Below are 144,179 nucleotides of genomic sequence, written 5' to 3'. Positions count from 1 at the left end.
GGTCCATTAGAAGAGAAAGCACCACCTAAAAAGGGCTAAATTGCTTTAAAGATTTCAAGAAGGGCACTCAGATTCAGCGTGAGTCATTGACTTATTTTCTCTCCACAGGACTCTGCAACCCAGTTTTCTGTCTATTCCTGCAAAAGGAGTTTTTATTTAAACGCGTCTGTGTAATTCTTGACAGCCTTACATCTGCTAGAAAAATATAGCCTCCCCCCGAATTGATTGTCTGGTTTTAAATCATATGAATCCTGTGTGAGAAATCACAGGCTGTTCATCCATACCCTGAATGTAAAATTGTCACGCATACAATCCATTCAAGTCTGACTGCTTTCCTCTTGCAGATGTAATCAAACAGTACCTTGAAACACATGTCATTAGAGTAGGACGTGAATCAATACACTCAGGGGTTGATTACTGTTTCCACTCTGCGTCTACTTTTGCTCCATTTCCTCTGCAGGTGAACAAAAACATTGAAATTTCCTCCAACCTATTTTATTGTGAGACATGAAAAGACATGAAAAGACATGAATTACCTCACCGGGCCCTACATATTTTCAACATTGTTCAGCATGGCATAAAAGCAGCCATTAATCCAAAACTAATATGTGAGGCTGACATGAAAACATGACATTAGTGACACAGAACATTAGAAAGACATTTGTACAAACCCTTCTTCTGGGAAAAGTGGTCGTAGAGGCCTTGCAGGAACCCATTAATAATTCAGTCCCAGATATCGCATATTTGACCTCGGACAAAAAATTCATTCCCCCGTGTTCACCCAAGTTTGAAAAGGAGATGAGAAAAGGAACATAAAAGAAGGTTGGGGGGGGAAATGACAAAAAGAAGCATTAGTATGAGAAACAGGAGGTCTGACTCCTCCGCATCCTTTCCCTTTAATCACGTGCTGATTGACAGTAACCTTCACTTTAAAGAGAGAAACAGGAATGTAAGATGTGAAGCATCTCAGCAATTAAGAGTAGTATGCATCCATTATCTAAATTGCAATAATATGTGTTATGATCGTACTGTATCAATGAATTGGAGTCACATCTTCTTCTTTTGTGAAGTGAATTGAATTTGAATGCTTACATCTGTCCCTGACAATCCTTGAGCTTTTCAATACCCTGAACTGGGACTGTAATCTCCCACACAAGCATAAAATATATTCAGGGCTTTGAAAATAACTGGCTCTCTTGTATCTTCAATATTCAGTTCAATAGCCATTGACATTTTTCTGTATCATTAATGGTTGAATAATCCACTCACATAGCTCATATACAGTGGTCTATGCGGCATTGCAAAGTGCATGTGCATTTTTGGGGAAGGTAAAATGCATCATGTGCCCTCAGTGGGTTGCGTTTAGCAGCAGCAGAACATTAAAACGTTGATTTTCACATCACTGCAATCATTAGTATTAGTTTTGCATAATTTTCTGGCTGTTCAATCAATTATGGCGGTCTCTGATCAACAGCCCGCGCCTGCAGGTACACTGGTGGGTTTGTCTGGAAAATAATGCCGAGTGATTAGAGGAGGTGCACTTTGTAGGAAAATGAAACAACAGCTTTACACTCAGCGTGCAGTCTGTGAAAAAAAAAAAAAATCACATTCGCCCTAAAAAATGACAATCAAGCTGTTAGTCTTACTGAAACCTGGACATCTTGGGCTTTTGCCATTGTGCCCATGACAACCATTGTGATGTAGGACATGTAATGACATATCCAGAGGATCATATCACAATGGACACAAAGGAAATCCATTCGCTACATTGAACTACTAGAATAAGAGTATTTCATATTCCATTGTGTGAGATAGGTTGCATAATCCATCGTCAGTTGTGATAAGGAGCTGTTGTGATGGATTTCTGTCAGCTCTTTTTTCTCTTCTTTTGTCGCTGATATTAGCTCCACTGTCTGTCTACGATGGGGCTGCTGATGGTATATCTGTACATCCAGTGTTATCTGAAGTTCACAGTTTATTTCTATATCGAAAAAGTAATTTATTTCACATACAATACATTGGATTATCTATCCCTCTGGATTGTTGTTATTGGGTGTATGTATTTTACTGTATTCTAACTCTTAGGCCCCAACTCAAGAATCTGTACACATGGGACTGGACTTTAGTACGAAACGTGTTTTGGTTTCAGTTTGTAGTACTTGTAACGTCAGAATTGGTCAATCTAGTATCAGCAGGCTTTGCTGCTTGTTGGGAAAATGCCAGTTTTGACAGAAAAAGCAGCAACACATTATCCAAGTGGCAACTTCTGGATTAGAAAAATTAAGCCAAAGCAGATGTGCAAAACAGGGCAGTTCCTCAAGTGTTAACTTGAGGCTGGCTGCAAAAGCCCACAAAAAATAATCATGTTTACAGCCTGGTTCAAATAACAGTTTTTGGTCTGAATAGCTTAGTGTCTGTATTTGTAGGTGAGTTCTTTTAATGCTCATCTGTTGTGATTATATTAAGGCTAAAAGTTAAGCATATTTAGGGGCGTGGCTGATCTGTCTGACAGCTGGGCACATTGTACAGTGGCTGTTTATCAGCAGCTTTAAGGGGCCCGTCTCAGCTCGGCCTCTGCTCCACCTCACCACTCAACAGACGAGCAGTTTAACATTTTGAAAGTTGTTTTCTTTCCTCATGAAGACAGAGGTTTGCATTCTTACTTTTTTATAAACTGCATCAGGATATTGATATTTTGGCAAACTTCACATCTGTAATGGTGAATCACAAGAAAGTCTGTATCTTTTCAGTTTTTATTTTATGTTACGTACTTTATTTATCTCCATGGGGAAGTTCTGGTTTTACACTCCTGAGTTACAGTACACACATGCACAAACATGACCTGTGGACATGCTTTAATGGAGAGATGTCAGAGTGGGGCTGCTACACATTGCTACACAGGGAGCTGTTGGGGGGTTAAGTGCCTTGCGTCAGGTCACCTCAGAAGTACTCAGGAAGTGATTTGACACCTCTCCAGCAACCAGACCAACTTCCACACTTTGGTCCGCACCGGGCCTTTAACAGGCGATCCTTCGGTTCCCAACCCAACAGACTAAGCTACACTGCTTACTTACTGTAAGCCAAAGTGAAGCCTTTGTGTAACTTACTATTTGTAGAACGCAAAGCTTTGTTACAGCGCTTCTGCTGAATCTCATTCTGAAAAAGTCTGTTTCTGCAGTGGGTAGTTCATCTCGTGCTGTGATGCCTGACCCTTGCCTGCACACATTAAAAATATTTTTGAAGACATAGTCAATCTTTTTCCTGATTGTCTTGTGTGCTTTTCTAGCTCATAAAGAGACATCAGTACTGGTTTATAAAAATCAGTCTGTTTTACAACCATTCATGTCTCAGTCCATTCCCCCTGCTGTGCTAGCACGCTCTTATAAAAGCCCTTTAATTCTTGTAGTATAAAAAACAACTTTAGTCAGCGACCAGCAGGAACTCTCATCTCTTTTTTTGTTAAACCCTTTTATTAACTAACTAATAAGCCAGCCAATGAATGAGCCTTGAGCATGAAATGTTTAACTTTATAACTTTGATAGCTTATCTTTTATCCACCTACTATACCCATCATCAGTGGGATTTTTGTTTACATTATAACTATCTTTTCTTGTCTTGTTTTTCTATCCTGTAAACCACTGACCTGAACAGCTCATCTGATGAAGTGCACTGCAGATGGAGAAACAAAGAACTGTTTCTCTCTTAAAATAAAGCAAACAGCACACTCATCATGGATTAGTACCCCTAAACAACCCCTCTATATGTTTGAAGAGACCAGTATCTCTTTGGCAAGAAAGAAACGTTCAATATTTTTCAATACATTTTATTAGAAACAAAAGACAAAATATACAATATTCACATTAGAATTCTTGTTACAGACGGATGTTAATGGAATTAATTCCACCATAGATTTAATTTCAGACAACAGAAACATGAATCCCTCGTCTATTGTTGCAAACAAATGAGTAGAAAAACATGACATGTTAACATCAAGGAATACAATGAAATGTTATAAACAACAAAAGACTTGTAGCTGCATTCTAAAACAAAAAAAACCTCTTTAATTAAATCCACCCACCTCCGCCCGCTCACGGGTATGTGTGGTGACAATGTCGTTTCAGTGAGAGGATCTGATCAGGTCTATTTCTAATGGGATCTGAAACAGGGTCCACAAAACAGCTGTACTTCACAGTGAAATTTAGCTTTATTAGATTGCACAAAACACTGACAAAACACAGAAAACAAACCTAAAGAGAACAAAAGGTACAAAACATGAGTCACTTTTTTTAAATCCATTTGTCAGTTCCCTTATGTGCTGTACTGTTTCTCATATGTTAGCCACTTTAACCTATCTTTGAAGGGTTGACTCCAGGTCCTGTTTATGCCTCTGTTCCATTTAAAGTAATACAATCAATCAGATAAGAGTCTCTGAGAGGCTGAATCAGGTTTTCCCCCAGCAACCACTAACTAACTGTTCTTTTTAATTATGTGATGCTTTGAATCTTTGCACCAAGGTGATTTCCAGTTATGTCTTTAAGTCCATAATCGTGTGTTTTCTTGTCAGAACCTAATTAAATCCCTTTAGCAGTGGATCTCGTAGGCAACCTGCGATCCGAAGAGGAGGCTCTGACTGAGGAAAAGCTCCTCTGGGTCTGTTGTCAGGGGTCCCTCTCCTCCGTCTGCTGGGTTTCTGCGAAGCCCCATCCCCCCTGATCTGGTCAGTGTCTGCACCATTTCGTGGTCGAGGAGAGCGTCCTTCATGCTTTTCTGCTGGACGAACCCACTCAGCATGGGACACCTGGAGGATGCGGAACCCGGGACGGGCTTGGTTCTGTTGAGTACGTACATCTCATGGCCGTGGTCGTCGCGGTACTCCTCTAGCTGCGCAAAGGTAGTGGGTCCATCAGAGTAATCGTTCACGTAGAGGATGCTCTCTTCCTTGCTTGTGCAGAAGGAGCCGCCTTCTTCTTTGCGGATCTGCTGGTGACGACTGTAGATCATGATCAAGAGGAGGACGGCGGTGAGTGCAAGCAAAGAGATGCCGACAGCGATGGCCGTCTGTGTAGCCGGTCCAAGAGCGTTGAAGTCCATGCTGTCCTGTTCATAGAGCGGCTCATGGCTGACATCCAGAACCTCCGGCTGATAGAAGGAGTTAGATGAAGAGGAGACAAAGGAGTGCGTGTTGAAACGAGGCCAGAACTGGGATGAATACGAAGAAGAGGACATGTTGACAGCCAGATGAAAGGTGACTTTAGCTACACCTCCAGGGTTCCAGGCTTCACACTCGTAGCGCCCAGCATGTGCTACAGTAACATTGCTAAGAAACAGCATTCCGCTGCCCATGTCAGGGTCAAAGCTGTCCCTCTCACCGCCCTCCTCGGTCCCTCGCACAGGCCCCTGGATTCCTCCCACACCTCGGACCTTCATCCCTCCACTGGGCAGGGCTGTCACCACTCCTCCAGCACTCCCAGGCCTGAAGAGCTCACCATTGGGTCCCAGCTCTTGAACCAGTCCTCGAGGTGACAACTGGGGCTTGCCATGGGAGGCTTTCTTCCAGGTTACCTGAGGCTGAGGGTACCCTGAGGCCTGGCAGGAGACTCGCAGGCTTTCCCCTAGTCGCACAGTCAGGTGGCTTGGCTCCAACTGCACCACGGGGGGAATGCAGACCAGGCTGTTGGGAGCCACCTCCACCAAACTGAGATGGGACAGGCGTGGTGGTTCAGAGCACATCAGCCGGCGCTGTTCAGCAGAGCTCAACAGACGCTGGCCATCCTCTCTGATCCAAGTTCTCAGCCAGCCGAGAGCACAATCACAGCGCCACGGGTTCTCTGGAGGAGAGTGGTGGAAGAAAACAAGGGTGAGAAAATGTATTCAAGCTCACTATTGGTCAACAGAAATAGCTTTTTGCAAAAACTTTAAGCAAACTGAACAAACTCTAACTGCTCCTGGAGCTCGAGTTATTGGATAAAAACTGAATGGAAGCTGACGTGATATTGCAAGGTAAGCATATTTAATGTGTTAAGTATAATTTAAACTTTATTAGAAGGTTTTTGGCCCTTACTGCAGGACTCTCAACCTTTTTCAGAGGCTGTTCCTTTAATTTATTCTTTTTAATTGTGTCTTTGAGGGATTTTCTTTCTCATGAAAGGTTTATTGTTGGCTGAAACCTTTTGATATGCAAAATATGTTTAAGGGCACATCATTTTCATTTACATGAGTCTGTTGGATGTGGCTGTTGCAATGCATTCTTGGGCAGTCTCAGTTCTCAAAAATAGTGGAGGCATTTATTTCAAGGGACTTTGACTTTAATTTAAATTCTCAGGATTCATTATAATGTCTGTCCTCGCTCTGCATACCTGTGACACGGAGCACCTGCAGGCTGACGAGTGGTTTGAGGGATAAGGCTCCCAGGGTGCGGAGGTGATTTCTGCTCAGGTCCAACAGGGCCAGGGATGATAAACCTGACAGAGCTTTGTCTGCCAGCAGCTCTATGCTGTTTTCCTGCAGGTGGAGTTCCTGCAGACGCTGCAACCAGAAAAAAAAGTCATGAATCAAAGGAAAGAAAATGGGAAACATGCAGGTTAAAGGAGGATGATAGGAATGTCAAATGTGAAGACAGGATGACTTAATTCCACCTGACTCAGTCTGTACTGTATTACAGTATGCCAGGGATTAGTCAGACATGTTGCCATGAATTGGATTTACAGTTGCACACGTCATTCTGTATAATCCATGACAGGCATCTGATATTAGACAGCACTAGCTTTGCTGAAAGCTAAGCTTTTACACTTAACATAAAAGGGATTAGTAGCTATGGTTTTTGTAACACTGACAACAAAAGGAGCAACAAAACATTACATCCCATCCAAACACCCATTCTTTCCCATCAGCTCACCAACCTGCAGTCCTCTAAAGGTGAAGTCCTGCACTCTGGTGATCTGGTTTCCAGCGAGGTACAGGATTCGAAGGTGCTCCAGACCCCGAAACATGTCTGCTGTGACCAGGTGGATTAGATTGCCATTCAGGGCGAGCTCCAGCAGCTGTCCCTGGCTGAGGAAGGCGCCTGGCTCCAGAGCTGAGATGCTGTTATTCTGGAGGTAGAGGTAATGAAGGCTTCCCAGCCGAGTCAGGTCCTGAAGACGGATCTGCACTATAGAGTTGTCTTGAAGGAAGATGGTCTTTTGGGGAGATGCAAATAAAATGAGTCAAAAGATCACAAATAAAACTGCTTTTCAAACATAGGGCAGGGGATGTGATATTTAAATTGATGCTTTGAACATGAACATGGCCTTAAATTGTGCTGTGCTTAAAGTCCTCATGAAACTGAACTTTGAGAGTATCTAATAGCTGCTCCCTAGTGGGAAAAGCGGTACAGATAATGGAATGGCCGTGTCCTGACATAGTTCCAACTAAAAGGGGATAGAACCAATCTCAATATAGAAGGCGGGACATAACATTGGGATGCATTTTATTAGCTCCAACAAAGCTTTTCAGTTGGTCGAAAGATTCGTTGATGCCCCTGAGTGCAGGATCAGGCTCTCAAGTACTTTTTTGATTTTGTCTACCTGAGTCCTGGATGTTTTATGGAAATTTGAATTTTTGAGGTCAAGCTTGATTCAGTCTTAATCCTTCAGAGTCTTGGTCTTGTGTTGACCTCGGCACACTCTGATCTTGGTCGTGGCTTAAGTGGATCTCACTACAACCCTGCAGTGGTTTAGCGGAAAAATTAACCAACCATGGAGAGAGTGTAAATTTACAACAGGGCCAATTTCAGACATCTCTGCACCCTCAGTCTTTGCAGAGCTTTGAATATACAGTGTGTGAATTTAGTACAAACAATGTAGAATACGTCCATTCAGGATTATTGTAATTATGACTGACAATGTGTGTTTTCCTCATTTTTCCCTTCCTGTGGTTCAGTTCAAATGCAGCAGAAATCCCAGACCATGTCAGCAAACAACTTCAAACAACAAATGTTCGAGTGATTGCAGCTACAAGAGAGCAAGTGTTTGATCCATAATGCATGGCTTCTTTTGCTTGATTGCTAATGTGCATTCACTAGTGATATTTTTAAAGAAGAAAACACGGGCCACAAGTTAAAGTATGATCTACGAGATGGACCTGCTGATTGAGGTTAATGGAACAATTTATCCCGGACATGCTTTTCATTAATATTCATGGGCTGCAGTAATGTTGGGGGGCCTGAACCCGGGAGAAAAAGACGGTGTAATGTTAAACATCTTCTCGACAGATGATCAGAGGGTGTGTGAGAGTCACTTTCTGAGCAAGAATGAATAATTACACAGGCAACAGCGCAGCCCCTCCCTCAGGCTTACATCAAAGAGGGCCATGGTGAATTGATTAACCACAATCATTTCAGGGTAATAAGAATGGATCAGAGAGGGAGGCAAATGCTACGAGAGCACTGAAGCAGGATGGGCAGGTCAGCCGTAATGCACTGGCAGATAGTGCCCTAACTTATTTCCGATTGGCCAACTGACCTCTGTGGCCGATGGGACACCCTGTGGGATTTCTTTGACCCCAAGAGATCCGCACTCCACTGTGAGGCTGTAGCAGCGGCAGCCGGAGGGGCATCCTAGAGACAGATGAGGGATGCAGGCCAGGATGATTAGGAGTCTGGAGAACCACAAGAGGACCATGGTGGTTTAAAAGTCAATCCTCTGGGACAGAAACCTGCAGGGCAAGGGAAAACAAAAAGTAAGCATCTACCAACAGTGCATAGAAGTACTTCCTAAAATAGCATATTCACTTTACTTAAAGAGAAGTTTTTTACCGGTCATGAAACACAATGAAGTTAAACAACACCTTCAGGAAGAAGACTGACTCATCTACATAGTTGTTTTTAAATGCCAATCATCGCTGCCTGCAGTTTCTAACCAATTCACAGTACACATTTGCTTACAGCCTTTGTTTACAATTTCCTCTGCAAAGTGTCACAGTGTGTGGTACATTAGTGAGTTAAACAAAGTATGGATGAATAAGAATCTACCGTTTTATCCAAAGAGGCTGCCAGAGTGGACACAAATGGTAAAGGTTTCTAACAGCTACTTTAAGCAGTTCTTTACCTTTGCTCTAACGTCTCACTTTTAATACAAATCTGAACTATTTTACCCTTTGTATCTTGGTGACAGACTCCTTACTTTAGGTGGAACACAGTTGAGAGGAATCATTGATTGGTTTTATGTTTCAGCATTGCACAAGGCCTTCCAATTCATGCAATAAAACACAAAAGAGGATTCCTTGCCGTATCCATGGATACAGAATTAATTACACAATACAAAGGTGACATGATTAACCCTAAACAAACGGAATATAGAAAGAGACTAAAATATGTATGTAGTAAAAGTACCCAGTGACACTTTTAGAGAGTTTTCAACGTTGACATTTGGTCGAGAAAAGAATGAAAATCAAATCGACCTGTCTAAGACCTATTTTCAACAATTTTTCAGCCTGCTAAAAATATGGTTATTATAACATCAACGTGTCATGAAACCCTTCTTTGTCTAATAATTCTGATAATTAGTTTATTTTACCGTTGAAGGGTTGAAGGATATAATTATTGCAGCACCGTTCGTCCATAGTCATTTTACAGTTGCTGTGTGAAATCCTGTCTCTACATTTCTCTATATCTCTATATTTCTAAAGTGCTTCATGGGCTGTGTGATGTCAACAAGAATGTCTAGAGACATTGTCAAGAGAACTGTTTTTAAAACATTCTCCACAGAGGAAGAAAAAGAAGATTGCATAATCCATGTCGGTTCTTGAGCTGAGCGGCTCTGACTACCTGGACAGAAAGACCTCAGGGTGCTGACGCAGACCCGACAGCAGGAGAGAGCACACTAGAAATGTCGGCGGCTGATGGTGGAGAGCACTGGACATGAATGCAGACAGTTGTGAGTGTGAAACCAGGTCTACTTCTATCTGTATTCTTGTCGTCGGTGACTGTGCTGCACTGCTCACTTTAAGCATCACTTCATCTGTTTTAGAGTGAGATGCATCATCATAAATTAATGTTGTCACAGAGGAAGATATCCCAGCAAAATCTGGAATCAAATAGATTCAAGATTCAAAGAGTTATTTTTAAAAAACATCATCTTTTGAACAACATTTAAACAGTAACCATACGTCTTTAAAAAGTAAAGTCAACAGAAGATTTCTGGCAGGGTTATGTCAGACAATGAAATCTGTGTGCAGGCATGCTTCAAAGACTGGAGAAGCAACACATTCTTAATTAAATCATTTCCTTAATGAATCTATCTATCTATACTGACACCAGACTTTTTTTAATTTGTTAGAAGTTAGAATGATTTAAGTCTAATAGTGTCTCAACATTAATCTTTACACATGAACAGCCTGTAGATCTAGATACTTTCCACCTTTCTCCCCTTTTTGTACTTTTCAGAGTATGTGCTTTTAAAAAAAAAACTTTTATCTCAATAAAAACTTTAATCAGTCCTTCTAGTTTACCACTCTTTGTGTCAAAGGTGTTTTCTATTTCTGCTTGAGTGTAAAACACATGTACCTTTCCAGCTCTGTCGAGAAAAAACAAACCCTTTCCGTTACCGGGTAATGAATTTCAGCCTCAAAGCAAAGACTGCAGATATGTTGTATAACTAGATGACTGTGAAATGACAAGGGAGGACTGATAAAAAGCACCGCAACATAAAACTATCTTCCAATCCACGCCTGTTTTCCATTCAACTGTGTCTCTTCAGTGAAATTGCAACAGCTTCTATTATGGGCTTCAATTAATTAAAGATGTGATAAAAGATGTGCAGGTTGCCTCAAGGACCTCTCTCTCCCTCTCTCTCCCGTCTTTTTAATGTATGCGCAAACACACTCACACTCTCCCTCTAGTTCAGTCTCTCGCTTTTGTCTTTAGTGAGACAGACGCTGCGTTTTGACCCTTAAAGTGGGAGATACCTCCTCAATGCAAATCCCCAAGTGTCAACCACCACCAATCATCTGATCAAAAACATCAGCCTTGGCTGTTTGCTGCACCTTTCGGCAATATCTGTCTTTGATATAAACCCATCACTGAGCAAGTCACCCATGCCCTTTTTTTATTTCTATACAGCCTGGAAGGGATTTATTGTCTCGCTCGACTGTTCACATCAAAACAGCCTTAGACCCGCTGTCCAATATCATGTCGCCCAGCAGTGCTCACAACAGTTCATCAGCAGCAGATCGCATGGAGATACTGCAGGCCGGGAGATATAATACATGTTGAAATGTCACACTGAGCCTGTCATTCTGCTTCACTGACAGCAGGTAGATTTATTGTGCACCGCTGAGCTGCCCGGCTTGTTGTAGAGAATCTTCATCCAGCAGAGGAGCAGACATGGCATTGATCCAATCCAAAGACTCACATTGTTATAAAACATTCATGTGCAGCCCGACCATGCCTCCGTATCCCATTAAGCTTGTCTATCTTGTGAGAATTTTCCTGTTTGCTTAAGATTGCAGAATCACCCAGAGAGATAATTGCGAGTGTTAACATTTCACTTTTTGAATGATTTTGAATCGTGGAGTTATTAATTACTAGACTGCACAAAGATCTCATTAGAGCTAAGTGATGAAAGGGTCCTGTGCCTGAAATAAACTGTGACTGATAAATATTCAGCGTGCAGGCGGTTTGAACTGTTCGGTCAGATTGATATCAAGCATTTCTCATTTGTACTGTTATAGTCGCGGGCAGTAATTTAAAACTGGAATGCAGAGCCACTAGGATCACTATTTCAGAGACTGAGGAGTCGCTCTCAGTTCAGACACGCCACATTATCAAGCAAATGAGCAATGAACTGGATTTTTAATATGGCATGTTTGATTTAGAGCGCATTACAGGGAATAGCCAGCTAGATTAATACAATGTGACCTACATAAGCTGCTCAATCGTCTTCTCTCAGCAAAAAACAGAGGCGCTTATTACTGTAACGAGAGAGCGCACCAAACAAGCGTGGAGAGAAATTATGTGTTTCTATTGTCGGAGAGAGAAAGCAGAAAAATTGAATTTTGAATAAGGCCTTGGTCTGTCATTGAGCTTTGTGTTACTTCCCACAGTGAGACAACTTTTAAAAACCTTGAGTTGCTTGGAAAGTGTGAGAAGAGAACCAGAGGGGAGAGGCCCTCTGCTCAGAATACATACAGAACAGGATGTGCAAGCTCATATTTGTTGCTGGAGATGCACATCAGTGCAAATGACACCCTGCCAGGTAGAGAAAATAGCTGATGCATTTCGCTGCTTAGTTCAGTTCTAACATGTCTTTAAAAAGCCCGAGCGGCAAATCGCACCGCGCGTTCAGTGTTACAACAAGGCTGATGAGATGTAGAAACACGGATCACCCGTGGAGTAAGCACATTTTGCAAACAGAGACGACGATGACTAAAATAAAACAACATTCAGGGGAGAGGTGTCTTTGAATAATGCTGCTGTGTCTGAGTTTTTTTTTTTGTACAGTATGTGCTCTCCTATTTCAGATTCAGTTTACCCTCTTGTTCATCTTTTGTCATGCTGATGTGGGATTTCAGAAGTAAGAGGTCAATTTGTTCATTTCAGTCTCAGTAATCCTCTGTGGAACACGCGTAATCTGCACAATCAGATGCTCGTTAGCTGAGCCGCTCTCGGCACTGTTGACGTTTCCATAGAGGAGGGCTGCTTTGTTCTGTATTAAAAAACGAGGTCAGCCATGTGTCTGTACCGCCTGAGTATAAATGTGTAAATAGCCTGATTAGAAGTTAATGCTGTGTGCATAGACATAGTGTTAAAGGAGAGTAGCTGCAGAGACCTGCCAAGGCAGATGTCAGTCAACAAATCTAATAAAGTGCACATCACACAAAAGCCTGTTCAGCAGTCAGTATCAGCGTCTCCCTCCTAACATGCGTCCACACACTGCAGGCTGCGGCTCTGCAAACATGATTTTGCACCGGTTTCGCAGCAGCTGGGAGTTTGTTTATTTGGGCATTTCTGAAATTACAATTGCCTCTTTATTCTTGACATAGCGCTTTGTTTTCACGCCTCAAACAAATCATCCTACTGCTGAACAATCACAGCTTGCCTGGACAAACAGCGGCAGCACAGAAAAATTCAACGCACACTGCTGTTGTGATTCTCTCTCTTTTTTATATTTCCGTGCAGGGTACGTGTGGAAAGGTGCAGCACACCGCCAGAATGCTGGAGGCAGAAGCAAAGTTCACATCCCTGCGCTGCCACCGGTGCAGGTCGGCCTCATCCGTTGTTATGGTAACTCTTGCTGTGAGGGAAGGTCTGGGCCCCGAAGGCCAGGCACAGTTTGTGTGAGTCGGCGTTAGGCAAACAACAAAACGGAAATGGAAGCTGTCAGTTCCTGAGGAAAATTGCTCACGGGAACTTGAGCGATGTGATGACCCAAAGCTAAATCAGAAATTTTTTTTTTTGGGTCCAACTCTACTTTTAACTTTTTTTTCCCACTCCCTCTGAAAGCCTCCATCATTTGCCCTTTCCCTTCCTCCTCCATCTCTGACCTCTTTCTTTTCTCATCTTGTGCCCTCTGTGCTGACTGACAGGCGCTAAATCATTTGTCTCAAAGCATCCTTTTGTCCACAAATAGACTCTGGCCAAGGCAAAAGGGAGAAGACTATGGCTGTAACCCAACAGTAACACATTGACTTTGAGCGATAGTCTCAAGCATGCACACACAAACACACACATACACACAGCTTATGAACATGCAGAGCACGCTTACAAAGTAGCACTTATACACAAACAGTAGCCACCTACATCCAGGGACACACATACTGGCAGACACATACACACCGGGGAGGACACGCATTCTTATTCACTCACACATCCTTCCTGCATCCAGCAGCAGCCATCATTATTCACGGACACTAGTCCAACACAAACTGTCAGCCGTATACGCGCTCTCACACACACTCACACATATTTTTGTTTCAGCGCTAAAGGAAGCACCGCTCAGTTAATAAGCCAGCATTGATTTCTTTATTTTTCCACGACTACTTTGTCCAGCTGGGCTCTGCAGCCATTGATTTCCACCATAAAAGCAGATGTGGGGAAGAAGCAGAGGAGGACATTTGTAAATGTCTGTGTTGAGGAGAAACAAAGTATGAGAGCATGTTGTGTGTGTCTGCATTGTGTGTGTGTGTGTGTGTGTGTGTGTGTGTGTGTGTGTGTGTGTGTGTGTGTGTGTGTGTGTGTGTGTGTGTGTGTGTGTGTGTGTGTGTGTGTGTAGCTTGCTGCTACCTCAGGCAGAATCACCCTCTGTGCAGCAGTAGCAGCACTTTGCTTCTTCTCCCAGCGGAGCATTTAGTCTAAAACCCTCACTATGTCTCCCCGTGCTTAGACAAACTCCATAAATCTTTGCTTTTTAAGAGTTCACATGATAAACTGCTGTGGGAGGTCAGTCTGAGATGTAGAGCCTGTTGTTGGTAATGTAAGCTGACCAGCAGAAATGCTCAAAGGCTATTAATATGAACTGCACGCAGGCTCAAAGCAACCCCCAGAAACTCATATTCTTGCCTGGGAACCATCATGCTTCTGAGTCTTTAGCTGTGGTCAAAAAACGTTCTCACTCCCAACTCCTCAAGTACAACAGGTAGGTTTGGCACATACAGAGCTCCACGTTCAAGTAACCAAATTCAATTTACAGCAGGACATTCAAAATGAAGCAGTCAGTCTATTCACATTTGTAATGCTTTTAAATTATATTGGGAAATTGCAGAACATTGTTTGTCACTCCTCGCAGATTAACTTTTAAAGGAGTGATGAGATAATATCTTACCCTGCCCTGTAGTTGGAGCTTACAGGTGGATGCTGGGGTGGCAACGGGACTGAAATATAAGAGACTGAGTACTGGTGCAGGGAAGAACTGGCAACGACAGAGTAAGAGGAGAGAGAACGGAAATGTTGAAGCTTAAATAGACCACCAATTTGGGAGGATGTGTTTATCAGTCGACTGTGGAGAATGATGCATGTCAGTGGGAAGTCAGCGCAGCTCCACACGAGTTGCCTGCATAAACTCGCTCCCAGGCGTGGCCCAATCTCAACTAAACTGGTAAAAAATAACTAAGATGTGGGATTTCATGAAAATCTTAACAACACATTTGAACATGGCTGGTGACTTTTAGATGTGCAGCAATGCTCAACACGTGTTTAAAATGCAGATATAGTTTCAGATTTAGACTTAGAGTACTGGGTTGTTTGAATGAAGTTTGAATTTGAATAAGTATTGACCTACATAAACTGGTGTTGTAATTTATGCATGAAATGTTAAAATCAAACCCTATATGTAGTTATAACATACATCTGCAATGCAACTACGGTCTTATGTCTTTCTTTAAAGGTGTCATCGTTTACTTTTTGTTCACTTTGCCATGATGTTGATTATGATATTCTTGATTCATGATGATGATGGTGCATCGTCTCTGAGCACTGCCTGTCAACACCCTGTTAACGAACGTGAATTGAAAACCTCTTGATGAGAAACTATTTGTGAAAAATTAATTGTGCACTGATTTCACAAAAGGATTTGTGAAGCAAACATACACCTAACTTTCAGCCTGTCTCCTTACTTAAAGTTCTGCCTTTACTTTACTCATCTATCCCCACCAGTCTTCACCAGGATCAGACCCGCTGCACGTCTCTGACTTCATCACCCAATCAAAAAGTCACATTCAACAATAAGCCAGACAAAAAAGAAACCTTAACTTATAATAAATAGTAAACACATATATGAAGTCATTTCTAAACATTCATATTATTATGGTTGAATTATATATCTCCATTGTTACATTCAACCATATGACAAATAGGAAATGTGAACTCATTATAATATTACAATTAATTACTTTCTATGGCCCCTGATAAAGACATTTGTCCTTCATTGAGTCATTTTATTACTTATGGACATTTTATATAATTTTCTTCATGTTATTTTAAGTATTTAATCTATTTCTGGTATTCATTATGTTACAATAATTTTGACTGTACAATGTTTTTGTGTTGTTCTTTTTTCTGTCTTGTTTTGCTTGTATGGACCCCAGGAAGAATAGTTGTTACTGCGGTAACAACTAATGGGGGTCCTATGTAAATAAATAAAATAAATGTCTCTGATCTACTGATCATCCTGACTACAGATGTTCCATAAAGGGGGAAAAAAACAGACGAAGGGTCCTGAAATCACACTTGCATTTACCTTCAGTGTCATATTTTGAATTGTGCTGCGACAGACCAATTTGCTGTGAACTGTAAATGGGATGGTAAATGGACTTGAGCTCATATAGTGCTTTTCTCGTCTTTTGACTACTCAAAGCACTTTTACTTTGCAGGTCACACCCAGAGGTGCTGTTTGTCGATAGGCATGGCAGGCAACTGCTTCGGGCCCAAGACCAGTGGGGGGCCCCTAGGGCTGACAAACTTTAATCTACGGCAGGGGCTCAAAATGTGTTTGAAATTACAGAAGGAAACCTCCCTAAGGGGGCCCAATCTGACAGCGATTCCTCTCCATGCACTACTAAGCGTGGCATGCATTTTTGCTTTGAAAACCAACATTTGTCAATGAAAGTCAGCAAAGGAAAATTAAAAGGAATTATCTGTCTGGGAGTGAAAAAAGAAAGAGAGAAAGACGCGTACCTGTCGGGAAACTGGCAGACAAAATGGTGACGGACGCTGGTTGGAGGGGCCCTTGATGAATTTTGTTTTTGCCTAGGATCCCACCAGACTCTGGAACTGCCACTGGTCACACCTACACATTCCCACCCATTCACACACTGATGCTGCTATGTAAAGTGACCATCAGATGTAACTAATCACATTCATACACATTCACACACAGCTGGCGAAGCAGCTGGATTAACCTTGGGTGAAGTGTCTTGCCCAAGGACACATCGGACATGTGGCTGCAGGAGCTGGGGATCAAACCCCCAACCTTCCACTGAGAGATGACCATCTCTGCCAACTGAGCCACAGCCAAAGCCACCCTATCAGTGAACCAGATATACTTTTGCCCTCCATGCACAGTGAACAGAAACACTCTTCATCCAACCACAAGTGAAGTAACATAAATAAATTGACATACATTGTCTAACAAGGTTCAACAACATTTGTGTTGGTGTTCATTGCAGATCAATTTGATTTGCAACTGGGAAGTCAAAGCACAACGGACACTGTACGACTGAATAATCAATATCCATTTTCCACACAAGATTTACTTTTATGCACTTGCCATCCAAGGAGGGGGCTTGCTGCGTCGCATCCTCACTGCTGGAGGCTTAAAAAGAAAAGACTTCAAACTGTATCAGCCTTGTGACTTTCTTTTTTCCCCTTCTGTTACTTAGTGCTTTCCTTTTGTCTCAAATCCAGTATTTAATCTGCATGACTAAGCAGAGGCAACATCGCAAAGGCTGCATGAAAAATGTACGACTTAAAAACAACTGAGCTATAACGCAATGACTTTGATTTTAAAAGGAAGACATCTATATAGACAGAACGTAATAAAGTACAAAATAGGTTTTCTGCTTTCTAATAGGGAACACTTCATAAAAGACAGCGCAGTTTGTGAAACTGCAGCTGGCCTGTTACATTCGATTATCTGACTGCAGTAACACAAACACATACTCAAAGTCTCATTTAGTCTTATTGCTTCTCTTACAATCTGCATCTTCTTCACTTTAAAGCATCATTATTCACTTACTTAAGATAAAAATAACCACTTCAGATGAATTTTGAGGATACACAGACTTGTAAGTTGTGGAGAGTTGTGCCTCGTTCACCTCCGCTCTGCAGCTGGAACGCCTGTTCTCGCACTTTGTAACTTGGGGTGAGTTGGTGCAATCTTCTGAGAGAAGTAAGGCACTGCTTTCTGGCATAATGCCCCCGAGGAAAACACCTCCCATTATAGGTCTTATCTCTGTATTTTCACTATGGGCATCACAGGGGACGAGACTGAAGAGGACGTTGAAGGAGAAAAGAAAAAAAATAGTGTCTGAGTGGACGAGAGTAAATCTCACATGGGCTTTTCTTCATTCCCTCTGAAAGAGTGAATCACTCCTAAACTGTAAGAAATACCAAGCAACTAAAAAATACCAATTTCTCTTTAATGTTGCTCTAATACTGAATAATAGTTTACTTTAAGTAACAAATGGCTTCATAGGGTAATGTGTAATATTCTGGAGACCTCTTAGATCAGACATTAATAAGGGCAGATTTTGGGTTGCCAGGCTACAAGAAAGTTCTTTGGCTAATTGGACTGCATAACACACATCCTTTTGAAAAGGTCTCAGTTTGGATCTATTAACAAATGAGAAGTTTTTATTATCTTGTTTATATTCTTAACACATTGATTTTTCAAACCACCAGAATTTATTCATTGAATATTTCTAATATCATCTCAATTTGAAGTTACAGCTAATAAACCATTGCACCTGGTATCTTGTTAAAAATGCTGCCCCTAACTGATGCGAGTATTCCTTTGTTCAGAACAAAGACTGTCAATATAACTGCACGAAGCCTGAGTGACATCACACATCTGTTACAGCAGGGAGTATTGAAAGCCTATTGATGGCAGTTGCCATGCTGGAAATCCTGTCTCACCCTAACTCAGTCAATGACAGGCTGAGAGCAGGAGCTGAGGCAGATTTTAAGCCCCTTGAAAAACCATTACATCGCAACGTCAATCAAGTCAGAGATGAACCTAACTATGGATAACTCTTATTCTTCATAAAATCAAAACCGATGAGTTATAAAACAAAATCACCCCTGTCACAGTGTGCGCTGATATAGACAACAACTAATCAGACCAGAATCGTTTTTTTGTACCAAGCTGTAAGCCTGTTCATATCTGCTGTCAAAACAAGCATTTTGAATGGGGTGTATGTGACTTCTGGGTCTCTTGGACACTTGTGAACTGCAGTTTTGTGTTGCCACTTGGTTCAGAAAAAAAAAATATATATCAAACTATCAAAGAAAGTATCTACCATTTATGGAAATGTGCTTATTGGCTTTTTAAACAAGAATAAGATAACAAAAAAAAGATTAACTTTTATCTCTGTGCTCCAGATATGAAGCTACAACCAAAAGCTAGGTAGCTAGCGTTAGCCTCGCAAAAGACAAGAAACAGGGAATAACTAGCTAACATGCTATTTGGTGTGTGCATATTGGCTTTCTTAAAGAAAATCAGATGCAAAGATTACCATCACTTTCATGCCTGAATTCAACTCGCTTCCGATTAGCTTAGCTTTAGCAGAGTATAAAGAATGGCAACAGGCAAGAAGCTAGCTAGCATGCTATTCATTATGTTTAAAGTTGTGTTTTTTAGTTCGTCAGAAATCTTGGTAAATGTGAAATTAAAAACATTTTGGGGAAATTATTACAGTGACGTACATATCCCACAATGCAATGCAATAACCAACTCTGGTGTAAAGTCAATAATGCAACAGTTTGAAGTGTAAGTATAAAATGGCTCATTGTTTAGTCACATTGTTGTGAGTTGACAAACTGTTCAGACTGTAGTGGTTGCTATAGGCGACAGCTACCTGATAACTGTTTGCCAACCAACAAGTAGTCTCATAGGACGTGACATGATGTGCTCTTTATGCTAAGCAGTGTATATGAACAGATACTGTATTTACACAAAGGGAAGTCTAACTATATGCATGAGTGACTGCAGCAGCGCTGACTGTTAAGTTAAGGTTTTAAAGGAGGTTACATTTTGGACTCAGAGACTTTCTGGGTTCTTGTTGTCGACGTGTGGTATCCAGGCAACCAGTGTAGACTCTGCAGAGTGGATTTTTAGGTGGATTTTATTTCTTTAAACAGAGCAGGGCTATCTGTTTCCTCTTTTTCAGTCTTTATGCAGCTGCTGATAAGAGAGCAGGCTCTGAAGGAAGAAAAAAAGCTGATGCAAAATATGTGGAATTATTTTTTCTCATTCACTTTTTAGACAAAAGAAAAAGTAAATGAGACATCCACCATGGTGTGTCTGTGTCCCTGGCTTGTATTCAGACAGTAATAGTTGTAAACACACTGACAGCTGTTTGATTTACTGTTTCACACTTTGAAAAATAACTATTAGTGTTCCCTGCTCTTCACATTTCAAAAGAATCTCTTTGTCAACATCACCTCTCTGAACCATTCTCTCATGCATTCTCTCGTGATTTCTTGTGTCTCCCTCTTCCAAATACCAATTTTCTCTAGTCTCTTTGTCTCTCTCACACACACACACTGTCCATTCTAATTGTCAAGGTTGGTTGATGCAATCGATCAGAGCAATTTCACTCACAGTAGCTTCATTTGACAGGCTGCAGGATTTATGAGTCAGTGGATTATATCAGGGCCGAATGAGAGGTTTGATCTTTGGACTACTTTTGCTTCATTTTCATCAGTCTGGTTGCACCCCATTTCACTTCATCACTTCTTATGTATTACTAACTGCCGGAGTGGGAGTGTGTAGTAATGAGGGAAGGAAAATGAGACACGCAGCAATCACAGCTGACAGTTGCTCAGGAGTTTTGTTTCACACAGTGATGAATGCATGAGATCAGACAGGGTGGAAGATGGATGAAGCCGAGGCACGTCCTCTTCTTTTGAGAAGCAGAACAATGTCTTCCATTTTAATATGTCCCCGCTCTTTTGACGAAAGTATCCACATGACTGAGTTTGTATGTGATTCTATTTTCTCCTAAGCTGTTGCATTATTGTGTCCCCCCTGATGTTCCAGACGGATGAATATGAATTGTAAATATTACTCCTTTTTATGAAAGCTCAGTTGAAATTGCGAGTTTTGCTCAAGCAGCAGCAAAAGTGTGCAGTAATAATAGTGTGTGTGTGTGTGTGTGTGTGTGTGTGTGTGTGTGTGTGTGTGTGTGTGTGTGTGTTTGTGTGTGTGTCCAAAAATGAATTGAATGCTTTGCAATCGTTCAAAAATGATTGCTTATCATCCCCGCTATATTGCATTTCAGAAATATTGGGTGTGCAGTAGTGTCTGCAGAAGGAGCCATTCAATTCTCATAAATTATGTTTCTTTGTTGCCATGGAGGTGACAGCATCCACTGACTGCAAGTGATGGATGCCAGATGTGTGTCAAATAACACTATATGGCGTGTTGACAGTATTGTGGTTATCTGTGAAGTCGGGCATGCAGACGGAAATAATGAAACTGTACAAGTAATCAGTTTTCTCTCCCATGCATTTCTTACTTCAGTTAGTCTTTTCCAAATCGGCCTCAATGCAGGCCAGAATTTATACAATTACAGAAAGTGAGATTCAGTCATCATTGTCTAGCAGACAGTAGCCAATGAAAAATATAATTTCTCTGCGGGCGTGAGCACTCAACTTGTCCAAACAAGACAGATACCCCAACCTCATAGTTAAACAAACGAGGTCCTATTCAGGGGCCCGCTGTTTGGAGCCTCACTGCTTCCTCTGCAGAATAGCAATTAACCAGACAGACGTGCATTAAAACTCTGACATTAAGCAAGAAACCGTGGCTGACTAAGAAACCAGGATGAGGAAACACAACAGTCCTCCTGTGGGGACATATAGCGTGTTATAGAATGCTTGTAGTAATCTAATCACACTTTATTCCTCCTGGCGTCTCCCATAGTGTCACTGTAATACCACTGCCAGATTTCTACAGGGTGTGTGCTGTGCTCAGCACTCATCTTATTATACTGCATTTTTTATCACAACACTTGAATATTCCCGTGTGATCTGAATACACAAAGGCGCCAAATGAAACATTAGTGTTTTTCTGTTTCCCAATGATAAAGATAGTGTTTTTTAGTACTGCGGCATGGCGAGTCAAACCACATACTGTACGGTGTCAAGTTGCAGGTCACTGGCGCCAAGCATTTGTAATTAAGTATATAAATCTTTACGTACATAATGTTTTGAATTGTGAGATAAATAAGAAAAGAAAACAACAAGACTGCACAACAGCACGTTTAGGTAGTTTATATAACAGAATATACAGTAGATTTAGACTCTGCTGTTAGTTTTTTAGAGAGAGACACCATGGCCAAAATAAAAGCAGGAAATAGAGCAGCTTTAGAATCCAACATTGAAGATGGTTATGTTTTGTTTATGTTGTGTTATAGAAACTCTGAGTCATTGTTATGCTGTAGTATGCAGTGCTGCTCATTGTCATACTCTCTCTCTCTCTCTCTCTCACTCCCTCTCTCATTCGCTCCCTTTCCCTCTAAAAACATTTAAGTATATTTTATAGTGTAATGCAATCTAATACAACACCTTTGCCATGTACTTCTTCTGATGCCTATGTTTATTGTTTTAACTGAGGCTGTCACAGAGGAGTTCATTCAAATGTATGTTTTACGAAGATCCCAAATAGCTTTGAGGGCTCCATTTAATGGAAGTAGACTGGTTGCATGAGTTTCTCATATCTCGAATATTTTTCCTACCTCATGTGTTTACCATAGATAGATAGATAGATAGATAGATAGATAACAGCAGTACAGTGGCATTACAAAATAAATAGATAATGCTATATAAGCAACACCTCTTCACCTCAACTTTAATACTTCACCGCATTTAACTACGACAACAGTATTATACACAAATGGAACAGATACATTTCACTAAAAACTAAATATTCCACACTTCAACGTAGATTTCTTGACTTGCTGTATTAGACTGCATGAGGGGAAAACTCTCTCTCTCACACACACACACACACACACACACACACACACACACACACAAACAAACATCTATAAAATATTAACTTTCAGCATGGAACAATAACACAATCAGGATGTGCTACAGGGGACACTCTACAGCAGTGATTCTTATTTTTGGGGTCTGTAGTTTCTGCTGGTGTTGTCCTTTATATCATCCTATGAAATAAAACATGACAAATAAAAATAATAATAAAGACTTTGTCCACTCATTTCACATTAATGAGCGTCGATTTATTGTAGCTTTTGACCCATATAGTATATTCATGCAGCCTTTCTTCAATTATTAACACATGTTGTGGTATAATATGGGAGGCAGTGATTCTCAGTGTTAGGTTTGGATGCCTTCGGGGTTATCTGAGTCTCAAAAAATATCTAAGTCATTTCACTTGAACTTCTGTCAACATGATTTAATCCTGTCACAAAACACATTTCAGCTCTTTTGTTCCACTCTTATATTATAATCTACCAAAGTGCACTCCAGGCAGTTCTTCAGTCCCAATGGAAACACATTTAATTCATGCCGACTTTGCGGTCGACTTATATAAAAAAGTGAGCACATAATCCTAAATTATGCCTACATAACCAAAGTCCCTCTAACAACAACATCTGAGAACCCCTATGTCACAATCCCGCGCGCTCACACACATCAGCATCTTACCGTTTCCCCGCGTGCGTGGACTTGATCCTGGTAGCAGTCTCCTCACTCACACGGGCGACTTAGAAGACAAAACAATTAAAAAAAGATGAATCCCACTTCAAATCAGTGCAGATGGATGAGCCGGAGCATTGCTTCCTCTTTTTCCCCCCCTCTCGCTCCTGGCTGGGCAGCGCTTCAGAGTCCACACAGCCGGAGCTCGTCCATTGTAATTGGATGCTGAGAGCCGGAGGAAACTGCTCGCATCTGCCAACACTGGACGTCAGCGCTGTTGGTGGCCGATTTAGACTCTTATCATCCTCCCCTCATATTGTTTTTGCTGCTTTGATTCGTTTTCCTTCTTTTTTTCTCTTCCGTCAACGCGGATGTTATCTTCTAACAGTGACCCACTCCTCTAATTATCCCTGCTTGAACTGACTCCCTCCCCCTTCTCTCTCTCTCTCTCTCTCTGTGTGTGTGTGTCTCGCAGAGAGAGGGGGTTGTCTTTATTTTCCTTCACTCACTTTGAAAACATAAATTATGAGATCTCATAGCTGCCTGAAAGCGAGTGTCACATTTTACTTTGAGAGTAATTTCCGCTGTTTAATGAACCCGGAGAAACAGTGTCACTTTATTGTGAAACAACACACACTTGTATGGCAGCGGAGTGATTTCAGCACCACGGACAGCGGCCTTGTCTTTTATTATGAAAGGGTTACGGGCGTGAGATTTGATCCTTCATACGCCTCCACTGACAGACCGGCGCTCGTCGTTTTATTTCCTGCGGCGGTAAAGGCTCCAATAAGTGTGGAAAAGCGAGAAGGACTGATTTGGAAGAAAGTGCCGTTTTCTGTCTAGCCAAGGGCAAGAGAATTCAAGCTGAACCATGGCCCTTCAATATCCTGAAAAACCGTATTGCTCAGTCGTAGCAGGCGGCTACAGATCATTACTGGTCCGACAGGAGAGGATGAATTTTAGCAGAGGTTAAATTCTGTTTTCCAACACTTTCAGGGTCACTGTTGCTGAGTTCAGCACTTGTAGGCTGCTATCAGAATTGCTGGTTTAATAAAGTACGGTTGGGTCTTAATTCAATATGTGCTCCAATCATTTAGGCCAGGCCTATCTTCTGTCAGAAAACTCATCGACTACTACAACATAGGGCTGGGCGATATGGACCAAAACTCATATCTCAATATTTTTTCACTGAATGGCGATACTCGATATATGTCAATATGTCTTTTATTGACAGTCAGTTGCACAAGTTCAACATGTACATGAAAACAAATTACCTGTTTGTGAAATTAATTAATTTTCTGCATAACAAAATAAACACAGTTGTGTGTTTTGTTATCCATTTAGTTTTTTGAGTTTGGTTCAGAGAGAGAGAGAGAGAGAGAGAGGAGCAGAGTGAAGAGGGAGAGACAGTGAGATGAGAAATAGGTGAACTGGCAGCTCTACAGAAGAAACGTATAACGCTATTCTAATGCAACATGAACTATATTATATATTATATTATATTAAGAATTAGCATTTGCATAGCCTATACTATGTAGTAATAAAGACAATAAAAATTAAAATATCTAGTGTGATAATAGCTGTTGGCTACATTAATCATCCCGCATGACCATCACAACTTTAACCATTTATCAGCAAATCATTTTATCTAGCTAATTAGCTTAAAGAGTAAGCTAACATAACAGTTTTTAACCGGTAGCCTTTTGTCAATTGTTTACCCAGTGGGCTGTCAAGCTATTTACACCGCTATTTTGAAGGTAGGCTATTACTTTCAGCTACCTCCAACCACCACCAACATATCCACCAGGTTAACTTGTTTACGCTTACTTTTAATTCAGTAGACTACTTTCCTGTTCTACTTATAGCAGTGTGTGACTTTTGACATCTCTAATCCCATTTTCACAGAGCCTATAATTACAGGCACACAAATAAAGTGATGGCTTTTAATACCTTGTTTAATATTCCTGTCCTATTCTGGTAAATGTGACATTTCAGGAACACAGGGAGAACATATCTTTACATTTTGCAGAAATGTTAGCTTAACTCGTAGATGAACTGATTAGATGGAATCAAAAGCCTCTAGCGTAGGCCTATGCCTACAGGCATCTAGAGGTGTTTGAGCTAATAGCTAATAGCTTTTGAGCTATTCATGAGCTATTGTTTTTCTATCTATTATTTCAAAAACATTTGGTATGCAACCAGGCCTAAATCTCTGCACTGACATCCAAGTATTTCTGTGAGAAACACGCTGGTTCATGTAAACTGCAAATACAGTGGCATACAACTGTAAAGACTTTATTCCAGTTTCAACTTGTGGAGATACTCTATAAAAATCGGACCAAGCAGCTGGAGAACCCCTGGAAGCCCCTGAAGTACCCACTAGTGTACAAGTAACCAAAGCTTGATTTTAATCACAGAAGTTATATGCTCTTCAGTGCGTAAGTGCCAACTCTGATGATGACTTTATCACAGACTAATCACACACCACAGCGGCTGAAACAGCACTGACCCACATTTGGTATCGCTTGATTAACGCGTGGTTGCGCTTGCATGTTTGCTGATGCGTAGCTACGTGTTAAAGAGTTCCTATGCCCGAGCAGGTACCCTAAATGACTTGAGTCTAATTGCATGTCTTAGTGAAGCGGAGCTCACCACAGTGTGTTTGAGCTCAGATTTTAATGATCTCCTCCCACCCCCTCTGGGCTAGCATGGGCCTATTTCAACCCACATCAGGATAATTAACATCACACTCAAATGTCTGTCAGAGCAGAGGGCTCCTTTCACTATCTTCCCGCTCATCCTGCTGCTCTGTCTCCCTTCACTCCCCCCTTTCTGCCTCAGAGAAAAAGCAACAAATGTTAAACTACAACTCACAGGCTATTTGTATGCACATGCAGTCCCTTCTGCATTTTATTTGCACATAAATTGGCCCATAAACTTTCCTAACAAGTTGTGTTTTCTAGCCATAAAAACAAAAGCACCCAATCAAACAGCCTTAGAGTTAGATAGTCAGGCTTATAATGTCATGGTTGTCAGTTTGAATCCACAGACCTGCAGGAAAATCAGTCCTGTACACCTACTCACCACACCGTCCAACTGTCTAAGTGCACTTGAACTCCTCACAGTTCCATTAGCACTGCTCTATGACCCACCTGAGAGGACTGAGGTTCTCTGGGCTCTTTCCAGGTGTGTGTGTTGGTGTGTGTGTGAGTGTGTGTGTGTAGTGGGGGAGGGTGTGTTTGTGTGTGAGTAAAAACCCTTCATCCCTTTGCTCATACTCCCATAGGGACTTGCTGTAATTAGGAACTTTCCCTGTAAATGAAAACACCACTGTATCAAAGAGGGAACACATTTGCTTCAGCCCCGCTGTGAAGGATTTTCTCCTCCTCTGATATTGAAATGATGTGTCATCCTTCATTGTTCAGGTGCTTTTAAGAAGAAAAGCACAGATTCATTTTTCTTGAATCACAGCGTGTGAAAGACGCCCGGCTTAAGAGGCACAGAGTGACACAGACGTCTTGTCATTGTGAGAAATATAATTGTGACGGAATCATCCATCTCTTTGTTGCTGAAATTGACTGGTTTCTGCTGTTTGGAAAATGGCAAGAAAAAGGTAAACTGTGATGACTTGATTCACACTCTGACAGACAGATGGAGACGGGGGGATATAGACTGAGCCAAATTACCAACAGGGCAGTATAACTTCCATTTACATATTTTACAGATCAATAAAAATGAACACAATTTCCATATAAATGTGAAAGTAAATACCCAGGTGAGGAAATTGCCTTTTTTTGGGTTTGGGATGTGGTCTGCATGGGTGAGAATCAATATCATGCAAAGACAGATGCTGGGGTGATAATAATGATTTTAGAGTAAATGTGCACACACACACGCATGCACACAGCGTGTAATGTGATAAGCTCCCCATGAAAAGCATGCAGGGCATAAAAAGTGGTACAAATGGCCGCCAAAACAACAGCTGTAATGCGACAGGCAGACATTTGTTCCACTAATCACTGAGAGGATTGTCGAATGCAACCGAATGGAGGCTAAGAGAGTCTTATGGCATTAGGCGGTGCTACCGTGACTCCACAGCACACGCAAATACGCACACAATCACTGTGGATGAGTGTCTCGTCCATCACCCCGTGCCCTGGCCCTCACACCTTGACAGCTGTCAGTGATTCTGTCATGAGAGATCACAGAATAAAAGGATTACCCTGATGTGTGGAGAAAAGCCATGTTCCCTGCAGATATTCAGAGGGGGGGCTCACATCAAGTAAACAACTGTGGGTTATACAAGAGCCCTCAGATTAAAGGGTCAGGTTCTTTCTAACACAAATACAGATGTGTGTCTCATTTGTGGGACTTCTCTATGCAGATAGTTCTGCTACTGTGTGCAAATTAGATTTCTGAAATCTCTGCTTCCACAATGATATAGATGAATGTATCTATGGTGACGTAGATCATAAAAAATGTACTCGTAATGTTTAATAGCAAGGGTTTTACTCTGGGTAATCTGCAACCAAGAGGGTCTAGTTTCTATCGTAAACTCTGTGGTCAGCTTGTTCTGTGGATTATTAAGGCATCGCTGGAGAAAGAGATTGCTTTTCGTTTTTTTTTGTCTCCAAAAGCTGTAATAGTGAACATTTTAGTCTCGACTGTGACTGACCAAATTATGTGATGTGAAAAGGGGTTATTTGAAGTGATGAGACATAGAATGTGTACAAGTCGAACACAGACAATGACAAACTAAACAACTTCAATACTGATCAATTCAGACCCCTCCCCCCAGCCCCCATTATATTCACTGCCATTGTTTCTCTTTTAGCTTCAGTCCTTATCGTTCTCAAGTCTGTCTATTTACAGTATCTGTCTTTGATTTAGTTAGATTTGCAATATATAATCAAGTTGTGAACAGTACATCAATAATTATCAACTTGATAGTAGAAATAGTTGCCTATTTACATATCAAGCGATGTTATTGTTAATTTGGAATATCGTTTCTAGCCTCTTATCAGATCTGAGTCATATTCACCCTCTTTTTGCCTTCCTTTTTGAAGTAACAAATTATTTATTTTACAAAACAAGGAATTAGAAATGTATTGAAAAGTATGAGAGATGTCTGAGTGTATTCACAGGGATAGTGAGGCCAAAAGCAGAATGGGACACCCCCCACCCCTCCCAATAGAATCTAGATTCTAGACAGTGGTTGTGGTGATGACGGAAGGATGCGGGATGATCTGAGGAGCAGGACCTGGTAACTGGTGAAATGGACCTGAGCTGACTATGGCAAGGGAGGGTCGCAACGATCGAACTTAAACGACTGACTGACAGCAAAAGAGAGGAGAACAGATTTTAAGTTTGGCAGCAGCGGTGTGATTTGTCCATGAAGCTTGTGATCCATTTGTTGGTTAACTATTTAAAAGAGTAAACACCCATAATCAGCTGATCATCAGAGCAGGAAGAGATAGAGAGAGAAGGAGCTTCATTTCTAAGAGAGAGAACTGTCCCTATTTGAAAAAGCTGGATGAAGCTAAGCTAAGCCCTAAAAACACTCTTGTTTGTGGTCTGTTAACATGATGTGTTACAGTATTGTCTAACACAGACTCTTTGGCTACTTAATTTGATTTTCATTCCAACAATAGGAAGAAGACGAGTCATTAACTCATTTTGGCATCTGTACTCAGCCTGAAAAAAATATTTTAGCATTATTCAGGTGATTTTTTTGCTTTTCAAGGCTGCAACTCTGCTTCCATCACCTAGAAAAAATATAGTAACTTGCAGCTGAAAATGGAAAAGCACTGAAGAGCAACGTAAGGAGAGTGAATACTGTATTCACAGGTGGCTCTCAAACTGATGCTTATATTGCTCTGTGTCAGCTCGATGTGAAACCGGCAATGCTTTGATAACACAATAGCTTTATCAACTTTATGAAGTGATTATATGTCTGATGTTTTTTTTAGCTTGTTTAGTTTGTTGACAGCTGTGAGCTCCATAAACAGTGAGTGAGAAAATGTGAGAGTGAGAAAATCATTTTTTTTTGTGATGTGACCTGATGGTTAGTGTGTTTGTGTTTTTACATCTCCATCTGGTCGAGTAATAGACAGAAAGTGCAAACACAAACACACATCCACACAGATAACAAGGTGCTAACAATCGGGGCAGAGGTGCCTCTCTCTTCCTGGATCTCCCCGATGCCTTTTCATCCGTGATTTTCACAGGGAGTCCATTACTATTGCAGACGGGTATCGTGCTTCTGCACCACAATCAATACTCCTCCATTAAGGTGATGAACGGTCCGTTTCCCCAACCTTCTGCAGTCAAGACAAATTCTCCGGAACCACTGATCCAGATCAGTCAATGTGGGCATGACAGCCCAACACCCAGGCGGTGTGAAGGGTAAAGAGAGTTTCTGACTGGGGGAAAGTCTGAACTACTCTTCCATCCTCTCTGCTGGACGTCTCCTGTGGAATGCATGCTGTCTTTTACCTGAACAGCCGTCAACTCAGACACCGACATTCATTCATCAAACAAAAAGTGAGGGATGATGTGGGCAATTTTTTTATCAACTCTCTGAGGTTAAGAAGAAACTTGAGCCTAAATTTGTAATGAGATGTGTTACGACCCAACATTAGGCGGCCCTATGGGGCTAACAAAACACTGTTCAGCTCCCAATGAGCCACTTTAGTAAGAGCAACGTTTCGATCCAAAATATATTCTAAAGGCCTTTAGAGGATCCTTTGGAACCGACACATTAATACTAATTTAACTAAACACAACAACACATAATCCCTGGCTGAGCGGCACAGCAGTCCCAATTCCAAAAGCCTCTCCTCCTGAAGCCAGCACTCAGCTTTTAAGCTCCGAGGCCAGGCGGACCTCGTTGTGCAATCAGTAGCTTCACCTGGACTGGAGACAACAGAAGGGGAGTAGGGACAAACAGCACAGGGAACAACATACAGCCGTAACTAGATGTCTGGGAATGAAGTTCTCTTGCTGAATGTTGTTTTTAAAAAAATAACAGACTAAAGATTTTTTCTGCAGGTAAAAATGTTAATGTGAAACAAATGTGAATATAAAAAAGACATGTGGTTCAAAATACTCCAAACATAGATTCATCTGCATAATATAAAATTAGTTTTTGGTTGTATTTCTTCATATCATTTTATTTCAGAAACACAGAATAAACAGATAGCTGACTTTTCACCCTCTTCTGGCATCAACAAGGAGACAGGGTTGACCTGGCAGAGAACATATTTCCCCGCAGCATTCACAGTGAGCATTGATATTCTCGCTTGCAAGCTGACAACAACACTCAATGTTCTATTTTTAATTCATGGAATAAATGCACAGTCACCCTTCAGGAGAAAAAAAATGAATTAGCTTACTAATTTTTGAGGGATGGACATGTTGTGAAATCAAAACAAAGACAGTGCCTTGTTAATTCAATAAAGTCGGCTTTCTTAGCTCTCTCCCAAAAAGTATTTTCCTTCAATTTAACCGCTGACATCCTGTACTATCTTTTAGTTATCTGAAGAGAAATGCAGAGAGGCAAAGCAATTACCGGCTAACTGACAGACTCTCAGCCCAATGTTTAGCTCATCAAACAGACTGTATGATGTTCAAGCAAAGTTCAACGTGTTTTAGTGAAAGCTTTAACACATTTAAAAGGCATATAATATTATATCATCACCATTAAAGTTAAACACTAAGATGTCACAGCCAATTAATCACTGGTATAGGAAGTACTGACTGGAAAAAAAGCTGTTTTCAGGAGCGTCAATAGCCTCTGAGTAATGTCGCGGGCCTTATGTTCAGAGGCTATTGTCCTTGTCGCAGCGGCCGTGGGTTCAACTCAGGCCTTGGCCCTTTGCTGCATTACATCCACCACTTTTCCTTCCCATCATTTCCTGTCTCTCTTCAGCTGTCCTATCTAATAAAGGCCAAAGGGACCAAAAAAATCTTCAACTTTAAACATTAAAACAGCTGTTGTCTAGTTTTCTGTGGTTCAGGAGAAGCTTTGAAAAAGGCTGTGATTTGACTAAATATAACATTTCTTTGTATGACTAGCTAGACATCCAGATTCATAAAATACCACCAGACTGTCACAACCAATGAAACACAGACGATGGACCCAAAATGTACGGCTAACACAAAGAAGGGTAACGTACATTTGTACAGTGTTTGCAGTCAGCAAAAAAAATCCAAAAAGGCAAAAAGGCAAGGAGTTTAAAAAAATACAGCCAATGGTCAAAACAATAAATCAGTCACGAGAACTGGGAACAAGAAAGTTGTGACAAGGTGACGCAAAGGAACACACAACAAACTGGAAATGAAGGGAAGACACATCATTTATATGTACAAAGAAAATCAAGTGAGTTCAATGAGGTTGGGTCTGACACAGCTATGTCCCATTTCAGGGGTAACTACCTGTGGAGGACTCAAGGCTGCGAGAGGCTAACCTGCACCGAACTGAAATGAGACTGTTTGGTCGACAGAACATTTCCTGTTTGTGTCATAACTCGCTGCACTGGAACTAGCTTACATAACTTTAGTCACTTAACTTAACCTATTATTTGAAAGATAATGAAGTTTCAATGCCAATGAAGCTATTCGATTCAGTTGAAATCAGTTATTTACTTTGAAAAGTATATAACGTTCACAGCAAAAGACATCCAACCAGCAGAAACACACAAAGATCAAACATGGCACAGACTCAAACATACATGCTGATTGGTTCTGCAAGCTGGTTGTTTGACCTAGGCCTACATGCTAACATCATTATGCTATCATGCTCACTAAAAATGCTAATAGGCTAACATTATATATAATATTATCCTGTTGTCAAGGGCGTGTCCAGACTATGTTGAGGGGTGGTGTAACTGGGGCACTGACTTTTGAAGGGGTGGCCTGAAGTGTGATGTGCACACAAATTCACACAAATCGATAAGACAGTGTGCATTACTTTCCTGGGCTCTTGTCATGTGAAATAGATGTGCAAAGTTTGTATTGACAATTTATAGTCCAAACAAAAGAAAATATGCTACATTGATATAAAAACTACTAGCAGCCTTCTGTTGGTTTTAACATAAGTCCCGCCTTTCACAGGGCAAATATCCAATCACAGTCTTGGATTTTTGAGGTGGCACCTGTGGTGGCCAAACAGATTTCTAGGAGGGCCCATACCACTCCTGTCCATCCCTCTGAACACACCCCTGTCTATGGGGCGCCGATTGTAAAGTTGCACACACTATAAATAACAACAACATTTCTCCAAATTTAGCCCTAAAACATCACTTTTTATTCACATTTAGAGAAATATTTGTGAACTTTGTCATATTTACTTTTGTGAATAAAAATGTAAGATAATTGCATTGGCAAATATAAATGTTAAATATTATATCTAAATGTTGAATGTTTTATCTAAATGTTAAATGTTATATATAAATGTTAAAAATACATGTCCTGATTGTAAATATTTAGCTACGTTTCTAAACATTTAGTTTAAATTCTAAATATTTAGCTATGATCCTATATATTTAGCTAAGGTTGGAAATATTTATAATCAAAGCTAAATATATAGAATATAAACTAAATATTTAGCTAAGACTCAAAATATTTAGCTTTGATTTCTAAATATTTAGCTTTGATTTCTAAATATTTAGCTAATATGCAAATTCACTCTACCGCCCACCGGAAGCACCAAAATAAAAGTTTGAGGAAGCGATCCAACCATTGTCTCCTACAGGAGACTGGCAGGATTTTGAAAATGTCGAACGAAGAAGTAGTACTTTGAAAACCCTGAATTGCAGCCAAAACGGCCATTCCAATATTCTCCGCTAATTCGTTCGATATATATTTAGAATGTAAACTAAATGTTTAGAAACGTAGCTAAATATTTACAATCAGGACATGTATTTTTAACATTTATATATAACATTTAACATTTAGATAAAACATTCAACATTTAGATATAATATTTAACATTTATATTTGCCAATGAAATGATCTTACATTTTTATTCACAAAAGTAAATATGACAAAGTTCACAAATATTTCTCTAAATGTGAATAAAAGTGATGTTTTAGTGCTAAATGTGGAGAAATGTTGTTGTTATTTGTAGTGTGCGCAACTTTACAATCGCCCATACCTGTCTGTTGGACATCTTTGCTGACAAATATGTATTAATTAAAATAGACTAACTAGAAAAACAGTATGACTTAAAAAACAGTGAAACTTGAATAATAAATGCCCCTTATTAAGTTCACTAGAATCTTGCATGTTAAACTAAAAAAGTAGATTGCACAACTAAATATAGCCTCTAATAGCGGCAATAACTGCGTACTGACTTCTTACAGTAATTCTTATAGGAAGAAAACTGAGATAATAGACCGAAAAGTCTACATGTTGAACATTACATTTTCAGCCAGATTGTCGACACTCATTTTTAGAGGGTGTGATGTTTAATGTATCACTCGTGAATTTTCGTTCCCCATGGTACAGACATGTCATTAAAACTGAAGAGAAATCCTCAAGTGCATTCTTGCCTTCTCAGTGTGTTAGTATGCTAACATTTGCTAATTAGCAAACCCAAAGGACAGCCTGGGCTTATGGGAAATTGTGTCAGTGGTGTTGTAGTCATTAGGATGCATCCTCTGGGTGCTGTGAAGGTCACTAACAAAATGTGATGGCAAACCCAAAATGTGGTTTTGTAATATTTCATGCAGGACCAAAACGATGGAACAACCAAACAACAGGCTGAGCTGCTCTCATCTATGGGGCCATGTCGCATGGTTCAAAATGTTCATAGCCAGCTCCTGGAGATCAGGGTCATGATAATAAATTACTTCTTTGGTCTGATGAAAACATAAAGCTTAAGTATATTCGCAGGGAGAGTCAGTCACATAGGGTTCTGTTTTACCTGTTGTGTGGTTTTCTATTCTAACCTAGGTTCAAGAGCAGGGTCACGCCTCTATCACACATGAAATTAGCTTTTCCTCCTGTGACACCTTTGCCATTACCTGTGTGTACATATATCAGACAGAGCTTGTCTTGATATCATTTCAGTTTGTTCACCGTTGAGTTTGAATTTGATTCAAGCTGTTTTATTTGCTTGTTTTTATGATTCATGGATTTCTGTGCATTGTTTTATTGTATATAATTATTCTTAAGTTTCTCACCCCTCCTGTCCTGTTTGTCTCAGTCCTCTCTTAAACCTAATTCCTCCTCTCTCTCATTTTTAATAACAGTCACCATTTGGGGGAAGCCGAACCAGAAAAGTGTTTTGAGACGTGCCCTGTACTGACCCCCCTGGTCCCTCACAGCTTCAGCTTATTTGGCCCCATTTGGCCCCTCTCGTCCCCACTTTCCTCCACCCTGTAGCCGATTCCAAATACATTTATAGCATACATCTATAGCAAAGTCTTGTAATGGAAAGCGAGGTTCATTGTGGACTCTGTTGCCCGTGGGTGTGAACCTGTCTCCACGTCTGAACCCGGTGATTGACTGGCGACCTAGAGAACTGTTGCCCTTACTCCCCCAATGTTACCTGGGATTGGTTTGGACCCCTGTGTGACCTTCAAGCGGCGAGTAGGTTCTGCTGATGAAGATGGATTTATGACATAAACCAGACAAAGAACTGCAGCAGCTGGAACCAGACGGTGTTTGCCACTTTAGTTTGATGAATGACTTCGGCAATTAATCTTTGTTTCCAATTAATTAATCTGTCAATCAAAGCATTGTTTCAGCACTGGAGAATTACTTTAAAGTATTCCTTTCTCTTGCAGTTGCAGAGTGTTATCGAGTTGCAATACAATAAATGTTGAAGTGCTCCCTCAGCTCCCTCCCGAACTAACACTGGAGATTGAACTCACAATGTTAAACCTCCCTGCTCTGCGCTACAACACTGTGTTAAAATCACAGCTTGCCTTGTACTGTTTTGCATTTTGCATGACCATATGGACGGAACAGATTGATCAATGGCGGGCTGACGTCAGGATGAAGGATTGATTAGTTTAATCTCCAGCTATAGTGTCAGATGATCTGAATAACAATAACAGGCGCGCTCTCTCTCTTTCTCTCTCTCCCTCTCTCTCCAGCCTTATTAATGAAAGTATAATGTTGTGTTTTCGCACTGCAGATATGTTGTATATTAAAGCTGGCAGAAGTGGAGGATTGACATCCTGCTGGTTGTTACCCTGCAGGGTGGAGGTTGTGTTTTGCTTTGGGTAAGTGTTCACGGAACTGGAGCCCCCAAACACAATGCAACAACAGTGCCACAAGCAGGAATATTGCTCCCTGTCAAAAAGAAGCTGACTCCTGGTTAGGATATGCCCTTCAAGCTCCCCTGACCCTCAGGCTGCACCACTCCACTGCAGTGCTGATTCCAGGACAAGATGGACTGTTTTCAAGGATTATCATGAACAGTCACTGAAAACTCTCCCCCTGTCTCCTTTTGTTTAGACCATGTATTCAACTGATAATCGATTCCGAAAGGTGGCTTTCTGAGTCTTGTTATTCCCTATCTTCCCCGAACAGGACTGTCCTGGCTGATGGGATCCTAAAAACTGATAGCACACGTTTTGTAAATGGAAAAACGTAAGCCTACATTGAAAATAAGTAGCATTGTGTGTGGGTGTTGTTAACAAGCCATTGACATATAGCTGTGTACCCCGGTGGCAGGAATGATGGATGTAATGGCCCTGGGATAAAATGGCCTTGGCAGTAGCATAGAGTGTGGACGTAGCCACTGGGACATCCACATTTTGGTCTGTTGAAACCTCGAGCCGAGATTTTCTTACCAGACGTGACTTTTTTTTTTTTTGGAACGACAGGTTGTTAGCCTTGCTGCAAATTGTAAATCCAAGCTATAGCCACACTCAAAAACAAACCCTGCTTTGTCGTCTTTATTTTTACTCCATCAGGATGGAGTACTTGACACTCCCTTTCTTTTGCTGTGCTAGATTATCCACTTTGGGTCTCTTATGTTTAACATGATGTGGCACCTTGTTTTACTGCTGTGGAATACAGGACTATAGGTTTATACAGGTAACTTCTTCTAATTCATTCTCTAATAACTTTTTCTAATTCTTACAATTATACAAGAATGTGGTGAAGCAGATGCCCCACCACATTATAGAATCTGGCTGGATGAGGATATCTGAATATGTCTTTATCGTAATAAGATAAACACAATGTATTAACATTAACTGCCAGATGAGGAAGGTCATTATCATAAAATTAAATGTTGAAAAAACATGATGATGATTGGTTGGTGGGGACCGCCTGCTGCTATGGACCCCCCCCCCTCCCCCCACCTTCCCTCCCTTCTGTGTCAGTGTGTCGAAGCCCAGGAGGCCTTGTCCCAGCAGCAGAGGCCGGGCTCTTTAGTAGACGGAGCTCTCGCAACTCTCACAAGGTCGTCCCCACAACCACGGCCGTTCATGCACAGCCTGCTCAGACCTCAAGGAAGTGTGGACAACAGGAGGAATACAAAGGAGAAATCCGTCCTGCGTCTTATCCCATCTCTCCCTATCCCATTTTTCTTAACAATGAGTATGGTCTTTTACCTGCTCTCTTGTAAAGCATCCTGAGATAACATTTGTTATGAAATGGTGCTGTAATGAATCACTAATTGATTGATTGATATACATGTATATCATTTTTACATTAAGTATCCAGTAAGTGTGTTATCATGATTTTAGTTAATATGTGCAAAAGTCATTTAGTCAATCTCAGATCTTTGGCACCCCGCCTTTAGGGTGGCCTAGACCCCAAGTGTGGTAAACAATGAAGTAAAGTATCTGTGCCTTTTAGGAAGTGTGGATGCCCTAACACTGTGGTTTAACCTTCCTCCAATACAACTTGATGTGACAAAAAGAACATACTGTCTATTTATGAATTTATGAATATTATGAATTGCTTCATGAATATTCATCAGCCTCTGTGACTCTATGACTATCACAACGGTCAGGCTGACATTTCTCCAAACAAGCTAAAGCCAGATTGTCATGACATCATTGATATTTCTGAATGTAACTGGTGATGCACAACATAAAACTTACAAAAAACAATAAAGTGTAGCCATGATGAAATGCTCTATAGTTGTTTTCATGGATTTTAATTTAACATTTGCCAATCACTGCTGCAGTACCTTAAAGTTGTATTTTTCTGTCTTGCAGAAAGTCCATCCGATGTAGTGGAGACAGACGGCTCTATAAATAAACATAGTATGCTGCCTCCCACGCTGATGTAACGAAGGTAGAAATCAACACTGCTCCTCCTGAAGAAACTCAAAAAGGGCTGAGAACTTTTCAAAGAGTTGCTGGACGGAGTCTGGTGAAGTTACAAAACTCTTGTTTTTATAGACAGTCAAAAAAATCATTCTTAGCCCTCGATGTGATTGATTGATGAGATATTATTGAACGCTATTCTAGACACTTTACTGCATCTATTTACATGAAAAAATATGTTACTATGGTGTTCCAATATTTATTACAGCACCATTGTCCATGTAAGACCTCATTTAACTTTCTCAATACAACTCCCATATTACATTCACGTGATGTACAATGTTGTTGTGTACTATGGAATGTGTGTGTGTGTGTGTGTGTGTGTGTGTGTGTGTGTGTGTGTGTGTGTGTGTGTGTGTGTGTGTGAGTTATAAACTCACAGTGGCCTTGATACTGTGCCATGGTGCTGAAGTAGTTTTTAGTTTTGCAGCCATGCTGCCCTCTTCTGCCTGCATACAGTAATGCGATTATTCCACTAGCACTTCCTGATTTCATCCAGTAACCAGAGGCAACACATTACTATCTTACTTTATAAGGGATCCTTGATCATATTTACTCAAACTCATGTAAGCTTGTTTTGTTGTTAAAAACTTAGAACTTCATCTTTTTATTATTTTTTTTTTTGCAGATATGAGCATCTAAGTGAACCCTGCTTACATTGAACATCTATAACTATCATACATATTACATGACATTATAGCCCGTTCTCTAGACCAGTAAATCATACATCATTTCTAGTAAATTATTTATAAGCGTTGTTCAGAATTCAACAAAAACGTATAAAACTAATAATGCATTTGAATTGCTTTTCTGTCAAGGGCTGAGAGGAGGGAGGATTTCTTTCAATGGCTGTACTTCATTCATCAATCCATCCATTCATTAATTGTGCAGAGAGTCTGTGATCTCTGTAAAATAGGTCAGCCAATAAGTGCTACTTATCGAGCTGTCCACTTCAGATGATACTCATTTGGAGAGTTTAGTGTTCTGTGATTGACTACATGCGTCTCTACACTATAAGACACTACCACACTGACAAACATACTGAACACTTTTGCATAAAATACCTAAATAAACCTATAAAGATAATAATTATCACAAACAATCTGATTATTAAACACTTTGGCTTCAAAATGTTGACAGATTTGTATCCTCTAAACCTTGAGAGCAGGCCTTTCATAATCCTGCATGAAGCATCCTATTCATTAAGCCTCTCCAGCTCCCTCTAGTGGACGAGTTATAACACAACACTGTGAGTGCTTGTGTAGTCAATTGTCAAATACACATACAGTATTTGCACAAAGGTGCTGCTCTGCAGTGGAACATGGACACACTAAAATATATGTAGCTGTTGATGGAATTTCCTTTTATACAGTAGAAAAATATGACACTGCAGTGTAATTACATGTGTGCAATGTACCCCGCATTTAACCAGAAAGACCCAAGGTGAAATCAAACCCTGTTTAATGAAGATGTCCATTTTTACTTATTTTTTCTAAAGTGGAGTTTTAAAGAGGTGATGTTTGAAGAGGCCTACAAAATTTCAGCTCCTGTTATAGTTATATATAAATTACCATGATTACTTTTATTTTGAAGGAAAATGATGTGGCTCCTTTTTTTTGGTTGTAAATAATTTTGAAATCTAATATGTTTGTTGTTTTGTCTGGGCTGTAAGAATGGATTTGCTGTTATTTTGAGAACATATATCTTCTTTTTATTTGTCATGTATGTATGTTATGCATGTGTGTGTGTGTGATGAATGTCTGTCTGTTTTAAAAAGAAAACATGTCGACAGTCTGCAGCGGCTCTGTTCTGTCTGTGAATGCTTTGAATAGTTCTCAGTGAACAAGGTCTTTGATTTCAATGTCACTTTAAAGTCAGACTGTTTAAACAGCTGCATAGTGGATGTTGAGGCCACACGTGGAAATTACTTTCCAATGCCACAATTTTTCTTTTATTTCCCAAGTTGCTCTCGAGTCAGATGATATGAGATGACTTGATGACCTGATTGAAGGTGAGGTAAACAAGAAAAGAGGAGCAGACACGTGTCTCCCAGGGCCGAGCAGGATGTTTCAACAAACATTTAGATGTGCTTTACCGATTGTGTAACTATCGCACAAGAAGAATCCTCAAGTACTGTTTGATATAAGTTAGCCATCAGTATGTTTAGTTATATCAAAGATCTGTATCATAATGTAAGCTATGGTATTAAAACGCTGGCTATTAGCCACATTAAACATCACTGCTAGTTAATACGGAAGTGCAAAGTTACATATTCATTAAGGGGAAACAAAACTTAAAGGACTGGATTCACTTGACCCCTTCTGTGGTAAAATACATATATTTATCTACAACCCTGTTTCCAAATATGTTTGAATGTCGTGTAAATGTCAATAAAAACCAAATGTCATGGATTTCATATTTGATTTTGAGATGTTCAAACAGAGAACTTTTATTGTTTTTGGAATATTAGTCGGCAATTTTGAATTTGATGCCAGCAACACATTTCTAAAAAAAGTTTGGAGCGAGTCATGTTTGCGTCACCTTTTCTTTTAACAACTCTTTGTGAGCATTTTTTCAACTGAGGAAACCAATGTCTGTCACTTTAAAGTGGAAGTCTTTAGCCCAGAGAGCAGGGCATCAAGGGTTTCTAAACAGATATCCAATATTTACTCCTCAGACACTCAGGACAGTTTTCCCTATTTGCCTCAATCTATTTGAAATGAGTCTGGACCCAGAGAAGGCAGCAGCATTTCAGGGTCTGGTTTATATATGTTTCCTCTTTGCATGCTAGAGTTTCAGTTGTAAACTCAGGGATGCACTGTGTTCACCAACAATGGCTTCCTGAAGTGTTCCTGAGCCCATGCAGTGATGTCCTCTACAGAATGTGTGTTTTCAATACAGGGTCTTATCAGGGCCAAAACATCACGACCATCCAACACTAGTTTTTGGCCTTGTCCCCTGCATCCATAGATTTCTTCAGATTCTCCGAATCTTTTAATGATATGATGTGATGTAGACAATGTCCCCCAGATTCCGTGCATTATAAGTTGAAAAAACGTTATTCTTAAACCGTTGCACTACTTGCCAGCACCGTCTTCCACAGAATGGTGAACCACTCCTCAGCTTTACTTCAGAAAGACTCTGCCTCTGTGGGATGCTATTTTCTTATAACCAATTGTGTTACTTACCAGTTGGCAGTAAACCTTCTCAACTGTGAGAGGTTTTATCAGGTGTTTTTTAAGCAGTCCAGTCTTGTGTTGCCACTGTCCCAACCAGGGGCGTGTCCAGACTTTTTGGTCTGGGGTGGCCTTGATCAACTTGTACAGGGGTGGCCTGAAGTTTGTGCACACACATGAATGAAGAGCATTTATTTACCCCTTCTGTTTGCACTAATCACAACAAAATGGCAACATAAACATATTAGCTTAATTCTTCAAGGACTCAAAACTATATGTATGTCCACAGTCACAATTTAAAGTTTGCAAACTTAACAACTGCACACTGAAAACTGTGAGCTTCTCGCTGATTGTGAATTGTGTGTTTTAGTGATTTTTAAATGTTCTATTTTAATGTTTCCTTTTTCTCTGTCATGGCGCTTTTGATGTCTTGTGTGAAGCACTTTGAATGCATGGTTGTTGAAATGTACTATATAAATAAACTTGCCTTGCCTTGTTGCAACACAGCCTGAAAAGTCCCACCTCTGGCAAGGCAAATAGCCAATCAGAAGAGGGCCACTTAATGGCCTAGAAGAACGTGTGAAACGTGCAATCAGAATTAAATTTGTCAATCAATGTTTTATTTTTTAAATTCTCAGTTTCAATACTTTACATATTGTCTTTGTGCTTTTTTCATAGCCTATTTTAAATATGTGGTTTATCATTTACACAGCACCCTAACTTTTGTTTGGAAATTGGGTTTTAAATAGAACTTACATTTTTCTGAATGGTGCATCCTGGGCAGTGTGGGGATTAAACTCTTTAACCATCATTAAACAACAGAAGAACACTGCAGCACACTGATCTTTAAAATAGATTTTATTTATCATTTTGTAATTCAACAGTTTACGATATACAGCGGACAGGACTAAGACATTTCAATGGATTTTGGCCCTAAAGGTTGAAGAACAAGAACAGACATGGTTAGATAGATAAGACAGATAGATATGATAGAGAAGAACTGAGTTCTCATTTCTCACTTGTGCTTTTCCTCTCCACTCCTCCAACAGTCCAACAGTTACATTGGCAAAGCGACAACAACACAGCGTTTGTCCACTGACACCTGGACATTTACGTTATTGATTTTCTTTTGAATGGAAGTGTGAATTCTCTTTTTTTCTCCTGTTGCTTTTAAAAATAAACATGATTTCTTTAAAGTGCTGAAACGTGAGTTTATGCTTCTATGCGCAGTAGTAAGTCATTCGAGAGGTAATGAGGTGAAATCACAGTTTTGTTTTAAAGAAGAGTTGTGCTTCATATTTCTGTAGAAAATGGCCTTCATTTAGTTCACGTTCAACACCAAAGTGTATGACGATACTAATCAGTAATATTATATCAATATTTAGGACATGGGTCGAATATGTGTGTTGTTTTCAGCTTATATGGAGGACCAAATTACTCTTTTAGAATCCAGATAATTCCATGTGATAGATATTTTCTCAAAATGTTCACATACAACAGGATCATACTCTAATGTTATGTATCAGATCTGCATTAAAAGTGATGGTGACTGTGAGTTAAAGGTCCTGATGCTATTTAGTTCTTGGTTACAGAGTCATTTTGGTGCTTGTTTTTGAGCATGTTGTAAAGTTCAGACAGAAAAAGCCGAACTGTTTGGATAAAGGGCCACTGACTGATATTAAAGGTAAGCAGCGATGTATGACTGTTGGCACTGCAATGTGTAAAATAGAGCTTTATATTCATCGTCATGTAGCTGCAGCCGCCATCTACACCAGAGCTCACGCTAAAAACTAACCATTCTTCTGTAGTTCAAGTTTGGATCCAAAGCTTTTTATTTGAAAATGCTTTTTATGAGCTTGTGTGTTTTTTTTTCTATGAATATGCCTTCATAAACAAAGTAGTCATTGAACATGGTAAACAATGATTAAAATCTGAAGATAAAATATGTACTTTTCTTTCTCTTCTTTTAGTAAAAAAAAGGTTTTTTTTTTTTTTTCTCCGTAAAAGATAGACTGTATATTATTAGCAGAATAGGACTCGGCTAGTTCTGAGATTAGAGGTACATCGACATCAATACTGACACTAGCTCCTGCGCTACATGCAGGCTTAGCAGTAAGAGCTAATCCACTACACATAGAGTACACAATACACCTGACGTCATCTACAGTACACTACAAGAAAAATGACAAATCAAAAGCAAAATGAAACAATGCCCGCCCTCCCTCAACCAGCAAAAAAAAACACCCCAAAAAATAAAAGCAAAGGTAAACACACACATACACACAGTCCGATTATATATTTTTACATTACTGTACAAAGGGAGGAAGAGTTGTGGGGCCAGCAGAGATGGTAGGGGTTGGGATATATAGAGTGATAGCATGGTGGCTATAAGCTTCACTTACTACGGCATGAACACATGAGACACGCGATCACAAACAGGAGACAGTCTGTGCATTGACCGGTCGCTTAAACACTGAGAATAATACGTTCAATATCAAATAAAACCTCATTTTAAAAGTGTAACGTTCCTCAGGTGGAAAAATTCTACTTTCAGGAAGGAATGCAATACACTTAGATTATGGATAATGTTTTGTTTCATAGAGCACCTGGTTTTGCAGTCATTTAATCACAAATGAATGCTACTACAAAATGTGTCATGATTTGTGAAGCGATATGAATGAAAACAGTTAAAACAGATCACTTACTAGCAACCAAACCTACAAGTCTCCGCCTAAAATCAAATATATGAACCTAAAATGTGATCACCTTCCTTGAAAAAGAGTTTGTTAAAAACTGTGTGCTTGTTTCAGAATACTCTCACTGTGCGTCTCGTGAATTGTTTTATTTTATTGTAGCCTCTGTGCTTATCATTGACCTCAAGTTTTATACTTTTAACAGTGTAAGCCACAGGGAGACTTGTGTCTATGGGCCTTTTTAAATTCAGTTCACAGCTAAACCACTATTGTGCCTTTACTACCCTGAGTCTCAGCATCACCCCATCTAGTGGATGAGTGGAGCAACTGCACATTCATCTTGAATTCAGTTTCTTAAATTCCTCTTCTTAAAACATGATTGTGGGTGAATAGAAAGAGAAGAGAGAATGTGCAGATCTTAAATTGTGCTTAAATGTTTCAGAATAATGATAAAAGCCTGACAAGCATGAGAAAATATTACTGTTTACAAAAGAGAAGTTCAAAAAATGTGGAAGCTAGCTTCCTTTAAGACGAGAAGATTTGATACTACTGCCATGTCTGCAGTATATGAAGCTGTAGCTAGCAGTTGCTTAGTTTAGTCTAGCTTATCATTGGGTTAAGACTGAAAACAATCAGCAAACCTGGCTCTGTCAAAAAGTAACATATTTGACCTCGGCCAGTATCTGGCTAGCTTAGTTTAGCATTAAGACTGGAAACAGGTGGCTAGTCTAGCTCTGTAAAACAAGCAACCTGCCAAGCTGGTAGGGCCAGTACCTGGTTAGCTTAGCTTAGCATAAAGACTAAAAACGAAAAAATAATCAGTTAGCCTGGTTCTGTCAAAAGTAAAAATTTTAACCTCCCATTATCTGGTTAGCTTTGCATTATTACTGGAGACTGGGGGGACAAGCTAGCCTGGTGTGGTCTATAATACAAATAACCAACATGCACCTGGTTAGCTTAGCTTAGCAATAAGACTGGAAACTAAGCTAGGCTGGCTCTGTCTTTCAAAGGTACACCAATCAACCAATCAACCTACCAACTGCTTGTTAGCTTAATTTAGCATTACAGCTAGAAACAGGACAACAGCAAATCTGACTCTGTCCTAGGTTTAAACAATCCATCTACCAGCACCACAAAAGCTTCATGTCAAACGACAATTTGCTGATTTACACAAAGTTGGCCGGGGCCATTCAGTGGGCAAGCAGCACATGAGTTTATGAATATTAAATAAACAAGATGCGAAACAATACATGATCATTTGTAAGGTGCTGGTAGATTAAACAGCCCACCCCTCACGAGTATTTTTTCTAAACTAAGCTAACCATGTGGTGGTGTCTCCAGCTTCATATTTATAGTAAAGACACAAAAGTGGTATCAATCTTCTCATCTCTCAGTGAGGATGTAAAGAGTGTAGTGACAACAAATACGTTTGCTGTATGTTTGTTATATTTGATTTTGTGTATCATCTGAATATGTTCCATGCTCATACTGGTATTATCTTCTCAATTTGATTCCTGTTTAATCAGCTCAGAAACAAAGAAAAAATGAAACTACAAAGTGAACAAACACCAAAGCCAATCCTGATGCAATCCACACAAAAAAATCCTCCCTGCCTGCGAAACTAACATCATCTCTCTACCACCTGAGCAGACAAAGAAACATGTGATCACACAGCTGTCTAGATGACAACAGAACAAAACTCTCTTCATGTATTTGTTCTGTTTTAGACTGCCAGCACACTGCTACAAATGTCCTGGATGCTCTCCAGTCAGACACTTGTGGAAAAACACAACCCTGCATGCTAAAGAGCCCCTCTCTGTCCTGTCACACCCTCCTACACAACAGCAACAAGTCAAGTCACAGATGAGGAATGGTAAACATGGTTAATTATGATTCTGTAGTTTTTATGTTTTTGTACAAAATAAACATATTCTGTCTTTATAATTATTTACTAAGTTACTTTACAATAATGAGAGGTAAAAAGGTGAATTATACTGAGAGAACAATACTATACAGCTACATTTAAAACTACATTATTCACTTAAAATTATTTTATTCTTCTGGAAACAAGCTACATCTCTCTCTCTCTCTGCTTCCTGTCTCTCCACCAGTCACAGCTTGGCTCAGAGCTTTAAGATAAATGCCTGTAAATACATTAAAGGTTCCACTGACTGACACCAAACCAGTCCGAGATAAACAGTATAAATGTTACCAAAAACATGTGCAGGACTCAGGTAACTCAGGTTATGTTTTTGGTAACATGCCATAATGGGGCAGATTGCTACGACCCACAGGGAGACACAGACTACGACACACCTATGATCCTTTCACCTGCTACTTTCCTCCTTCATAAGATCCTGTCCCAAGATGCATTTCACTCAAAAAAGAATGCCTGGAAGACTTGGCACTTCTATGTACAGAGTTGCATCCACCAGTTTCCTGTGTATGTGTGGGTGCTTATAGAAGAAAGTTAGGTGGTTTCAGTCCCTATATTTGTAACAGGCTACCTTGGTGGAGACAAGGTTTCCACAGGCGAGGAACAAACCACAAAGTTAATCTTCGATTGGACCCTGAGAAATGGGCGCTGGGATCTCTTCCGTCAAAAGATAGGAAACGAATGCGCTGTGTGTCTGTGTGAATGCACAAGAAGACGGTACAGTACTCTCTAGTGACATTTCAAAGTTGAAGCAGCTTTAGTGGAAAAGTTACAAATGAGATTTCCACAGATGATCAGCCTTAAGTGTCAGTTACCATCTCGGGTGTTTGTTAAATATTTGTGCTCTGTAGAACGATTTTAAGAAGGAAGCAGCATAAAAACAACAACAAGCTTAGCCTTAAGCTGAGATCAACTATGGTTGAGGTCACTGTGTGCTGTAAAATGTACAATAGTGTGAGTGTTTGAGTGTGAATGAGTTTATCCGCCTCTTTTTCTGGCCTTTTTTTTTCCTTTTTATCTGTCAGCATCGTCATACTGTAAACGACCAGTACAGGCACAGTTTACCAGCACCTCCCATCGTTACAAGTCTCCAGCTGTCAAGGACTGCTGCTAGAAAGTCGCCGACTCCAAACACACCCATCTAACTGAATAAAGGAGAACAGTGTGTGTCTCTATGTTGCTGCTGCATGCACAAAACAAACACATGCAGCGTCAAAATCTACTGTACCTCTAACTGCATATGAAGATGACATGTACAAGTTTTACAAAAAAATAGGAAAGGAAAAACAAACCGCATTATTAAATTATGTGTAACAAATTAACAACCCACCCACACGCACACACTGACAGACACACAAATCTTTTGGATGATGACCCAATTTTTTCTTCCTTTCTTTTTTTTTTCTTCCTTTCTCTAGAGACAACACGCAGATAGATAGAAGAGGTTAGGATAGATATAATAAGCCCTTACAATATGTAAAGGTCTCCAGCGAATGGGATCTCCCCCACAGAGGACTGTGGGAAAGTGGGGTAAGGATGGAGGAGTGGGAAGGGGGGAGAAGAAGGAGATGGTGGCGCTGACGGGAGCAGGGTGCCGTCTATGCGCTGGGGTTGTTGTGTGTGTTGGTGGAGCCGTTGCTTCCCTGGATGGTGAGGCTGATTTCATCCTTCCTCTCCTTCTCCTTTTCTGTCTCCTTCTCTTCTTCCTTCTGCTCTTCCTTCAGCTCCTCTTTTTCCTTTAGGGGACGAGCCTCCACTGTGTCTTCAGAGGCCATGGGGGCGTAGTGGCCTGTCCGGTGCTCCTGCAGGGCGGGGCCCCACTTTGCATGGGGTTTGCAAGCGTTCTTCAACCGCTGGGATAGAAGGAGAAAGAGACACATGTCATGTAGAGTGGTCTCATTGTGCAGGCAAAGACCACAGAAATAAAGATGTGTCCAATCAACTCAGGTCTGATTTGGAACTAAAATAGCAAATATACACATTAACTGATTTACAACAACAATCAAAACCATCCCAAACTAACCACCAGTTTGGGTCCAAGACACAGGCGCCCTCTCTGCTTCTTTAAACTTTTCCTTGTTTTGGATCAGTCCTCAGACATGCTGCTATAGGCCTAGACTGCCAGGGTACTTGAAACACGAGCTCCTGTCACCTCCTCTTTCTCTATCTGCATGCATACATGTCATATTAATGCATCTCACTAAATTTGTATCTTAGATAGATAGATTTACTTTATTGATCCCAAACTGGGAAATTGTGGACCTTTATATCTTGTGCAGAGTTTTGGTGCGCTCTTGTTTTCATGTCAACATTATTATTGCCGTTGTTATTATCAGTCCATTTTATTATTGTATCATTATTAAGAGTCTATATGTCCTCCCATCTGTCTGTCTGTTTTTTTTATCCTCTATTCATCTCTTTCCTTTTTGTTGTTTTTTACTGTTTTCTGACTACACCTTTTTTTTTTTACTCGTTCCAAACAAAGAAATCAATCAATCAATCAATAAATCTCACTCTCTATCCCACTCTCTCTGCTGGTGGCAGATGGCTGTTCACCGATATGCCCAGTGGTGATTTGTAGTCTGTTGGGGCCCGAGGCAAAAAAACATTCCCAGGGGGCCCTTCCAAACATCATTCATCCTCATTATGTTATAAGTAATCTGACACCAACACAATTTTTTTAGCGGAAGTTATGTTATTAAAGTGTCTCTCGTCCATATTTAGGGCTAGACAAGCATCATTCAGTCACATACTATAATATGAGTGAGTACTGTAAAATGGGGCCCCTTTAGGGAGGTTTCCCACTGTCAATGCAAACATTGCACATGTTGAGCCACTGCTGTAGTTTTAGGTTTATCAGCCCTTGGGGGCCCCCTACTGGCCTGGGGCTTCAAGCAGTTGCCTGCATTAGCTGTTGACAAGCAGCGCCTCTTGATATGTCTGGTTCTGCTCTGCCCGTTAAAAGGACGGTTTTCCTTCCCACAGTTGCTAAGTGATTGCTCATGATGGATTAATACCCAAAATCTATCGTGTCATGAGATAACTATAGTTGTTATTTGACGCAAGAAATTAAAATTGATTGTAAATAAGTATATACTGATAAATAAGAATATTACCAACAGTTGCTATTGACATGTGGCAGTCTTTTTTTTTACAAATACGTAGAGGATGTAAGTGGGCTTATGTTCCATGTGGTTCAAAGCAGAATTGCTGCAGAAAATGCTGTGGGTTGTGCTGTACCTCTCTGAAAGTGGCTCCTGGGGACCTGGAGATCTTGTAGAGGGCATAGATGGGTATGCAGAGCACTGAGGACATAGCCATGCAGAAGCCGATAGCCAGGGACCAGCCGGGGTACACATAGTCATTGTAAGTGATGGGCTTGTACTGGATCACTGTGAAGATCAGGATGAACTGCATAGACACAAGAGAGAGTGATGAGTGATGTATAGTGAATGCATGAGGGTTTTACATCTGTCAGAATGTGTTTCTTTAATTGGTCTCCCTCACAGTGTACCATCACAAGAGTGTTGTCATTCATAATCAAACACAGCTATACACCATGATAACTTGGGATAAATCAATACCTGTTCATAGCTAAGTCAAAAAAGGTTGTTTTTACTTTAACAATGGCAAGAAACTCTTCTTGAGACCTGCATTAGCAAAGTGCAGGTGAAATCTCAACAGCATGCTAGCATGTTTTTATTGTGAATTGCATGTAATCTTGAAGTCATGACTGCCTCTGACACTGAGTTAGTGACCATTTTAACAGAGGCCTTTGGAGAGCAGGGCAAAAATCTGTGAAGTGCAATGAAAGCGAGAACAAAAGTGTCAAAAATCTGATCAGTAATCCACAACAATGCATTTCTTGGTTGGCTCAGCAGCTTAGTGGGCTAATGCTGCTGCCTGCTTGGGAAATAGCATTGATAGCAGCTGCATGTGTCCATTTTCCCAGACAGAAATATTTTCTCTTAGAGTTTTATACTTGCACCCAAAACAGATTAGTGCTGATTGCAGCTCAAAATGTAGGTCAGGTCTCTAGCACTGTGTCAGCGACAAATGAAAGTTCAAAACCTCAGCGATCACCGTGTGGTTTGTTTCCAGTAACAATCAAATCTTCACACATATTTATGTGACTTGTTTATGAGTGTGTGTGTGTGTGTGTGTGTGTGTGTGTGTGTGTTCACTTACAGAAATAATGACGGGGGAGATGAATCTCCAGCACACTTTGAAGAAAAGAGGAGGAGGGAAACCCAGCATCATCTCCACATCTTTAAAGTAGCGCTTGTGGCCTGCAATAAAAACACAAAGTTTTTAAAATATAAAATATGTACAAACACTTTTCACACAAGTAGATAATAAAAGTACAGTCAGCATGTGGTTGTTTTACTGTCTCTATTAAATACAGTACTCTCAAGATTGAGAAGTAAGTCCACTGTTGATAATTCTTTGTGATGAGCTATGAAGTTTGATTGATTGTTGTCTGTAGTCACTGAAACGTGTGTGTTGCTGATCTGTCTCCGAGACGGTGTAAGACTCCCACACTGCTGTCAGATTCTGTCATGATTGACCATATAAACAAATCAGAGCTCGTCCAACAGGTGACTTTTCTGACCAATAATAAACATCTTCTCTGGATCAGGTAAACCAGCTTAACAGCAACAAATTGATGCAACACATCAGATACACATCAGCTACTGACATCGGTGTATGCCAAATCATTTGCCTATGGGTCAGTGTTTGTCAAAAAGGCTGATATCAACCGATACCTCGGGGCCTCACTATCTGCCACATATCCATCTTTTTATTTACTAAATGATGTCATCAGCATTCACAGGGGGGAGACAATGACTTTGTTAGCTGTTGAAAGTTACTTTTTTAAAGTATGATGGAATAAATTGCTTTTGGTTAGACTTGCCCTTGATAGCTTTAAGTTATGTGTGATTTTCCTGATAACATAAAATCTTCCTTCCTTATTTTCCACCATAGGGTGAGGTTGGTGTAAAAGCCGGCTCTAATCCTCTGATGATAAACGTTAAATACCGTCTGTATATAAGTTTTCAGCTGTACAGGTTCATAATTCTGCACAGATTGTATTCTAAAGTTTACTGGTCTGTTGATGTCAGGTTGCCTGCTGGATACTGGAACAGGAAGATTCCCACTACTATCCTCACAGGACGATCTTATCTTTACAGCCATCAGGATTTTCCGTTTCAGTCAAAAAAATTTTTAGGAAGCCCCAAAATCAATTCCATTGTGGTGTTTTTAAAGGGATGACTCTGGCATGCGTTTTATCTTTGTCATCTCACTGCTGATATCAGACTGTGGGTCTGCTGCCAAGATGCTGATGAATTTGCTTCTGATTGAAAAAAAAAAAAAAACTGATGCAAAGAATTATCACAACAATGGAAAAAATGTAGTTGATTCATATAATTGAAACCTTCATATGTATCCTGAATGGCATCCTACAAAATGTAAATATGGATTCAGTGTCTGACAGTATAAAAAGAAATATTTATGCTATGCCTGTAATTTATCTACTCATGACTATGCTGTCTGCAGACATGTTTGCACTATTTCAACAGTGGCTAAATGTGTAGCCTGAGGTGGCGGGTACTATCTTAATCCAGCCCTGAAGCTGTTTAAATTTGCTGAGTGTGCAGAAAAGAAGAGTAAAGCAAGAAAAAAAAAAATCCCAGTCGTACTGAAAAACATACTGAAAGATATTTTCTGTGTGATTGATTAGTTTGGATGTATCATGGAGAGTTTTCAATTAAGCTCACACTTCTTGATAAAAGATAAAAATATAATTTTGACATCATTTTGAAACTAAAGTACTGACAATGTGTGAAACTTTTTCGTCCTCTTCTATGAATCCATCTTAACCTATTACTTTGTCCATGCTTGACCCAAACAAACTAACAACTACTGTTTATATACTGGTGATCCCCAAACCATACAGTCTAAATCTTCTCCAAGCATGTTTTTAAAGAAGCCACTGTATAAAAAAAGTATGTCATTCAACGTTTATTTAAATCTCTAAGAATCACTGATGGCATGCCTTAATTTTTTTTTAATGATGTCGAGAGTACAACTAAACAGAATACACAACAAAATAAATACAAATAACAGCAACAGTAAAACAGTTTCATTCAAAAGTACAGTAGTTTTTAACTGACCCATAGGTACCAATGTGTGGAGTTTGAATGCATGCTGCAAAGTGTTTCATGTGAATGCATCAGAGAATTTAAAAAGCAGTTTTTCCAAGAATTAAGTGTCCTGTGGGACTTCAGGCTTCAGCCAGTTAATAGAACGTTTTGAGTGTTGTCTTGAGATTGGTTTAATAAAGAAGTGATTTATGGTGGCAAATGATGTGTGAAGTAACTGTCACCGAAAATGAATCTGATGGGGGAGGGATACATTAAATTTAAGGGAGCAAGACAATGTCGCCATAATCCAGAATCCAGTTTTCTGATGAGCATCAGGAAGTTAATTTTGTTTCGGTAGAGGAAACACATTTTTTGTCTTAATTTGGCGGCCAGAGTATCAATTTGGAATTTGAATCACAGGTCTTTATCCCAACTGGTAGGAGACCCCGGGGCAGACCCAGAACACGCTGGAGGGATTATATATCCCGTCTAGGCTGGGAGTGCCTCGGAATCCCCCAGAAGGAGCTGGAAAGCGTTGCTGGGGAGAGGGAAGTCTGGGCTGACTTACTGCACCTGCTGCCACCGCGACCCGATCTCGGAAAAGCGGAAGAAAATGGATGGATGGTCTTTATCCAACCAGACAGCAGGATATTTATATTCAGAGACTCTTTCAATTTTGATTCCTGTCAAAGTGGTGATCTGTAAACCATAATCTGCAACATCTCTGGCTCCAGAGAAAAACATGTATTTGGTCTTATTTGTATTGAGAACCAGTTTCAGAATAAACAGAGCACTGATTATAAGATTGCTGGAGAGTTTGAATGGCTGAATGTGTAGTGTTTGCAAAGCAGTACAGAACTGTATTGTCGGCTTAAAGGTGGGTGTTAAAGTTTGTTATAGCATATGTAATATTGTTCATGTATATTGTAAATAAAACAGGACCCATTATTGAACCTTGCGGAACCCCCTTTAATAATGGAAAAAAACATGGAAGGATTATTACCAAACACTGTCCTAGACACAGAATGAAAACCTACCTCATTCAGCCCCAGACGGGGGAAAGAAATTGGCTAATATATCAAACACTCAGAAAATAACATTTATGAATCAAGGAACAGTCAACCCTCCCTCATATTCAGCGCATATCCCTGCTTACCGTAAATGTACATGATGCAGATGCACATAATGCAGGAGATGATGACCAAAGAGAAACTAGCAGCATAGTTGTCCATCAGAAGCAACCAATAGATTCCTGCCTGCACACAGAAAACAGAGAATGATTAAAAAAACTGTCACCATTTCAGAGAACAAGCTGTGTTTCAAGATATGTTCAACATTTGTGTTTGGGACTTACTTGTGTAGTTAGCGGCACTCCCAGTAAGAATCCGATTACAGCCACTGACAGTGTAACAACAGTTTTGTTCCGCATGATCCAGTCTGTTCCAATCTCGTCGACCACGGCTGTTACCAGAGTCTCCAGTAGACAGAACTACAAGAGTGGGGAAAAAAGGTTTAAGGATCAAATAAATCAAAGATTAAACTGCAAATGTGTGGGTCACATTTGCTCTTGTAGGATACGTACAGGGGTACCACGATCCTAAAGGAGCTCTGACAAATGATCAGAAATAGTTTAACAACTTCAGGCATTAATAAAAGCCTTTTGTCTATAATAGCTTACAAGTTATAACAATGGCAATGCTATAATATAAGACTATAGATGCTTTTGATCCTTAAAGTGATGACCATATATTTGAAAAGTAAAGGGTACACTTTTTGAAATGTTGGGTTGTATGAAACTGTCTCCCTGATCCAGTAATAAATAATATGTAGCCTTCAGAGTTAACTTGAAAATAGCCCAACTGTTCGAAGGTAAGATTCATAAAGACCAAGATTAGCATGAACACTTCAAATGCAAAAATATGCAATTTGCACTCATTGTCACATTTACTTCAAACATGATTCATGAAATAACACACATATTTCAGAGTGGTGCAAGCGCAGCCTATCAGTGTGTAGTTTTTCCATCCTCACCTGAGTGCCCAGTCCAAGCAGGATGAGCATAAAGAAGAAGAGCAGCGACCAGAGCGGAGAGATAGGGAGCAGAGTTAGGGCTTCTGGGTAAGCAACGAAGGCCAGGCCCGGGCCGTGGTCGGCCACCTCCGACACGGGGACGTTCAGGTTGTGCGCCATGAAGCCCAGGATAGAGAAAATGACGAAGCCTGCATACACGCTGGTCGCACAGTTGGTAATAGAGATGATGATGCTGTCTCTGTTTGTAGGAAAGAAAACGAGAAACAATTAAGGCAAAAAGCAAACAGTTCAAAAACAAAATGGGATACATTTGCAACTTGAAACCAGAACAAAAAAAAGTCAAAGTGTTGACGCCCCCAGGATGTGATCACCCTCAGACACACATGTAACAGTTCTGATAAATGAGGTATAAACTATACATCTGCAAATTCTGACAGAGCATCTCTCCTGAATACTTCAACCTTTTTCTTACTTTGACTCATTTTAAATAGAAATATTCGTCACACATCTATTTTCAAAGGTCAGGTGCGTAGGAGAGTAAAAAAAAAAGGCAAACTCCTACACACCGTCTAACAAAGAAACATTTATTGGCAACACAAACATACAACATTGTTGTTTTGGTATGTGTGCTCTCGGTCAGGAAGCTGATGTTTATTTGTGATTCAGAGCTGACGTCATGATGGTGAATGATGATTTGCTTTAGCCCTTTGCAGATTCTAATGATTGGTTGCAGGCTTGTAGCCACTTCCTATTTAAAATGTCCTGTCTGTTTTTACAAACTGTTACCCTGATGAAGGTCTAGTACCAAAACGTCACCAATAAATGATTCCCTGCACATTGTAAATTTGTCTAATTTGGCAGAAGCTTTTTCTAAACTGATACACTGGCTCATCAAGAAATATTCAAGTACACAGCAAATACCATTTCATTCTATTCTTTCTACAAATAAAAGATGACTAAGCTTGTTCCATGAGATCGTCCTTTAACTGAGGGCCAAACCATCCAAGATTTCACGTTTTGTAATTAGCTCCGTAAAGTCTGTATTCCTCCACAAATGACAATCTATCAGAACAGTTTTGTAAATATATCTACTGATTGTGAGTTGACAAAGTGCACAGCCTGTGCTATGTGCTTTTATTATATATTATTAAAAAGGTCTGAGTCTCTTAGTCCATGATTAGAGTTCATGAATATGTTATCCTTCTGATTTATTATCCGGGGAAACTTGTTCAGTTTGACGGATTTCAATGTTACCAGATCTAACCTAAAGTCTACTGTTTAAAAGTCAACATGATGCAGACTCAGATGGAGAATCAACATTTCCGTTTACCCTATAAAAGGATGAAAAGCCATGTGCTCAGGTTCTTTCCATTGAAGCTAGCAGTCCTTGTTCTGCTTGCTGCCGAAGATGTGAACAGATAATCTTTTTTCATCTTTCTTCTCTCTGACTTTGACTCAGATTGCACAAGGGAGTTTGTGGTTGCATGGGGCTTTGTTTCATCACATTTCCTGTTTCCTGTTATCACAGAGGATGCCTTTGATGGCTTTGATTTTCAGCCTCTTTCGCAGCTTCTCTAGAAACACCAATCAAACCTCTGCTAGGTCCAACGCTCTCTGCACTTCTGCATGTGCACCGATTGGAGGTGTCACAGGAGAGCAGCGAGCGGGCTCCACAGGGACAGAGCTGCAGAACACAAGCTGATTAGGCCGCTGTGCAGCTGTGTGTGCAGATAGCACAACCTCGAGCTCCTGGCAGAGGAACAAATTATATCTTCATCCCTCCTCCTCACCCCCTCCCTCTGTCAGTATGTGTGGACAAGCTCAGGAGAGTGACATCTTTGTCTCTCCTTATCTCCTCCCCTGTCCCCCTTCCTCAGTCCTAACCTCCTCCTCAGCCTCTTGCTTCCTTCACTTGTTGTTTTTAACACGTTGCAAGTAGCCTCTTAACACAAGTCCAAAAAACGTTAACACTGTGCCTTCTCCAGTCCCACCTTATCCCACCTTCTCCCCCTTCTCCTTTCAGACCTGAAGACTTGAAGTTGCTCCTCGTTGTGTCTATCACTCTCTGGCCCTGACTCTCTGAGAGGTGCTGTTTAGCCTGCACAACCTGAAACCACTTCTCCTCTTCCTCTACCTGGGTATCTTTTCCCCCTGTAGAGTTAAGGTGATGCCTTTAAAATGCCTTCAGTGTGGAGGACTAACCTGAAGCAGTTGTTGTGGAACTTGTTATAGGAAGCCATAGTGATGAGACCGCCCCAGGCACAGCCCAGAGAGTAGAAGATCTGCGACGCTGCGTCTCCCCACACCTACAAAAACAAGCCCACGTGCAGTCAGAGGAAGACACAAAAAGTAAACTCATAATTCCAGTTTATCCATCTGCCTGTTCTTGGGAAATACCTTTGCATCGAGGACCTTCTGCCACTGGGGAGTCAGGTAGTACATGATGCCGTTGACGGCTCCGTCCAGGGTGATGCCACGGATGAAGAGGATGGTCAACACTACATACGGGAATGTGGCTGTGAAGTAGACAACCTGGACACACACACACACACACACACACACACACACACACACACACACACACACACACACACACACACACACACACACACACACACACACACACACACACACACACACACACACACACACACACACACACACACACACACACACACACACACACACACACACACACACACACACACACACACACACACACACACACACACACACACACACACACACACACACACACACACACACACACACACACACACACACACACACACACACACACACACACAGGTGATCAGACAGTTTGTGGAAATCTGAAGTAAAACAAATATATATCTGTGCATGAAAAGATGGATATGATGCTGTTTGAATAGGATCTGATTTTGAAGTTGGTTAAGTCCTGCTGTCTATGTGTGTATTTGAGTGTGTGTGTGTGTGTGTGTGTGTGTGTGTGTGTGTGTGTGTGTGTGTGTGTGTGTGTGTGTGTGTGTGTGTATTTGTGTGTGTGTGGGAGGCTGACCTTTCCAGAGGATTTAACGCCCCGGATCAGACAGAGGAAGACAACAAACCAGGAAATGGCCAGGCAGCCCAGGATGGGAAGACGCACCTCTCCAAAGTTCCCGATACCATCAGAGATGTTCAACACATAATGTCTGACAAAGAGAGACAGACAGGCTGAAGTGAGGACGGGTCCCTTTATGTTACCTCCCTCTTATAAACAGAAAGACAATCATAATGCAAACACTTTAAAAAAATCAAAGATAATCCAGTTGGACACTTTTACAACTCTGCTGAGCAAATTTGGAGCTTTGTAGTGCTTCTATATCATGAATGAGTCTGTACTGGTAAACGTGTCACACAGGACAGTGTAGTATTTTTTACTCTGGCTCCGTTATTAACAAAATAAAATCAGGATAGAAGCAGAGAATACGAGGCTGCATCTACAGAAACAGGAAGCACTGACAAGTGTTTTTATTCAAAATAGCCATTTAAGGCAGTTCTTTTTCTGAATTAAAACGATACCAACAGTCATCAGGATTACAAATAAAATCTTCACATAATTGTAAAACGGTCGTATCGTCTCATCTGCCTCTGCAGTGTTTCTCTGCGGATGATTACAGTATTGTCAGGACAAAGAGAAAGGAGGATGAATGCAGGCTCCAACAATGCCTATGATAATTGTCGTAAATCTGGTGGTTTTATAAAAGGAGCGCTGTAATCAGGATTATTACACAAGAGAGAATCTGAGCATCTTATGTGCCAAAGATACCTGAGGCTTAACAAACACCTGTCTGAACATAGATTTGAAGACGAAACACGGTCATTCAACTTGTTGTGTTGAAATAGATCAACTGAAGCTGAAATTGTGAAAGCTTCTGTTAAACCCAGTGTAATGATGTTGGCCGTGTCCTGACTTTCAATCAATTAAGCTTTATTTATATAGCACCTTTCATACGAATCAAATGCAATTTAAAGTGCTTTACAGCGACTGAAAAACAAGAAACATAAAATAGTGACAAAACAGGGTAGAAATAAAAATTCATTTAGAAGTAGAGCAGTAGAGACTAGACTAATGCACACCAATAGGAAATAACAAATGTGTAGTTAAAACAAAAAAAGATAAAAAAATATATCTATATATATATATATATATATACACTATATAATTATATATAAAACCCCTACATAAAAGCCAGACTGAATAGGTATTTTCAGATCCTCCGGCAAACGGTTCCAGCGTCTTGGAGCGTAGTGGCTGAAAGCAGCATCACCAAATGTTTTTGTCTTACTTTGTGGAACAACTAAAACATTTTGAAATGCACTTTGCCCCTTTCTTTGGTGCTTTCATGCCCAGTGCATAAAATCAAAAGTGTAAGGGTCAGGTGCAAAAAGATAACACAATGAGGTCAAATCAAGCTCTTTTGGTGAAACCTGTTCCTTTTTTAATTATGTCAATAAACACCCAATGAGCAGGGTCGATCAGCAGGCTACTGTTTGTCTGACTCACATTTCAACGAGCACACTGCAATTGTTAATTCAAACAGCAGAGTGGATATGTGACTTATGTCTACATGTTAAGATCCACTATGGGGACTAAGATGAATTCATGTGCAACTGAAGTGATTTAAAAAGACTATAAATTAAACTGGTTTGTTACACAATCTGTGCTCTTCAACTTAAAGTGACACAAGCTGACAATGAAATATCTTTGAGAGAGATAAGTGGTCTCTCCTTTTAATCAAATTAATCATCAACATGAGCCAGATGTGTAATGTGACAGAGAGGACAACTGAATACCTCACCCTGCTCTTCAACAAACCCTTCTTACACCGTGCAGCTTGTGCAGGGTTTTACATCCAAGCATGGCCCCATCGGCATTAGGACCCAAAACGTTACATTCTGGCTGTCAGATACTTCATGCAGGTTGACCACTGTGGCCACGAAATGTTCTCCCCAAACAGAAAGTCTTCACTAAAGGTCCTATATCAGGTCCTCAAGCGTCCTCATTCCTTTGTGCTAGTGTTAGCAGGAGCTGATGCTCTGACTCTCAAACTGCTGCAGCAGAAAAAAGAGCTTGAGCAGGTGTGGCACAAGAACACACACTTCACTGTTCTGTTGCTACCTCTGTGGCTTTTCACTTTTAGAATTGACCCCCACACTAATCAGAGGTATGAAGGAGTCTTTCCTGAAAATGATTCACTGAACTACGAGTAGGTGAGAGGAGACATGACCAAAGAACTGGATCTGTAAATGTGTTTCAATTTGTGTGTTTAAATCGTCACAGTGCAGGAATGCTCTGTTAACTTGCTCTCAATAATGACAATATTTGCCTTTATATGAATGCTAAGTGTAGTTAACAAAACAACAATATGAACAAGAGAGTGGAGAAGAACATACTGGTGAAGAGAGTTTTAGGAGTTTTGTGTGAAAGCCCTGTTTGACAGTTAATAGCTCATCCATCAGGAACTTACTTCCAGTACTCCTCACTGGGGCTGGTTCTCTTGGTGCGGTTCACCACCTCAGTAACTCCTGCTACCAGGCTTGTTGTGGCGTTAGCCAGGCTGACGTTGAGGTGCTGGCTCTTCTCCAGCACCCCGCTGCAGTCCGCTGTGTTCCAGGGGTTGTTGCAGTATGTCCACGGCAGCAAGTTTGTCATGGACATGAAGAAGTAGTAGAAGGCGATGCAGATGACCACGTTGTAATAGATCCCGATGTAGGTGGACACCACCATCATGCCGTAGCCCACACCTGAGGGGAGAGGAGGAGAAAACATGGAGAGGAAGTTTAAATGAAAGATCTGGAAAGGATGAAGGCCAAATCCTTTGTTACAGATGTAAAGACAGCCTTTTTGTTTAGATCATCACTGTGTCCAGCCAGACACCTGAAAATAATTTAACACACAATCCTCCATGACAGTTTATCTTCTTACTAAAAGCCACTTAAATAAGAATGACAACAGAGATCATGATGATGGTGTGTTGAGAAACTTCTCTAGCACGACATCAATAGTAATAAAAATATCACCAAAAGAAGAACATAGATATACTCATCCTAATAAAAAAAAAGCTGAATAAGAAGCCTTATGATGTAAAGTAATTATGTCCATAAAACATGAATGTTTGTGTGTGATTTGTAAGCACACAAACACTAGGACACTGACCTTTGAACATGGGGCTGATCTTCCAAACACCCAGACATCCCTGGCTGGCGAACTGACCGAAAGACAGCTCGAGGAAGAAGAGGGGAATGCCGCAGAACACCAGCATGATGAAGTACGGTAACATGAAGGCACCTGAGGGGAGAGACATGACAGGTGTGTTTGAGTTCCAGGAAGAAGTTCCATTAAAGGAACCTCATGAAGACTCAATGGTTTTAATAAAGTGCCTGAAGGAAGTCACACTATTCTAAGATGTGACATTTCTGTTATTTATTCATTAGTGCTGTATTAATTTTATATAAGAACATGTTTGTGTTACATGAGAACAAATAGAAGCCCTCCAGGTATACACTGTGGCAGTTATATACTGTACTGTTGTCTGACAATTTAGTTATTACAGTAAAATTAAATGAGCAAGACTGCTACATGTCTTATTATTTTTGGTTCATCTGATGTCTCAACTGACTAAGAATGAAAATGCACAGTGTAGAGATTTGATCTCTTTATGAGGACATGTGGGTAAACACATTTAAGCAGGAAAATAACACTTTATGTTTTCATTAAAACAATTTTAGCCATGAAAAATGTGGAAATATGTAAATAAATACAGTAAGTTACAAAACTAAAGAAAATGCCACAATATACATAACACATTTCTTTACCACAAAAACTAGACATTGGCCGTGTGATTGGAGTGTAATATAGAACAACTTTTAAGATATTGCAGGCTGCAGAAAAAAAAAGAAAAGCAAACATAAACCTCATCTGCTCTGGTAACCTCCCCATGAGAGAGCAGAGAGGTCACTGCATGTGCAGCTGAGTCCGTTCAGTGGAGCAGCAACTCTCCAGAGGTTCAGGCTGGACCAGAAACCAGACAGAACTCAATGGGGAACGTCTGTGTGTGTGTGTGTGTGTGTGTGTGTGTGTGTGTGTATGTTTTCATATGAGCATCGGCATGTGAAGTAGGTCGGTGTGACCAGCTGATACTGTACAATACCAAAGACCTTATCATTGTGTGTGAGCTGCTGGTGAAGCTCAGCTCTCCTGTGTTTGAGGTAATGTATGGCCCACATGTATTGAGTCCTTGTATGGAAATGTAGGTATTTTGCATGTATAGGACTCATACAAATATTTGCAGTGCAAATGTCACCGAGACAACATAATTTAGTACGTAAACAGTTGAAATTCAGGTTTGTTTTACAGAACCTTGAATATTATAAACAGACATATCAATGGGTTTATTGACAGCTGATGCCACTCAGTAGTTAGCATTGTGCTTATGTGCTCTCTGAGCTGGTTTTAATATATGGTATAAGTTGCTGTGAGTTGTGTTGGGATTAAAACGTGTCAGTGGAACAAACTTTACATTTTAATTGGTGGTCATGTCAAAACATTGCTTCCTGAAACTCTAAATCCTTCCCTACAGATATCATCCGTTTTGATTTTATGAAAGATGAGAGTTATTCATAATAAGGGGCGGGGCTGATTAGGCTTAAGGCCCGCTTCAGCTCTTTTCCTGTTAAAGGTTGAACAAATGTTAGTTTGAGACAGCATTTTCTAATATGGTGACCGCCACTGATGGGCTTCAATCCTCTGCTTTAGGTGACTCCACTGAAACTACAACCATGTTTAAATACAGTCTATGCACTTGACTATAGAGTCTATAGTCGTGGGCTGGTAGCTGAATATAATCACCACCCCCTGTGATTCGCTCACTGGGAATGCATTCTCCTGCTGCGTTCTCACATCCCCACTTCACACAGATATTTTACAAGGGGTATTGCAGGGAAAATTCCAGGTTAAGTCGGAGTGAAAAAATATGGCTGTTTGCATTCACACATACAGCTCAACCAATAACTTTCAGGACATTTTATGCAGGTTTTAAAACACATAACAACATCAAATAAAAAAAAAGAAGGTTCCATTATCAACACACATTTTCCTAGTTTTCAGTACATCAATAAGTCCCCCATCTCCCCCTGTGCACTGTATGTTTTTTTTTTAACACATTCAAACTGTACTCTAATGCATTGGTTCCTAGAGATCTTGGGGGTGAGGCTCTTTCTGCTCTGAGGTTGTCAAAAGCCCTCGGCTCTAATGCATTCAAGATCTAGAAATGTAGCACTTAAAGAGTCAAACACTTGGTCTATAAAAATCAACCTCGCTCTACATTTAAATATTTACCTCCTCCATTTCTGTAGCAGAGGTAGGGAAACCTCCAGACGTTGCCCAGGCCCACAGCGTAGCCCACGCTGGTGAGGACAAACTCAATCTGGTTGCCCCAGTTCCCTCTCCGGGAGTTTTCATCCTTCTTCACCGGCTCGCCTGGAACTGCTCCGTTCTACAACAAAGACAGGGAGAGAGAGGGGGAGGTGAGTTCAGGTGACGGGGAGGCAAACGTGTCTTTGAGATAATGCTGCAGCAGGTCCAACAGCAGCACTCGACTCATAACATACCAACTTCTTTTAAGCACAGTACTGAAGAGAGGAGCATCCTGAAAGGTCATTTTTGTCCATTTTGGCCAAATCAGATTGAGCAGTAAGGTGTATATGAAGTAGCATGTCCATCAGTATGATGCCAGGATGGTAAATAATGAAGAGAATTATTCATATACCACGCTCACGGTTATTGAATATAAATAAGTCTCCTCTACCATAAAGAGTAGCATGAGGTGGGAGCGCTGGAGCAGACGGGATGTAAAGTGAAATCAGCGCCTTAAGAGCAGCCGATAAGCATTCGGTCTTGTCGTTCTGATTTGGAGCTTCTCCTCTCCTCTCCTCCCTCCCTCCATCACTCCATCTGCTGGCATCAGATGGTCCCTCGCTCCTGACCTCTTCCATAACCTCAGCTGGGTCTGTCCGTGTGTTTATGGGCGCACATGAACACACTCGTGATCCAGCAGAAATATGAATAACTGCTAATTTGATCATTTGGACACTTTTTTCCTGAAGGGCATTTCTAGGATACAGGAAAGTAAGACATCCGGACTTGCTGCTCCTTTAAGAGTGATAAACAAGTTGAAATAGTGTATTGATCTTTGTGGTTTTCTTTAGAATTTGCTTCAATTACTGCAATTTAAAGATAAATGGACACAGATAGCAGGGTAAGTACAACAGAAAGAAAGAACAAACACACTTTTTTGCAACGAGGCGTGTGTGAACAAAGGCTTTCCTTGATGTCAGCTTTACGTGGAAATTGAAGGACATATCCTAAACAAAAACCACTTCCAGATTCTTAACAATGGATGTCAGGCTGATGCTATTTAGAGCTGTTATATCATCAGATAATGTATCTCTAAGGTGTTGGGGCCAAGCACAATAACAACAGTTTAACTGTCTTTTTTTAAAGCAGATAGATGCTTGTCATACAGGTCTGGATGTCTTTGAGGCACGCTTTGAGGTAAGTTAATTGCACAACAATGAAGTTTTATGGAGTGTTTAATCATATGTACCAGAGGAAGCATGCATTGGGTAAAAACAATTGGTCCGAGTACTGAGCCCTGGAAACTCCATTATAGACTTAAATCCACCTGATAAAAAGGATTCAACTTTCAACTAAGATTCAACTAAGATCCACTGATGCCAATTCATTGTTCTAGATTATTTTTTTTAAAGATTTATTGGAGAGATAGGACAGTGAATAGAGCTGGAAATCAGGGAGAGGGAGAGAGAGAGAGAGGATGGAATGACATGTGGGAAATGAGGTCAGATTCAAACCCAGGCCGCCCGCTTGGAGGACTATAGCCTCTATAGCCTCTAGTAATGGTTACGCAGAGTCTGTAACATGATTTCAGAGTTAATTCTGTCAAATCCAGCTCTAGGATTCAGTTCAGGGATCAGTCCGCTGTCTGAAGCATTCAGAGATCATTTAAAAGCTTTCACTAGTGCTGTCTCAGTGCTGCAGTGGTTAACTCTAAATGCTGACTAAAAATCCTAAAAGTCAGTAAATAAATCCAATAACTGAGGAGCCGCGGCTTTATCGAGGATCTTGGTGATAAAGAGACGGTTAGTTTAGGTGCTCAATCAAGAGAAGGCTTTTAGAGAAATGACAGTGGTACATAGACTACTGTAGAGGACATACTGATTATGGTTGATGGTTTGAATAAAGAAATTGTTGAATTTTGGAAGGTCAATTAAAGAGAGAAGTCCATCAGCTGTTCTATCTTTCAAGGCCAAATGCCACATTTATGATTATATACAATTCAGTTTAAGAGGTGGGAAACTTGGGTTATTTTGGTGTCATTGTCTTATAAACACCAGAACAATGAATCAGCTTTCATGTGTTAAGGTTTTCTAACTTTGCCTCAGTAGCGTGCTGAAGAAGGCACACTGTTAAATACATAAGAACCATTTTATATTTGATTCTTTCAGTTTCATATGGTGACTTATTTTGTCAATTATTGATGATCTCTGTTGAGGAAAAAAATCAAGGTCTGAAATTCTGAGTTTCAAACTGTGAAACCTGGTTTACTATTTTTGGACTGTTGTAAAGGTATCGACACAGCACTCTGGTTCAGACTTTTTCTGACCTCATATGGTCTCATAAACCTATGCCTGCTAAGCACAGTTGAATGGCACGACAATAAAAAACTTCATTCATTAGTTCTTGCTGCCTGTGTTATCTGTGTGTAGCAGAGCCTGATTTTCAGAGGCTCAGTGACTGAGTAGACTCACGTTTTCAATCAGAGAAGCTTCCTGTTGGACAAATATAAGAAAACTAGTTCTGAAAACATTGTTTTCTTTGCAGCGATTACTGTTTCTTTTTCTTTAAAAACATGTTCACATGAAAACAAATCTCTGTCATTACTCTTAATGTCTATGAACGACTTCACAACAAACTGTATGGAAGTGCTTTGTAAGCTGTTCAACAGTCCATACTGAGGTTTATTTGCAGCTTTATTTTTGAACAAGTTTTTGCAGCAGATTTTATATAAGAGCAACAAAGTTACTCCACACGTTCTTATTTTATGACATGACAGCAGGACATCAAGTCCTGGGGACAGCAGCTTGTGCAGACACAAACACACACACACACACACACTGAGCAGCATCCCTCCCAGATGAACATGCTCTTTCGTCACAGAATGAATTCGCGATCTTGTTCATCAGAAGAAAAATATCAACAGAAACAACCACAGCAACTGAAAACAACATCCACACATTGCCCCCATGGTGCTGTAGTTCAGCTCTGAGGCAGCGCCAAGCGTGACTAATAAGAGAGAAATAAATATTGGAGATCAAAACAGCAACAAGCTCAGAAAACAAACAGCCAGATTATATTCCCCCCCAAACCTCTGTAGTTTGTCTTTGAGTCAGGCTGTGCTCGCATGTCAGGAGGGCAAAACAAAAAACATTTCTCCAGCATCCTAGACCTTTTGATAGTTCCGGAGTGGAGGCTGCAGGTGGGACACATGAGAAGATCAGCAAAACACATGTGTTGTTGGTGAGGAGACGCTCAGAGTGAAGCCACAGTCACAGCGGAGTGTGAGGAGAAACCCCCAGCAGAGAGCCCGCCAATCACAGCGGGTCCCACATTGCAGCGTCTCTGTCTGGAGTTGACTTTGGAAGGAAAAGGAGCGTCACCCACACAGAGACAGAGTGCAGCTGTTTGTGTGTGTGTGTGTGTGTGTGTGTGTGTGTGTGTGTGTGTGTGTGTGTGTATGCGTGTTGGCTGTACATCTTGTACATCTGACTTCACTATCAGCAACCAGGTGTGTGCCTTTCAGAAGGTACACACACACAAACGTGTGTAAACACGCGGGCTGACAGCTTGGCTCAGGTCACGTGGTAACCTGACAAACACAGGGGAGAGAAAACAGTGGGAAGAGCAATGACCCCTGAATCTTTGGAGCTCACTCTCCAAACCTCAACCTGACACGTTGGAGACAGGTACACGGTGTCCATGCAGATTTTTAAACTTAGTAGCAAAGGGAATGCCTTGAGAAGAGCAGAGGATGTTCTTTTACAGCACAAAAAAGCGAGAGAGGCACTGTGCGGTACTCATGTTCAAGACAAGTACAGCAAAGAAATTCCATTCACTACTTTGTCCACAGGGGGCGCCAAAATCATGACAAAGCAAAAGTTCCTCACAGGAGCTTCAAAGTCATCAAAATAATCATTATTTTACCCAGAATTTGTAAACAAAACCACACGTGTGCAAAGATCGTTCAATCATTGGACAAAAAGGTCTGGGGCGGGGTAAAGCGGTAATCGCAAAGTGAAAGTAAACCATCATGGAGATCTTGCGTGCTGCACTTTTTGTCCTGGTATTGATTTGGTTCATACAGTTACAAACGTTTTCAGAACATTTTGAGCAGCAAGAGTGTTCGATACAACGTCAGTTTTATGATGCGATGCTTATCATTCTGCAACGACGCAGACATGCAGCAAGAAGGCTGCAAAGGACAGTGTGTCTCCTCGGCGCTCCATGTTGAACCATGACTCTTTTTTAGCAAACAACATCACTGTGCTGCTAACTGAACAATTATTTCAGAATTAAACAACAAGGTAGGTGTGAATACACCCTTAGTTTGCAGTGGACACTGACCTGTTGTAGTGTTTTGAGCAGCCCTGTTCTCTCTCTCTCTGGTTCTCTCTCTCTCTCTCTCTCTCCTTGGTGTGCACCTGTGTGCAATGTGTGCTCAGAAAGGAGGAGGGGGTTTTACAGGAGCAGTGAGGAGTGAGCGAGGTTGGGCACACACCATACACTAAATATTCAGATTGATCTGGCAACGGCAGCCTAAGATTGAAGCCAAAAGATTTAGAGCTTCCCCTGTTGACTGACTGCTTTAAACCGACACAAGAATCTGTTCTGATTTATCGGCAAATTAACTGTGTATTTTCATTGGAGGAATTGGCACAACCTCAATACCACAGCTCTTCCAGCCAATCCCCACTGCGCAGACTCTGGTTGCAAATTGGCAATATGTCAGCGCCCATCACAGGGTTATTCTGGCTTCACCCTGTTCCAGGTGGAGGAGACTGAGGCAAGCTGTCTATTTGTATATACAGTCTGTGGCACATGCACACTCTGTTCAGCATGCGGTGAGGAACTGATTGTTCATCCCTCTAACTTTTTCCTCTTTCCCTCAAACAGGTGTTTTCTTTACCCCATGCATGTTCAGCTTGCTGGGTTTTGTTCATTTATTTTGGGCTGGAGATCACTGTAATCCTGATTTCTGTTTGTTGGTTTAGTTTTTAGGTATTTTTGGGGGAGGCACTGGATATGAAGGTCCATTATGTTAGTCCAGCACCTCCCCATCATCTTCTGCTCATTTTGGCAGGGTTGGTTGGTGTCCTTGGTTTGTTTGTTGCAGTTTGGAGTATTTTGGGGAAATTTATGTTGAAGAAATATATATCCTGTGGGTTAACATCTTTCAGTGGGGCTTTCTTGAGCCTTATTTACGTTGTATTAGGTAGGTTGAAGCAATAGGGTTTGCACCAGATGTTACTGCTCTCATTATGGCTGCAACAATATGTCAATTGGATTAGTTCATTGACAGAAACGTAATTGTCAGCCGTTTAAAAACTGATTGATCGGTGACCTTTGGTTAATTGTTTGTGTGTGTGTGTGTGTGTGTGTGTGGGGTGGGGGGGGGGGGTAATTGAACAAAAAGATGACAGAAAATCAAAGAGTTAGAAACAAAGGTCCCTGGCTAAAAACCGGTTTAGTCATTTAAACAAAAATACCAAAGGATTTTTTTTGGTTTAGATTTGTCTTTATCATATAATGATATGAAAGCTTTGGAAATCTGTGGATAAAAACATTCAGTTTGAATACATCCACATGGTCTGTTGAGAGTAAAATGATTTTAACTACTATATGTCCTGTTAAATTTAGACAGAATTACTCTTTGATTCAGGAATCACACTCAGTATCTGAACGAGTAAGACATCAGTGTTACTGTCATAAAGTACTGCATATAAACATGTATGTATTTCTAAAGACAATCACATCAGTCTAGAACGTCTCTTCAAATCAAAGCTGAACAAACAGCAGCTCTGATGTTGCAGAAAGCATTGCAGCTATCACAGGACACCTGACTCCATAAACTCATGTTGTGATATAACTGTTCATCCGTCATCTTAAAGGCGGTGTGACCAACAAGTTCACACATTCCCTCAAGTTTGACAGGAAATAAGGTCAAGTGGAAGTACACAAACAGAAGTGGCCGGGCCTAAAGCAACATCTACCTCTACAGAAGGAAAATGACTTTAGACCACCGCCGGATCTATAGACTAATGAAAATACAGTAGAAACCTGAGCGGATTCAAACTCCATATATTGGTTCAACCCTCAGGGTAAAAATTAAACTTTGTATCTCTCATGACATTCCTCTTTCCCTTGAAGGACCTCCATGTCTGCCTCTATCCGCCCAGGTGCTGTAGCCTGTGGTGTTGGCTCCCACAAGCCCCCCAGTCAGGCAGTCAGACAGACAGACAGACACTGCTCTCTCCACCCCTCCATCTCTCCGTCATGTGCTTCTCTGGGACCATCTGGGCTTTATATAAGACCACACATGTACCCCCTCCTCCCATCGCTCCTTCTCTTTAGTTTGCAACTCTCTACAAGGTCTCTCTGCAGTCACAGATTTATTGAAAATAAACGTATTTCAAAACAAGCAGGCTTTTACTCCGGATTAGAGCAAGATGTTTTACTTTCAGTGACAAATCTGTGAGTCAAGAGGGCTCACTCATCTTTGAAGGTTTCCCAGTGTTCTACAAGTACTGCTCCCACGCAAATCATGAATAAGTGTCATGCCAGGTTTCATACGTTATTGCCACTCACAAATTGGGGATAATTTGAAAAGTCAGACAAGGCTGTTAAGATGCAATTATGGTGTTTGCTTTGATTAGTGAAACATGTCAGGGTTAGCGGAAAGAAATGAGCTAATATTGCAAATTACTGCTCTCCAAATTAGAACAACACCCAAGCCAATAAAGGGCTTGGCAGGCTGAGAGGGAATTAATCAGTTGCAAGTTGAGTTTCAGAAAAAGGAACTTTAACATTGTCATACTAAAAAGCTCTCTGGACGGATGATGATGGGATGAAATGTATGATACTGTCGTATCATCCGAAGAAGAAAATAAGAAAGGGGTCAAATAATATCGTCACACTTTTTGGTTTGGTATTTTGGTTTAAATGTCATTATTATGTCCAGTTAGAGATTGCTGTGTGCAGCTTTCTTCAGCCCTCTCTCAGACTCATTTGAGGGGATGATACAATGTGTACACCTGGCATCAACATGTGATGTCAGTGATCTGATCACAAGTGGACAGCACTTGATTAAGAGCCTGATGGATAATCAAATAAGCCTCCATCCTTTACATATAAAAAGACCAAATGTGTCATCTGATGGGAGGCAGCACCTCTATGTGGTCTGGGTTATCGGATCTCAAAGCCTCAAGTGCATTCACACATAGCATGAAAGCTGTTTACTTGTGATCCGATCACCCAGGAAGGATGTTAATGCTAAGTGTAAACAGAGCCAAAGTTTGGCTAAAGTGGACAGCAGCAGAGTGTAGTTAAGATGACGAAAGGATGCAGTGGAAATGGTTGTCATAGCAGCTAGGTTTGGAAAAGCAAGTCCAGTGGGATAAACCCAGCCTATGTTGAAAGATTTCAGTTGTAGAGTACCTATGTGATGCCATTATAGGAAAATAGTTCAAGGAATCTTAAAATCTGCAATTACACATAGGGAACCAAACAGTATCCTGACTGCATTAACATCCATCCTGGATCTAAAACGCAGGTGGTAAGCCTTAATGCAAGGTGTGAACACAGCCCAATGCATCCTGAGGACGGTATGGAAGTGGTTTATCCTCCATGCACACATAAATCCAGATTGGTTTGGCAGTGTAAACACTCATGCATCCTGTCCAGAATTAAAGACTGCCTCCTCAAATGGGAGAAAAACACTGCCTCCCGCTGGGTGTGAATGATAATACATTCAGTCTTCATGTACGGCATTAAAGTGTTCTGATGTGCTCATAGGAGACGCATTGTTAATGCAAGGTGTGAACGCCCGTACTAAACTGTGACCAGTTGTGATTACATCAGCCAAAAGGGATGTTAATATCAGACTTCACAGCCTCTTGTCCCTTATCTCACTCACGTCCATCATGGTGATATTCATGGTAGTTATGTTTTATATGACTGTATTTATGTCATTGTGCTTTTTTTTTTATGGATGTATTGACCTCTGTTGCAAACCAAATCGTCCCTCTGGGACAATAAAGATTGAACAACTGATTGATTCAACTGAATGTTGAATTTGATTATTCGCCTTGAAGTTAAAAACCTCAGCAGTCATCAGTCTTCTCTTTCGCACATCGTCGGAATGACGACTCAACAATCAGTTTTTATTAGCAGAGATTGACGCTAACGCCAAGACTATCATCAGTGGACCACAGTCTCAAAATACTGACTTTAATAAACATTTATCATCTGAAAGTGTTTGAAATAATCACTTTAAGAGGGATACATTGTGTTTGTACAATTTACAGGTTGCATCAGTCAGTTATTTGTGTAAAGTGACAAAATGATGCAATCATGCAGGTTCAGGCTAATTCAGACAAACATTTAAAAACTGAAATATTTCCAGATTTATTTATGAACTATCCGTAGTGTTTTTTTAATCTGAGCCCGCTGCATATCTAAAACTGTACATTCTTGCATGCAGCAGCAGTTTGACAAAATATCCAGAAATGATCTTCTCACGGGTTTAAACGTGACATTCAGTCAAGCAGCTGCTGACAGGTTACTAACTTGTGTCTCTGCTGATCTGAATTTGCAGACTTCCAGCACAGTTTAAGTCTGACTGAAAAGAGAAACGCTAATCTTGTTTTGCATGCGTAGAGCTGAATTGACTTAAGTTTGGATCGGTGAGATTGTCACTCTACAAAGGGTTTAGTGCTCTCAGATGTAACTGCTCTTATGGAGCTGCTCACTGAATCTTGTAGCTGTCATAACTGTGAGATAACGTATGAAGGTGAAACAGAGCATAGCTGAAGAAAAACAAAGGTTATCGTCAACAAAGGTGAAGGGGAAGGCTTTACTACTAATGAATCATTACATCACAACTTTTACCCCACATAATTTAAATATCTTAATCAATATTTTGGCACTAACAAATATAATATTACTTGGACAAATTCAATGGTTTTGACTTTGCAGCATCAGTGATTCAACTTCTTCCTGGATGCCTTTTCTCCTCCTGAAATAACCTATTCATGCTGCTCCTCTCTTACAGCCCAAAGAGAGCACTTCAGCATCGTAGACAGGCACACACACACACACACACACACACACACACACACACACACACACACACACACACACACACACACACACACACACACACACACACACACACACACACACACACACACACACACACACACACACACACACACACACACACACACACACACACACACACACACACACACACACACACACACACACACACACACACACACACACACACACACACACACACACACACACACACACACACACACACACACACACACACACACACACACACACACACACACACACACACACACACATTGACGGACAGCAGCAAGAACCTTGAAAAAACGACGGCTCCTGACAGCTGCAGACATGTCTGTAAGAGACACCGTCCACTGAACAGCACCAAGAAATACAAACTTTCCTTTCACTTATGGCGAAACAGACCCACACTGAAGGTTTGGACATTATACTGAAAGAGCAGACAAGTGAAGATTAACTGTAAAAGATAATAGAAGTTCCTTTAATATTTGCACCTGTCACACATTTCATTCGATATGCTCCTGAGCTTTCATAAATGTGCATTAAAAGTCTGTTCAGGGTGAGTGCAGAGCTCTGCGAAGGTCTCATGATAAATGTGATCCGTTAATATCTTGTAATTGCTGACTGTGTGTGTCGTCTTCTGTCTGAAAGAATCGTATTAAGCGACACCTCCTAAAGAGCCATGACATTTCACTGACAGCTCACTGCTCTCTCCCTCAGTCTCCAAGAGCAAGTCTTCCCCAATTTATGTGAGGCGCTTTTTTTTTTAAGCTAAAACCGTCTCATTAAATATGTGTCTGTGCAACAACAGGTTGAAATGTGATCACTAGAAAGCATCAGAAATAAAAGATTTAAGGGTTAAAAAATGGTTGCTGGAGGAATTATTTGGACGTGTGATATTAATACATCGTAGACATGCGGGGATGCACCTCTCACGGCTGATTTCCACAGTTAATTACACTGCTGTCATTGGACACGTATATGACGTAAAAAAAGGTTGCTCTCAGAGGATTCTACTGATCTACTGATGCACATATGCATATGGACTACTAAGATACACACACAAGTGTATGCAATCCTCACAGATAGATCCATTCACAAACACACAATCAAAAGCAGAAGGTTGCAATGAGGTTGACTTCTATCAATAACCATCAGTGTAGTAGTTACGATTACAGAACATAGGATAGATGTTCATTAATCCAGATGGGATTGTGGATGTGGATAAGGGATAGCCAGAGCAAAAGATCACACCTGATCCAAACCTTTTTTTTTTTTTTTTGTTAAACAACCATGTGTACCCTCAAACAAACTGTGTTATGTAACGTTCTAGCATGTGACTTTATTAATTGAGATAAAAAAAAAAGGCGTAAGTGAGCCATGGTCACATGGAAGAACCGCTGCCAAAACAATCTGCCAAATACTCCTGCTTCTGGCAACAATCACTCTGAATGGGAATGGGGCTGGATGACGTGGGAAGATAAAAGGGATTGTTGTCTAAAAAGAGGCGAGGCGAGGAGAATATGCAGGAAATGTCATGTTAGGGCAGACTGGTGACACCCGTCCAAACACTATGGGGGGGTAAAGGTCTTGTATGTTTATATAAGGTGTCTCATTCTGTCTTTTCAGATTTAGTCAGGATATAGTTGAGATTGATTGCAGTTCTCAGCTGGTATGATATATATCTAATCTAAACCCTAAGATCATAAATCTTCTTCTTAGGGGATGACAATACTAATGTGTTCATTGTGATATGACTGGAGATGATGAATGTGGGGGGCAGTATCGAGTGACTCTGCTGAAATCTAGATATTTGTTTGTTATGCTATACCTGCACACTCCAGAGTGTTGACCTTTAAAGTTGTCAGGGAGTCATTTGCATGCACACAGGCAGTCCCAAAATGCAACCTGATCCCAATACACAGCATTTTGAGTGTCATGCAGAGCTCTGTTGAAGGTGGAAGGGACCGCAGTTTGATGCCTTTATTTGCTTCAGCGGGAGTCATGAGAGTCTCTTGACAATAAAACAAACGAGTGTGCAGAGGAAGCAGTTTTCTCTCACATATCGGCTTCAGACTGAACTGTTCAGAGGGAAAACAAAGGAATGGATGCTTTTCAAAGATAAACTTGTCCGATCCTTTCAATCAGGTCCATGGCATTTCTGAAATACTTATACCATACATACCACAATAATGGGTCTTATTTTCATGAAGAAGTTATATTAAAATAAATGTGATTTTATCATTCAATTCTCTCACAATAAAAAATCCAGTTTAGATTTTTCTTAATTGTTTTCATAAATTTAAGTAAATATTTTTAATGCAGGTTGTATTAATAAAATGAAAAATTCACTTTTTCTTTCTTTCTACGATATTATCGCAGAAAAATACATTTGAATTTGTATTTAAAATAAACAAAGAAATAACAATAAACCTGACTCAAAAATGGTAAATGGACTTGAGTTTGTATAGCTCTTTTTTAGTCTTCTGACAACAATTCATACACATTCACACGCCGCTGAGAATGCAGCAGGAGCCACTTGAGGTTTAGTTTGTTACCCAATGACACATGGGACATGCGGCTGCAGGAGCTGGGGATCAAACCCTCTACCTTCCTGTTGGGAGATGACCAACTCTACCAACTGAGCCACGGCCGCCTCAAATGGATACAATTAGAAAATCATCACTGTCTCCTAATATACATTTTTTTCTCGGTCATAATACAAAATGCTTCCAACATGTTCATGTCGGTTGTGCCATTTGTGGCGTTCATCAGTCTCTGCCCTGTTTTTGTCTTGTCTGCTCACCTTTCCTCACTTTTTCTCAACATCAAAATCGTCACTTGCTACTGCCATGTCTGGAGGCCTCTCTTCTTTGACTAAAAGCCAAAAGGTAGCACCTTCTGCTGTTTAAAAAAAAAGATTATCAAATTTGTTTTGGTCTCATCGATTTGAATGATCTCATATTTGTATCAATTGTTAGTTGTGACCTGAGGTATTGTAACAGCCTTATATTTCACTCATCTTTGCATTAACACTTCTCTTCCTCCCTCTTTACATAAATGTTTTCTTTCAGTCAAGGCTTAATAATCCCTTAAATTCAAATAACAACCATGCATATACAGTACATGCAATCAGAAAGTGTGCAGTCTCTCTTAAACACTCTTCTACAATAGCCACCATTCAGATGTTATTCCAGTAAGCCAATTAGCTGAAAATAACACCCAGTCCAAAGTGAGATGAGCAGAAAAACATGTTGCCATTTGGAAAGACTTTCCCTGGCCAATAATCTGGTCTCAGTTATTCAAAGTGGCACACGTAATCTCCCTCGCTCCACCTATGCAGAGTTTAGTAAACACGTCTGTCTACAGAGACTGAATCCACTCGGCTGTTATGGAACAAAAAGCCCACCGGATCCCCCCAAAAACAGACTGCTCAAAGCTCTCTTTATGAGTGGGCTGTGAGGTGAGAGTAATAGGCCTAAAGACAGTGTCAACCGTGGCTTCTCAACCTGCTTCCATTGGGGCCACATACCAAAGGATCCCTTTGGGCAGGGACTGAATAAGTCCCCCTCCACGGCTGATTAATTGATACCAATGGATGGGGTGTCAGGAGGAGGAGAGAGGAGGAGGAAGAGGAGGAGGAGAGAAAGTCGGGCCCTATGAGATGAAGGGTGGGATAGTTTACCGCCCAGATGCGAGGGGTCACTCTAAGGTCACATAAGTCATTGAGAAAGACGCTAAGCAAAGTCAGGAATCTCTGGCTCCAAAACAAACGTCTGGTAGTTAGATTTTCTAATTTTTACGAAGAACTCTTGTGTGCGTATGGACTCTGAATTCCTTTATCCTTTGAAATTATGTGAACACCATGTGCGATTCCTCACGTGAACTTTGAAGGCTCAGGATGTCAGTTAAAGACAGCAGCAAAATATGACGATGATACGACAATGTTGGAATATTTGGAGGAGAAACCAACAAAGTAAGCCTGCAAACAAACATAGTTCAGTGTTTCCTCCACCATTCATTTGGCGCCCAAATGACCTCCCACCACCCAAAAAGAAAGACAAAATATACTTTAGTTATGTCATTTATGTGCACTTAATGACACAATGTACTTTATCTTATTGTTTCCTCAATTAATTTACAACAAATGAACAAAAAAAAAATAGTAAAAATAAATGTTGCATACAACTTTTCTTTCTTATTTTCTAGCGCAAAAAATACTGCCAAACCTCACAGCTCCTAACAATGCCATTCGTCCACTGTGCTGGTTTATATCAATGCATCAGAGCCAGGGAGAGCAGGCCCCTTAACCAGAGCTACAGCACCAGCTAGTGGTGGGGGGCTGAATTGCAGCTTAGACACTACATTTAACAAGGATTGTTGGACAAATTAATCAACATATGAATAGTTAGTTTAACCAGTAGCAAACTGTGACTCTTAAACTTTGATTCTCTCATTGAATTACATTGACTAAGCACTCTGTAACTTTATAGGGGGAACACTAATCACACAGATGAAGGTAAAATATTTGAGTTGGAAAATTCTACAAGGCTGACTAATTGGCATCTTTCATTTTAACCCTTTACATGCCAATACAAACCAAACAGGCATGTTTTGAGGGTTAATTTGATCTATTCTTTATTCTTTAGCAGTATGTTGATTGTCATATGATGAATTCATAAATAACATTTAAACTGATGACTATTAAAATGTTGTGTTGTGTTGTGTTGTGTGTAACGTGTATTCATTTAGTCGACTTATCAAACACATTGCTTTTCCCTATTTAGAGAGAAAATTGATGATTCACACTGATCTGTTCACTGGTGGAGGTGACTTTTAATTTCCGCACAGAACATACTTAATACTAAAAGTCAAGCATGTGAACAATACTGCTCATGTTGCATCTGTCTGTTGTGTATTTATTCTTTAAAAGCATGTAGCATAGAGGCCTCGGATAATCGTATCAGAACTGTGAAGTTGTAAATGCGTTTTCTGAAAAATGTGTTGTGAAGGTGAATGCATTGCCAGGATACTCCCTGAGTAAACAAGCAGCATGACGATTCCCCCCGAACACAGTTGGAAACGGTTAAAGCTTTAGTTCACTTCAAGTGCTTGTTTAATGCTCAAACAGTACCTGAAACCTCTTCATCCCAGAATCTTTTCCATTTTTAGAAATGACAAAAATGTCAGGCTTGTCGGACATTTCAGACAAACTCTTACAGGCAGACAAACTTGACAATCCCTCGAGTAATTCCTCTTCAAGTTACAACTGGCCAGGCGTGCAGAGAGGAAAGGTCTGAAGCATTTGAACTTCATTCTTCACAAAACTACTTCCATCACCTTCTCTGTGTGTGCAACAGCGTGAATATGAGAGGAGACTTTTCAGAAGTGTCTGCCATTATCCCTCTCTATGACACCAGGATCTTTGCTCAACCTCTGGATTGAGGTGTTCGGAACATAAATCAGCTAAATCTGCCGTGAGTGAAAGAGAGAGAGCCCTGTTTCAATTGAACCACATATTTGTTCAATTTAGACAGTGTGCAGGAGTTTGCTTGCACTCTCTGGTCATTAAAATCTATAAATTATCAAATTTATAGGGTTTAGGACTTTTGAGCTACGGTATGAAACAGGTATTGAAATCATTTGATTTTTACTAGAATCGTAACAAGATTTAAAAATCTGGTATCGTATCAACCTTGGCTTGTACCCAAGGCACCTCAGCCCTTTCCGGCAGATGAGGCCCTCCATTCACCTTGCTTAGAAACCCTCCATCCTTAATGTTCACAATTGTAAAGCTCTAAAAAACAGATGTACAACCTTGGCTTCATCGACAACGCATTAGGTTTAAATAACCAAAGCGTACAAGAAATCCGGGACGTATCAGAACCTTTAAACACAGTCCAAATCCTCTGTGGCTCATCATCGTGTTTTACAACTTGCTTTCCAACATTTCGGTCTTCTGTCGAGTTTCACTTGGTAGTTTTAATCCAGTATGCAAATAACCTCCAGAGTTCTCTTGTCTAGCTGTCTGGCTGAGGTCCCATTCAATTTGTCTCTGTTTAGCAGCATTTCCCACAAGTAGAAGTGTACCCTGATCACAAACAGTCACTCAAAGAGGCATTTGAGGTCACTTTTTGTTTGTCCCAGATCTGAACTGCAAACTTTTGTCACTCGATCACACAATGAAACACTGTGTCAAAATGTCAATCAATAAAAGATACTCAGCTCAGACATGAAAACAAGGGGTCAACCAGCAACAAATTGGTTGTTCACATTGATTACTGCTCAGTGGAATGTCAAAAGATTAGCCAATACATAAGTAGAACCAAACTTTTATAAAATCAGACCTGTAGGTCATTCAGGCAAACACAGAAGTTTGGAGGACAGTTTGTACCAAAGCCAGAAGCCCACATTCAAAACAAGATTAAGTCCATCAAACTGAAATGTTCAGGAAATATTTTCTAATTTGCTGTGTGATACCTAGAGAAGAAAACCAAACGATCCAAGTTCACAAGGATTAAATGTTCATCTGTTTTCTGACAGCTCTTCATCAAGCCTTTTCCAAAGCTTGATATCCATGAGTTCATTAAACAATCCAGTATAGGTCATTAAAAAACTACAATCACTACAGTACCTGCACCACAACCATTCAGCTTCTTACCTTGACACAATTCTCCATGGTGAGACACTTGATGCAAGAACAGCATCAGCCTCTCAAATAGTCCCAAAAGCCTAGTGACTGACCAACTTCTCACCTTCGTGATACTTATAGCACAAAACTTACCAGGCTGGAATCCTCAAATGCCTTCCCTGGGGGTTGGGGGGGAGGAGGAGGTGGGCTAGTTGTGTGGACGTCTTTGTAAGAAAGAAAGGAAGGGGGTGGGGTTAAGAAGGGCCAAGAAGGGCCACCAAGGCTGGGTGTGGTTGGGGGCATAGGGGAGCGGGGGGTAGCATTTGATGTCTTTAATCCACTGGGATTGGACATTTCCTTCATGTATGAATGCAGCTGAATACATATGTTTAGGTATTCATGTTTAGATTATCCTTCTTATGTGTGTACATTTGTGCATGCAGCGGCTATGATCTGAGAGTTTCAAAAAGCATAATCACAGATTCCACTATTATCCCTGGCTCTTCAGTCCTGTCTCAGTATGCCGGTTGCCTACAGGATCCATGAAAACACCATGAATCTATTATTATGGCTCGGTAACCACTTCAACCCCACATAGAGGACCAATCTGTTGTGACAGTCCCTCTTACTTGCCGATTGTCTTTGAGCGCAGGATGACAGCACCCTGTCACGATGGAGATAATCTCCCACTGTAATTCAGAAATAGGCCTTTCTCTAATACAACAATAGGATTACATAAACGCAAATGAACGAGAGAGAGAGAATTGGAAGAGACAGACTGAAATAGAGACGGTTACCGAGAACTCTTTGACAGAAAAACAGAGTGACGGAGAAGTGGAGTAAGAAAGGAGTTGGGAGACGGAGACGATGAGGAGCAGAGATGGATGATGTGTGCAGACACGCAGACAGGTCTACAGCCGGAGCTGCTGCAGCCGTGTGCACCATCCCCGGTCCTCCACCCCCTCTCCACCCTCCCTCGCTTGTTCACTCATTTGCTTAACAAGTTCATTTGTGCGTAGGTCTTCATGGGGTATGGCTGTCAAGTGATGCGCGAGACTGGCCTGCGGAACTGTTGGCCCTCGCAAGCTGTTCACCTGCATCCTTCTCCCCCCACCCGAACACACTCCCACTCATCTAAACACACACACACACACACGCACACACACATATAACACACATATGTTTCAGTGGGCATAAGAGCATAGACAAAGTGCTGGCATCCAATATGGCCAGTAGTGCGAGCCAATGATGTGTGAATACTGAGTTCAGGCTGTAATATTTCCACGACATCAGCTGTGGAAAGGAATTGAAACAGTTTTTATGGTTTTTCTGATGTTTGCAGAGCTAAAACGATTCATTGCATTATGGACAGAGATGTTCTAACACTATAGTTTCCTTCACTTGAGAATTGGCCCACGCCAAGAAACCCTCTTATACCAGAGGGATAAAGTATTCACAATGTTTCTGACGTGTGGACATTTTGCTAGCTTTGGTTAATGTTACCCGCTAGCATTGCGCAGTTGTTATTTACACATGACAATTTACCTGAGGCTATTTTTCATTTAAGAGGCTTTTAAAAGAGGCTAATAGGTTATGCTTTCAGATCAGTGCAAATAGTAGGATATACTCACTAATACTACATTTAAGGCTGTATGGGATGTTATCAACCTTTACTTGAGACTAATGGTATTTTCACTTTGTGACGATGTGTTGGTATGGCAACTTCAGCATTTTCTAAAAAAACAGACAGTAAACATTGGTTAACTTTACCAATTGATTGTTGGCATCGACTCCTGCTGGAGTTTAGACGCAGACTTCAGAGAGGAGGAAAACTTACACTAAGAGATATAAAATAAAACATCTAACTATGGATAACACGTTTCGTTCATAAAATCAAAAACAGAGCCACATTAAAAATAATGAATCCCCCTTACATTGTGTGCCCATGAGGACAATAACTACTCAGACCTATGGTGTTTTGGCTGTAAACATGTTTATTTCTGATGTAAAAACGGCTTTTTTGGGCTGTGGTGTGTATTGTGACTTCCTGGAGCCAGCCTCAAGCAGACACTCAATGAGCTGCAGTATTTTACATTTCCCCATTGGCTTAATATTTCTAGACCGCAAATTCTGCTTAATACAGCGCATGTGGACTGTTTCAAACCAAATTGCCTCTCGAGGACAATAAAGACTTCTCAACCCAATCAAAAGAAAAACAAGAAGTTGTCAGACATTGATCAGTCTCAAATGTTTCCTTGATTCCCTTGAAAATCAAAGATGTTTGATGTTTTTTTTCTGTTTAGCCTTTTCAAAGATTGCCATTAAAATAACAATATGTATAGTGTACACATCCAAGCACACTATAGTGTGTGAAAATGGTATATGCATGACAAGCCCAGAGGAATGAGGTTAATGTCAGGCTATCCTCCATTGATAACACAAAATGATTAATTGGAGAGCAAGAGTTATTAAATCATGGGTTTCCTACAACACTTCCTTTAACGGCATATTATGAGATGTCATTGAGTAAAGGAAACCATAGGAAGATTTATACAAGTTAAAAAAGTTAGTTTTAGGGGGAAAATATTCTTTATGGTAAGTTACAAACAATGGGTTTGTTTGTTTCCTCTTATTTTGTTTCTATTGATTTGTATATACAATGTCTCCCTCTTTGAAAAACAAACACACATCAGCCTCCATCATCCATCTTTCTCCATCTCTCCTCCTCATTATTTTAGCCTTTTTCACTGGAGGCAACATTAACAAGAATCATCTCTGTGGATTTTGCCCTAAATTCTCTTCATGTAAATATGCTGCTTCAACAAGACTGTGCAAACACACACAGACACACACCACACACGTGCAACCTCGACAAACCTTACCCCCCCGTGAGGTTTTCCCTGCTAACACGGTGAGCGTGCATGCTTCCTCATGAGCCTCATCATCAGCTCTTTTCTCCGCTGCTTCTTGCTTCCTACAAATCCATGACAAAGCTGAAGATTAAGCCTCATCAGCCTTTTCTCCTCGCCTCGTTTTACTCAGTTTTGCTTAAACTTACACTTCTTTCACACAAGTCACTAACACTGCACTGTAAACGTGTGCAGGTCAGAGAAGCACCTCAGAATCTACCTACTCAAAAACGGTGGGTTGTTCTAATAAAGCGTTTTTATAAAGATTTTAAATAACAACTAAGGTTCTGCTCTGCACAGCAGTCATGATGCATTTTGTGGTTGACTTGTAACTATATATCCTTTAATGTTTGGAATCAAAAACCACCATCTAGCTGATAACGTATAGCTCAGAGAATATGTAAATGTACTTCTGTTTTCCCACTTATAACATTTTCTATGTTTTGTACAGAGCAACTGTTAAAATCTCATCAAGGAAACTAACAGTATTAAGACATGTTTGCCAAAAAATAACCTGCTAAGTAGTCTGCTAACATACTGAAGCTGCCAAAGTTCTAACATTTTACTCAGAGCTCCTCCAGGGCAAAAAAAAAGCCAATCAGTCTGTTTACATAACACAATGGTTTTTTTTCCTGTTTTTTGGGATTGTTTAAATGTTTTATCAGAAATCTTGATAAGCCTCAATGAAAGTTTAAAGATACCTGAAGTAAAGGGATACTGTGGCGTATAAAAGCTGCTTCCATCTTTCTCATCACTGTCTGATCTATACTCACTTGTGTTGTCAAGCCACCTTTGAATAAGTCTGTATACTTGAAAACATGCAATTTAAAACTGGTCCCTTGTTCCTCCACATCTCTTAATGAACATAAAATGATTAAACCAATATCAGTTCAATGGTCACCACTGCTTGGACGAGGCATCCAAAAACTGAAGTTGGCTCCTCAGCTAGATAAAATACAAAGCATAGTGTATTTACTAAATGTAAAGAGCGGTAAAGTTGTCCATGTCTTCTGTGCTTGTGCACTGGGACAAGGACCGTAGTCCAATTTAATGACCCTCATCGAGCTATCACCATTGCTTGACCTTACTGTGCATGTAAATGAACTGACTAGTGAGTAGGCTATTCCCAAATAATCAGGTGTCCCCAGGTAATAATAATCCCTTGGAACAGGGCTTTTGAGTGCCGGAATAAGACCAGTAGTTTCTATCTTTTCGCTTTACTACCTTAGTTTACCTTAGTTTAGAGCCGCTGCTATTGTTTAAAGGAGATCTATCATACTCACTTTCACCATTAATTACTGTATGTCAATCTAGGGCACATATTGAGTAGTGTTGCAAAAACCTCCTTATTTTTTATCTTATACTGGTGTCAGTAAAATCCTTCATTTCAGCCTTTACCTGAAACAGTTCATTCCAGCTGCTGTCTTTCACTTTCCTCTGATTGACCGGCTCTGTTTGCAGTCACATGGACATTTGATTGAGCTTCCGGGTGGCCGTGTCTTTGAAAGAGCTGCCGGGGTGGGCGTGTCCTACAACTCTGCTCCATGCTTTGCTCTGATACGTCGACAGAACGTGACGTCAGGTTCTGGCCAAGTCTCGCAAAGTTCTCGTTCAGAGTAGCAGGAAACACATTCAGAGGTTTAGTATGGACATCCAACATCGTAACAGTTTATATGTTGGTATATAAATGTGGAACATCATAATGGATCGTATTTAATTCTTTATAGACTAATATACGCTGTCTTAAATTAATGTAAAAAGCCCCATGATGTGTAGGAATGCACTCACTAATGAGGATCTGTGATGCAGGACTCACTCACTCTACCTGCTAATGACTGTTCATCAACTGAAGCGTGACAGCTTAAGCAATAAACCAGACTGAAATGTCTCCAAAAGAAGAAGAAACACTGTCAGTCAGCCTCTGCAACGTGGGCAGAGTCGGTGGTTACGCTTCTCCTGAAGCACGAGCGTTCTCCCACACAATCTGAGGCTAACAAACAGGCCTCAAACAGCAGAGATATTTCAAATCAAATTAATGAAAATGTGCATTTTAACAACAACGAGTAGGTCAGTAAGTCAGCCCAGTAAGTGAAGAGCGCCTGCAGTTACTTTGCAGCAAGAACTTGTTTGCAACATGGGGGGCTTTGAAATGAATTTGCCTTTTCAAACAAAGAGGCTGTTAAGTGAAGAAAAGGCAACACTCCGATTCATAAATATTTATAACCTCGGAGAAGCAAATGTGATTTCTAATAAACACTTTTTAGGATTTTTAGAAGAAAGTGGTGTTTAAGGAAAGGAACATTTGTGAGTGCAGATTCAAAACACAGGTCTGCTTTTCTTCATCATGCATTGTTTCCTCCGGGCAGTTTTTTTAATATTTGGATATAAGTGCTTATTGTCCTTGATAAGACTTCGTAAATGTTCCTTTAAGGAGGACCCTTATTGTCAGGCACGATACAGCAGCATTGAAGAGCCTTCACACCTGTCTGTGGCACTTCAGTTATAACCTCATTTCAGGGAAATGCTCAAAGCTAAACACTTCTTATCAATAAAACGACCTTCCATACTAAAACCTCAGTGACAGAAGTCCATTTAGCACCTCACTAGCCTGAATTTGACATGGCTTACTGCCATTTCCCAGAGGAAGGCAGGTCTGCATCCCTTTCAAAAGAACAGTTAGTTCCGGTTCATAATGAAGGGTTCCAGGAAACTTGAATAAAGGGGGTAACCACACCAGTGGGGTACAGTCAAAGGTCTAAGCTCCAAAGAAAATCAGATGTATGATCAGATTGTGCAAACACCTTGCATGGTGACAAACATGACCATGACCGTGGAATCAGTTGAGGAAATGCTAGATATCTGTCCAAAGTTTTGGTTTCTTTCTTACGTTCTGTTTGTCTGTTTCTTCTTTTTTTGTTATCACATTATTCTAACTTTTGGTCTGAAGACATGCTAACAGGCCTGCTCGTACAAGTCCTCGTGTTTGAAAAGAAAAACTCTATCCATGTCAGTCCTGGTGGTCGAAGGCTTCGGGGTTGGAAAAAGCTGCCCTGTGCCACTAAAGGCTCTGGTCAAGTCACCCCTGTCTTGACCCTGACATTCTTCAGAAGGCTGTTTTTGCCTGAGGAGGGTAACTCTAGATACTGACCACTGTGTCACCCAGCCTTAAGTGCATTTTACTCAAAACCTCTTATTGCATATTGCAAACATTATTTCTTCCACTTTTCCACTATCATGAAATGCAGAGTCAGCCATTTATAATTTGCCAAATGCTGGCCTCCTCCTGCTGTGACGCATGTTATCCAGGTGGCTCTTGAAGCCCGTTGAGTGATAGCGAATGAGCAGTTGGATTTGCTTCTGCTCAGTGTTGTGAAATGGGGCATGGGGTTCAAGTAACGCATGACTAACCAATATATATGTTCATGTTTTATTACAGATGTTTTGACGGCTCTGTCAACTCTGACATCCCCCTCTCGTTATTTTACCGTCAAGCCAGACAAGAATGACAAGATATTATCCCAAAAGATACGACGAGATAAGAAATTTTTTTTGCCATAAAACCTACGATAAAATACTCAGCATTGAAACGCCTCAAGGTCTGACCTCATTAACTCTCGGTCAGTCTGCCTCTCTCTTCCTTCGGGCTTCCAGCAGCTGTCTGAAACCATCATTTTTAGCACCCTTATGGTGAGAGGCACCTTCAGAGGCCATGCCCCCGCAGTTTCGTATTTCAGTGGTTTTTTTTCTATCTTTTTCAAATATTGATATCTTTTGGATCCATTTTATAACCCTTACATCTACCCTTTCAGACCACTTCTTCCAAACATCCAGGAGGAAATACCACAAATGAAGAATACGATTTCCCAGTATACACGTCTCTAAGCTTCCATGTTCATCTTGTTCTTTCTCATTCTCATTCACAAAATTTGCAAAGAGTTATTTTTGGAAGCAAACGTCATTTCATATGTTAACTGTAAATACACTGATGCTTTCACACAATTCAAGTTCCACACAGATTAATAAAGTTTATTTGAAGTTGAAGTTGATGTCAATCTCCCGCATGGACAACTTTAGTAAACTGGCAGGGCTATTGATCTCATATGTCACATACGTCAGTACAAGAGAAATACATTTTATACTACTTAGAATACTTAGATGTTTACCGAAATATGCCTTTGATGTTCTTGCTAGGAATAAGCAGCCAGCCGCCCATTAGCTTAGCTTAGCATGAAGTGGTGGGGCAACATGGAACAAATCATTCAGTTAGTTACAATAGTTTTGGTTGGCTGTCCTTTTTATTTTACCTTTGGACATTTAGGCAAGCTGTGTTACCCTGTGCCCAGCCTTTGTGCTAAGCTAAGCTAATCATATTATGAGCATTGTCCTTATAATGAACAAACAGGTATTAGAGTGGTATTTATTTTCTCATTTAAACTCTAAGTCTCATAGTTTAACTGATTGTTTTGTTCATTCAGTAGTTTATTTGTTAAATGTTGTGTGTTATTTTTCAGATTCTGGTTCTTGTTTAGATTATTTGGGCACAGTAGGCTGGGTGTTGTGTATCCACTTTCAGTAGTCAAGAGCTCTGAACTGCACCTCTGAAAGGCTTCCTCTCTATTTCAACTGTGGCTGAGGCACATTGGTGACATATCAGGAGCCCGCTGCACAAAATACCAAACTGACTGGAAAAAACAATTTGCTACAACATATATCTCTTCCATCATTGAATCATTCAGGGTGCTAAAATGTTTGATAATTGAGGAACAACTTCAAGTGCTTCTGGATTAAGCATCTCCTCCCACTTCACTACCCTAACCCTGAGGTCAGTTATAATTACAAGCGCTTTAAGTAGCTCTTTAAGTTTTATGTCGCCAAAAACATGAGCCCTCTGCTGTTAAGCTTCCTTTAGACTTTTACACTGAACCACACCATAACTTTAGTGTCCAAATATGTGATTTTTACAAAGCCTATTGCAAGAGTGAGGCCCAAGACGCTATTCTCTTCTGCTGCCTCTGCTGTCAACGGAGACGTTTGCCTCGGTTACGACAGCAGTAGAACAACTTTTTACAGACAACAAGGCGTAACAGTCACGTCTTGAACGGGCTGCGTGAGAGGGACTATTGCCTCGTATTAACGCAGACTGACCGTCAATCAGTCGTCCCATTAGCTCAGCGAACTGGTCAACTGGTTCATCCAACTAACTTATCAGTCAACTTAGTTATCAGTCAAGCTTGTAATGATCTGTGCACCCAACCGTGCGCTGTAGTCTGTTTGCTGTGTGTTGTGTTGTATTACGATGTGCATCTAGAGGCAGCTGTGAGCCCGCAAGCTAAACTTAGTGAAGTCAGAGAGAGACTGAGGGTTGGACACCATGGGGAGATGGACAAGGGGCACACACACACACACACACACACACACACACACACACACACACACACACACACACACACACACACACACACACACACACACACACACACACACACACACACACACACACACACACACACACACACACACACACACACACACACACACACACACACACACACACACACACACACACACACACACACACACACACACACACACACACACACACACACACACACACACACACACACACACACACACACACACACACACACACACACACACACACACACACACACACACACACACACACACACACACACACACACACACACACACACACACCTATTCCTGTCTCTCTTTTCCACATGTGTCTGTTCCCTTGCTTGCTAAGCCTTGGTGCAGTGAGTAAACACGGCTACTTCGCACTTCTGCTCCATAAAATACAACACCTGCACCTAGATGGATGAGTTTGTGTTTGTGTGTGTGTGTGTGTGTGTGTGTGTGTGTGTGTGTGGGCCCCTGCTGGCTTCCTATGATAGATGTCATGTACTAAATATATATTAGCATCTACCATAATATTAAACATGACATCTTTGGATGTTTTTTACGGTCAACTCCTTTTGGTAATGGAGTTCAGTAACACACTTTCTGGATTATCAAAATCTGCACATGCTCTGTTCATTATGTTTAAAAACTAATGAGGGTTATTTTAGGAGAACGTATCCAACAGCGTGCTAAAGCGATACTGAAACCGTGACAGCCTGCAGGGCAGACAGGCTAAGTATGTCTTCATATGTTCTTAAAGAAGACAGAAAGAGAAAAGATAGGTGTTGGTTGAATGCCGGCACAGCGGAGGAATTTGTACTTTTCTCCACAACAGGCCTCATTAGCTTCTTGGCACGGCACTCTATGATCTAGAAAATCTGCTTATATGAAAAGCAATAATTTAGTTCAGTCTGTTAGAGCCTTTCAGTTAGGACTATTTCAGACTGACATTCAAAAATGATAACAGAATGAAGTGATCAATCCAGCCTAATCTTCTCATACTGATGGAGATTACATATGTGCAGTTAAATAAATACAAAAACACGACATTAACATGTCAACAATACACAAATGTTTTTCCTGAAGTCAAAGTAATGGCTGCTGCTGATGACTGGATAATGACATTATATCTGATCTGATCTCTTCTTTCAGTGAAACCGTGTCAAAGCCGATCGCCAGCACTCACTTAGGAATTACCAGATCCATCTGAACTCCTAATTAGTCCAATTATTAGTGAAGCATGGCTTTAAATCACACATGACCTCAGACTATTGTCCCATCACGGCGAGGTCGCTCCACCGCTGAGAGAGAAGGAGGTGACCCGTGTAATGACAGAGGAAATGAAGGAGCAGGGCAGTGATTGGGACTTGGATTTTTTTTTTTTTTTTTTTTTAGAAAAGAAAAGTAGTTTTGAGACGGGACATTGGGTTATTTTCAAAGAGAAGTATCTGTGGAGAAGTCAGACATCACGGTGATGCTGGCGTGAGAGGGGGAAGTGATATACGCTCCATTTGTGTCAAGGACTTTGAACCAAATCAGTTTATTTTTTATTAAATGTAAAGATATAAGATTCTTAGTATAAATACACTAAAAATCTATTTTGCTCTTGAATGCATGTTTGGCTGATATTTTGGATTGTAGCCTGAAGTAAGCGTCACATTTAGTAGGATAACATTCAGCAGGCATATCATAATGTTTGCACTTTTACTGATAACCTGCACAGAATATAATTTATATTATTGATGGCTTAACTGCAGCCAAATTAAGTGTTTTTTTTATTTTAACCAGAAAACAAGAAAATTAAATAATGTACTTCTAATTCATTTGAAATTCCTCTTCAACTAGAGAAGTGCTGAGCTGGACTGTGAAGGTGTGGAGATTGAACCGGTTTAGGACTGCCAGTTCATTTTCTCACTTTCTGTAGGTGACGTTTGGGTAGAAGAGAGCATGCATGAGGACACAGAGTTTGTGGACGCTCAGCTGTATCAGCGCAGTCGGCACCTCAGTCTAGAAAATAAACCCAACGCTTGTTTTTGAAATTTTCCAGTTCTAGTTTTTGGCGATCCTTTCAGGTCTTTAAAAAACGGCATTCTTCTTTACTAAAAAATAGTTCAGATTTTCACTTTTAAGAAAATAAATGATGATTTGATCTCTTCGAATTCTGGACATCAACATTTAAGAGTACATATTTCACAGTAAAAGGGCTCCTCCTGCCAGTAGAAGGATACATTAAAAATAAGGACCTGAGCTAATTCTGAAGACATCACGACTCTTTGTGGCAGAAATAAGAACAGACAGTTTGAAAACGCAAACCATAGATCAACCTTTCTCTGATTTGGCTTTGGAGTTAGACACATAGAGCGGTGTCGGGATAAAATGTGCTCAAATGTGACAGGTTAAAAAGTAAGAAAGTTAAATAAGAACACTGTAGAATTACTCAAAAATATTCCATTGATTTTGGAATATCTGTTAAATAATGGTCTGAAGATATATTTTTTCCACTGGGTCCCCCTGGGTAGATTAAAATATTTTCAAGCCCCCCCCGTCTCCTGACCATCAACATATATCGATATACTCTTAACACACGGTCAGTCACGCCCTTTGCAAACAAATTCCTATATTTTCAGAAGGTACCTCATAAGAAGCAACTGTGACAATAAACTAAAAGATCCAACAAGCGGCTTTTACAGAGGAAGCGTAACACAGTCACACCTCAACACAGATGATTTACAACTCACTAAAAATAAAATAAAAGATGAAAATCTTCTCTTACGATTTATACTTTGAGTCCTGCGATCATTTGAATGACTTGTCTTGTCGTGTTTTGTGCGACAGATCTTCTCAAGTTTGGGGAGCAGCCGTGAGAACGCCACTCTTACTTCATTTTCAGGGTCCAGCTTTGACCTGCATTTTATATTGATTGGGGCAACTGCAGAAAACGATCTCGCAAATGTCAGATGTGTCAAAAGGAAGAAGTGTGGCTCTCTTCATTCCCCCCCTCCCCCCGTTAAACAAGCAAGGGGCGAGATCTGACTCGTCATAGTCTCTTTTGTTTTAGTAGTTGTGACGTCTGATGTAGCTTTATTGTCAGCTTTATGTTTACCTGGAAGGTCTCTAACACGATTTAGCATGCTTTGTTTGCAGTGCAAAACGTTGTGCGTTGTTTCCATTTAGCCTTGCTTCCCCCCGTCATAACTTCGGGCCCCCAACTTAGGTAACCACTCAAAGCAGTGCAGTATGTAGTGCATGTCTAACGCAATTACCTTTAAAGAAAATCTCTCAATTAATGAACGACATAGTGTTTTCTTCTGAAAGACTTACAATCACAGGAGCGTTGACGCGTGTTCACAGCACGAGTCAACAAACTAAACCCCTTTTTTTCTTACTTGACAAACTCTAACAGAAGAATTTCAGTGTTGATGGTATCTTAAAAGTACAAAACGTACTGACTGGCCTGCAGAGATAAACTGTTTTCCGCTCACATAGTGAGTCTTCTGAGGAGAGTGAAGGAGTCACTTTGGGTGAAATACGAACGGGGATGATGTTTCACTGCAGAATTATTTTGTCTCTGTTTTCACGTTTTTGATAAAAACAAGAGAAGTTGCAAAGTTAAAGGTGTCAAGCTTATTTCAGTCAAGTTCACCATAAACCCTGTTTACGAACTGCAATCAATATCTCTGTAGAGACAGATTACTATTTAGAATTTATGGGCGTTCTTCAAAGACATTTTACGGGGCGCCGGTGGCCAAGTGGTTAGGCTGTAGTCCTCTAAGCCAGGGTTCAAATCCGACTTGTGGCTCCTTTCACGCATGTCATTCCTCACTCTCTCGGTCCCTTGTTTCTGACTCTATCCTCTGTCCTATCTCTACAAAACAGGCAGAAAAAGCCCAAAATAAATCTTGAAAAAAAAAAAGACATCTTTACAAAAAGAAAGACTTCAGTTTGTTGTTGCTGTACTGCAATTGAAGAGAGGATTACAATTAAATTCATCAGAGATTTCTTTGATTGTAGTCAGTAATTAAGGCGACCATTTTGCACCCGTACACATGCAACCACAGAGTGTAATTATGTCCCTGCACAGTCCTGTCAGTCAAACTCCGGGGGAAAAATACGCTGCATTTGTTTACAAAATCGAAAAACAGACAGAGCACAATCTGAGGATTAGCATGTGGACTGTTGCAGAGCGGTGTGTTGTGAATGATGCTTTGGGGAATTGTTCTCTCTCCACAGACACACACACACACACACACACCTGCATGATGTGGTGCTGCCACACCAACTCCCCACACACACATCGCACCTGTGATTCTGGTGCTGACACATGCACACACACACACACCTCTAAATAGCTCCAACCTTCCACCCACAATCCTTCCCCAAATTTTGTGTGGGAGCAATTCAAGCAGCTGTTGTGTTAGCGTTTGCGTTGCGTGCTCATAACTTTAACTTTTGTGCATTATGCTTCTGTGAATGTGTGTTTGTGTTTTTTCGCCGACAGAATATAGCGAGCTGACTCAGCCTTGACAGTAGAAATCGGAAACAGGAGACAAGGACTTGGCTAACAACATAAGCCGGCAGCAAGGTCGGATGCGCACACACACACACACACACACACGTGCAAACAAAGGCACACACACACTTTTTGTCTTCACCTGCCATATTGGAAATAACAGTACATCTTCTCTTGAACAGATCAGAGGATTTAATTGTTTCAAAGTGTTTCAAAGTCAGTCGAGAGTGTAAAAAAAAAAGAGAGCCGAGCAATGGATGTATGTGCCAAAGTGTGCGATTAAAGCCACTTGTGGGGGGAAAGGGGCAGGAGTGGTGGTGGGGGGCGGGGGGCATAAATATCAGCCTTTTCTGGACGCTTCTGCTTTTCCACTCTGTCACTCTCTTTCACACACACGGCGGACCGGCCCACTTCCTTACCAACCCCATCTCTCACAGCGCTGCCCGGACTTCCCACTGCAATTACTTATAAAAACTTTTCAGGGCCGCCACACGTGGTCTGGTTTTTAAAGAGCTGCGTCCCCCTCCTCACGTGGTGCGGGGGGTATTGAGTCGTCACAGACCCCCTGAATGATCACCGAAAAATAAGGCGGCGTAGACAATAGCTCGTCTTGATGAATTCAATTCTTTCAGGAGCCTGTACCGTTGTCCAGGCAGCTCCAGGCAAAACAATCGTTGCTTTGATAGTCCCAAGAAACACACACAGTTGCTCCTAGAAACTTCCACTAACTACTTCCGAATCAGGATCTAAAGATAATATACATCTCACCGGAACTCAGGATACATTCACTTTTTCTCACTCACTGAAACTCTCCCCTCTAACTCTTCCAACGAGATGTTTCCGGTTGCTTGAGCCGGCGTGAAGCACAGCTAATAAAGACCAAAGACATCGGCACACTCGCTCCAAAAAACAAAACAAAAACAGAGAAAAAAACAAAATGACAGCATGAACTGACCTGGTCTGCGGTGGAAGCGGCAATGGTGTTCGAATCGGACATGGTTTGACGCTGTGACCCAGTGGTGCTTCTCTGCTGGCCACTGTAGGCTCCTTCATTCACACCTTGCCTTTCAGTTCCGCAGCGAAAGAGGGGGGAGAAAACACAGTATACCCTCCCTTTTGCCCTGGCTTGATTAATGCCTGAATTACTTTCACCTCATTTCATCTGATGGAGCTCTGCTTCCTCTCCGCCTCTCTTGCTCATTCGGCATGGTAGCCCACTCTCTCTCCCCCTCTAACTCTCCCCCCCTCCCTTCCTTCTGTGATTCCAGCACTGCCTCCCCTCCATCCATCCCTCCCTCCCTCCCCTCCTCTGCACTCTTACTTTTTTACTCACCCCTCCCTCTCTTTCTCCTCTCACTCTTCTACTTTCTCCTTCTACCCCCCTTTTTCTGCCGTATTTCACCATTTCAGGAATATGCGGCCTCCCTTCCTCCTTCCTTTTTTTCCGCTCCCCCCCCCCCTCCCCCCTTCCCAACTCCCACCACTACCCCAAAAAAAAGACACAGGAGAGATCCACAGTCTTTTCCCTCTACCTCCACAATGAATGGCTCGTTGTCACTCCAGCACCTAGGCTGAATACAGAGCAAGTAAGCGGGAGAGAGGAGGGCCGATGGGGGTGTTGGAGATGGAGGGAAGGGACGGGGGGGGGGGGGGGGGGGGGGGGGGGTGCTGAACTTGTAGTTAAGCTGGCCGGAGTAAAACGGGGGGAGGTCTGGAGCACCCATGGGCTATGGCCAAGCTCTCTCTCTCTCTCCTCACTCTTTCTCCCAACAGATTAAAGCTAGGAGACAAAAAAAGTGAGGAGCCCACAAGTGAGGAGCCCGCACGCCTTCCACCGGACCCCCAAACCCCAACCAAACCCCCGCCCCCCCACCTACCCCTTCTTTCTTTCTCTCTCTCTCTCTGTTATTTCTTCCGTTTGTTTTCAGGAGCAGCTGCTGCAACTCTGCAGACCACCAACAACTTCTCTTTCAGCGGCACTTGACTCTTCCAAATCCTCGTCTGTCTCTACACCCTGACATTGCCAATATGCCCCCCCCCCCCCCCCCCAACACACCACCATCGCCCTCTGCCGTGTCACAGTGAGAAGCCGGCCCAGCCAAAGCCCACCTCCTTCGCCCCGTCCACGACATGTTCACAGAGTTACACCCTTTTCAAATTCAGGCGCTTCCCTCCGGAGCCTCTGTTTTGTTGCACACATTGTTGAGCTTGTTTGCCACCATATGGCTAATGGCTCGCCCCAACAAAAAGAGCGAGGAGAAAGCGAGGAAGTGCATGTATGACGGTAAAAGTGCATCCACAATGGGGGGTGTGTGATTTAGAGATCAACAGAAACATCACTCATGCAGAAGAAGGAGACGCCGTCTTTCAACGTGTCACTCAGCGTCAACTCTCTGACGGGGTGTTGTGCGACTAATGTCAAAAGTTGACAAGCAATTGGCGCCGGGCCTAACGGGTGTTTGATAGCCGCGGACAATGACCACTGACGGTTGAGTGGAGGCCCTCCAGTTATGTTCAACATGAGACGAGCAACTCAGACAGGATGCTATTCATTGGTCTATCAATTCAGAGGATTAGAATCACACAAGGGATCCAATAAATGGATCATTACCATATACCCGCCCTATTCAGAGGGCTGAGAGGAAGCACTGAGGGCAGAGAGAACAAGTGCTCGGGACAAATAGTCACACATGTTGACATATTTATCACAGACAAACCATTGTTTGAGAGCCACTACACATTCTCTAAAGCTGTTGTGTTCCTCCTTTACAGCTGTTGATAACTCTTAAACATCATGTTGATCTCAGTTTGTTTACCCGCCTTGTTTGGGCATAAAGATATAATTAGGAATAATATAAAAAAGAGTGGCTCTGCAAAGAACAGCTTGAGTTTGTGCCCTAAGAGCACTGAAGCACTGACTTTATCTACCTACAAGTTGATCATTCAATGCTCAAATGTATCTTTTAATGAGTCCCTATAACAACATCACACATCTGTATTGACCTGTACCATCAATTAGAATTATTTTTCTAGTTTAAATAATCTGAGACCGCTGATGCTGTTGTCTGATGTTTAATGTCAGTACAGGCTGTAATAATGGAGCTATGTTACAGGTAGTCTCTTTGGTTGTGACACCATGCAAGATGAAAACAGGCTCTGTGGTCTTCATCTTTGGATAGTTTTTTTAAAAGCTCAAGAAGAATGTGAACGTGATTCCTCAACATATTAAAGGTGGCTAGTTATTGGTTTAAACGACAAAGTCAACTTACCCATTGCTGTTCTTTGTGCCAAAATGGACCCATGTATGTTATTACAGTCACTTTATTGGTCGGTGATGACCTCACACTTTTTCTTCAAACAGTGACGTAAAACCGAAAGCTTCTTTTGACAGTAACAGCCTGCTGTGTGCTTGCGGTATGTGTATATGTTAGTAGGTTCCTGAATATTAGTGGTGGGGAAAAAATTGATTCATGTAAAAATCGAGATTCTTATCTTCTGAGGTTTTTAAATTGATTCATAACTTCCAAAAACCTGCTAAGTGCTAAGGCTAGCTCTTTAACTCGTTAGAATACCAAATGGAGCAGCAAGACATTGAGTCAGTCTCACAGATGACTGGAGTAGATCCTGAAGTATGTACTAATTAAAAAATAGACTTTGACTCATGAATCCAGAATCGTTTTGAATCAAAAATAGATTCTCAATGGAATCGTGACCCCAACAAATTGAAATTGAATCGAATGGTGAGACACCCAAAGATTCCCAGCCCTACAGAATATGTGCTTCATCTGAGTGTACTTGCCAATTATACATTTTTACATAATGTGTTGTTAGGAGAATTAGTGGCAGCCTTGCTGGATGTGTTTTTTTAGTGTTCATGCACTTCAGTCTTTGAAAGAATATTATTTTGATAATCTTATGAAAGAGGAACCTTTTGTGATGTGACATCATAAAAGTTTCTCCTCAGTTACTTAATGTGCTATTAAAATGCTACACAATACAACGAGTGTTGGTTGATTATTTGTTCCAACCAGGATCAAACCACTTCTTACTGGCGCAGCCTCAGAATGTTGTCTTTTGTCTTTTTTCTGTCTTGTTCTGCCTTGCCACAAAACCAATCGCCCTTCAGCACAAATAAACTTGAAGTTGAGTTGAGAAGGGTCTGTTGGCCTCAGATTAGGTCAAATCAAATGACAAGCTTAACAACCCCACCCACCCACACTTTTACACTCAACCCAACTAGAATCATGCAGGAATCAAGTGGATGGAGGATCAGTGAAAAGTCAGTATGAATGTGGTGGGGACAAACAGATCCTAAAGTAAATGCTTGTTGTGGCTGCAGCTAGCTGTTTGTAGAAGAGGAACAACTTATTTGGTTAACTAATTGCCCTATTACGTGAGGTCATTTAACACTAATTAGAAAAGCACAGATGCTTCTGCTGATAAGAACACCGGCTTGTTAAAATCCTCACTTGTCCTGAGCTTGCTGTAAAAATGACCTGTAAGGGAGAATAACAATGTGCACACTGAGGAGTTTCACTGCATTAGAAAAGGCACAGGATGCCTGTCCATGTAGCTGACACCAAGGGCCTGAACTGTTCTCACACATCACTACTAAAGAACATCTCCACGTCCGCCCACTGCATATGAGCAAGTCTTTATTGCACACATAAGGGTGCTTATTAAGTGCTGGAGGACGTTAATGAATCATGTACTCATGTCTGAGGGATGAGTCTGCTTCAGTTTGGGTCTACAGCTAAAACGAACAACTACTTATGGCTCATAAAGACCACATCAATCTTATCATAGCTTTTTATGGCACAGCAATAGCCAGTTCCACAGATTATTCAAGGTGAGAACATTATGCCTTCAATAACACACAATTCAAAGAGCAACATTAGCCCTTCTCAGATTTAATTTTCATGACAGCGCTTTATTTAAGCTCATCTCTTCTTGCATTCATATTGATTCAGCGATGGCATAATATTGGTGTCTTAATCTTTGACGTGTATAGAAACAGCTGGAGCTCCACATACACACCCAGACATGCGCACACAACGATGTTCATCCCCGCTGGCTCCGCCAATCCCGCCTTGCCACTGTGACTTCTCTGTTGCTTGCTCTGAAGACAGAACAGAGGGGTGATCACTTCATCCCACCATTTCACCTCTGTGACACTCACAGTAAAGGCCAGATGTCACAGGGGTGCAAATATGGCACCTTGAACGGGCAGTCTGAATAGAGCTATTGTTCCAATCTACGCCATCAGAGGAATTCTGTGGGCTGTGATAGATCTTCCATCAGTAACGCCCTGAAGAGGAGGAAGTTTAGCTAACCTGCAATCTGTTAAGGTGTGCAAAATGAGTTGGTAAAAACGTGTATTGGAGCTTCACAGGTGATGAGACGGTTTTATGGTTGGAAAAGGGAAGTGAGTATCTTAAAGATAGCACTGTCACTTTCCCATGCATAAATTGAAGACACGCTGCAACATCGAAGTCCAAAAATAATGCTTAGGTGAAAGTGCAAAAAGCTGCAGTTCCTTGTGTGGCCACTGGAGACTGGATGCAAGAGGGAGTCAGTCCCCATTCAGCACCATAGTGCAAAGCCCGACTTTACAGTAGACTTAAACATGTCTGTGACAAATCTGTTAAACTGGTTCATAATGTAGACTGTGTAGGTCTGATTATTTTTAAGTTTGAACACCCCTCACTGCTCTCCAGTGCCAGCCCCCTTTCATTTATGTTCACTTCTAGTTCCAGAAAACCAACATGGTGGTAGCCATGTACAGAGGTACTGCTTGTCAACAGGCAAGGCAGGCAGCTGCTTGGGGTCCCAGGCCAGTAGGGGGCCTCTGAGGGCTCACAAACTTCAAACCACAGCAGTGGCTCAAAATGTGCAAATTTAGCATTTGACAGTAGGAAACCAGCACTTGTGGCTCTGACAACCCAATTTTTAGATGAAAGTCTACAAAGAAAAATGAAGAGATATTATCCGTGTATAGGAGAGAAAAAAGAAACAGGAAACAAGAGGAGTAGGCGTCGGGACACTGGCACACATGATGGTGACCAACGCTGGTTGGAGGCCCCCCCAATTAATTTGTGCCTATAGGGCCCCCACAGAATCTAGAGTCACCACTGGCCATGTGTAGTCAAACTCAAGGGTTCAGGAGGACAGTGGACAAACCAATGGGTGCTGTCAATGACGGCTATGCATCATCATTTTGCCCCTGGATGACCAGTGCGTAGTGTAAGAGCACTCATCCTAGCAGCAATAGAAAGGCTAAAGTCATAAACTGATGTAGTGACAGATGTTTTCTCAATAAATGAACTGTTTTGTCTGACTCAGAAAATGCAGGTGTCCACTGTATTTTTGAGAATTTTGCTTCAAAAGCTGACTAAATCCATGAATTTATTGAGAACTGGTTTCCAAATGAAGTCTAGAGATCAACTTATTTTCAGCCGAAGACCCTCTCCCTAATTCAAATGTCAACATGTGACCAGAAAGTGAGTTTGGGTGCAAGCAGCTTTGCATGTTAACAAGCCAACGTCAACGGACAAGAGCAGAAAGACAAACAATCAGAAGGGCACGGAGCAAAACACTGATAAGGTCAGGATGGATTCCTCAAGGCTTTCCTGTCAACTTCCGCTCACATGCCAACATCTATTATGGCAAATCGGAGGCCAAACACAACTATTGATCCTAAAGTCCATCACTAAACATACCAAAACACATCCAAAAACAGAGCAACAGATAGTGACTTTCAACAACGTTCAAAGGGAGAGAAGTAAAAAAGAAAGTAAGGTTCGGGAGGTTTCCTTATTTCAATTCCCTTTAAAGCCCCCTCTAGCTCTGACAATCCAAAATCCTCACTGATGAGCGTAACAAATGTGCAGTAATTTGAAGATTAATGTAACCTGGCTCTTGGACTTACTTACTCAGCTTTTTAAATTGGAGTTTTAAATCAAGCAGGTAATAAACTGTTCCTGCAGCATGATTTCAGACACATCCTGCTGTTAGGACGCAGCAGGTAGGAGTTTAGCCATGAAGGTGGATGAGGGAGATGGATGACATGGCAAAACTGCAGCCAAATAAAGTATCATCGACCACAAATGGATGCCTCCTGACGTGAGGACACTCAGGGTAGTAACAGCTTTAAGTAACAATGAGACCATGTCCTCATATGTAAACAGTTCACACATCTTTGATTCATATCATGTTGACAGGAGTAAATCCTTTGCCTTCAGCAGAGTATCAATGTGTAACTGTCCTCATGGCATCTGAGCCTGGATGTCAGAGGTTGTTTGTTTGGGTGGAGTGAAGTACATTTCAATGAGGTGTAATGAAAGGGGTTTACTTCAGGAACAAACCAACAGTCAGCCTGGAAGATAGTTGAAAATAACTGTTTTCTAATGGGCCACTGCTGACATGACACATATGGTGCAATTACAAAAAAATATATGTTGCCTTACCTTCAAAATAAAAGCACAGGAAACAACTGAGTGTGACACAGCATGAAAAGCTGAGTCTGACGCGCGTCATTAATAATTATTATCAAAAATATGTAAAAAAACAAAAAACAAAAAGAAAAACCAAACAAACAAAGAAGAAATAATAAAGCACTGTCTTTGACATCTGCAGAAATATTTAGGGTCCAAGCACTGATACAAGAGCAAGATCCCTACTCCAATAAATTGGATATTTGGTGGCTTTAACATGCACTAAAGCTCACCAAACTTCAAGCCTGGCCAAAATATAGGTTTGATAATGGGTCCCCCACATGAGTGTGGCAAAATGGCTCAATAGCGCCCCCTTGAAAATTAAAGGGGTCTCCCTAAAGGTTACTAGTGACATGTATGAAAGTTGGGGCATATGTGGCTTGATTAGCTCAACATAGGATACCTTAAATCTAACAGTAGGGCTGCCATCTTGAATTCATTAGTAAAAGTTGTAGTCTATTGGCTATTTTCCAGGGGTACGACTTGGATTAACTCTTCCTACTCGATCCATCTCAAACTTGGTGAACAGCTAAACAAGACCCAACCCATAAAAAGTTATCAATTTATGTATAAAACTCAAAAGGCATGGCCTCAAATGTCTAACATGAAACAGAAAGTTAAATATAAATCTGCTGGACACACTCCTATCTGATCCAAATGTAACATGCATGTTGTGCAAAAGTGTCTACCTGAAAACATCCTTCTGCAAATATTCTATTATGGCCTACACATAGCACCGCCTAGTGACAACAGGAATTGTCATGTTGTTAGTCTTAAGCAGTAAAATTCATTGGTGGTTGAACAGATCAAATTTGCTCTGAAACCCTTAAGACCTTGGTCTTGCTCTGCAGGGAAATAAGTGAGGCTATTTTGGAGGGCGTGACCTAAAGTGCTTTCATGTTCACCTTTGCCTGAAGTATCTTACAATCTGAAAAGAACAGACTGCTGATGGATCAGTCTGTAAAGTTTGATAGGTACAAAGAGAGTGGGGTGGGGATGGTGGAGGAAAGTAAGAAAACAGTGACAGGAAGATGCACAGCTCAGACATAAAGACATGAATCAGAAGAGAGAAACTAATCTCCTGTACTTTGAATTCTTTTCATTTCATCGCCTCCTTCATGTGATTCTGTCACTTTTCAAAGCACTCTTATCTGCATGGACAAATGAATTCAAAATATCACTGCATGCTCATGAAAGATAAATCTCTAACAGGCCTTTTCTTTTGACTTGAGAAAGTTTTGTGTCCAAAAGGCCAAACAAGCACAATGAATATTGAGTGAGGAGTTCAGAACTGTACAAAGTGTTGTTGCAAATTAGATTTTCTGTCGCCCAGTGTTTATTTGTGTCATTTAACCACAGTTTGAGAGTGAACCCTGTAGGGATGAGTGGGACTGTCCATCTGTCTTAGGCCGGCGAGATTTGTTGTCCCTTGTTCTCAACGAGTACAAACTGGAACAAGCACAATCTGACTAATAATTAATTCTGCTGTTTAAATAAATAAGAATTTATCCTAATATATATTTTAAAAAAAATAATGTACCCTAGCCTGACAAATATTAACAATTTACAAGATAAGCTTTTGACAATTGTCCAAATCAGTTTGGACTGTGTAACACGTCAAACAAACATGTGGCTTGCGTAACTTATAGCTTGCTTTGAAGCGAACACACACACACACACACACACACACACACACACACACACACACACACACACACACACACACACACACACACACACACACACACACACACACACACACACACACACACACACACACACACACACACACACACACACACACACACACACACACACACACACACACACACACACACACACACACACACACACACACACACACACACACACACACACACACACACACACACACACACACACACACACACACACACACACACACACACACACACACACACACACACACACACACACACACACACACACACACACACACACACACACACACACACACACACACACACACCAGGAGAAAGGCGGAAAACAAAGGAGCAAACTCCAAATTCTCTGAGGTCAAGCAAACACACATTACAGTGAGAACCTTCGGGCTGGAGATCATTGCCTGAACTGAAAGAGTGGAAAACACCATGAGTGGCCCTCATAGTAAAGAAGTGCATCCTGAGGGGAGAGTGCCACTTTTCTGCTGTCGTCTATGAATATGTATTTTATGCATACTTGTTCTCCGACAGCAGCACCCTAATCTAGAGCCATTTTTGTTATGTGTCAAACAGCGGTGTATAGACCAAAGCTACAGCCCTTAATGGGCATGGCCATGAGGCCATGAGGTGTGATAAATGAATAATGGCATATATGCTCTAACTTGTGCCTTGCTACCGTTTCATCATGTTTCACAGTTCTAGTTCCTGCTGTCTCTCCTGAATCCACAAACAATCCAAATAACACAAAAGCTTTTTTTCCACAAGGTCTTTGTCAACCACATACTATAAAGGAATGGACATAACCTCTAGTTTCAAACGTTAAATCAATGAATTACTGCCTTAAACCTGCATTCTGTCTACTGTCCAGCAGGGGGCGACTCCACTGATGGCCAATCATCCTATCTCTCCTGAATCCTTAAAAAAATCCAAATAACAGAAGTAATGTTTTGTCACCTCTGTAAACATTGTCTTATACATGTTATGATCTCAATCACTGCGTTTAACTCTTCATCAACTCAGCATGACATTCACTCTGATTTCAAATAAACAGAAGTTCCCATTTGGACCATCATGACCAATAAAACAGAGGATTCTTTAGGCCGTGGTTTACTGCGATAGATCGCTATGAGAAGACCCGTCAGCAAAGACACAGAGATGTTAACAATGAGTGTCACCACTGGTGACCATATATGGTCACAAAAATCAAGAAGACAGCTCAAAAGCACAATGTAGGGCTACCAAAGAGGGATTAAAAACCAATGGGTGACTTTGCTGTGGCAACGTCCACTCCTTAGATACAGTCTATGAAAAAACATTACAATGAAGTGATTGGAAATCTGTCTGTTGTTGTGGTGATTTTGGATTTCACTAACTGAGTAAATGAAATGAAGTCAAATGTAAAATCCTTCATATAAAGACACTGCCTCACAGCATAAAGTCTCGTGCTTTAACATCCATGGATCAACCTGCTTTTGCACCGAGAGGCTTATCTCACAGGGAGACAAACAGGCCTCTCTGGGCTTATTACATCCTCCTCGATCTATATATCTGTCCCTTACAGCAATTAGGTTAATATCTGTTCACCTCCTGTTAACGCAGCACGCCTGTGATGGGACGTCTGACTGCGAGACGGGCCTTGCACTGGAGGAAGTATCGACAGTCCTGACTCTCTCTCTTCCCCTCCTGAGCGGTTCACGTGAGGGGAAAAAACTCAGAGCAGAGGGCAGAACAGCTGAGAGGAGATATTAGAAGAGAAGTGAAGTGAAGACGGGATGACATAACGGAGGGGAAGAACAGTGAGGAGAGAACTTCACAGGATTAAGGTTCACAATACAGGACGAGCACCACGGGTGCCTCGGAGCAGAAGAAAAGGGGAGAAGCACAAAAAGCTCAGTTTTGCAACAGCAGGTCGGCTTTGTCCGCTGCAACAAAAGGACAAGGACATGTGTTGAGGCGCAGTTGAAGGGAAAATCAACCTTTCTTGTTCAGTCCGAAAGAGCTCGCTCTTTAATTGGACGTGGGGAAAGAGAGTGTTTCAGAGAGGAGAAATTGAGGGAAAACATCAGTTGCAAAGTGGATAAAAAGAAAAGAGAACAGATAAAAAAAAAAAGGGCTTAAAAATGTGATAAACAAAATACTAATTACATGAGGGATGTTTGTCCTGCTGTCCAGCTGACCTGAGCTGAACACGACCCAACACGGCCACTCTGGGCACCCAAGGGAGACAGACAAATGACGGAGAGCAAGACAGGAGAGCAGAAAAAAAAGAGAGAACAGAGAGACATTTCCAACGCTTGGTTTAACCTGAAGTTTCCATGATAATTTCTCTACCCATCCCTCACTGCTTTGGCTGGGAGGGCCCCAGCTGTTCGGTCTGTATAAATAGCGTGAGGCTTCGGCTCGGACCCCCGGGGAGAGCGGGGCTCATTGGAGAGAAGGCATGGGAACAAATCGGGCCGGAAAAAAAGCACACAACATACACATTTTGACAAACATATGGGACCGTTGCTGAGGATGAAAGTGAGGGACATGTGACTTAAGTTGGCCTCACGTGGCAGAAGTCACTGTCGCGCTAGAAATGTGATGAGCAAGAGCAGAACGGAGAGAGAGAAAGAGATATGAAACATGTCTTCTTCGTTTATTATATATCCAAGACAAACATGCTTTAACAACAAAAGATAAGATCCAAAAGACATTTGTATCAAAAGAGGAAATATCTTCTCAGGAAAACAAAGCGAGCTTCTCGTCTACATTTGTACCTCCATGCAGAAATACACAAAGGACTGAGCCGTCACTTTAACTTGGGTGTCCAGGCTCTTTGAAATCCACCTTTCTGCAGTTTCCAAAGTCAAGAGCTCCTCAAGCCAACATAATGGAGGAGTCCTTAAAGAACGTCTACGTCTCCATGATGATTATGCAAACTCCATCTGCTGATGAAAATCATGTGATATGATTCAGAGCAGCGACTTAATGGACCTTGCAATGACGTCTTTCTTAAAGTTGTTTCAGATTAAACATTTGAGTGGGTGGGGGGGGGGGGGGCACCTTGAAGAAACAGGATGGTTTCTTTGGAAAGTCAAAGTGGAGATGTGATAACCTGTATGTATTAGTCTCAAACTGTCGACTGTTAGTGTTATAGCACGCAGTCATGTGAGAAATAAAAGGCAGTCACACATGGCAGTATCCACACAGTATCCAGGTGGCGGTAACGCTTGAAACTGCAGAAGAAGAAGCTGATGCAACAAAACGCAAAGAGAAGAAGAAGAACAACAACAACACGGCAGAACTGGGTGACCGTCCGGCGTTTTAAAATCAGATCTGTGTGGAAACTTTAGCTTGTGAACACGTGCGTTGTTTTTATTCATTCAGACGAAAGATTCATGACGATTAGGCTCGCATTGTGTCTGCCATACAAATAGATGAGGAATTGTTTAGTCAAACTAACTAGATCAGTGTTTTTGTTTACATCTACCTCCACTGCCCATGTGGGGGAAAAGTCAGTCTTCAAAGATGTAGTTTCACTTTTACCTTGTAGTATAATGGAAGAAAGCAATAACTGTGATTACCAGTTTTCATCTCACATGGAGGCAAATCATTTTAGAATCCGGCAGATCATTTCAAGAGTAACAGCTTGTGAGCACAATTATCTTTTTAATTTCTTTTCATTTGTCTTATTTCGTTACTTAAGCAGTACAGTGTCGAGGAAGACGTTGTTTTGTAATTGTCTAGGTGCTGTTGGATTGTGTAAACAGCTACACAGAAGAATTTTGTTATTTAAGAATTCAGAAGAAAATATTGCTGAGCGAAAACTACCAATGGAGTAGCAGAAGAGAGCCTCCACTCAGCGCCGTAGAAGGCCGGAGATCAAGCTGTGCGGATAAGCATCAACATCAGAACATTTTTTTGATCCATCACACGGGCTGACCGAGTGCTCTTCTTCCATGATGACATTATTTTCCAAATAACAGCTGTTCCCCAGCAGTGCTGCACTTTGTTCTCAAACAGCCTCATCATGTTTGACGATTAGCAACACGGAACTTTTCTATCTTCTTTTTGATATCCGAAACCGTGTTTTTTTTTATCAAACAGATGAACGCAGCATTGATATCAATTTTCTGTGTGAACGGGACAAACGAGAGGCAGAAACCGAGAGCGCAGGCAAAGTGATAAATAACAGGGAGGCCTGCAAGCAGGCAGGAGAGGGCCGTTTGGCCCTGAGAAAAGCCGACCCCCCCTCGTCTCAGGCTTACAGCTGCCATTCAACACCCCCCACACACAAAGTGCCAGGGAGCAGGTTGGGTTCAAGCGCAACAAATTACCTAAATATGGTTCTGAAAAGCGCTTTGAGAAGAGTTCAATCGGAAACCGTTGAAAATGATCATAATACTAAAGGAAACGGGGGGAGATTTAAGACCCTGTTGTGTGGACACAATGACACAGCCCTGTCCATAATTTCACTGACTTCAGAGAGAGGAAGAGTGTGAAGTCGCCTTCTTTCGGACTTGCTTGTATTTTTTGTGGAGTCGGAGGGAGGGGGAGCCATTAAACCAGGAAAAGAAGGCGAGAGGAAGAAAATCTGAAAAACGACATTTTCAGCCTGAGTGGTTTTTCCGAATGAAATCTAAAGGTCCAGAAGACAATGGACTCTTTTTAGGGGAGGGGGTTAGTTGGTTGTTGGTGAGTTACCTTTTAAATGGTGCCCAGCAGTGGACGTGTTTGGCATTTGTGGCTCTGGTCCCTCAATTGTACATTCGCCACAGTGGCTGACGTTTAGTTGACGTTGGGCACACCCGAGCCACCTACCCACTGTTTCTCCTCATTCAGGGGGTCAGTCGGGGGGGTACACATCAGAAATCATGTCTGCCTCTCTGTCCCACACCCCACCTGCCCTCACAGCTCTCTCGCTCGCCCTCTCTCTCTCTCTCTCTCTCGGTTCACATCTGTTTGTTGGCCTCTTGCCCCCCAGGCAGACAACTCGGTTGCTGAGCACTGCTGTTAACTAAAGTGGCTGACTGTTAACTCAATATGTTTCTTACATAAGACAGAAATGTGATGAAAGCTGGAAAGAAATGGTCTAGCTTCACCTGGAAAAGGTGTACTCCACTCATATGGGGCCACCTCACAGTCAACCAAATACAGAAGAGGGCAGAAGCTATAAAGAATAGTGGGCAACTTTCAAAATGTGCATGTTGATTATGACTCAAAACAAGCCACGATATGAAAGAAAGCTAACTTTTTTAAAAAACAGATTAACACATCTCTTTTGGGACCAAAACTGGGCCTCGAGCCACAGTTTGAGCTGCACAGTTTTTTCTCAGTTTAAGAGCCTTGAGTTACCGAACAGATTGTGTGTTTCTGACTTTATTATTCAGAATAAAAACAGAACAAGGGTCGGCTGAATACATTCCTGTCTCTGTGTTGAAGTTTTGTTCTTTGTGAAGTTTGTGTGAACGCGTCGTGTATGTGTTTATGTGCGCTAACATATCTGTGCAGAAATCTCAAATATGTTTATGTGTCTGTGGTATGTGTGGATCTAATGTAAAGTGTGTCATTGGCTGTGTGTGTGTGGATGTGTGTGTGTATGAGCGCGTATGCATGTGTGTGACCTGAGGGAGGTTGTGGCTGTGGGTACCACTATTTATTTCCATTTAGTTTCCACTTCACAGCCTACAGCACACATTAGCCACACAGCCCCTGGGAAATGCCCCACACACACACACACACACACACACACACACACACACACACACACACACACACACACACACACACACACACACACACACACACACACACACACACACACACACACACACACACACACACACACACACACACACACACACACACACACACACACACACACACACACACACACACACACACACACACACACACACACACACACACACACACACACACACACACACACACACACACACACACACACACACACACACACACACACACACACACACACACACACACACACACACACACACACACACACACACACACACACACACACACACACACACACACACACACACACACACACACACACACACACACACACACACACACACACACACACACACACACACACACACACACACACACACACACACACACACACAGATCAGACGGGTAATCAATAGGGATCATCATTTACAGTAATCTATTGCCTTATGGACAATAAAATACTCGCTGATTCAATATTTTTCATGGTCAATTCTGATGTCAAGTTTGGATAAATATACGGAGCATTTGTTTTATGTTGCTAAACAATTTACAGGCAGCATTTTCAGATCATTACATGAAGTGTTTACTGAGTGACTTGATGAATAGTAAAACTTTATCTGAGTACACTCTGAAGATCAATGAGTACGTTCAAATGATGATGATGAAAAAGTCTAATTATTGGGTTAGTCGGACTCAAACTGGACTTTAAAAATACATGTAAACATTTTCCTCCGAGTCATACCGAGTCTAATTTCTTAAAGTGGGACTGACACACCTTGATAATGCGGTTACTATAGTCGATCTACTCTAACATGCATACACCTCAATCAGATGCAAACTGGTTGAGTTGTTCTGAGCATGCTCCACAGTTCCTGTGTCAGCTCTTACCCGGAAGCAGAAAAGCATGAATGCATAGAAGAAAGCCGGGAAGAAATTGAAGGTAACGACATGCAGAGAGCTTGAGCAAGAATGTACGAAATGTACGGAGCTGTAAGTTTCTCCATGTTTTCACCAGTCGATGCAGTTTGCCATTAAAACCCTGTTTTTTAAACGTTATCACCGTAGTTTCAGGAGCCGCATTATATCTCAATGAGAATATTTTCCTGTTAAAATAAAGCTAAAAAAATATTGATTAATAATTTGACTAAATAGTTTAAAGCATGACCTTCTATTTTTGTAGAAGCTGTTTAAACATGAATCTAGTCTGAAAAATAGGCTAAGGTGAGATACTTACTGAATTATTATTTAGTTATATAGAATATCAGTCCAATAATCAGTACTAAAGACTGCAACATCCTGAGTTTAGAGCCCATATGTGGAGAAAACCTAACAGGTTTTTTTTAAGTATTATCCATCAAAAACAACTGGAGAAATAAGTTTGTATGTGGAGTATCCGTTCGTAAAGTGCCAGAAAACAAAGTGTGACATTAGAATGAGTCTTGATCGTCCCCCACACTCTAAGAAGATCCTATAAATTGTGGATGTTAAATAAAGTGAGAACATTAAAAGTCTTGCCAAAAGGAAACTTTGATCAGAAGCCGGTGTTAGCTGACCTCGTTCTCTGTTCAGACATCATGGTGATGGAGGGGCAGTAGTGGTCTGTGCAGCCAGGCCTTTGAATGCAGCGCTCAGAAGACAAATAAGTAAAAAACGTCCGTCCAACTCCTCCCTCTCCTCCTGCTTCTACTCCCACATCCCTATACATCCATCCACATAGCAGACATCATAAAGACGAGCAGAAAAGAGGTAACTAAGGAGTGGAAACAAAGAGACAGCTCAGGACAGTTTAAAGGCCAATGCCAGGGCACCATCTGCTCATCTGTCCAGTGGAAGTGGAGGCTTCCAGGGCGGTTCAAGACAGTGCAGGAAGATTGAAGAGAGGGGGCCTTTTTTTTTTTAAACAAGCAGTCGAATGAAGTTTGGACAGAAAGAGTCCCGGCAGAAGGCGACCGGCCGAGCCAAGCGGTAGCAGGAAGCGAGCGCCTTGTGTTGTCACAAGATTTACGCTGACGGGTCCATCTACCAACCATCTGGGCCGGTAAATTTACCCAGAGTGTAAAGAGAGGGCAGGGAATACTAGCAGTATGTGGAGAAAACATTTTCACCCTGCATAAAAAGAGTTAAAGATGAGTGAATTTAACATGAGGGACAGGAAAAGAGTTGTTCCAATCAGATCCACATCCCATACTACCAAAAAACACGGGATCGGGTGTCAGCAACTGTGTTCAGATCTGATGCTATAAAACCACGAGCCTGCACACCGAGCCATGCTATACAGTCAGCATGGAGACATAAAGGCTGTCACATGTAAAAACGGTTTCATTTGTTAGATTACACAAACAAACAACAATGTGGTAGAAGCAGATTTAACGACAAGTCGGTCTTCACTTCAAAAAGTGTTTCGAAAACACTTTACAACACAGCAGGTGCAAGGGCCTGCAAGCCAAGTTTCTGCTAATAGCCACTTATAAATTGAGAGTTCAAGGCGGGATCTTTCCCTCCCTGTTACGCCTCGTTTGCCGTGTGTAACACATGGACGTGGAATACAATGAATCAGCCTCCGATCCGCCATCGGAGGCAGCAACAGATGCATACATAACAGGGGCAGTTGGAGCCAGGGAACAGGGCTGTGTGTGTGCATGTCTGAGTGTCCGTGCATGTAGAGCTCCCGTTGTTTACACGCCAACGTAACACAATGTGAAATCTCACACTGTTGTGGATGCAATCAATAAATACAAAGGCATAATGACGAGGAACTTTGTTACAAGGCTGTAGACGAATTGCAATCTAAAATGGGCTAAAGTTGATGAGTCCTTATTTTGGGCTCTTTCCTTCTGTTTTAGCTTCAAAACCTTTACATGTAGTCTTACCTGAGGTTTTTAATGGGAACCAAATGAATAGGCCCCCTCCTCCTCCTCTCTAAAACACAATACACAGAAATGAAAACCAGTAAAACACTACATAAAGCAGAGGAAAACTTAAGACCCAAAAAACATGGATATTAATAATCCAGGTCCAGACACTCAGGATTGTTAGAAAATTATAAAAGGCCTTTAACCCATTGGGCTAGAAACATTAAAGTACACAAACGCGTATCGGCTTGCGCCTTCTTCAGGGTGCACCCTGCAGTTTCAGGTTGAAACCATGGTGTATCCAATGTTCTTCAGCCGACACAGAGGAGAGAGAAATGTCAAAAATCTTCTATTCTTCTACACAATTGTAAGGTAGTCCTAGATGTGTTCATTTATTATATTTTGTACATGAGACTGACCGTCCAAATACATAATAATAGAAAGTTCTCAGTCAATCATTCTCTGAACCTCTCCATAGAAACTGAACTTGGTAAATCTGCATTTTCTTTTGATGCCTCATATTCATGGAACGCCCTCCAGCAAACTCTGAAGATTGGAGTTCTTCCCTCTCTTGCAGAGTTCAGGATTTTGATTTCTAGCCACTTTGTTTCAAATTGTAAGTGTTTTAATTGTTTAATTGTTTTTGATTAATAAGTGTTCGTCGTTGTTTATTTGCTTGTTTTTAATAATGACTGCAATCTCGACGCCATTGGAAAAGAGGGAAAGCTCGATGACCTGTCGAGAATAAATAAAGGTTTGAATCAAATTGAAAAATGACAGCAATCAAATCACAAATCAGCCGGTTTAAATTACACAGCTGTGAATTTTTCAGTCTCACACTAGGGTCAGAATGGTACATGCTATCGGCCATTTGACTGACTTTGTATTGAAAAGGACAAAAATGGTATTGAAATATAATGTAAGAATTTTCCGACAATTCTGGAGATAAATATGAAAAAAGGACGGAGAGAAAGTATGAAAAGAGGCTGAGGAAATGTGGGGAACACAACACACTTGAAGTGACAGTTGGCGATGGGAGACCGAGCTCTTGGATTCAGCCCATAAACACAACCACACTTTCTTTCATTCTTCGATGACGTCTCCAAGCCATGACTGACACCACTGTTTAGCCCGACTGAAGACACTCATCACAGCCATTAAGCGGCAGTAGTGTTTAAGTGTGTGTGTGTGTGTGTGAGCAGTTGACCACAGTCATGGTTGGTTAATCTCCCCGCTCCTCTGCACCATGTTGACCTTCACAGATAACACATGTATGTCTACAACAAACATAACCTCTGACCTGGTTTTTGAGAATGAGTAACTGATAATTGTTCAGAGAAATTTGGTTTTAAAAAAACGAAACAGTCTACAATAGGGATGCAACTTAACGTCTCCAGGCAGTTAAACATCTGTACACATAAGAGACCATTTAAATCAGTTAAAAAAAAAAAGACGAAGTGTGCGTAAACTGAACAGTGAGGGACGCTATCTTCTTTTGATGTTCCAGGTCCTGACGTTTCTCACATCAGGAGCTGAATAAAGGTGTACAGACAGCGGTGGATGATGCACCGCTAGTGCTCCCACCTGCATACCGTAGTATGTATGTGCCGACAACTTTAGCAAACTAGATTAGCATGTGCTGTCGATAAACCAGAAGGTCTCAGTCTCTTGATCATGTTCATGTCAAAGAGTAGTTTCTCCGCAATTGACTTGAAGTTAATAAGAGAGAGATAGAGACGTTACGGAGCTGGGTTATTGTCCACAACCTCACAATTCAATTCCATTTCAATTTGGGTCACGATTCGATTCGATATTGATCAATATGCTTTGATATCGATTAATAATACACACAGATGACAGAAAGGCCAGATAACTCCTCACAGTACCTTCTGATATTTGATAATTATGTGGGCATTATTTGTATTGGTTTAGAACAAACTGACTCAAAAATGTGTTTTATCATTTCATTATTCTTTAATAAACAAAGAATTAAAACAGCCCTATTATGGACAACGTAACACACAGTGCTACGCCTATGAAAGAACTTATTCCTCTTCAGAAGGTGCTCATACACACATAAATATAGTTGACATGTTTGCCTGTTTTCTTTTCTTTTTTAGAATTCAATAAGGTAAGGTCACATGTCTTCACCCAGGTGTCTGTTCAGTTTTGAATTCCCTGCCAAATCTACTGCGTTGACCTTGGACACGGAGACATGTTGGCCTGGGAACAAAACTTTCCAATTTCATGAGCAAGCAGAGTCGCCAGCTGTGACCGCTTGAGCCAAAATCTGAAAATGAGTCTTGATAAGACGAGGCTCTTGTCCAAAGATGGTGGGCTGATTTACTAACTGTGGATATTAGTAGTGCACTTCTCATTTAGTCCTTTTACTTTGATTTGTATCCTTTTTCAAGTTCCAGTTTAGCACCAAACAAAACTGCACCTCTGCAGCTCTGAGTCTCGAGTGTTACCAAACTGAAACTGAACAAAAACACCAAACTGGTGTAAATCTTAAGGCTTGGGTACATCACTGATGGGGAGGGGGAGTACAGAGAACTCAACCTGGACACTCCTGAGGGCCTTTTATGACTCTGTGGTGGCATCAGCCATCCTGTACGGAGTGATCTGCTGGAGCAGCAGGACTACAGCTGCAGACAGGAACAGACTAAACAAACTGGTGAAGAAGGACAGCTCTGTCCTGGGCTGCCCCCTGGACCCTGTTGAGGTGGTGGGAGACAGAAGGATGATCGCAAAGCTATCATTTGCCATCATTGACAACATTTTTGTCAAAACTGCAGCTCTCAGTTGATCTATTTTTTTAAATCTATATTGTGGTATCCATCTATTTTTTTTACATTTTTATTTTTTATTTAAACTGGGACTGTGTTCACTTGTTGTTTGCAATCTTTGCTCTTTGGTGCTGTAACGGTGTAAATTTCCCCGTTGTGAGATAAATAAAGGATTATCTTGTCTTATCTTATCTTATCTTACACGTGTAAGATTTAGAGTTGTCCTTAAGGGTCTTTCTTCTATGTTAAGTCATGTTATTGTAGTTTTTTAAATGTAAACCAGGTGGAGGTTTAAGTCCACAGCAACAGCTGAAGGTCAAGACAATGATTTTTAACTTGAAACACTTTTATTTGGTGCACTACCAGTTTGAATGATTATGTCTGATTTAGGATTTAGAGAAGAGGAGACCTCTGTGAATAGTTGTGAACGATAAATAGTGAAGGAATCTTTACCTTATAAAAAGGTAAAGATCTACAAATGAGCCAACGGCTGCTGACCTCGCAGCCCCTGCCTATGGCGTGTGTCCAGAAAAGCATCAGAGAAACGCTGAACTTTAAAGATAAACTGCAGAGTTTGAAGAGTTTAAATCAACAGGGCCGTTTGTTTTTGAGATACGGAGAACTTCCAGGAAGATTTCTGGCAAAAAACCTAAATAGAAATTAAATGGTAACTTAGAGACCTGCTCTGAAAGTTCACCGCCTGCAGTAGTGTGGGTTCTACATTTCTCTTTGTGTCCTTTAATACAGCTATAATGAAGAAAAGTTCTGAGATGTGTCAACTCCAGATCTTCTCATTTGCTTATTGGAGTTGTCTCTTTGTTGGGGCAGCCCAAGTTATGACTGTTTTCCAACACTTGAGTCTCTTTTTAACTGACTGATCGCTCATTTTCAGCTTTAAAATTAAGTATAAAACTTGACTCAAATTAGCTTCACTTCATGTGACATTGAACTATAATCTGCCCTTTGTTCTTTATTTTTTTCCTCATAATGCATCCCTGAAATGGTGCCATCACATGCAGATAACTCATGAAAACACACAATATCTCTTGAATACTTCAGTAGACCATAGACTGTAAATACGAATGGACAAAGCCTGAGTGACGTCAGCCATCTGTTACAGCAGGGGGCTCTGGAGGCAGCAGCCGCCATGCTGGAAATCCTGTCTCAGCCTCACTTTCAGTCAACCTAAAGACAGGCTGAAAGCTGGAGCTGAGGCGGGTTTGAAGCCTCCTGACGAACTGTTGCATCGCACCCACCTGTCAATCATGTCAGTTGCGCCAAACTATGAATAACACGTATTGTTAATTAAATCAAAACAGATGCTTTAAAAAAATAAATTCACCCCCTGTACAGTACATACCCATGAGGACAATAAATAATCAGACCTATTTTGTTTTTTTTACCAGGCTGTAAACATGTTAATTTCTGCTGTAAAAACTGTCTTTTTTTAAATGGGGTGTGTATGTGACTTCAGGCCTCCCTGAGCCTGCCTCAGGATTTTGCACTTCCGAACTGTCTTCACTTTTTAACACCGGAGGTTGCCGCTTGCATCACATGCATTCAGCCATTGTTAGCTTAAATGCCCCTGGTGGCCTTGATGAGTCATTACAGTCTCTATAGATGTAACCTCCACAGTTTAACTGGCAGCTCTGAGTGTGGGAGGGCCAACAAAAAGGTTAGAACGCCATGGTTACCGGAGAGAAACTGGAGAATATGTTAAACTGACTCGTATAGCGCTTTTACACTACATGTCACATTTGTCCGTTCACACCTCATTCATACACTGATGGCAGAGGCTGCTCTGTAAAGAGCCCAACTGCCTATCAGGACTGTTCCATCACACACATTTACACGCTGCAGGAGCTGGGGATCAAACCCCCGACCTCTCCGTTAAGAGACGCCCACTGCCGCCCTTACATTCAGAAAAATACAAATCCCTCTGGATAATTACATTTAAATCACATGGATAACCTAAACTAATCCAAACCTACAGAACTTTTTAAGCAACTTTCCAGCAGAGCCTTTCTTTGCAAAAGATTGATCTGCAATGAGTCACTGAGCTGAAAACACAGACAAACACATACAAAAAAAAAAAGTTCCTAGAAAAAGAATCAAATCTCAACCACCTTCAAATGTTGTGTGAGAGTGACAGGGGAGAGCGGGAGAGGCTGATAACGCCCCCCCCCCTTCACTTCAGACGCTGCGCTCTCATTTTAATGTGGATATGCATCTGAAAAGGACACAGCAGAGGGAGAAAGAAAAAAAACATTGGGGAGGAAAGCAAGGCTTCAAATGAGCGAGAATGTCAGGAGAGAGTTGGAGCTTGGAGTTTGTGTTTATCGCCGACTCAAGACGGACTGAAGGGAGGGAGAGAGAGAGAGAGAGAGAGAAGTGACCTGACTGCCAATGACGCCAAATCTCTATTTAAAGCTTCACCAACAGCACAGGCCTGGCACTGTATCCTTTACCTCTTGGCCTTCTCTCTTATCAGCAGCCTAAGAAAGCTGAAAACACGTTTATTGTTTCAGATTACCAGATCTCTGTGAGAGCAGAGACGAGGGGTGGGAGAGAAGTTTCTATGGTTAAGAGTGTTTACTGTTGCCATGTGGAGCAGCAGGTGATGACAGCTCGGTCTGCTGCACTCAAACACCAGCAGAGTGATCTTAAATCAGAGGGGAATCTGCAGGTTATCAGTGCAAACGCATGTATCTGTGATGGGTCAAAGATAAACAAGACGTTGGGTAATGTGGGTCAAACTCGAGGTCAGATGAAAAGATTAAATGTCTCCAGGAACAATTTAAGCACCAACCTCTGTTTCAGAGTATTTAAAAAAGAAGAAAAAAAACAACAACAACCGTAGAAGCGGAGTAAAAGGTGAAGATAGGGACACAGAGAGTGGAGGTCCAGCAGTTGCATCTCACCCGCGACCACCCATGTGTGGTGTCCCTGTTTGTTAAGTGCGCCTGTGTGTGTGTTCACTGAACTAAAGTCAAACTTACCAGGATCCCGGCAAACTGCTTCTCTTCCATCCTTCTGGACCTTGTCGGCAAAGATCCCCTGCCTCTCTGCCCCACTCTCTCTCTCTCTCGCTGGATGGACTCGTCCGCCTCTGGCTGTCACAGTCTGAAGTTTTCTGAGGTGGCGTTCGCTCGAGTGTCCCGGTCCCCCCTCGTGCTGCTCCTCCTGCGTTGTTTTTGCGAGTGTAGCTGGAGTGGCGTCGCTGCTTTGTGTTAATTCTGCCCTAATCCAGAAACTTTTCTATGCTGTGAAAAGGACATGTGACAGGCAGAAAAAAAGGGGGTGGAGGGAGGAGAGGAGGGGGAGAGAGGGGAAGGTGGGGGAGCAAGGCAACACTTGGTTTAGTTACTTGTCCCCTTTGCCAAGTTCAAAACAATTCCTCTGTCTCTGTACGTGACCTTCTTTAAGGTAAACATCGATACACTGTATACATATAACCAATAGTCAACTCTGGAAGTTCAGTAAAGTCATATACAGAAATGCAACTTGTAAGAAATGAGCATGAGACGATGCAGAGGAATAATCTAGAAAACATGTAGTAACAGATTTGCATTTTATAGCAAAGCAGCTGCCATAACAAAGTGGCCTTTTGTGCAAAGAGATTAACTGTTAGGGGAAGGATTCGACCGCCCAGTGACTGCTGCTGTACGAGGGCCAGGCCGGGACCGAAGACTCAAAAACAGCCTGGACTCAGAAGAAAGAGAAAGAAAGAAAACACTCCGGTTTGACTGACATGTATATGGAATGTTTGAAATCTTCATGCTTCAACCTCTAGACGGGATCATTTCAGACTCTTAACTTCCTGTTCCCTCCCTGTAACATTTTACCCATGATTCATTTGAGTTTAAAATATAAAGAGTGTGTTGATAGACGTAGATATTCAATTCTAGCAATCTCATTTAGATTTTAAATAAAGTAACAGGCTTCTTTATTTCCCGACTAATGAATAAACAACGATGAAGTTAAATGAATCATATTTGATACACAACTTTCTGATACCACTTCATCCTTATCCTTCCTAAAAACCCTGATGATTATAACCAGATGAATGTAGATGAATGTCGTGCACTTCGCTTTACCATGGGCGGAAATCATTCCTCATATGACCCCATCTATATCTATATATATCTCAGCATGTTTGCACTGCTCACCACTGAACTGACGTCTCATTCAGTCTTCTTCATATGACTCTTTTTTTATTTTGTCTTTATTGTGGATATCTAATGTCATACGTTTTGTACATAGAGAGCTCAGAGCACACCTGGCCAACAAAGATTCTGACTCTGGTATTAAAATGTGTTTCATATTTGACACAGCAGGTATTAAAGGTCTAAATGTGTGCACCAGGCATTCCATTGAGCCATGCTTCTCTTTTGCTTATTAAAGTGAACTCATGAAAGGATTAACGTGTGATATATTAGGAGTGGAAACTGGAATATTTGAGGCCCATATTGTGTTTTCTATATGCAATATGTTGTAACTTAATTGGAGTCATTGGATGTTTACATGGGGTCACTTGCTCATTATTTTCTGTTCCCAATTAATATTCACTCAAACTGACCAAGTAAGAAATTATAAAAATCCAAAATTATTTTGGTTTCTGAGTACAATTGTAGACAGCAAATGAGAATTAACACGAAGATGGAACAAAAACAGTCAAGAAGATTCAAAATGAAAAGAAACGAGTCTCACAGGGGGGAGTGAGACATTTGAACTTCCAGTGGCCATTTTTTTCCCAGCAAATTGAAAAAAAATAAACACTCATGTATAATATATGATCTAAAACCAAACATTTCAGAGAATTTTCTGATAATGATTTGATGGTTTAGGCATTACAGGGTCAATAAACCGGAGTCCTATGGAGTGTAGAGTGATTTAAAAACGGAGAAAAGCAGCAAATCTTCATACTAGAGAAGCTGTATACGATGGTTTCGACTTCAGAAAAGTTTATCCGTTAAATTGGGATCCATTTTCTCTTGAAAACTAACTTGTTAATCAAACTGTTGTTTCAGCTTTAGTAAACACTCAAAACTTGTCTGCTTACATAACTTCTTTGGCGCTGATATGCTGCAGAAAGCAAACAGAGACAGAGAGACGGTGCTGATACAGCAGCAGCAGCAGCAGAGGCTCAGGAGGGGAAGCAGCTCAGAAACATGTTTTGGTGTTTTGGTTGTGGAGCATTCAGGCGTGTGTAATGTCGCTGCACTTTGACATCTCAAAGCACTTTTGTTATAAATGCAGAGAGAGATTTCTGATAGAACAGACATAGCTGAGCTTACAGTTATACTGTTCAGGTTGACAGGACAGGACGGTGGGGGGGGGGGGAGTCAAACGAGTGTACACAGCGTTACCTTAAAGTATTCTCAAAACCAAATCTCAAGCTGAAAATGACCGCAGTTACCTGTCACAGAGTCAAGGGGTCATATGAAGCTGAGGCCCCCAGAGATGTTCCAGCACCATCTATTATTCCTCCTGACAACACTCCTAATACCTCAACTTGTTGGTTCTCACTTCTTCAACCGCTGAGGGCCGACTGCTCATCCTTTGTGGTAACTCTTCCTCTACCTCTTGAAACTGAAGCTGCACAAACAAGACACATGGTCGTTTCACAAGTGGAAGTTTCCACCGTTACACTCGACTCGCCACACTGTTGTTGTCAGCTGTGGTGATGGTCACAAGGTCAATAACCACATTTTTCTTTTTTTAACAAACAATTAGTAGAGATTTGATGAAACAGCCTTAAAATCTGAAGCATTGGATCAGTACATATAGAGTGGCTTAAATGAAATACCAATACAGCACCATGTGTATCAGAGACATTCAATCCATCAGTCAATGAATCTTAATTTGAATAGCACCAATTTAAAGCCAATGGTATCTGAAGACACTTGACAAAAAGAGCAGGTCTAGACCATACTGTCTATTATATCATGTATTCATTATACTGGTAGGCCTACTAGATCTACTTTTAATATCATTGGTTGATTGAAGGCTTTACATGTAATTTTTTTTCCAAGACAAAAACAAACAAACGGACTAAAGAATCGTGCAACCTGTAAGACAACCTGCGCTTTTAAGTACATGTTTGAAAAGCAGTGGGACATCATTTCTTATGAAGAAAACATACAAAATTCAATGCAAATGTCCAATGCTCCAAAGTAAACTGGTAACATTATGATCCAAAATCCAAAGAAAATTAATTTACAGAGACTTTAAACTGAAGCACAATAAATCTTCCTCTTGGACAAACTGTAAACAACAACATGGGCGTTTTTTGGTAGAAGAAAAAAAACATGGAGATGGTTGACTAGTTGTCAAACAGTTGATGTGTTGACTGACGGGACTAATTCCCTGTTCCTGTTTTAGTAAAAATATAACAGTAGTGTGAGTCTTCAGCATGCTTCGCTTCATGAACAAATCCTCCAGACTGTGTTCTAAAAGCATCCCAGCGAAAGCAGAGAGAAAGTGGCCAAATATAGCCCCCATTCAGTGTCTGAAACATACTACACATGAACACTGCCTCTCACATGTACCGCAGCCTACAGGAACTCAAGAACACCCCCGGGATAATCCATCATACACAGCACGCTGCACACTGATGAAAAGAAGGAATGAAACAGAACTAGGTTCAAAAATAAAAACGGACCTTACCGTCCACGATGTCTGAAGCAAAAAAAAAAAAGAGGAAACTTGAAGACCAGCAGAGAGAAAGCAGCTCAGCCGTGAGAAAGTAACTGGTGTGCAGGCTGAAGTCTGGGATCAAGTCATAGTGCTCTGGCTCCGTCCCACCAGTTGACTCTACCAATGTACACAAGGCGAGGGCTGAGCCAAGCCTATTGGGCCGCAGCAGGAGGAGTGGCAGCGAGAGGTCACATTAAACTCATTGTGAGACCTGACGTGTCTGTTTGTACTAAGGACGACTCGTCCAGGACCCAGACAATCAGCCTCAAGCACTGATTTTATAAAGGCCCAGGGTGGATCAGTGACCAAACATGGAGGACAACTAATCATGAGGTGAAAGAAATACTGAGTTTGTGTAAAATGGTCTCAGTTTGCTTCACTCTGCCTGAGGAAAAGGCCGAGATGTCTGCACCTGTATCTTTGCCTGCCCCTTTCCCCCGTTTCAAACAGTCCCCTGTGGTCTAAATCAGTGGTTCTCAAACTTTTTAGACTGCGTACCACCTCCGAAAATATTTGGCTCTCCAAGTACCACCATAGACGTTAAAATACACTGTATGCCTATTTCTACACACATTTCATGCAAGAGGCAAATTAATTCATAAAAAGAATATTATTTATTATTGACTGCTGGCAGCCACACTGTAGGCCTACTACTTCCCATAGATATCACTCCTTCGCTAGCGAGAATAAAAATAGCGGAACTGCGCAAAAGTTTTGCTTTAAGCTGGGGGTGGAGTCCATGGGAGGAGGGTTTTTTTTTTTTTTTTTACCAGAATCCCACTTGTGACATATATTTGATATTTTATTACATTATTAGATGCCTTTTTTTATCCAATATATTGATTTTTCTTAACCTTTTTTGTTTGTAATTTTTAAATTTGCAAATTCTATCGTCCATTTTTTGGACGTTCATTGAATGCTTGCTTTGTGAAGCACTTGGGGTTTCATGTTGTCTGCACAATATTGGAAGAAAATGAATTTGCAATATCTTTTCTATATGTGTGTGATATATTATTGTGATATGATATAAATAAAGAAAATCAAACCAGATGAATACAGTCTGCTTTTTGTGAACATTTTAAAGACTGTAGACTTGCATCATATTGGAAAGTTGTACGATGTGTGATGACTGTGTTTAATATTTCCATGACATGAAAAAGTGCAGTAAAAAAGCATTATAACTAAAGAGTGCACGTCAGCTATAACTCGGTTATTTATATCTATCTGCTGTTCTTCTGTTTTCACAGAATACTTCTGTTTTCAACACGTCTCTCCTGAACAATAAAAAAAGCTTTTTTTAACTGCTAAACTGGCAACAATTCATCTGAGAGTGGCTGACAGTTAGCTGGAGCTTCATCTGACTGCACCAACATGTTGTTAAAGCATCACATATAGAACCTTGGCCTCCATCCGTTTGGTTCTCAAACTTTGTCTGTCATGCATCCCCTTAGAGGAGGAACATATTTTGTGATATTTCTGTGACACATGGTCACGTGAAGACTTGATATTATTCAGTTATTTCGACTGGGTTATTTTCTTGCAGTATGAATTAAAAACACAAGAGCCCTGACGGCTAGAGAGAGAAAGAGAGCCAGCGCTCATATGCTGCACGGAAATAATTGCCAATGCAAATAATTGCCAATGCATACACTTCCAATGCGAATCAGTGCATACAGAAACTTTGCGCACAGATTAGGATTCCGTGCCCACAGATTGCAAATCAGCATGCACATGTGGCTGCAGCTTGAATTTCTCATCAGCAGTGTGTTTTATAAAGTTACTCCAAAATAACACAACTGTCCTTTTAATGAAGTTCTCCTTGTGATTTGGTTATTACAGCAGGCGACTTGTATAGGGCTGCTTTTAATTCATGATGTAGGAAAACAAAAGCAACAACCAGCTGCACCAAACAAATAAACATCATCAGGGTTCATATTTAAGATGAGACGATGAACTTCAATCATTGCAGGACTGAATAGTGGATGTCTCTCTCTCTATCTCTGATCACCTGCAGAGCACACAAACACACCTATGCAACAGGTATAAAGTGACTGCAGATCGTCCAAGTTTATTGATTGTAGACGGTAAAAGTGGTCAGCCTATACTTTGACGGGCGGTCGAAATACACCAGGGCGGCATATTTTATGTGTTGGAAACCCTAAAATAAACCCATTGCAAAGATTTGTTATCGCAATAGAAAACTTTAAAAGTAACAGTGCTTTCTCACTCAACATGTGCATATTCTACCTGCTGGTTGGAGGCCTGTGAATAATGACCATCATGCTTTCACATCATTTTGATTCAGTCAGAAGAAGCTCCAGTCAGCTATCAGCCACTCTCAGATTAAAAGATGTCACTGAAGTGGTGAAAAAAAAAACGTTTTTAGAAACATTTTCTATACAGAAAAGACCATTTGAAAACAAAGGTGAAATTTGAAGATCAGCAGATAGACATTGAAACATTATTTCTAATATGCACTCTTACGCCTGGTTTACAGCGGTTTCCTGAACATTCTTTTACAAAGAATAGTTTATCAAACAAGCTTGGAAAGGTTGTTATCTGCAGCACTGCAATTCAATTATTTAAAAACAACTTGCTGATAGTAAATGCAGGAAAAGGGAAATAAAAAGGCTGTTAGGAAACAGGTTGTGGTTGTTGATAATTCAAGTGAAATGAAGCAGCACTCTGATTATGCAGAGAGAATACAGACAGGAAACAAAGAGCGGTCCTGAGCCTGCATCAAGCAGCCGAAGATTAAGATGGAAGTGGGTTCTAAATAATTTGCATTTACTATGACTTCATAGTTCAGACTCAACTTTAATCGAAAACCTTGTAGACGAATCCGTCGACCGATTTGTGGGCCCTGCCATCTTGTGGTGGCCGTCTTAACTGCAGTGGTATCTTCAGACTGCTGTTTATTTTCCCCCCGCAAAAGTGTCATAAAAAAGCTTAGCCGTCATCACAACTTGGTACCGAATATTGATTCCGCGACAGTCACTTCGTCCCCCCATTACGCATCCACAACATTCAGATTGAAGGCGAAACACCACAGGGGCGTAAATATCGCGGCTTGGAAAGGCGGTCAGAATAGGGCTTGTGTCAGCAGCATTCTAAAAATATCAGACAGCTGCGGATGAAGGAACCTTAATCAGGCTATCTTAACTTTATTTAGATTTTAGGGAGACACCGTTTAGAAAAACAATGACCGAATGAATTAAAATACTTTTATTATATGTTTGTCTTGGTCAACCTCTGAAGAATACCTTAGTCCTCTGCACGTCCACTGAGTTGTTTTTGAACGCCCGCTCTCATACAGGGATTTGTGCACTCGCCATTTTTTCCAAAGTTAAAGTTTTGTATGACTTATAGAGCATCTGAAGACTCCACAGCTTCTTCCTATTGTCTTTGGAATTGTTGTAAAAAGTAAAGTTAGGTAGAAAGTCATAGTAAAAGTAGAAAATGTTTCACTTTTTTAGGACAGATTGCATTCAAACGCGCTAATTTTCTTACGGAGGTGCCACTGCCGTAATGGCTGCTTGCCAACTACCAATTCTCCCCGGATTCATCTGTACCTTAACAGTCTCACATATTTCCAGAAAAATAAAGTATATAGCCTCAGTTCAAACCTTGTTCCTCACTCTTAAAGTTGTATGTGTAAACACCTCGGTCTCTGCATGGCTATTCTCTCATGTGATATGCTATTTAACACATGACATAAAGGCAGAGTGTGTCTGAGCTGTAACCTAATCAACAGGCTAATTCGATTTTTACGAGACTACTTTTCAAGTGTAATTAAGTTTCAGAGAATCATGTGAGTAGAATCTAATGAAAGCAATTAAGAAACTATGAATAAGGAGAGCTTACTTAATCAATGAAAACAGATGTAAATGAAATGAAACAATAATAAAGGCCTTAATGATAGATGACAATAGAATGTTAAATGTAAAACTACAGAGCAATGCAAAGACATGAGTTAAAAAGAACGACATGGAAGTGTCGGCTAAAGTTACAGAGTCCACTATACGATGCTAAAATGAGATTTTTGTTGCATTTATATCAATGTCACCTGTAGTTCAACAATATCACTGTAAAAACATCAGGTTGAACAGCCAGCAAGAAAATATTCCAAAGGTAAACCTAACAGTCGGGACCATTTTTGTGTGTGCGCTAGTTTAGCAAATAATGTTTGACTGAATAGGCACCATGTTCTAGTAAAGTCCAGCTCTTATTACTTCATGCATGGACATTGTTGACCTGTAGCTTCATCTCGGCCCACCACTTTGGTACTCATAAAAAAAAATGATGGGATTCATCACGCAACATCATTTGGCCCAATTTCCAGCTTACCCAGTACTTTGATTTACAGAATACCTGTTTCACTTTGTGTTGAGTTTAAATGCTGATAAGACAATGTTAGCATGCTAACACGCTAAACAGTTGAACATATACAGCATTGTACCTGCGTAACATTTGCATGATTCTACAATAGCCCTTTTCAGACTGATGTTTCAAGGTGTGATATGTACGTCCCTGTGACGTTTCACCTTCAATTTGAATTTGGCAGAGGCGTAATGGGGGGGACGAAGCGATCCCCCCTCTATGGTTGAATTAGTATCTTAAGGTCTGTTACGGACCACTTGTATAGTAGTGAAAGAACATCCATGCCCTGCTGACACGAAGACCTTTCCAAAGCTATACAATAAGAAAGGCTTTTAAGAAACCTTTATCACAAAGACTAAGAATAGGAATGGGTTTAGTTTAGAGTCCGCCCTTCTGACCCTGATTATCCATCACACCTACAGAAGTATTAGCCTGATGTTTGCGAATCATAAACGGGAGAATGCTACAGAGTAACACATTAAGCACCTTTAGCATTTCTTTGTTAGGGCCTCCTTTTCTGCTTAGGGGATGACCTGTTGTTTCAAAGAACCAAAGGTCACGAGGCACACAGTTAAAAGCTGTTCTGGGTTTGCACTCTACATGCCCCCTATTGCAGTGAGGAGTCCCTTTACCCCTCTCAAACATGTCTGACATACAACACAATGACTGCCAGTGCAAAAATCACAATAGAACATTTTATTGCGGGCCATATTTACAATGTTGTTGGCCTTGCAAAGCAGCTGCGTCTATTATCAATGATGCCGATTTGCAGTAGTATGATTGGGACTTTCCCTGCTCTATTTTGTCATGATAGAGAACCCCTCCTTCACCATGGGAACAGAAACAGAAATATGACAACTGTGGTTGAGTCCTTGTTCAGCATGTTCAGAGCTCAACTGCAGGAGGATGAGATGAGAGGGCAAGTGGAAATTATTTTTCAGTGGTAATCTTATATTTACTGCTGTGGCACAATGTTGGAAATGGAGGAGACCATTGCAGAGACATATAAAATAAAGCAGTGTGTCAGTCTACCAGTAAAAACAAACTGAATCCCTCTGCTAAGACAAACAGTCCAGTTTATGTTTATACCAAGAGAGAATCAGATCACACTGAAAATAAAAAATCCTGCACACTACTCTACTCCTCTCACACTACTCTACTCACCAATTTATTCGAAAAGAATCACTATGTTTTGGTCCCTCTGAACCATTTTCAAGTGTGTTCTCAAAGAATTTCCGATGATCTTCAGTAGACAATGCTCGTTTCAATGTGATAGTTTGATGTCCTACACACCTACTTCATGAGATAGTTGGATGTGTGAACATCAACATCAATACCAAAAGAGAAGAAATGCCTTTTCAAAGTAACAATGTGATGATAATTGAAGCTGCTGTAGCACAATCACACAGAGAAAAGCAAATATCCAAGCAGTGTTCAACCTCACTGCCAATGTAAGGAAGTGAGAGAAGAATTTTATATTAGTGGGATTCATCTCTACACAGTATAAATGTGCAACAGGTACGATATCTATGATCTGGGTATCCTAAACATTCTGTTTACTGATTTTGGTCAGAGTACAATTCCACACCAGTATTTGAGAGCATAAGGGGCGTAACATAAATAATCCTGGATCCCGTCAGTGGTCATTTTAAGGCTGGTACACGACAAACTGACAACAAAGAACAAAAAAAGGCTGCAGCATCGTGTTCTGTCTGACACTGCAGGGCCAAAAAGTCGTACTGTTTACACCAATCTGCCAATTAGTTTGTGCATTCTGTCATGCGTGAGAGGCAATAACACTCCACACCAGCAGGCGGTGGCATTTGTCACACAAATATCAGACATTACACACATTTGGACTGAATATGTCACCTGGTGCTGTAAGGTTCAATTACAGTTATTTAATTTCTCATAAAGAGAAGCAGTTCTGGGGCATAGTCATTTGCAAGCTCGTGTTTTATTTTCTGTCACAGATATTTCCTGCAGTCAGGAGTCAGCCAACCTGGAGTCCAATCAATGAGACGAGATTGGAGGTGTTGGTTAAAGCTGCCCTGCCCTATAAAAAACACACTTCAGTTTTGAGTTTGCTACTCTCAAGAAGCATTGCCTGATGTGAACCATGCCTCGCACAAAAGAGCTCTCAGAAGACCGACGATTAAGAATTGTTGACTTGCATAAAGCTGGAAAGGGTTACAAAAGAATCTCTAAAAGCCTTGATTTTCATCAGTCCACAGTAAGACAAATTGTCTATAAATGGAGAAAGTTCAGCACTGTTGCTACTCTCCCTAAAAGTGGCCGTCCTGTAAAGATGACTGCAAGAGCACAGCGCAGAATGCTCAATGAGGTGAAGAAGAATCCTAGAGTGTCAGCTGAAGACTTACACAAATCTCTGGCACATGCTAACATCTCTGTTGACGAATCTACGATATGTAAAACACTAAACAAGAATGGAGTTCATGGGAGGACACCACGGGGAAAGCCACTGCTGTCTAAAAAAACATTGCTGCACGTTTGAAGTTTGGAAAAAAGCACCTGGATGTTCCACAGCACATCCTGTGGACAGATGAAACCAAAGTTGAGTTGTTTGGAAGGAACACACAACACGATGTGTGGAGAAAGAAAGGCACAGCACACCAACATCAAAACCTCATCCCAACTGTGAAGTATGGTGGAGGGGGCATCATGGTTTGGGGCTGCTTTGCTGCATCAGGGCCTCGACAGATTGCTATCATCGACGGAAAAATTAATTCCCAAGTTTATCAAGACATGTTGCAGGAAAACTTAAGGCCATCTGTCCACCAATTGAAGCTCAACAGAAGATGGGTGATGCAACAGGACAACGATCCAAAGCACAGAAGTAAATCAACAACAGAATGGATTCAACAGAAGCCCAGTCAGAGTCCTGACCTCAACCCGATAGACATGCTGTGGCATGACCTCAAGAGAGCGATTCACACCAGACATCCCGAGAATATTGCTGAACTGAAAAAGTTTTGTAAAGAGGAATGGTCCAAAATTCCTCCTGACCGTTGTGCAGGTCTGATCTGCAACTACAGGAAACGTTTGGTTGAGGTTATTGCTGCCAAAGGAGGGTCAACCAGTTATTAAATCCAAGGGTTCACATACTTTTCCCACCCTGCACTGTGAATGTTTACATGTTGTGTTCAACAAAAACATGAAAACATATAATTGTTTGTGTGCTATTAGTTTAAGCAGACTGTGTTTGTCTATTGTTGAGACTTAGATGAAGATCAGAACACATTTTATGACCAATTTATGCAGAAAACTAGGAAATTCCAAAGGGTTCACATACTTTTTCTTGCAACTGTAGATTGTCAGAGGAGTGCAGTTTTGGCATGTTTGTAAAACCTAGGATCATTGATGCTGATTTGGGATTTTTCTGCTATCCTAAATGTATTTCATGTCATAAAGGGTGAGTGTTGGCTAATCCATCAAGTCATGTCAAGAAGTCCATGTTTTACATGAAACTAGAGAACTAGCAAATTAAATCTTGGAACTAGCTGCTTGACCTAGCAGCCTACAGCTACATCAGGACATCGTTTGTAAAAATGATTTCTAACATAGTTTGTATTTGTGACCTGGTGTTGCAATGACTAATGCTACTGTTTAGGTTGACAGCAGGAATACTCAGTATCAATGTTAAATAGGCAAGCTTACAAAAAGCTTAAAGTTGCATATAATGACTCCATGAGAATACTGTTTAAAAAACCATCGATGGACTAGTGCAAGTGAGTTATTTTGTAATGCAGGAGTTAACACTTTTCAGGCTCTCATGAGAAACTTAATGTACAAATGTATCTGCAGATTGAAGGATTCTCAGAATTCCATCATTATGCTGTTGACTAATCCCAGTCATAGTTCTGTGCGATACCAGTCAGCCTTGTGGCGACACTGGTACAGTTGTCTTTTATAACATTGGTGATGTTTTGTCTGTCTGTATGTGTTTTTACCCTGTGTTTTTTATATTTTTTCTAATGGACTCCTGAGTCTGGCAATAAAGATGATGACAATGATGATGATTGTTATAGTTGCTCTGTTACTGCTTGGTGTAAAACTATGCAACTGTTGGCAAACATGTCCAGGATAACATCTTTATAAGGTGATTAATAACACTGATTTCCTGTGTTTATATCCTTAATCTGCTGATCTAAAAGGTGAGCTGAGCATTTGTAACATAAAAACTAATTTACGTCATTCCTTGAACAACCATGAAGCTTAAGAGGAGCAGTCCCAATGCTTTCTGCTGCAGCAGTACCACGAGAACCAGTACACACATCATAAAACCCCAGTCAACAGAGGCAGTCCACCAACTGCATGAAGACTTCCTGAGTTTCTTCTTGAGTCAAACTAGAGTACATTATGAGTAAGACATTTGCATAGAGCACAGTGCGGAAATGACTGAGCCCTTTGCAAGATAAATAAGGCGGTGTCTGCTTAAAGCTCAAAAGGAAATAAAATAAAACTCAACTACAAAGCTTTTTAGTCCACATGACTGGACACCATATAATGACTTAATAATGTCTATTAAAATGGTCATTATCTTTCAAAGGTGGCAGTGATTACGAGTACTTACAGTCCTCCTGAACAACCCCTCAAAATGATGTTACAGTTTAAAATGTGGCGTGCTTAAAGGGAGATATAAGTAAGCATGCACTGTTAATATCCTGTGAATGACAAATGATAATTAAATGTCCACCATGAAAAATCCCATTGATATGGACATATCATTTCAAACGGCAGAATCACAAATAACTAGCTTCCATCAAACTTCAGAGCTATATTCGACTTGTTAGCCACTTGACACACTTTATTTAGTTTGAAAAAAAAAAAAAAAGACAGAAGGATGAAATTCAATTTTTCATGAGATTTTTCACAAGCATGCCAAGGGCCGGATCAGAAAATAAGACATAATCCTTTGTCCAAAACAACCGCAACAATTGACACAATCTGAAACTTCTTCACTATTTAGAGCAGCTAAATGGAACTCAGTCACTGAATTCATTTAATTTCTATTATTTACACCCATGCTTTTCCTGTTGTGACATGTTAAAGCATCTTCTGTGAAGGTCAGTAAAGACAGGTTGTAGTCAAAAGTGTGACAGGATGGGTCGTTTGATTTCATTTTTCACTCTGTGTTTCACCCAGCTACACTCCATTTTAGGTCCAGCACAAAAACCCATTTGATGTTTCATGTCTCGGACATCTTTGAGATGTTGATACTGCACTGCTGCACTCCTCGACAAATACCAAACCCCTGAGCCTATCTGTGCACTGGGGCCCCCAAGTGGTTGCATCATATGTAGACACATCCTGTTCTTTCTGATTCTTCTCCTCTCTCCTCATCTCTTCACAGCTGAGTGTAACACAGAGCTTTAACAGCACTGTCAATAACTGAAACTTTGAAGCTATTTAAAACACCTGTTGAAGAAATGTTTAATACTTTTCCATAACAGGTGATTCAAAGTGATACAATCTCAATTACTCTGACAATACACAGTATCTGAGGGTACCAAGAAAAAAGCATTGTTTGAGAGACGTAGAGAAAGTGATGAATGGTCTGTTTTTGTTTTGATTAGAGAAGTAGGGGGTTTTAAGGCACTCCCAACAGCCGTTTTGGACGCCCCTACGTTTGCCAGACAAACAGCAAACCAACAGGTGTTGCAGTGATGAACTGATACAACTAATTCTAGCCGAGCTAAAAAGCCTCTGCGTGTTTCTAATAAGCTCCACGAGCAGAAACGTGGTCAAACTTGGATACTTTTTAAGAAATGCTTTTGAACACAGAAAGGTTTCTAGCCCTGTGTGCATTGGCTCTCAGGAGGAGAGGGAGGACAGCTCTCTCTAATGAATTTGGACTGCAGTGTCAGAGTTACATATCACTCATTTAAAATGAGGCCTTTGCTGTTATTCTTAACAATAAAAAACAGTGTTTGTGTGAATTCTATGTATGGTCATTATCCAAAATTAAAGTGTCACAATTCTTATCTTATCGTGAGGTTGTGGGAAATACCCAGCCCTAAATTAAACATAACATTTTAGTCCTTTGAGTTTGTCTTTTGTAGATTGTCAGATTTATTACAGCCTTATAATCTTATTATATTACACATAAACATGCTGGTTTATTTTCATAACCCAAATGCTGGGTTAGTCGTGCTGGGTTATAGGTTGGGTTGATTTGACCTAACATTGGGTTAAAAAAAATTGCTTATAAGCATGTTACAACCTTTTTTATAAACAACAGTTTCTGTGCTTTTATGGTTGTTGGGGGCACAAAGAATGATTAAAGGGTTGTGATTGGAGTCCCTTTTGACACACTCAAGGTCGTGTGTTACCTTCAGAGCACAGCATAAGGTGAGCAAACAGAAACCTCTCGGTCTGGATAAAAGAAAGGTCCTCCTGTGTGGATAAGGACATGGTGGGTGGGGGGTGGAGTGTGCATGTGTGCATGTGTTGGGGGTTGGGGTTACTGCCATTCGTGCACACACAACTTCTGTTGACATACCCTACTTTAAATATTCAGTCTGGTTACCAATATAGTTATGTCACAGGAATACATACAGAAGATACAGGACAACTATTGTTTTCCTATCCACTCGTTGATTCATATGAAGCTAAAAAAGAAGCTTGAAATGCCAAACAAAATTTCCCAGGTTTGGTCTCAATAGTCCAAAGGCCAAACATATTTAATTTAGTGTGATTTCAATTTAAGAAAAACAGGTTCATGATTTCGATCAATAGCTTTTTTAACATATGCACTCTTGAATATTTCTAGACAATTAAGGAAACTATCACTTAAAATCTTCCTGAGTTTGCTGTTCACACAATTTCCCTCACAGCACGGGACTATTCCTGTCAGACAAGGGGGGGTGGGTTGTCTCACGCGTCAAGGCATGACCTAAAAAGAGCAACATGGAAGTGGCCAATGAAGCCACTGAGAGTCTTCTATACAAAGCTATTAGAGCCTGACCGATTAATTGGCCAGCCAATAATATCGGCCAATATAAGCAGTGTCGGTGCATGTACACACAGTTACTTTCCAGCTGAGTGGCAATCATGTCTTCATTAATTATATTTTCTATAAGTGTTTGATAACTGCATTTGAGGGATCAACGCAAAAATGTGTATCTCTATATCTACAGTCTGAAACATAGATCCAAGAAAGATTTATATCGGTATCAGATTTTTTCTCTTCCTAATATATCATATCAGCCCCTAAAATCCCATATTGGTCAGGCCCTAAAAGCTTTATTAAAAAAATAGTTTTATTATATTAATGCTACGTGTAGCTCGACACATTCACAATATCAACAAAGGAACTGGGAACATACAAACAGAAGCATCAGTTGCATGCCTACATGATAAAACATCACCTACCCCTCCCACTCACTTGAACAGTTATTCTGTACATAATCTGCTGCGTTTTAACATCTCACCGTAATTCACGCACACACAAAAAAATCACTAGGGGGTTTGCAGGGAAAATTTGCAGGATTTTTTTGTGTGAAAGCACCAACTGTGAATCTTTTCTAAGAAAGAAAAAAAAGGCAGTTTCAGCAGCTTTGAAGTTATCACCTAATCTGACACCAACCCCATGGAAGAACCAACAGGAACTCAAAATAACTGTATAGAAATAGTTCCTCTTTAGGCTGGTGGTCTCGTTTCCTTTTATAGGTCAGAAAGCGGCATCAGTCTGTTTCATGACTAATTTAAAAAATCCTCACAGGAGTTTTAACATTCTGATTTTGCTTTTAAATGATCACAGGCCATAAATCCATCATATATTATAATTTTAACTTTTAGGTTGGATTGACTGGACAATAAATCCCCGTACCAGCTATTCCAGACATATCTACAAAATAAATCAAAATAGGTGCTGTGCTGAACCGTCCATCAGTAAACGGTACAGCTTAGCACCACACCTACAGAAGTAAACTACTTTGAAAGGCAGCATTTTAGAGAACACGGAAATACGGCCCCCACCCCTCTCTCTTTCCTCCTTGACTGGAGTCACATCAACGTGGGGGGGTGGGGACGGGAGACCCCCAACCCGTGCCACGTGTTTCATCCTACTGGCATTACAGCTTTTACAGTCTGCGTCTCAAGTGTGAATAACTCTGACAGGTAGCACCTTACAATCAAGTGTCTACTTCACGGACACGTGGTGAAGTTGTTCTTTAGCAGATGGTTGACGCTTATTCTGGCACATTTTACAGCCTAAACATGAAACACAGGAGCACTTTTGGAGAAATAAGTCACCATTCAGCCAGTCTGCGTTGAGCAAAGAAAAAAATCATCCATTGAGAAGACAAGAAGGATAGAAACACCTCATGCTCTGACTCCCTCTTAAAGAGCCGCTGTCTTACCGTGTAGGTGCGCATTCCTCTCCTTCATTCAGTGTGCTCTATTTGTGTGTGTGTGTGTGTTTATTTCAGCTAATAGATCCTAAATAACATTTGCATCACCTTTCTTTCGTCCCTCCTCGTTTTCGGCTCTGAAAACTACTACTACTGCTGTAAGCCCCTCCTTTCTAACTCCTTAAAAGGCGGGGTGGTGGTCTGGTCGCTGACATGAGGGCTCCCATTCTGCGCGCACACACACACACACACAACCTGTCACACACACATGGCGCTTAAATACCGCCTGCTTCCTGCTGAGTTCATCTGCTGGTCTGCCATTAAGATGTGCTCAATTACTGCCTACTTATGCGAAAGCAATCAAGAATCCCTCCCGAGTCATTTTGCGTTTTTCAATTCTTAATTAAAGCTTTAGAGAAGGTGTCTTAAAAAAAGCAAACTTCATCACCGCGGACATGCGCGCAACGTGGTACTGATAAGGATACTACGACTGTGTGCTTGCCCGCCCATCCTCGTCATAAAGCGTTTTGTTGTTCCTGGTTTGGTGCACATGTTCAGTGAATGAATGAATGCATGCGTGTGTGTGTGTGGCTCAGTCTTTTGTTATGAGATGCGTGCTGCAACGGTCCCCACAGAGAGAGGGAGTATTGTGTTGTTTTGCTGGTGGTTTGAGTGTTTGCATTTGTATATAATGCCATTAGATGTGATTGTATTCGATATTCTGTGCATAGACAATGCTACGAATCTCACAGCCCCAATGAACGCAGAGGTGATAGTGGATGCGATGCTCCAGACAGGTGTGGTAGCCTGGACTGCAGTGTGTTATAAATGAAGGCTCCTCATGTAACACAACAGATAAAAAAAAATGTGTGAATGATGACAGATGCAGCAGAGGGATGGATCCCGGACAGAATGCACTCAGGTGTTTTTTGTTTTTTTTTTGCATGCAGATGCAGGCTTTACCTTGTTTCAGGAGCGAGCAGGTTGGGGGGCTGCTGTGCTGGGAGTGCGGAGGAGGAGGAGGAGGAGGGAGGGAGGGAGGGAGAGAGAGAGCGGGGGGGCGGATAAGGTAGAGGAGGAGACACATGCAGGCGCGGTGATGGTCAGAGGCTGACTGAGGTGAGGGGTTTAAACACTCAGGGTGGCGTTCAAAATGTTGATATGGTTGCGTTGCGCACAAAATAGAGCAATCAAAAAAAAAGGCAACACGGGTAAAAGAAAAGAAAAAAAGACAGCCAGGTACATTATAAATATATACGAGGTAAAGTACTCTTAAGTTATAGACCTACCTATTACAGCAGAAACACTGAAATAAACATGGCTTTATAAATAAATAATTATATCATAAGCAACTAGTGGTACTCTAGACTATTTACATTCATTTTAACATAAGACAACATTGTTATAGAATAAAGACATTTAATTACAGCCTTTTGTCACATGTCAAATGTTTCTATCCTGTAAGATACTGTATTGTGTGTAAGATTGGCGCAATTAATTAATCACAATTTCTTCTTTATCGTCATATGGGCATTCGGAAAAAAAACATTGGAAATGTCTAAATTAATTATATTCAATGGTTTTTTATACCCTTTATTTTGAAAGGCAGTTTTGTGAAGTAAGGTGTTACTGTAGCATTACCATTTGTTGTAACTAGTAGGCTATATTTAGTTACTTTTCAGATTCAACGCTGTTACAACAACTGATATTTAAAAGCACTTGTTACTGTACGTGAAAAAACAGCCAGCAACAACACAAGATGAAGGGTTTACTGACATCGATTGGCTACCCTAACATCAGCACAGGAGCATCCTGGGAGAACGAATGTCATCACTAAGCACCGAGTTAAAAAACAACACGCTGCTACTAAACTAGCTGTCAGAGAGAGCTTGGTGCTGCAAACAGCGGAGACACAGGTACAGATCAAGAAGGACACACTCCATTCACACAGACAAGGCGTGATGTTAAATCACCGCCAGATCCACGATCTGTAAACTGGACTATAGACTGATAGACCGGTATGGTGTTGATGATATGCTTCATATATTCTCCACTGTGGCTCAGTGGTTAGAGTCGACCGGAAGGTCCAGGGTTCGATCCCCAGCTCCTGCATCTACATGTCCAATGTGTCCTTGGGCAACACACTTAACCCCGAATTGCTTCGTCAGGGGTGTATGAATGGGATTAGTTACTTCTGATGGTTTCACTACATAGCAACCTCTGCCAGTGTGTGAGTGGGTAGGTGTGACATACGGTGTAAAAGCGCTTTGAGTCAGAAGACTAGAAAGCGCTGTATAAGCTCAAGTCCATTTACCATTAGTAGCTCAGTTACTTTTTCATAATAGGAACTAACTGTAACTAGTTACTACTTTTCAGTAAGTTGCTCAACACTTGATATAGTGTAGGACACTGGAGAGAGAGAGAGAGAGAGGGGGGGGGGGGGGGGGGGGGTAATGACATACAGGAAAAGGGCCAGTTTTGAACCAAGGTCATCTGCTTGGAAGACTATAGCCACCGTACGTGTGGGGGTACCTAACCGCTAGGCCATCTGCGCCTTGGTTATGTCTACATTTTTAGCAATAAATAAGATTAATTTGAAAAACAATGCTTAAATCTTTCTGGACTTTTATGGAACTTATTTTCAGACTGTGATTCCACAACAGTGCCATAACTAAGCTCTGCGCTCATTATGTACTTTCATATTGATTCTGCAACGGCATACTTTTGGTGTCCTAGTTTGTGAATTCACATTGCATTACGTGTAAACACACAACAGGACACACACACACACACAACTGCCTCCAATGGTGGCAAGACGTCAAAGGGGCGTAGATAGCATTGACCCTTATCTGGCAGTCTGAGCAGGGTTTTGGATTCAGGAGCAACTTGTTGCAAAAACAGGTGTTGTGTAAAACATGAAGAACAGCAAATAAACATCCATTTGTGAATTCTAGCAAATATGCATTACTTCATGTTTATTATTTTTTGCACTTTGAATCACAACATTGAACATTGTTATCACATAAATATTTCATGCAATACATTGCACATGCAAGCCACAGTTCCATCATTTTATTCCTGTTGCCATGGAAGTAGGATGCTGATTGGAGGCTGTTTCTTCAAAGGATTGGTTTTTTCAATCATAATAAAATATCAATTTTATGCAGTATTAATTCACAGGGGTTAAGGATCTGGAAAAGTCTTTCACCGCTGTCTCCAAAACCTCTAGAAGATCTTTCACAGTATCTGAAGATTGTCTGAAGACTCTCATTTCCTGCAACGAAACATGGCCAAGAGCTTGAATCTTGCGTGGGTATACTTCCCTGAAACTGTCGGAGGTTTAAGAGGCGGGAGGGTTTTTTTTCTTCCATTTGTCACCATCTCTCTGAAAGTGTTGTATCAGTCATCTCGTGTTTCATAGACAGCCAATCTGGATTTTTTTTATGCAAGTAGTATGTACCAGGAAACATACAGATTGTGTAACATAACTTTCAGCAAACAGAGCAGATGGTGAAGAAGAGCAACTGCTCTTGAACAATCAGACAGAGACAATGGCTTGTGAATTGAGGATCTTTGTAGCATCTCAATCATCCAGTTATTGGCAATCATCACACTGGGCAACTCCAACATTTGTGTGGTCATTGGACATTTTTGTTTTATTTCCTGGTCTGCTTTTGGTTTGGTGCTTGGATGTATCCGAATTTCCAAGTACCTACTCAATCTTTCAGTAGGCAGTAGTCAGTACTTACTATCCGTGCTGTATACTGTTTAGTACCTACTATTCAGCAGGCACACACAGTAGGCAGATGTTTGTTCCTACTTCTTCTGAGTCATTCAGTAAGGAAGTGACGTCATTTACGTTACCCGAACCGACCGCAAAAGGCAGATTAAATAACTAAATAAGATACAGTACAGGAAAGTACAAATGAAAGACAGCAATACACAGAATATAAAGTAAAATAAACCAATAAAGACACATTTAAATAGTGAAATCATTATTTAAATAGAGGGGGAAAGGTTTTATAATAATGCAGACATTTGTTTATTTTCTGTTGTTAATTAAAAGTAGTGATTTCAGTCGGGACTGAAGGATGTATTCAATTAATCCACGCTCGTTTGTTTTGATTTGGAGGCGGACGTGACGATTTACTTGTAATTTCGCACAGCATTGTGGGTGGTAAAATACAAGTCATTTCCTAAAAGCACGCATCCGATCCATACTGCGTAAAACCCGAAAGTTAGTATCCATACTGAAATGTTCAGTATACTGAGGCTGGGCGTGGCTTATGGGCTGCTGGAGCTCTCTGCAATCACTCACCTGATCGTTATCTGTAATCACCGGCTGCAGCATTTAAACCCTGGTTCACCTCTCCCAAACTGCCAGATTATTTCCGCCTACACCGTGGTGGATCGGCTTTTCAGTATCATTAAGACTTTTTTGTGCTTTGGATTACTTGTGATTTATTATCCCTTGTCTTCTTTTTTCCCCCAGTGCCTCCAACCAACGAGCTCCAGCGCCTCACCACCCAGCCTCTCTTTCAAGCCTCATATAATAAATACCCCTTTTACCCACCACCCTGTTTTCCGGTCTTGCTTTTGGGTCCACTTAAAAAAACCTTCTAAGATCATAACAATTTGTGCCAAATAAAAACCATGTTCAGGAAGTTTTTTGGCTGGACAACTGGTCTATTACCAGGAAAGGGTAGGTATGTGTATCAGATCATGAGTTTGTGACCTGGCTAAATTCAGGGATTAGATTACCATTGGTTTGTGCCTGTTGCTTACCAGATTGTGTATTTCTGTTATGATTCAACCTTTCAAACTACAACAATGGTTATTTCACAGACAAGATAGATAAGCGTTTGCAATTGACGATTGTTATGTAAACCATCAAGAACATGATGTAACTTCTCACGTAAGTCCAATTTATTTATTAAGTCAGACACAAAGAGCGAGGAGAGGACCCACAGCTGAATGTAGTGACTTGTCTGTAACATTCCCTACTTACACATGCATTCACAATATCTTTAGCTAAAATAATGCTTAATAGAACTTAAAACACTACCATGCAGAGATAACATTTAGATACTGACCTTTGTCTGTATTTGTTCTCCAGTGCAGTTTACAGGGCAACTTCAAAACACAAAATGCAAAACATAAGCTTACTTCTTTCAAGTCCAAAACAAAGTCAAAATCAAAATCCAAAAGAGAAACAACTAGGAGCCACAAGGAAAACACAGGGACATAAGATATAGGTAGACTAATGAAGTGACAACACAGGGAAGGTACACTGAGACTAAAGACAAGGGGTAATCAGACACAGGTGAGACTAATGACACAGGTGAAGACAATCAGGGCAATCGACATGGAGGGAAACCTGACAAAGGAAGTGAGACAAGATAAGAAACACTGGGAACAAGAACTACAAAATAAAACAGGAAACACTAAAGACACTCAGAGAACTCAAGAATGTAACAGTAACAATAGAGGAAATAGAGAAACACAAGAAGAAATTAGAAAATAAAACAGGAAACAATAAAGCATAAACTTGGAAATTATACAATAAAAAAATACACACAAGGGAAACAAGAAGAAAGAGACAAAATAAAACAGGAAATTAAATCTAAACACTGAAATAAACAAAATACAAAAGTAAACAAGAACAAATATGACAAGTTTACAGTGAAATTATTGAATTTGTTTTAAACAATGCTGTGAACAAAGCATATTCTTTATGGCATTTACATTTTGTTTTCAAACATTTTCATATTTATATAAAGCTTCATGTGACGAGTTTTTGGTGGTCATGATCCAGGTGGAAATTAATATTGACATCTCTATGTGACCTTTAAAAGCACATCAAGCAATCAGCGACAAGTTTGATTTATATTTTGGTACACGTTTAAACGCTTGTTTTCGGGGGAGGTGTCACACGAAGTCGATTACAACACACTGCAGGAACAGCTTTTGCTTACATTTTCCACAGAAGGGTTCAAATTGAGTGACAGGTTTGACTGTTACAAGAGAGCAGGACGATATTTTTCATTAGAGAGCACAAATGATGCCTTTACAGGAGAGAATGAGCAAAGAGATATGATGTATCGTGTTGGTAGTGCTGGATAGCCTAGCAGTTATGTCACATGCCCCATGTAGAGGCTATAGTCCTCGACGCAGAAGCCATGGGTTCTAAACCGACCTCGGCCTTGCAGCATGTCATCCCCACTCTCTCCTCCCAACATATTCTGTCTCTCTTCATCTGTCCTATCCAATAAAGGCAAAAGGCCCAAAAATAACTTTAAAAAATAAGATTGTAGATTGTCAAAAAGGAAAACGGCCACTGGCTTCTGCAGCCAATTCCTACTGCCCAGACTCTGGCTCCAAAAGTGCAAATGTGCAATATGTCAGCGTCCATCACAACGGTATTTTGGCTCCATTTTTGTACAACAGGAGGAGATGGTGGCACTTTATATACATCCATCTTCATGTACAGTCAATAATCTGCACAGTTCAAAAAAAGCAAGTGGGTGTGTTGATGCTGTTCACATAAAGTGGAGTTTGTCATTTCTTTATATTGCTTCATCTTCACAGCTTCACAATACTGAGACTTAAACAGACTTATATCAGGCTTCATAACATGACATGAGCCAGTTTCTGATTCATGTTCATCTCTCTGACTCTCTTTCCATGTACTCTGGGAAAAAAATAAAATACCATTACATAATGATCGTGAAACTTGAAATAATTACAATTTAATAAAACCCCTAGAGTGACAGATGCCCCTAACTATCTAAAGCAGAAAGAGAGCTCAACAGAAACTGTTCCTTTATCACAGGGGTCCTGATCAAGGAAACCGTGCGACATTTCATTAAGACTTCACACATACATGTCCATGATTTTTTAAAAGTATATTTCCATGGTCATTTCATGTTGGCAAATGTAAAAATATATTATGAACAGTCCTATTTTGCTAAAAGCTCTGCTTGGACGGGCAGTGCGTGGACAGAGTTGTATGGGCCTTACTTGACGAAACACTGGTGAAGGGAGGTGCCCACTTGATAAGACTGCTGATGTGCTACCTCTTGCTGTACATCGAGTCTCACAGTTGGGTTGTGTGTGTAAGGTGATTAGAGGCCATGTGGTAGGGTATAGTATCAGTGTTGTCGATATCTGAAGCTCGCATAAACAGACCCTGTCTCAGTTGATGGGCTGTAAACCCTTCTTGGGTTGTTATGGTAATTGATGGCAATGTGGTAAGTTATGTAACCTATCAGTAAGGCATAAATATAGAGGGGAGGGCACATTTGGAGGGGTTGTTCCCAATCAAGCACATTTCCTTTTCATTCTCAGGGATTTAAAAAATATGTTTAAATCTTACCATAATAATAATTCAATAAAGGAAAAAACACTAAATAATGAATTTCTCCATCTGAAATTGGTGCATAAAACACACCACAATTTGAAGAGTTTGACACCGGGTCGATTTCACCACCAATAATGAGAATAAGCCTTCAAACATTTTAGAAGTTGTTTTCTTCTCCTCTTGAGGACACACTTGACAAAGCTTGAAAATGTACAACCCTGCATCATGATGTTACTTCGCCAAGCTTTAGATATTTTAATTGCAAGTTAATGGAAATTGGTTCCTTTTCCAGCTTTATACCACTGAAGTAAGCCAATGGGAAGCCTTGGTGTAACTTACTATTAACAGTTACTGTCGGACTCACTAGAAACAGATGAACAGGGGATGTAGTCAACCAAGAACATACAAACATATCTGGAGAGGACAAATGTTGCTCTCCAGTGGCTTCTAAAGACTGTAAGCAGTAAAAGGCAGTCTTTGCCAGAAGTCATTTATGGCTAACAGCCTGTTTATCACCAGCGGTCTCACCATCCATCCCTTCAAACCCCCTCCCCACTTGGACCAGTAAACTTAGTAAAACACCATCTTTCTTCATCCTTTGCTCCTCTCATAATTCCCACACCCTTACTAGATAGGCAGAGCTATGTTATTTCCCACAGAGGTTTTTACAGCTTGAGAAAATGATAGCATGTGAAGAGCAAGTTTATCCAACTGACAAATATAACATGAAGCCTTTGAACCCACATGCATGGCTGGATATTATTTAAACCATGATTGAGCATGAATACCAGACTGTGAGAAACAAGTCCACACCTAATCCTGTATTGAAACTAACATGTTAGTCATGTGTGTTTTGTCATTATTTGGTTTACACAACTAGAAGAGTGCAACGCCCAAACCAAAATATTTTCAGAGAGATCATGTTTTAACGCCATGTGACAAGTAAGGATAAACCAAAGCAGAAGTCATAAACAGAGTTGTCACACATTTTTGAGAGATGTCATCTATTGTGTCGAACACACTGCTGGCGCCAACCATCCGGCAAACACTCTGCTCCTCCAAATCCTTCCAAAATACCTGACCTGTCAAAATAATACACCACGACAACCGTTTGTTCCAGAGGACTTTACAGCCTCTACAAGCTAGATGTAAGATTTGAGTTGTATTGTATGCCTTAACGTTAGCATAAGTCCGTCCAAATTTGAAAAATACAATCAAGCTAGGCTACGTTTTTGGTGCGCCGGATAGCCTAGTGGTTTTGACGGGTGCACAATGTACAGAGGCTGCAGCCCTCATCGCAGCCGCCCAGGTTTCAAATCCGGCCTTGGCGCTTTGCTGCATGTGTTCCCCCGCTCTCTCCTCCCAACACGTCCTGTCACTCTTCAGCTGACTTATCCAATAAAGGCAAAAAATCACCCAAAAAAAGGAGCTTAAGAAATAAAAAATAGGCTATGTTTTTACTTACGCATAACTGGTGCAACCCAGTTCTGGTTCTTATACTACAATCCCTTTGATGCAGTGATTATGCATTAGTTAAATAAAGGTCAGAAATACTTCTTGTTAGAATACCAATGTTTGTGTTGTGAGAATTAACACACTGATGGTGGTGGTGATGATGGCCTATCAGTAAGGCATAAAAGAGGGGAGGGCACAATTAGAGGGGTTGTTCCCAATCAAGCACTTTTCCTTTTCATTAGGACACAAGTATCATCTGTTTATTTTGAGTAAGAAAACATGTTGTGGCTGTAAAATGTTTGTGAGTTAGGTCCTAAACTATGCAGATGTTTCAGTCAGTCACAAAATATGAAGAAACAGAAGTTACCTAAATGTTGTTATGTGTTGGGAAACGGTAGAATCCCTTTGAGCATGGATCAGAATAAACTACTCAGGGATTTAAAAAAGATGTTTAAATCTTACCATAATAAGTGAGAATTAACACACTGATGGTGGGGGTACTTTTATCTTTTTTGGGGGTGTGAGCAGCATCTTTAAAAGGCTAACGCACAAACTCCAATAACTGTCATGCTTTTTGTGATCTATAAGAGATTTATATAACTGAGAGGCCCCTCTAGTATATCTGCTAAACTAACAAAGAGGTTTCCCCTGCCCACTGTCTGACCTGCTTGACTGTTTTAGGAGTGGTTTGTTTGAGAGAAAGACCCCTTAACATACACTTAGTTACATTAGTTTGAGATATAGATAAGTTTAGATTTCTTAGTACTCTGATGTGATAACCACAGATATTCTTTGGATTTTTAGTTCAGCAATGGTGTGCATGTTTTGGGTGATTGCCTTGGTTTCTGAGAGTGGACTTTGACTTGTGACCCAGTGACAGTTGACAAAACCCAGGATCCCTTGGGTTAGGTAAACAAGGATAAAGGGGCACACATAGCTTTGCCTCCTTGACAACACACACAAACACACTCAGTCAGAATGCTAATCTATCAGTCCCACTTAAGTGAACTCGTAATGAGGCCATGTTACAAAATAGTTCATGTAATAAGATTGAGTTTCCTACATACCCACCGTCTTCTTTTGATTCTAGATATAACTCATGTACATCAACCGTAATATATTTGACAGATATGTCAGTCCAACAAAAATAAAGCTAGAAATTAATTACTAAAATTATTTGATCCACAGTATAACAACTTGACCCAGTGTCATCCAGGTCTCACAATATCAGGAAGCATTATAGCTATTTTTCTATCAAGTGTCCTCTAAACTGCAAATCCAGGTCAAGGCCACAGGGGGCTGGACCCAATCCCAGCATGCATTAGGGGAGGTTACATGTCAAACATTGTGCTAATGTTGGTATTGCTCTGTTTTATTTCAATGCACACCGTGAAAAAAAAGCAGTTTCTCAGACTTTCAGGGACTTTCTGAGACCGCTCCCTCCTACACTGAAGCTCCGGCAGGGAGTGAACTGCATCTGACGTCACACCCTCGTCAAGGTGGAGGTGAAAAATACAGCAGCCAGCTTTGGGACAAACTCACCTCAATCCCACACAGAAAGGACCTTTATATCACCATGAATTTATGGCACTCATATAATGAGTTTGTCCACATAAATAACGTTAGGCAGACTCATTACAATAACTCCACAACATGAGGAATAAGCTACATATTTGGGGGTATTTCTTTTTTTTTATTAATACATTATCGTTTACAAGAGGATTACTTTTTGTTAGTCCCTGCAACATAAGACACTTCACAATAAAATAAACAAGTGTATGTTAATTTGGTCCTCATTATTTTTACATCTGTATTATACAATACTTAAATAAATAAATATATTTAGAGCTGTTTTAAATTGGGGTGTTAATTCAGAAGTGTCATGTTTAATGTCAAACAATAAAAGAAGTTACACCTGTTCAGTAAATCAGCATCAGGGCAGTCTCGCTGTCGGATTAACACTCCACTCTCAATCTGCACTTGTGGGAGGGGATGGAGGGCGGGGGTGTAGGGAGTGGTTTGAAAAAGGCCCTCAAAAAACAAAACCAGTGGGAAATTGACAAAAATTGTAGTTGCTCACGTGGCCACTTGAAACTGGCTCCAAAAGTGAGTCGATCCCCATTAGAACCCATGTTAAGATGCCCATCTCTTCAACAGAGTCATACATGGCTACAGCCTTTTCAGGGAAAATGTAAAGGCATTATGTGCAACATTTTACACATAAATACATCAGAAGTCAAATATATCCTCTCTGAGTCATGACTACAATGAGTGAGACGCGTGCTAACACAACAATACAGACCACAGGCAATTGCAGCTCAATAACAGGACAATTTTGTTTGGCGCTTGTTCTTAATGGTGCTTAATTATGGCGCATTCTGATTGATAACTCCTTCGTGCGACCGCAGGTTGAGAGGGGTTGGAGGTGTGCTGCTGGAGGAGAGCGGAGGATTCTGAATAGCCGAGGAGTCGCCAAACAGCAGTTTGTTTTGGTTTCATGCTGGTGCTCAAGGGTGACATCTACTGGATCAAAAAAGTCACACATCATTTCTTTAAGGCTTGTGCTGGGGTTCCTCTTTCATTATGAAAGTCAGCATCTGAAATACACGATTAATCCTGGAGGGAAATTCAGGCATACAGCTTCTCTTTTCATAATATTAGGGAAAGATAAAAAAATATGATATAAACAGAAATGATTTAAGATATCTAAAGAAGAAACAATGGACTGATAAGAATATAAACCACAGTAAGAAATATGAACAGTGCAAAAAAGTGCAGAGTATTTACAACAGCTGAGGTCAAGAGGTCAAGAGGTACAAAGGACTGACTCGTTCTCATTTTTAAAGACTGTTTTCATTCAGTAAAGAAGTCTGACACACTGGTACTGTTTCATTTTATTTTTAAATCAAGACAGATTTATAAAGCTGTTTTTTGCTTTTTAGTATTCTCAACATGTTGCTTAGAAAGATCAGTATTATCTGCAGATGTGTGCACAGAATGAAAGATAAGGACGTACGGCTCCTGCTCAGTCACTTTGAAATTTTAATTTGGTATTTTTCCAAAGGCTGCCAGAGATAAGGAGAATGGATGAACGCGTGAATCTAACTCCTTTAATATATGCACATTATAAAATCTATCAACAGTTAAATTAATGAATTTGTTTGAAGGGATCATTTCATTTTCATTGGACTCCAAACATCTGGCACACGGACAACAAGCTTGCTTTCACTGACAGTGTATAAAGAAACATTGATAAATCTGTGTTGTCCTTATAAATGAATTATTATTTCACTGCATGAATCATTTATGTCACATATCGATGAACAAGAATTATAAAGTGACCCAGACCTGAATTATATAATTACAAGTTTCCATCCATGGTAAATGTATTAGTTGCACTCTCCTCATTATCTTAATGTTATTATGGGTACAATTTTTTATAATTAAAGGCAAGCATGATATAAACAAAAAAAATGGGCAATATAACCATTCCTCAATTTCTGCTGAAAAGATGTTCAAGCACACGTGCTGATTAAGTGGAAAATGATCTGCAGTTCACACGTAGAAAAATCTACTCTTACAGTCGGGATTGCTTTTTATTCTTGGGTTGCTTTGTATCAACGACGAGAGGTAGAAATAGTAGAACATGTTTTAAAAGCTTTCTTTCAGCTCAGCTTTTACAGATTCATCTTGATGCCACTGGATGTCAGGACGACAACATAGTACTCATCTGTCACAGGGTAACCCTAAATCTCACAAAGCTCTTTTAAGACTTCTGTTTGCAGTCTGTGTGGTGTTATACTGCCTCTGTGTGGCTGAAAGCAGCAACTGCACCACAAGTCACTGAGCACTGCTGTGTGTGTTCTCCTAACAAGGCAAGGCAAGTTGATTTCTATAGTGCATTTCTGCAACAAGGCCATTCAAAGTGCATCACACACGATATTAAAAGCATCATGACAAAGGGGGAAAATAATCATTAAATTGAACATTTAAAAATCACTCAAAAAAACCATTAACAATCACAGATACGGAAATATGTTGGAAATAAATGAAATAAGATCCAAAAGAAATACAGAAATATGACATTAAGCCAAAATAAGAAGTCGAAAATACAAAATATATACACCAATTTATTATCAAGGAATTGTGTTGGGTGTTTGAATGATTACTTTAAGCGAGCACCTCTGCGCACACACATGATCCTGAAATAAGAACTTCCATGGAGTGTGGTCCGACACATATATTGAACACAAAATAATAACTCTGATGCAATTTCTAGATGGAAGTATATTGCTCAAAAAAGATCGGACCTCATAAAGCAAATGTATGAGAGCACATCATGTGCAGTCTGCGTTAATGCAATCATGGTTTTGACTAATGGTGTAGTGCAGGGTATAGGCAGATACACGGAGTATACCCACTTATTTATCAGTTTCCATAGGGGGTATACCCTTTTTTAATTGTCCTCTGATTCACACATATGGTGAAGGGATGACCCTCCTTATTCTGTCTCTAATTGGCTAGTACACACTAACTAAGTAAGGAGTCTTACATTTCACTTCTTGTAACAGAGGCCGTTTATCCTCTGCTGGACTGGCAACTTAAAAAAAATCGGGGTGGGGGGGATTAAAAAAAATCGGGGTGGGGGGGATTAATAGTATACCCATTTCTTCAGGCACCACTACACCGCTGGTTTTAATGACGACTACCACTGTTGGTGATCAGAGATGTAACGTAGGAAACGTATAGCTG

The 144,179-nt window shown here is 40.8% G+C and overlaps 2 protein-coding genes across 3 annotated transcripts; both read right to left on the bottom strand.

The window, feature by feature from the left end:
- Positions 1 to 3,809: 3,809 nt before the first annotated feature.
- LOC132978715 (leucine-rich repeat-containing protein 24-like) lies at positions 3,810 to 23,799 on the bottom strand. Its single transcript, XM_061043993.1, has 5 exons — positions 23,369 to 23,799; positions 8,502 to 8,694; positions 6,900 to 7,178; positions 6,357 to 6,525; positions 3,810 to 5,828 (listed from the first exon to the last, which is right to left on the bottom strand). The coding sequence occupies exons 2-5, from the start codon at positions 8,658 to 8,660 to the stop codon at positions 4,582 to 4,584; spliced, it is 1,854 nt and encodes a 617-aa protein (XP_060899976.1). The 5' UTR covers positions 8,661 to 8,694; positions 23,369 to 23,799; the 3' UTR covers positions 3,810 to 4,581.
- An 18,722-nt stretch (positions 23,800 to 42,521) lies between these two features.
- slc6a9 (solute carrier family 6 member 9) lies at positions 42,522 to 130,715 on the bottom strand. 2 transcript variants are annotated; one of them, XM_061043992.1, is made up of 15 exons: positions 130,622 to 130,715; positions 114,158 to 114,421; positions 61,998 to 62,154; positions 59,817 to 59,948; positions 59,128 to 59,404; positions 56,676 to 56,808; positions 56,036 to 56,170; positions 55,841 to 55,944; positions 53,639 to 53,876; positions 52,962 to 53,096; positions 52,764 to 52,863; positions 49,650 to 49,750; positions 48,702 to 48,872; positions 44,474 to 47,314; positions 42,522 to 44,299 (listed from the first exon to the last, which is right to left on the bottom strand). In XM_061043992.1, the coding sequence occupies exons 2-14, from the start codon at positions 114,185 to 114,187 to the stop codon at positions 47,060 to 47,062; spliced, it is 1,968 nt and encodes a 655-aa protein (XP_060899975.1). In that variant the 5' UTR covers positions 114,188 to 114,421; positions 130,622 to 130,715; the 3' UTR covers positions 42,522 to 44,299; positions 44,474 to 47,059. The 2 variants fall into 2 exon arrangements, with proteins under 2 accessions (XP_060899975.1, XP_060899974.1); XM_061043991.1 differs by lacking the exons at positions 114,158 to 114,421; positions 130,622 to 130,715 and adding an exon at positions 91,538 to 91,825.
- Between the last annotated feature and the right edge of the window lie 13,464 nt (positions 130,716 to 144,179).

The sequence above is a fragment of the Labrus mixtus genome, chromosome 8 (assembly GCF_963584025.1).
Source record: "Labrus mixtus chromosome 8, fLabMix1.1, whole genome shotgun sequence".
In the NCBI taxonomy this organism is placed as follows: Eukaryota; Metazoa; Chordata; class Actinopteri; order Labriformes; family Labridae; genus Labrus; species Labrus mixtus.
This window is presented reverse-complemented; position numbering and strand designations above follow the sequence as displayed.

What these genes read in the sequence shown, in the direction of transcription:
- LOC132978715 (XM_061043993.1), bottom strand. Translation starts at nt 8,660, where the DNA reads ATGGTCCTCTTGTGGTTCTCCAGACTCCTAATCATCCTGGCCTGCATC. An exon ending in TCACCTTTAGAGGACTGCAG is followed by an intron (nt 6,526 to 6,899) that starts GTTGGTGAGCTG and finishes TTCTGGTTGCAG; the next exon opens with CGTCTGCAGGAACTCCACCT. An exon ending in GCAGGTGCTCCGTGTCACAG is followed by an intron (nt 5,829 to 6,356) that starts GTATGCAGAGCG and finishes ACTCTCCTCCAG; the next exon opens with AGAACCCGTGGCGCTGTGAT.
- slc6a9 (XM_061043991.1), bottom strand. Translation starts at nt 91,579, where the DNA reads ATGTCCGATTCGAACACCATTGCCGCTTCCACCGCAGACCAG. An exon ending in CTGCTACAGAAATGGAGGAG is followed by an intron (nt 59,949 to 61,997) that starts GTAAATATTTAA and finishes CTCTCCCCTCAG; the next exon opens with GTGCCTTCATGTTACCGTAC. An exon ending in GATCAGCCCCATGTTCAAAG is followed by an intron (nt 59,405 to 59,816) that starts GTCAGTGTCCTA and finishes CTCTCCCCTCAG; the next exon opens with GTGTGGGCTACGGCATGATG.